Raw genomic sequence first — 118,399 nt, 5'->3', positions numbered from 1 at the left:
AGGGTCCCTTCCAACACAAACCATTCTAAGATTCTAGGACAGAAAAACAGGCCAGCTCTCCCACATTGTTTCAGTGTCATTTACTTATAAAACAAGTTCTGGGACAACCCGAGAAGGTATTTGTTCCACATGCAGCATCACCTGTGATAGAAACCAAGGAAGCCTACAGCAGGCCTCAGGACTCAGCAAGCCAGCAAGCAAGACAGGCTTGCCGCATGTCATTGCATGTCATTGTGATGCAACAGTGGGTGAGCGTGACATAAAGCTGCAGGCTGGAACTCTGGCTGGGGTGGCCTCAGTTCGCTGCTGCTGGAGCGAGAGGTGGTAGCGGAGGGTTGCAGCTCTCAGAGAGTTCCTTCCAGGAGCCATGGAGTGCTGTTGCAGTGCTGGATTCCGAAATCCAGATGAATTTCTGAGCAGAGCGGGGAAGAGCGGAAAGGTGAGCGCTGCTACATCAAGAGAGGGCTGAGTGCAGTAGCCTGGGGTATGCAGGGCTGCTCTGGGGCTGTAGATGCTCTCCAGAGGCTGAGGGACACTTCTCCTCATGCTGGTGCTGGAGAAGGCTTGCAGGGAATCGCACCTCTCTGCACATCCCAGCATCGGTTACAGAAGTGGGGAGGGAGCTGCCAAAGGGAGCGGAGGTGGGCTGGAGAGGGGAATGGAGTGTCTGAGTGTCCAAGCGTGTCTTTGTCTTTCTAGCTCCGACCCAGAGGACAGGAAGTTGGAGCAGGAGGTAGCTGGCTGTTGGACCTTCCACTCGGGGTTAAAATCCCTGTGCAGCCCGGCACCAAGCTCCTTTTCGCCAGGAGAAAGCTGGGGGAAAAGGTGAGAGGAGTAAGGAAGCGTCAAAAAGGGCTCTTGTTTCCTGGGGTTGCCGCCATGCCAAGGAGGCCTTGTGTTGGGATGCCAATCCCATGTGTTGGGATGCTGGGGCCAGGCACCCATCAGGCACAGAAATGTGGAGACCGGGTCGTTCCTGGAGGAGGGTGCAACCCTCTGCTCTCCCTCTTGGAGGACTTAGGAAAACCCAGACATGACTGTTTGGGAAAGAGGAAAGAGGCCAGCCTGTGGGTGTGAGCAGCTTGGAAGTGTCTCTGTCTCTTTGCTGCTCTCTCCTTCCCCATTCACACTCTACAACACATCTCTTCCAGCTCCACCAGCCTTCTCCTCAGTTTGACCTGAGAGATCCGTACAGTCGCAATCTGTGCACAGAGTACAACAGCCTGCATGACCCGCATCTGCGGGAGTTCCACAACCGCAAAAACAACCTGCGGAACCTGAAGAAACGGGGCTTGGTCACCGAGGATGGCGACGTAAGTTTGGCTGTTGGGCTGACCAACACGGGTCTCCTCAGGAGGGCTTTCCAGTCTGCCAGGCAGGGGCCTGACACTACAGCCATCTGTCATTGTCTCTTCTGTAGGTTGTCTGCACTCTGAAGGAGTTCAACGAGTACAGGCAGTACCTGACCAGGCTGAAGCTGGAGAAAAAGCAAGCAAAGAGGCGAGAAGAGGTAGGCAAAGCCCAGTATTGGTAGGCACGTGTCAGCAGCATGGCACTGAGGGCACGGGCTTTACTTGATGGATCTGAGGGAGATGGGGAAAGCAGAAAAGGTGAGGGGCGGGCTGGTGGTCTAGGCATTGAGGCATGGAAAGGACAGCTCAGCTCAGAGCTGAGCTAGCACAGCGTGCTGGTGTGAAGGCAGCCTGGAAAGTTGCTTGCTTACAAACAGAGCACTGTGGCAGCCGTTCTCTTCTGCCCTCATTGCAAGGCTGAAGCAGTGTGCTTGCCCTCTTCTGCGTAAAGCAGCAGTACTTAGGGTGGGAAGCACTCTCTAAGACAAGACCAAGCATAAACCCTCTGTTCCCTTCCAGGATGAGCTTCTTCGGGAGATTTCCAATTTGAAGAAATCGATCCACAGACTACAGATGGCCAGGGACAAGTTCCAGCCCGGTCCCGTGGATTACATTGCGGGTTCGAAAATCAGACCCACAATGCTTCATAAACCAGCTGGCCCCTCTCCTTCATGCTATAATCTTCTGTCTGGACAATGCAGAAGGAATGTGGCTTTGATGGAGCGTGGCCTTCAGGGAGACTCATGGAGCACAGGGCGTGCAATGAAGCTCCCTGAGAAGTCACCCAAACCTGCGTTGGGCAGGGAAGGCTCCAAACTCCCCAGAAGCATCCGTAGAGCTTCAGCCTCAACAAAAGACTCCGGAGTCCCCAGAAGCATCCAGACTGCTTCTGCCCCAACAACAAACTCCAGAGTCCCCAGAATCATCCAGACTACTTCTGCGTCAACAACAAACTCCAAACTCCCCAGAAGCATTCGTACTGCTTCTGACCCAAAAACAAACTCCAGAGTCCCTAGAAGCATCCAGGCCCCAGTGAAGGGAAAAGGAAAAAAAGGGGAAAACAAGTAGAGAGATTGGCCAAAAACCAAAACAGTGGCAACAAATTAGTTTTAATTGGCTTAATTAATTTTAATTTGTTTAATTCTTTTTAATTTGTTTAATTAATTGACCAAAGATGATACCAGAATGCAAGATAACACACTACAGTACAATATATCATAATTAGTATCAGAATTAGAATTAAAACCAATTAAAAAAAATTAAAAAAATAACATTACAAAGTGTGTCCGAAAACTGAAGTCCTTATTCTAAAGCCGAGGTGAGACAACCCAGGGAGTTCTCGTGCTGCTGGGATCAAAAAGGAAAGGGGAGATCAAGTGATATACGGATGGCTTTTATCTTTTGCACTGAACATAAAGGGTGACAGAGCAGCAAGCAATCCTCTGGGGGATGTAGTTGTTCTCTGCTGGGGGTACATGCAGTGTTACAGGCTTGGGACAGAATGGCTGGATGACTGTGAAGAGGAAAGGGACCTGGGGCTGTTGGTCGATGCTCGGCTCAACATGAGCCCACAGTGTGCCCAGGTGGCCAAGAAGGCCAAGGGCATCCTGGCCTGTATAAGAAACAGTGTGGCCAGCAGGAGCAGAGAGGTGATCATCCCTCTGTACTCAGCTCTGGTGAGGCCGCATCTCAAGTACTGTGTTCAGTTTTGGGCTCCTCACTACAAGAAGGACATGGAGGATGAGGTCCTCACAGGGGACTTCAACCACCCTGATATCTGTGGGAGGGACAACACAGCATTGCACCAGAAATCAAAGAGGTTTCTGGAATGTGCTGATGATAATTTCCTCTTCCATGTAGTATGGGAACCTCAAAGATCAGGTTAGGAAAGCTAAAACCCAGGCAGAACTAAATCTAGCTGGGGACAGAAAGGGGAACAGGTATATCAGTGATTAAAAAGAAGGTAAGCGAGGATGTGGGCCCTCTCTGGAAGGCAACTAGAGGCCTGGTCATGAGGAATACAGAGAGAGCTGAGGTGCTCAATGACTTCTTTGCTTCAGGCCTCACTGGCAAGTGCTCTAGGCCCAGAGCCCAAACTGCAGAAAGCAACAGTAAAACTTGGAGAAGGTGGATCTGTAAGTGCTGTAAGTGAAGATGAGGTTCTAGACCATCGAAAGAATCTGAAGCTGCACAAGTCCAAGGGATCCATCCGCAGGTTCTGAGGGAACTGGTGGATGAACTTGCCAAGCTGCTGTGCATCGTATTTGAAAGGTCATGGCAGTCTGGTGAAGTTCCCACTGATCAGAAAAGGGGAAAAATAACCCCCCTATTCCGGATCGGGAAAAAAGAAGATCCAGGGAACTACAGGCCAGTCAGTCTCACCTCTGTGCTTGGTAAGATCGCGGGGTAGATCCAACTGAAGGCCCTACTGCACCACACGGAAAAATAAAGACAAGGTGGCTGGTGGTAATCAAAATGGTTTCACCATGGGCAAGTCAGACGTGACAAACTTGGTGGCCCATGTCAACTTCATGAAGTTCAACAAGGACAAGTGCCCTGAGTTGGGGAAATCTCAAGCACAGATAAAGGTTGGGTGGAGAATGGCTTGAGAGCAGCACCGAGGAGAAGGATTTGGGGGTCTCAGATGATTCAGCACGAGGTGGCAGTGTACGCTTGTGGCCTGGAAGGCCAAATATATCCCAGGTTTCATCAAGAGAAGCGTGACCAACGGGTCGAGGAGGTGATTCTGCCCCTCCGCGCTGCTCTTGTAAGACCCCACATGGAGTACTGCGTCCAGTTCTGGGGACCCCAACACAAGGACACTGTGCTGTTGGAGCAGGTCCAGATGAGGGAAATGGAGATGATCAGAGGGCTGGAGCACCTCCTCTAGAAGGACAGGCTGAGAGAGCTGGGGCTCTTCAGCCTGGAGAAGAGAAGGCTCCAGGGGGACCTTATAGCAACCTCCCAGTATCTGAAGGGAGTGCATAGGAAAGCTTGGGAGGGACTTTTTATAAATGCATGTAGTGACAGGATGAAGGGAAATGGTTTTAAACTGGAAGAGGGTAGATTTAGAATACATACCAGGAAGAACTTTACTGTGAGGGTGGTGAAACACTGGAACAGTCTTCCCAGTGAGGCTGTGGTTGCCTCACAGAATCACAGAATTGCAGGGGTTGGAAGGGACCTCTAGAGATCATCGAGTCCAACCCTCCTGGAAAGCAGGCTCCCTACACCACGTCGCACAGCTCGGCGTCCAGTCGGCTCTTGAATATCTCCACAGAAGGAGACTCCACCACCTCCCTGGGCAGCCTGTTCCAGTGCTACGTCACCCTCACCGTAAAGAAGTTCTTCCGCATCTTCGTGCAGAACTTCCTATGCTGAAGTTTCATCCCATTACCCCTAGTCCTGTCCCTACACATTACTGAAAAGAGACCAGCCACACCACTATGGCACCCACACCTCAGGTATTTATAAACCTGGATCAAATCCCCTCTCAGCCTTCTTTTCTCAAGGCTAAACAGACCCAGTTCGCTAAATCTCTCCTCATAGGGGAAATGCTCCAGGCCCTTCACCATCTTAGTGGCCCTCCGCTGGACTCTTTCCAAGAGATCCCTGTCTTTTTTGTACTGGGGATATATATATATATATATAGGTTGTTTGTTTGATGATGATTTGAAGAAATAAACTTACAGCATATTTTAGTAGTGTATTTTTAGAAATATAGCTGTTGAGTTGATGTATGATGTGGTTATTTCTTGCCTGCAAAACTGCAATAGCCTTTCAATGCTGTTAATAGTTATGGATGTAGCATTACAGACCAGAAAGCATGTTGCAAGGCTGCTCTGTCTTAACAAAAGACCTGCAAATGAAACACAGCACTGAAAAGGCACAGGTAGGCTTATCAAACTTGAAAAGAAGCCTCCATTCAAGGCTGAATTGCCTCGCTCCAGGAAAAGGCCGAGGCTGAGCTGTCATGGCGCTAAAAGGACGCCAGGCGGCAGAAGAGACCAGGGAATAAGAGACCGGAATAACAAGATTCTTACAAGAATGTGGCTCCTCAGGTCTCCGGCTGCAGGGATTGCCTGAACCTTCTGCTGCCTGAAGAGGGCGGCAGGAACTCCAGCTGTGTGAGGTGTGAGCAGCTGGGAGATCTGCTCGGCCTGGTGGTGGAAGGACCTGGGGGTCCTGATGGACGATAGACTCAACATGAGCCAGCAGTGCGCTCTGGCAGCCCGGAAAGCAAATGGGATCCTGGGCTCCATCAGGAGAGGGGTGGTCAGCAGGGATAGGGAGGTGATTGTCCTTCTCTACTCGACTCTTGTGAGGCCCCATCTGGAGTACTGTGTCCAGGTGTGGAGCCCTCAGTACAAGAAAGACATGGAGATTTTGGAAAGGGTCCAGAGGGCCACGAAGATGATCAGGGGGCTGGAGCACCTCCCCTATGAGGACAGGCTGAGGGAGTTCGGTTTGTTCAGCCTAGAGAAGAGAAGGTTGCAGGGTGACCTCATTGCAGCCTTTCAATACCTGAAGGGAACTTACTCCCAGGAGGAGAGTAAACTCTTCGAAAGGGCTGACAATAGCAGGACACGGGGAAATGGTTTTAAGTTGAAAGAGGGAAGATTTAGGTTGGATGTTAGGGGGAAGTTCTTCACTAGGAGAGTGGTTAGGACCTGGAACAGGCTGCCCAGAGAGGTTGTGGATGCCCCGTCCTTGGAGGTGTTCAAGACCAGGTTGGACAGGGCCCTGGGCAACCTGATCTAGTAAAGGTGTATGTTTGGTGGCCCTGCCAGGCAGGGGGGTTGGAACTACATGATTCTTGAGGTCCCTTCCAACCCAGGTCATTCTGTGATTCTGTGGTGGCAGAGCTTAAAGAGAAGGTGAAGATGTTAAGGGCCGTCAGGGAGTGGAAGCAAGAGACTGGCTGGTGGAGTAACTCCCTGGTATACTAGAGAGAAAGGGGCAAAGGAGATAGCCCCCAAAAAGTGATGGACCTTCTGCCCTGTTGCTGTCAGTCAGAGGGTTTTGCACTCAGGTTATGTATACAGACTGTGAGAAGAACTCTTTGAGAGTAGCTCTGTGGAGAAGAACCTACGGGTCCCAGTGGATGAAAAGTTGAATGTGAGCTAGCATTGTGCAGCTCATTAAGGCCAATGGTATCCTGATCTCCACCAGAAGAGGGGGTTGCCAGCAGGGATGGGAGTGATTTTGTCCTTCTCTACTCTGCCCCCATGAGGCTCCATCTGGAGTACTGTGTCCAGGTTTGGGGCCTCCAATGTAGTTAAGATGCAGAGCCGTTGGAGGGGGTCCAGAGGAGGGCTGGAGCACCTATCCTGCCAAGAACGATTGAGTGAACTGGCTTTGTCCAGCTTGGAGAAGAGAAGACTGTGAGGAGACCTCGTTACAGCCTTCCAGTATTGAAATTGGGTTTATAAACAAGGAGAGGAATCAACTTTTTACTAGGGTAAACCGTGATAGAACAAGGGGGAATGGTTTTAAGCTCAAGGATGGAAGGTTTAGATTTGATGCTGGGGGAGTTCTTGACAGAGAGAGTGATGAGGTTGTGGTTGCCTTGTCCCTGGAGGTATTCAAGTCCAGGTTGTGCGGGGCCCTGGGCAACCTGCTCTAGTACCAGACCTGGAGATTGGGAGGATCTGCTATTATATCTTAGCAGATCCTCCCTCTCTGTTGCTTAAGACCTCAGTACCCTGCCATTTTGTTACACGTCCATTGTGTTTAAACAATGATTTGCAAATACTCTAAAAGCTCCCCTAGTTAAATTGTTCAAGTGTTATTCTGTAGGTTAGCACCAAGTCAGTGGGGAAATATAATTTGTGTTGTCTTTGGCTAAATGTGTTTAAGTTGCCTGAAGGTTACCTTAGAAAACAATTCAATTTAGTAAATTATCATGTAATAAATGTGTGAGGCAATGCTGAATGTTGTTTAGTAATCAGGATTTCTGTGCTTATGTGCTTGTTTATAGATGACTTTGCAGTAACAAATGCAGAGCACCTCAAAAATATTGTAATTGCAAAAATGACAATAGCATATTTCAATTTAAATGCACAATGATATCTGCTTCTGATTTGTGCATGTAATCACTTCTGTGGAAACACAAAGGTAAATTTCCAGCTGGAAGAAGGTAATATAAAGACTACTGGACCCATGTAATTCTGAGACTGTAACATATGTGTTTTGGTACAGTTGTATTGAGAACTGTAAATGTATGAGGGGAAGGAGACTACAATGATTTACTGATACATCTTTACCTGCCTTTTTCCTAGAAGAAAAACCAGCAGCCTTTAAATAGATTGAAGTTTTAGTTAAACTGACGTTACGTTTATAATGAAATGCAGGAGTCTGGGAGGTTACTATGACTACTATAAGTAACAGGAATTAGAAGTCTCTTAATAGTATCTTCTGTTTGCTTGCAAGTTTCTGTTGATTTGTTTACACAAAAGTCCAAAGGTTGGGTGTAACAAGTAACAAGTGAATTCTTACGTGATTAGTACTGCATGCAAGAGATTATTACAGGGCAGTGAAAATACAAATAACCCTATTGTAAGACTCTTCAGTTTTTGCTCTGGTCCTCTACTTTTGATGATTATTGATGCTCACTTGCAGGGTCCTTGTTGTCCTTCCTTTACAACTTTGATAACTAGAAAATTAAATACCTTTTTTTTTTTTTTTTTTTCCCTGATTTTCCTTTTGAAGGTTTTTAGTAAAATACCTTTCTTTGCAGGTGTCTAATTAGAAATATCAATCATGCACAAGGAGCTGTGTGTTCCTACAGAAGAGGAGATGGCAGAACAACTGGGAGTATTTCAGAACTTGAAACAATCATTTGGAAAAGTTAAAGAAGTTATGAATACTGTTTTTCTTGCACTAGTTTATGTTCACAATTTGTTCTTTATCTTCTTAAAGCGACATATGTGGTTTGTAGCACTGAGTATTTGATCTTTCAGATGTTAAAAGACCGCTACCTCAGAGACATCAGCAAATACAGCTTTCAGATTCCACCCTCAATCATGTTACCATTAAAAGAAAGTGACAATTATGTAAAAGAAAAAGAAAAGTTGACAGTTCTTCCTGTTGGAAAGGAGTAGGTTCTTTGTTTTATCTCTGCAGCGTGAGTAGAAAGTCTCCCCTTGAGAGATGCTGAGACTTCATAAGATTCCTGAACGAAGGGTTTACTGACAAAAATCCTCAAGCACAAGAGTTGGTGGTTATTTACCATCTCAGAAATCTGCTAGCCATAGAAAGTGTTACTCTTTATCATCATTATTTGTAAAGATCTTTAAAAGAAAAGCTTGCATTTTTGTATTAGAAAATATTGGGGGGGGGGGGGGGGGGAGGGAGGACTTATTGTGTTTTGATCATCTTCTGCAAAGCATTTTTCTTTGCACTTATTTGCATCTGAATGGGCTGCTGCTGTTGTCCAAACTGCCATTCCCAATTACCAAGTATGCCTTTTTTTTTAATGCAACAGTGTAATTCATTCTTAGAAAGTAAGCATTAAATTTTTCAGCCTCCAAAATACGTGTTTTGAAAGCTCTAGAAAAGAGTGGAAAATGGCTCTGCAACCATGACTGACATCTCAAGCAGCCTGGACGGATGGATTGGTTCTGGTTCTGTTAAGTAGAATGACTGTTGAGAAGAGCAGCGATAGAGGGGCCCATCAGCCACTGAAGTGTTGAACAGCAGCTCGACCATTCAGTGGCAGTAGAGATCAGTTTGCATCAGGATCCTGTCCTGTCTGAGAGGTATCAAATGGTCTGGCATGCAATGCGAGAAACTTGTAACGTGCAGGTTAACCTGACCTGACTTTCCTCTGTATCTTGCATGTTTAGAGATTAGCTTAAACCTTGACAAGTGAAACACCCTGTCAGCGTTTTTGCTAATGAGTTTAACAGCGTTGTTGACCTTAGATTTAATCATTTCTTGTAATGAACAGTTTTGCAACCTAATTACTTGTGAGCAAAGTATAGTAAACTTTTTTATTTCTGAAAATTTGTGTGTGTTCTGTAGCTTCTGTGAATGTGTTGTCAGCTGGGGTGAGCAGCAGAAGCTCTCTGTCCTTGCTGTGCTGGTATCTTGCTTTCTCTGGCTTTCACTTTCTCCGCTTAAATTTTTGATGGTGTTCATCTGTCTTCTTGCAGTACTAAGACAGTAGTTGAAATAGGGTGCCTGGTACTATGCAATGCATTTCAACCTGTGTTGAAGTGACTTACACCAGTCTTTTCCCTGTTATTTTTTCACCCTGACTTCTTGTTACAGTCAATTTTAGTAGTGCTTTCGCTAAATCACTAAATGTATGTTATAAAAATTAAGTTTTGTTACATTGCTTCTGGGAGAAGCCAGAATGTACTTAGAGCCTTGAGCATTGCATGGGGCTTTTGCCAAGGCTGCCTGCATACAAGGATGGTGTTGTGGTATGGTCCCAACAAATGCCAATTTCAGTCCCACTCTGACAATACATGTACTTTGCCTCACATTTTAAGCCATAAGGCATTCAGAGGACTAGAGCAGGTCATTACTACTGCCAAAGTGAGGAAAACTGTATGTTAATAAAGATTTTTCTAAGCTTGTGTTAATAGTGCAGTCAAGGAGCTGAAGTGCTTGAGTCTGGCTGAGGCTCTTGGTGCAGGTGCTGCTGCAAGGGCACATCTGAACTCTTCCATCGTCGCACTGATGGCTGGTTCCTGCTGCAGCTGGGCCTCAAACGGCCCTGGAACTATGATGATACAAACTTCTTTACAATCATAATTCAGGTATCTGCTAACTTAATAAATACTCCAGTGCAATCTAGGCAGCTTGGCAACTGTAGTAAAGAGTGCAATTTATGATCCTCCCTCCATCCAATCTATGCATTTCCCATTCCTTGAGTCAGAATTTATTTCTATAATCGAAGTCTGGGTCTTTTCCCATGTGGTGCTGTGTCTTCTAGCAGTCTGGTTAGGAAATTTAATATTTATTACTCCTGCATTTTGAAGACAGATCTTTGTTTTTTGCCCATGGAGGGAACATAGTTCTCTCTGGTGGGAAAATGTTGGTCTGTCTTTAGTGCAAGTAGCCTTGGTATTATTACCCCATCCGAAAGAATCTGAAGGATTTTATTTGCTACCATCTTTGTAGAAATGTAGGAGTCTGGGTTTCATCTGTGCAACTGTTTGGAAAGCTCTGGCTATTTATTAATGGCTTAGGGATGAGTAATGAGACTTGCCTGAAATGAAGCACTTTGATTCCCAATTTTTAGACAGGGATGCATGTGTCCCCCTTCCCCAGCTAGAAGCTGAGGGAGTGTGGGGTCTCAGTCCCCTGGAGCCATGTAGGTTCAAGGCATGGTGGTGTTCAGCCATGACAGCAATGCTCTTCCAGACCTACAGTTTTGAAGCGCCTTCCATTACCACGGGGTCCAGCTATTCTGTAGTATGCAGCACGGCTATGGATTAATGTTACCAACAGCAGGGAAAACCATGAATCTTCTCTATTTCCTTGCTGTAACACCATGGGTCCCATTTGCTCCATTGCTCTGCACTGAGCACAAAACCTGTTTGTGGTCGTGAAGGTTTGGTGGGATAAGCTCATGTGCAGTAGATGGCAATTGCGGTTTGCTCTGCAAATTATTCTACTGCTGTGAACTGACCGCTCTTGAAAATACTGAACTTCGGGATGTTTTGTGTTCAGCTGTTCCGTTTCTGTGCTATCATGGTGTTTATTCTGCTGAAGCACAGGTTGATAATAATCAGGTCCCCTCACGCCGGGCAATTTGGCTTGTAAATCACCTAGTGCGAGACAAAGGGTTATTATTTATCATCTGTATAAGCAGCGGGCATTCAGGTATGAGGAAAACCACGATTTTTCTTCACCCCGTTTATAAAGGCAGCTATTGAAATCCGTTTTCAGTGCCGAGCAGCAGGCGGACGGCGGGCGGGAAGGAACAGCCCAGCACACACCGCCGGAGGAAACGCCCTCCGTTCGGGCTCGCCCGCCCCGAGCCGAGCCCGGAGGAGGAGGAGGTCTGGGGCGATGCTGGCGGGACTGGGGCGGGCGGTGCGGAGTCTATCGCCGGGCGACGGGCGGCTCCGGCTGCTGGCGGGCGGCCGGGCGGCGCGGGGCAGGCGGGATGGTCGGCCGCCCCTCTCGGAGCTTCAGGTGAGTGCGGCGGGGCGACTCGCAGGGAAGTTCAGCCGCCGGCGGAGGACGGTGGGGCGGGGCGGCAGCTCCGGGAAGGACCGAGCGAGCTCCCGGCCCAGCAGCGGGTTCTTCAGGCACGGGGCGTGGTAGGGGAGTTACGGCACTCTGATAGGAAACAGAAGTGGAAGCAAAAAGAAAAACAATCAAAACTTTTCCTCAAGTATTGCTGCGGAACTTTGTTGCATGCAGCGTTTGGGGCTTGCGTCGTGCTTGGCCCGTGCTGCAGCTTGAGGGATGCTCCCAGGTCGCCGGGCAGGGCAGCTAGCAGGCCCTGGGGCTGCCTACCGGGAAAGGGCGAGCCGTAATCCCTGATGGCCTTTTTTAACAGCAGAAATGCCATGTGCTCTTGGTAGTGTTCCTGTGATGAAGCAGACCGCGGTGCTGTCCTCTGCTTGAAGGAATACCCGAGCTGGGAGGTGACAGGCAGAAGGAAGCGCTGAGCAGGGCTGTGTGGCCTGCATGGGTGTCATGGCCACTCAGAGACACCCAGCACCTCCATGTGTGTGTCTTGACAAGGATTGCTGCACACAGTGTGCTCAGAGAGCCACCTGCAGAATCTGCTAGTATTAATTTGGCCCTACTCTGTTAATCTGAGAAGCTTTCTCAGCTTTGTCACGGCTGTGTTAGGAGGACACTTAAGAAGGGATTTAAAATAAATATTGGCTTAGCCACCTTCATCTCTTCAGGTTTAAATGTGGAGTGCTAAGAATACGTTGCCTCTTGCAGTGAGCATTTACACTGCCATTCAACACGCTCTGATGCTGCTTGTTCAGTTTATCACCTCTGACTTCTGCAGGGTACAGCTTTGCAGGCAAGCTTTGAGCTGTTTTAGGGCTCTGAAATGAGACTGAAAACTGATGAAGGTTCTGGAAGATGCTGCAAAAAGGATGGGAGGAGGAGGAGAAGAAATAAGCAGGAGAACGATCTGCTCTGTCACCCAGTGGGAAGGAAAATGACGGTGACAAATTCCAGGAGTGAAATTCTTACACTTTCTAGTTTAAGAAGAGGGATTCTTTTGAAGACGAAGTGGAAGTGTTTGGAATAAGTTAACATGAAGAGCTTTTTATATGTGCAGTTAAAAAGAGTTTTAACTTTTCTACAGAGCCATTAGCATGGCAACATGAGGCTTGCTTTCTGATTTTCCTCTTCCTGTGTTCATCTTTGGACACCTTTTAGATTTGTAAATGTGCTTCTGTAGAGCAGCTCAAGCAGTGAACATGTTTGTTATTGTAAAAGTTAAGTTAATGGCCTGTGGGTGTAATTTCAAGTAGTGAAACATTACTGCAGCTCTTTAGATTTCAGAGCTGAGCAAAGCATCAGATTATGTTCATTTCACCAGTTAAATACTGGCACAGCTCTTTGGTGTTTCCCCCTTTATTTGAAGTTTTTTGGTAGTTCTGTTTGCTGGTGTTTGCTGCTGGCTACTCTGTTGTGGTCACAGGCATGGGAGGAGTTTTGCTGGAGCTCTGGAAAGGAAGGGTGGAGTGCTCATGGGCAATTCATTAGGGCAGAGCTCAACACGGTTCACAGTCACCCTTGACAAGCTCTGGTGCCACATTCTCCAGCTTGCTTTCATGCTGTAAGCTGTGATAGAGATCAGTATGCCCACACACCTTCTGTGGCACTGACTGTGGGCCTCCATTGGCAAAGCTGGAGGCGATGTTTTGGCTGCTACGTCGAGTTGTCACATACTATGGAGGTGCCTGGGCACTGTGTGTGTGAGGAGACGTGTAAGCACAGCATCTATTCGTGTGCTGTGCTTTTTAGCAATAAATAAGCTAACCCTGAAGTAAAACAGCCACCTTGGAATGTGTAGTTTTTGTTGGAATTTTTCTGTGAAAGCAGCGATTGCAGCAATGAATGGCAGGATCCTCAACTGTCAGCTTTTCAGCTCAGCTGTTAGACAAAATCCTCACCATCTTGAATGGCTGTGATTAAGGCCACTGTGCTTTCAGCGTAATGTTTATAGAAATCATTTATTAAGTTGGCTTTTTAGTTAGAGGAGTTGATTGGTATAACGTGAATTCTTTGTTCTGAGAAGTGTTCAGCATTTGCTTAGACACACAGTTTTTCAAGTGCAATGAAGCGTGTTGTGTTTTTTGGGCAGGCCTTATTATTGCTGCCCAGAATTTTATTCCCAGAAGGATATGGTTCCCTTTGCTGGAGTTCCAGATTTGTAATGCCACAGCTATTTGGTTTGTGCTGAAACTTCAGGGCTGCCAGCTATTTCATTTCCTCTCCCCTTGCACATCCTAACTCTGTGCTCAGAGAAATGCTCTGCTTCTGCTGCTCTTGTGAGGAAGAGTTCCTCTTCCTGTATTGTGATGGAGAACAGATGTGTTAACACAAAATCGAGCTGAAAACTGCCATTTTTTTCCTTGGCGGTTCAGAGACGTCTGAGTCAGAAAACACAGGGTTGATTTATTTATTTTTTAACATATATTTTAGTCTAGTTAGATACCAGGTTTGGCACTGCGGAGAAACTGAAGAGGATTTGTTTTTTACAGACATTCATATACATGAGATTCCCAGTTTAGTTTATGCAGCGGAGATCTGTATGAGGTTGCCTGCAGCACTGGAGATTTCAGCTGCTGTTGGAATCGAAGCCTGAGTTACGCTGTTTCTTGTAGCTCTTTAAAACCAGGCTCCCTTGCAGTTGCACAGTCCGCTTTAGCAGAACTGTTTGTGTGCTGTGTGGAGTTGTTGGTGTGATGACAGTGTCTCCTGCAAGGGGCTTGGCTTGTATTGAGAGAGTAAGGAAGGAACTGAATTGGGAAAACTGTTTTTTACAAAGCATTAGTTCTGTTCAACGTTGTTAATTCAGACAGTGTCCCACTTCTATTTGTGGGATTCTCTTAAATTGTATATCTGCACAATAAAGGTTGTGTGTAAGCTGCAAGGTGGGTTTGCAAACATGCCTGCCAGAGTGTTTTTGTTTTCTTTCCGTTTTAGGAAATGATGCATGCTTGTTGCTGAGGAAAGGATTTTTCCTGGTTGCAAATTGCAGCTGATTGGGAAACCGCTGGGTTTGGTTACCTGCAGAAAGCAGGGCACTGAGTATTTTTGGTTTTGTCCTTCCCAGTGTCATCCATATCTGTCAGAAATGTTTCTTTTAATGCTCTCAGTGACAAGCTGATGACTACACCCTGCTTCAGGCTGCCCCTAACTTTTTGTCCTTCCTGTTAATGACGTCTAGTTACTCTTGTTCCAGGCTGCTGTGCTGCTTTTTACTTATTTTCCAGTTTATCTTTTGGTTTTAGACAGTCTAGGGATTATCACAGAATCACAAGGATGGAAAGGACCTACAAGATCATCTAGTCCAACCGTCCTCCCTTTACCATACCTACAGGAAACCCCTAAACCATATCTCCTAGCTCCCTATCCCGGCACTTCTTGAACACTGTTATCAATCTAGATGTGTCTGGATAGCCACAGGATAATTTAAAATGTTGGTTTTTTCCCTGTTATGTTTTAACTTTTGCCTCCTTCCAGGATACTCTACTGAAGTAGCAACTGCAGGACATCACAGCAGCTACAGAAGAGGGTTATCACTGAGTGTCTTGTGCTGCTGAGTATTCCACTTAAATGTGCTTTCTCCCTGCTCTGTATTTGCAGCCTACATGGGTCCTTTGAGGTATAATTGAAGTTGAGAGCTGGAAATAATTTGTGAATACTGGGTGAGCTTCCCTCTCTTCTCCTGTTTCTTACAACAGGAGTTTGCTTAATGATCCAAACCTTGTTTTCTAATTCAGAATGTGTTTTTACTGGAGGATGTCAGCAACACCATGCATACCCCTGAGCTGTCTGTGGAAGTGCTGTTCTCTCTTGCGTATGTTAACTTATAAATGTCTTCAGAAGGTCACTGAAAACACTCTTGTCATCTACTGCAAGAAATATGCTTATTTCAGCAAGTTCATTTCATTGCCTTTGGATACTGCATCTATGCCAGAAAAACAGAATGGTACTGGGGATGGCTGCTGGATGCTTTCTGCTCTTACTCTTTGCACATCTAGCAGCTGGGAGATGGCTGCATTTGCTCTGATAAATGTGATTTTTGGAGAGAAATGTGGGAGATAAATATATAGGAGGTACGTGCTGGAGATAGGTGTCTGTATCATGGAAATTCATCATCCTTTGCACTTCTATGCATGTTCTAGCTATTCAGTATTTTACTATATGTGTGAAGCATGTCCCTGTGTGATAGCAAAGTAATAGGCTGTGCTTCTGAAAAGGGAAGTGCATATGTAGGTACCTACCTTTTAGTAACCCTTCTGACAGTGTTTGTTATTATGTTTTGGGTGGGTTGTTATTTTAAGTTTAAAATGGGGATAGGAGGAGTCGTGCTGTGAAGTGGTACCTGTATGAGGCCCGCTGTTGTTGTAAAGGAGGTAACAGGAAATGATGCTGCAATTTCATTTTGAGTGGTGCTGAGATAATCCAAACAGTGCTGTAAGTGTGAGTACATTCTTATGCTTTATGGGAACATCCCAGTCAGGCTCTGTTCCTTCCAATGCTCTGAGCGAGGCTTTTTTCTGTACCTGTAAAAAGACCAATTAATACTAAACCTCTAGAGAATGTCTGAGAAAATTGCTCTGCAAATGCCTCAGATACTCTGAAGACTTAGCACAAATCACTGCTTGAGCACTAATACTTAGTACTATTTACAGACATAGTGTGTGTCAGTCTCTTCTAACAATGCTTATTTTTCTTCTTTTGGTGTTCTTTTTATGTGTTATAATCTTGTTTTGAAGCTTAAAGGTAAAACATTTAAACTCGTAATAAATTACGTCTGAAGAAGTGGGAGAAGAATGAAAAGGGTTGATGTTTCTTTTGGTTGTTTTGGTTTATGTTTTTGTGGTAAAGATTTCACCTGCTGAAGTCATTTCTGTAAGACTTTTGGCACTGGAGAGAAAGCAAGCAGTATGCCTGTTCTCATCATCTAATTAAACATGAAAATTTTATTTTTTCTTACCACCACCTTATGAAGGGCAATGAGCTAAAGGAAAACTAATGGAATTGCAAGAGTCGGAGTTGATTTCTCCAGGATCTTTTCTACCCTGGAAGCACGTTTGCAGGTTGGCAGCAAAGATGAATTTCTCATTGAGGTTGCTGGTTGGCCTCATTGCAGCCTTTCAATACCTGAAGGGAACTTACTCCCAGGAAGGGAGTAAACTCTTCGAAAGGGCTGATAATAGCAGGACTAGGGGAAATGGTTTTAAGTTGAAGGAGGGAAGATTTAGGTTGGATGTTAGGGGAAAGTTCTTTACTAGAAGAGTGGTTAGGTCCTGGAACAGGCTGCCCAGTGAGGTTGTGGATGCCCCGTCCTTGGAGGTGTTCAAGGCCAGGTTGGACGGGGCCCTGGGCAACCTGATCTAGTAAAGGTGTATGTTTGGTGGCCCTGCTAGGCAGGGGGGTTGGAACTACATGATCCTTGAGGTCCCTTCCAACCCGGGTAATTCTGTGATTCTGTGATTCTGTTGGAAGCGCAGTTACTGCAGCCAGGTGAGAAGACAGTAAGTTCTTCAGAGCCTGGAGGTGTTTTGCAGCCACATCTGGGCCTTGCTGCAATTCAGTGTTGATTATGAGATGCTTCTGTTAAAGGCATCTAACACCAGCTCTGGCTCTGGGCTGATGTTTCCTTTTTCTTTTCCAGAAAGATGAAATGAAGAGACACTCTCTCCCAAGCTAAGTGCCCTAAGCTAAAGCGATGAGCCCAGCAAACAGTTAAGCCATTTGTTCTCTGAACTGGAACAGGGAGGCTGAGCAGAAGACAGCTCCCAGGCCTGCCAGTTACTTGTTAAGACTTTTTCCATCCTTGTCTGACTCATGCGCCCTTGATCACCTTGACACTGCACCTGAAGGTGCAGTTATTCTTGCATGCCATCCTGGGAGAATTGACTTGCTCTTTAAATGTGCTAATATGTGCCATTTGTGGCTGATTGAGTAGATGAGGAATCTGTGGTCTGCTCACTGTAAGGATAGATGGCTCATCTATCAGGGAATGCATGACATGGTGTCCATGATCCTCAAGGGTTGGGGAAGCATGGATTTAGACTCTGAAGGTCGAGTTCATTACTTGTAAAGTACATCTCTCATATTAGAGTGGCTTTATCTGCTATAACACAGTAGCTGAAGAAGAGAATAGAAATAAAAAATGAACATCGATTGACCACTTGCCTGCTAAATATTGTATCTTTTCTTTTGGGTCCGTGAACCAATTCTTCATCCACGCCTGGCTGACTGGGAGTGATTTCATGCTATGCACAGCCATGTCAGGTGTCAGCAGGCAGTATGTGGGTAAACAGTGAGCTTTGTGCTGGTGTGGTGGTGTACAACCTCCTGCTGCTGGGGAGGGAATGTATAGTGCTCCTTCAGATGAAAAAAGGAATGTTCATTGCGAAAACAGGAAACTTGCACTTTAGAAGCTGCACTTATCACAATGAGCAGACGGTGCATCTTCAAAAGGACAGAAAAATCGAATACATTATACATAGACAAGTTTGTAACTTTTTTTTTTTCCTCAATTTCAGATAAGCAGTTTTGAAGCAGTTATCTTGTCGCGTGCACTCTGGTTGTTTTAGATCAAAATTACTTCAGCCTTCATGTTCTAGTCAGATGGAGAGGAGGTATTATGTCTTGTATGAGATGTTTCATTGCTCTGCAATGCAGGTAACAGTTTCATCTTCCTGCTTTCTCTCTGTTATTGCTTAACTGTAGAGAAAGAGACCATGAGGTTGATTTAGAGATCACAAAAGTGTCTTTAAATGTCTGATGTATTTGCCTGAGCAGAGGAGAGATTACATTGCTCTTCTTTGCAAATCAAATATAATACATTATGAGGAAATCAGTTTGGGCAGTGCTCTGCTTTGCAAAAGACAAATGTTCTCCATGGAGGGTGCAGTCACCTGTTGGGCTGACATCCTTATGCTGTGGTGTTCACAGGACAACGTTGCTTTGTTCAAGTTTTCTATATTAATTTCTTCCTAAGGCCTGTCTCATTCTCCTAACTTCCCTTGCAAACTATCTCTTGATATTCTTTACTTGCTTTTTGGACCAGCCCATTAGCAGAGCAATCTGCAATCTGTGGAAAGCCAGACTTCTGTTTATTTCTTTATTTAGTAAAACCTTCTCCTTGCCTTTACCAATAGGTTTAAATAGCCCCTGAGCACCTACTAGGGCCCTCTGTGGCCCCCATGCTCCACACCTTGCCTCTCCCACAGCTGGATAAACCTGTCCTTGCAGTGGGGGTGTCTCTGAGGGCTGCAGCTATGGGCAGAGGGGGAGTTGGTTGTGTTCTTTTGTTGCAGGGTGGGTTAGTAGGTGGGTGGGCCAGAGGCTGTGTGCTGAAGTGATTGTTTGGGAGTAGGGCAGAGGTTTGGGCTAGCCTGGACTGTGCAGGTGAATAGCAAACAGACAAGTTTTAAATTAATCACAGTATAGGAAGATGTGTTAGAGTATCTAAAAATGTTTGAGAAGATGGCAAACATGATTTTAGCTACGGGGTAGCTCATTTTCCTTTTCTGCAGGTCCTATCTCTGCCATGCCTTTGAGAACAACAAAAAAAGTTGAAAGAGGAGTTTGTGGGCAGTAAAATGAAAGCAACTAGAAAAATAGAAGCCTGGTGGAAGAAACACACCTGTCATAAAAAATGCAATGTTAATAATAGTGGGTTCTTAGAGCAACGTTGTGCTAATATTAGTAATGAAAAGCAGGAAATCATCTGGGTCTGAGTTGGGAGGGGATTGAGGCACAGTGACTTGTGATCTTGAGCCATCTGTTTTCTTCTGATACCAGAGGGGGAGGGTGAAGTGCCTCTCTTCTGGCTGCCTCTGGTTTCACTTCACTATGTGTTCAAACAGGAAAAACAGTCAAGAATTTGAGCTCTTTCGTGAGGAAATTCATGTGCAGTAACCAAACCCTGTTAAATCCTACATGGAACCTGTACTAGATAGTTTTGTTTTGGTTCACACATTCTTGTTTAACTGTGTATGCTGCCAGCTGTATCCTGGATTCTTCTTCATGCTTTCTCAAAGGCTGCTTTCAAAATGACTTGCAAACTATTCAGCTGTCACGGTGCTTACGCTCGTGGCATACATTTTGGCAGCATAATTCTTGTTGATTAGGAAAACTTTTGGAAGCTGTAGTGTTCTCACTTCAGTATCTCAAAGCATAAACCTCACTAAATGTGCAGCACAAGGAACTGGAGAGGTTCAGAATTGGTGGACTCTGGGGGGCTTTGATTTGGGAGATGACCTGCTGCAGAATGTTTCACAGCTTTGCTTATGCTTCTCAAAACCAAGAGAGGTCTAATAAAAATCTCAGAGGATTCCTGCCAGAGTGTGTTCCCAGGCACTGGTACCATGGCATCATCTTTTTCTTGCAGTCAATCCATCTGGTACAGTTTCTTAGCTAGCTGCAATGGCCTTCAAGCAAAAGTGTTGTCTTTTTCTTCCTTTTCCTCCAAAGCTGGAGCTAGCCTTGCTTTAATATGCAGACACTTAAGATTTTTGCAATGAGATTCCCATCACTTTTTTCTCATTGTAATCTCTTAGTTGTGAGAGTATTCTCTGATATTCTTTATCGTAATCATCTAAAACAAGAGCACTCTGTATCTGAAGCCATAAAGTCTGACATGCTGTAAGATATGAAAGTGTAGTTCATATTTAGGCCTGCAATCTTTAGCCAGAAGCCAAGGGTGCGTGCTCAGTATTTGTAATTAGTCTTTCTGGTGTAATAAAACGGGGTGTGCTCGAAGCACTGTGGCCCAGAACTCTTCAGTTTCAGGCGTAGTCTTGCAGTGCCCATGACTGTAAGCATCCTAGAAAGGTGACTGACCTGGATCAGTTAAAAGAGCCTGGGCCTTGTGAAAGTCAATTGCAGCTGTTGTGCCATGTGTGCTCTTGAGAGTACTGACCCCAAGCTACCCTTCATGACAGTGAAAGCATAAAGTGAGAATAATCTGTTATAGACCACACCTTGACAGGACTTTAGTCTGGGCAAGCCATTACAGTAGTGCCATTCTTCAGCACTTCTTAAAGCTTCCTTGTGTGGCGGTTGCCTTGCCTTCTGCAATGGCTGTCACTCCTCTGGTGAGCAGGGATGCAACTGTCTTCAGGGACTCCCTGCACCAGCTGATGAAAAAAGTGGCTTTGCTGCCTTTCAAATACAAATACATTTTGGGCTTGTTGGGGGGCCGATCTTACAAGTATGCACTGCACCATCAACCATTAAAGAACAACCAGTCTCCCTTGGCATTAGCGATCAGTAGGTAGTAGTTCTCTTTATGTATTAGAAAAGCTTTTGTGCAAGTTACAAATATTCCTAGCTGTAATGCTGCAGGTAGCTGCGTGCAATAACATAACAAAACAGATGCTATCAGAAGTTATGAATAATCTTGAATAAAAAGACTGATGTTGCTCATTCATGTGCTAATAATTTTGGATGCTGTGCAGCATTTGAAATTCAAGCCCTTAGGTACTGCTGTTGGCCTTTGTGGTTCTCCTAGTAGTTCTTGGGTTTTGGAGGAAGCTCTGTGGTGGTGAGGGAGACCTTTGTGTCATCCCTTGATTCAAGGACTTGAGCTTTAAGGAAAATACAGAACACCTTTTCCAGTCTTCAGAGGGTCAGGGGCAGCTGTCAGAGCAGCACACTGCTCCAGGGGAAGCCAGCAGGAAAATCTCATGTGTTAGTTCTAGGAACTATGGTTGAGCCTCAGCAGCACGTGTGCAGAGAAAGGGAAATGTTGAACAGAGGTGCGTATTCAAAGGAAATGTTGGAAACAGAGCTGCTGGACTTTGGTATTTATCACAAACTATCGATATTTAGTGAGCAGATTGTGTTGTTACTGGCTCGGTGCACTTTGCTCAATGTGACGTACTCTGCGGCCTTTTTATCTCCTTACAAATGCAGAGATGTTCGGGATATCCCATTTAGATTAAATAATTGTTTTGTAGCGTTAATTAATGCCTTCGCTTAAATATGAGCATTTGGCAGATTGCTTCAGAGACTTCGGATGCAACATGTAGATGTGGGAAAAGGCAGATTCTTAACTGAACTTAAATAGTGTTATTTTCATTTCATGGAGAATACAGACATGGGGAAAACAAGCACAGAGACTGGTGGGTCTCTTTGTGCCCTTCATGCCCACAGAACAAGTAAGCAAAGAGATTTTCAGTGTGTTCATTAATCCTTATCAGATCCTCCCTTGTGCAGACAGCAAAAGCACATTGCAGCAAAATATGCTGGTGTCCGAGTCTGTGAATGTACTTTCCCCTGTATTTTCTTCCATAATGACTCTTTGCAAACATGGCTCTTTTATTGCTAATGAGAAACAATTTTGCTTGTTTGCTAGACTTTTGGTAAGCCATCCTTGAAAAAGTCAGATGATCTTTTGCACTCCAGAAAAGCTCTCCTGAGTTATAAAGGTGTTAACTACAAGCTACTGCAGGTTGTCCAACATGCTATTTCTCTCAAGACCATGCAGACGGTATAACATGAGAAAGATTTACAAGAACTCTCATGCTATGTGTTTGTGAGGAAGGTTGTTCCCCTCTAGTGCTGGCCTTCATCACAGCAGGGCAGCAGGTGGTGTGAGTTGGTCCCAGTTGTGCCGTTCCTGTAAGAAGGTTGGCATGCTGCTGGTGACCTGCATTTCCCATGTCAAGGCTTTTCCAGTCAAAGCCCTAGAGTTGGCGAAGTCCAAGCAGCTGGTATTCATACTGCTTTTGGAGCTTTGAAGGAAAAAGAAATGGAGCATCACTTTTTCTCACCTGCTGCCACATGCAGCGGGATGGCTTGTTCTGCTACCAGTGCTGGAGTAAATTTATTCATGCTAATAAGGTGCCTGGAGAGTGAATCCCATGCCATCCAAGGAATACAGTGCTTCACCAGCTGTTGCAGTGAGGAGATCCGCAGCTTGCTGTGAACCTGGAGGTGTCTGCTGGGGGGCCATCCTGGCATTGCTCTGATGAAATAGCAGATTGTGAAATTCTCATTTAAGAAACAAAACCAAAGCAATTATTCTGATAGAAACAGTGTAACTACGAGGTCTCACTGCACATTAGCAAACCACCCTCTGGAGCAAGCAGCACCGGGGCTGGGAGGTACCAGTATTCCGGGCTGCCTTCTGCTGACCTTTGCCCATAGCCACAGGGATCCAATTTGGCCAACAGCTTATCTATAACCAGCCAGAGAACACTTAATCCATAGCTGGGAAATGTCACCCCTCTTGTCTTCTTCAAATAGTTTTAAAGAAAGTGGACTGCTAGTAGGAGCTGTTTGCTTCCAGCCTGCACTAGTGAGTATGTCATGCTACTAGATTCAGACATCAAAGTGTCATGCTGAAGCATAGGAGAGGGGAAGCAAGCTGGGAATTAGGTTGGCATTGTTCTGATAGTTAATTATTTACCCACAGCAGGCTGCTCCTGGTCTCATTTTTCTTCACCCCTCAGTATCCTGAGGTAATAAGCTTGTGTTTCTCTGGGATATGGCTGCAAAGGGACCTGCTTCTTGAGCAGAGACAGTTAGGATCCAGTTCCTGGTACAAAACACTTTGAACATTTGGTGAGAGCTACTGGAAAACCAGGTTGCTGGTTCTTGAGCTGCCGTGTTAGTGTAGTACAGTGAGAGAAATGATGTGTTTGTCTTCAGGCTTCCTATTACTTCAAATTGAAGTACTGATCATTGAAGAGAACTCACAAGCAGTATCAGTGGTTAAAAGCTGTAGAGATTAATTTATTAGGGAAAAAAAGTAAGGATTAAATACACATAATTGGCCTAGGCAGTAACTACAGAGGTTCATAAATCAACAAACATGAGAAGTAAGAGCATAGAAAGAAACTGTGTGTGTGGCTGGGGATAAGGGTGAAGTGAGAAGGAGACTTTGGATATCCTATGTGTGACTCCTCAATAGTAAAATGATCTTGGCTGTCATCAATTTACAAGCAATGAGCCGATAATGTTCCAATTAGAAACTTTTAACTATGCAGAGTACACAATCTACCCATAAAATTAGAGTGCTCTGCAACCCTTGTGGCCTCCATATTCCACCATCACATCCCGGTCCTAATGAACAAGCACTCCACCACAATGCTACCACATCCCGGTCTTAATGAGCAAACATTTTATCACATTGGCTATTAAATACTTACCCCAAGGAGAGGGTGGGAATTCATTACTGGATGTACACGGAGCTACGCTAGACAGCAATCCAATAAATATATAGAATGAGAAGTCTTTTTAGGGTGACCACATCAATGTATTGAGTCTGGCTTCATCTTGTGACATTAGTCACAGTCAGCGTTATTCGAATCTGTTGTGAAGGACATGCAGCACGCAGAAAGTGAATTGTGCTATTCTGGGTGCCTGAAGGCAAATGTGCATTTACAAGCCTGGCAATATCCCCACCCTCTGCTCACCTCGATGGCAGTGTCACAGTCAGCTTGGATCTCAGGTTTACTGGACAGCCTGCTCTTTTAGCTGCACTTCATCAACTCATTGGGAAGGAAAACCCAGTGTCAGGTAAAGGAATGGGCCTTGTCTGTGCAGCCACGGGAGGGGAGCTGGGTGCTGAGCTAACCCTGTGTGCTCTGCTCGTCACTTCCTCTTGCTGCAGCTCTTTTCTGCCTTTTATAAATTAACTGAAGGCTGTGAAAGTGGATCTCTGAAAGCTAAATTGCTGAGTATCTTTGGTACATATGATTATTGCAGTGGCAGTTGTGAGACAAAACAGAACTACTGCATGACAAAGACATCAAGCTGCCAGACTTTGCAAAACCCACATTAAATGTCCTGGTGTAGTGTGTATTCAAAGATACAAAGAATGATGAAGAGCTATTTCTAGCAGAGGAGAACTGTCATTTGGCTTCTGTGCAATAAAGTATGGCAGTATTTCAACTTACTGCAAAAGCTGAGAGATTTGCAGTGCGATATGTACACTGTGCACCCTCTGTCAGAAAGGTGCTGCTCCAGGGAGCTGTCTTGAGCCCAAGCATGTGATTCTGGGCCATTTGAGGAGGCTTCACACTGGTTGCTGGTGGCCTGGAAAGGGAGGAAGAGCTGTGTTCCTATGTGCATATGCATGTGCATCTCACTGGCTCCCTGCTGGCTGTGCACAGGCAGCGCTGAGCATTTAAATCCATCTGCTCCTGCCTTCCTTCTGGCGGCTGTTTACAGGGAGGCAAACTTCTGTTGTTTAATTTATGAAATAAGGAAAGCCTTATTAGCCATTATTCCTGTTTTTTAATCTCATAGGCAGCAAGAAGGACTGTCTTTTTTACTCATTGGAGCAGCATGCTGGAGAAACAGAACAGATGGCAAGCAGAAATCTTTGTGATTCTGGGCTGAGATCATTTTCTTCTACTTGCCAGCTTGTTTGTTACTGGTTAACCACACTGGTCAGGTGGGATTGGGTGGGCACTGGAATACATGGCAGGTCTCTCCCCCAGTGTGAATGTCTCCTTGGCTGGTATGAATGAACATTTTTGTCTTTGGATATCTCATGCAATCTCTTAATAGTGCTTATTATGATTCTCAACTAATAAACTCCTGTGTGAAGCTACTGGAAATCTAGCAGGAAGGAGCAAGGAAGTGGGGCTTCCTACTGGGATTCAGCCTCTACTTGACTGGCACAGACTGGCAGCCCCATAGCTTCAGCCTGGCACCTGAGGTAACACACAAGGCCCTCTTCTTGCTGTGGGCTGTGGGTTGCTGGAACGTGTCCTGGGGCTGACAAATGAACAGTGTCAGTAAAACAGAAGTAGATTAACCCAAAATGATGTTCCTGTTCCTTACCAGAAGAAAGTTTTGCAGTGAATTAGGAATTGGTTGGTGTTAAGAGAACAGTCTACAGTTGGGTAGAGCTAGGAGCAGAGTCCATGTAGCTTTCAGGGCTGTCTAGTTTAGGCCAAGGGAAGGGAAGGCATTTGATGTTGCCTTTCTTTCCATGGAAGAAATAGTCTCTGAGTCCTTTAAAGGCAGCAAAATGGTTTTCTTGGAAACTTCTGACTCCACTTTGCCTACATGTGAGTGTTACTTGTACAAGAGTATGAATGCCCTAATTACAAAACAAAAATCAAGCAATGTTTTTAAAATGCTATTTACTGATTGCCTGGAATCTGCCTGCAGCTGACAACTTAGGATTGCAAAACAGAAAGGAAAGAAATTCAGCCATCACCATTTGACAAAAGCTGAGTCTGCCTGGTAGGCAGTTTTGTGAGGAAGCAGGTAATCATGCATGATAAAATGAAGGTAGGAAATGACAGGCTAGCTTGACCAAGAGGACAAGAAAATAGGCAGTTTCTTCTGATTGCGAAGAATCCTTAAGCATTTATTATGCTTGTGCTGTATGAAACCTTTTGCTGTTGTCTCTCCTGCATTTCATCTGTGATTTATCTTCTTGGAGCAAATTCTTCTTGTAAAACTTACTTGAAAATTTGTCTTCTTTTTAAAAAGGAGTCTGTGCAAAAGACACCATAGTCCATTTTAAATCTTACTGATTAACAAACCCAGGAGAGGAGTCAGTTAGGGCCTAATGGAGCTACCGATATAATGGTTAGTAATACTTACTAAATTATACTTGTCTTATTCATAAATAAGATGTCAGTGAAGTGATGGTACAAAATTAATGTGAATTCGGTGATGTCGTATTTTAGGAGGTTGTGTAAGATGCTCCTACCCACTGATGTTTGAGCATCATAAGCCTGTAGAGCGAAATACAATTGCTGGTAAAATGTAGAGGTGTAATCTCTACATCTCAGGAATATCGTAGTGTCACTTGAGTATGTTCAAAAATCGTAGTTATTATAGGTCAAGAAAAACAAGGTGATCCAGCTGGGAGCAAAAGTTGCAAATGTCCTGTGAGGTACAGGGAGCCTAGATATGTGTGGTGGCCACATCGAAATCCCATTTAAAGAAGCTACAAGGACTTTTGAGAGAATGAAAAAAAATATTCATATCTGATCACCTCCCTCGTCTTGCTGGCCACGCTTCTTTTGAAGCAGCCCAGAATATGATTGGTTTTCTGGGCTGTGAGAGCACATTGCTGGCTCATGTCCAGCTCACTGTCTACCATTACTCCCAGGTCTTTATCAGCAGGGTGATGCCCAATCCTTTCTTCCCGTCTTGTATTGGTAGCGAGGGTTGCCTTGACCCAAGAGCAAGATCTTGCATTTGGATTTGTTGAACCTTATGAAGTTCACCTGGACCCACTGCTTAAGCCTCTCTAGATCCCTCTGGATGGCATCCCATCCCTCTGTGTGTTAACTGCACCCCACAGCTTGGTATTGTCACCAGACTTGTTGAGGGTGCACTCAACCCCACTGACAGTGTCGCTGATGAAGATATCAAAGAGTGTCAGCCCCAGCACTGATAACTTTCCTAAAGATTAGCTTCCTTATTTTATTCTTCTCCTATCTCATACCTCTCCAAAGTCTAAACAAACTCAACCTACCGGAGGAAGCCTTCTCCTCACCTGAGCCGAATGCAGAAGCCATGCTCCATGGCATTGCTTTCTTGCCCCCTTATCTTAGGATTCTTTTCAGTAATAGTTCCATAGTTCCAGTAGTTCCAGTCACTGTTAGAGCATTTGAGGATAATCTTCTGCCAGAAAAGCTGTATCTGTTCTGCAGCAGTACTTCCGTGTGCCCAAGGAGAAGAGCTGCCTATTGGTTTCTTGTTCTGCATGGCTTTGTGCTCCTTTACTTCAGAGTAATGGTGAAAGGGATTCCTCTAAGTACTTTGTAAGTTCTGCATTAAGAGTGCAGTCTTTTTCCCTGCCTGTCACATCAGTCCCTCAAATACACGTCCTAGGGAGTTAATAGAGAAAGAGGAAATGGAGCTGAAAGGCGCTGGGTGAGCAGCAATCAGCACACATGCAGGTTTGCTCTGGGGGAGGCCTAGCGGGCACATCTCAGCACAGGTGCCAGACCGCTCAGGGCACATGGGGGCTTTCATCTTCCTGCACTGGGCTTAATTGCTTCATTTATGATAACAAGCTTTAGAAAAAGCCTTTGAAAAGCTCTACTGGAAGTGTTCAGTTTTTACATTCTCATTGCGTGCTCAATAGAAAAGTTAAATAGACGAGCAGCCTTATGGTACAGAGTGAAGACAGGTGGGTGGGCTGGGTAGCTCTACATACTGCAGCTGGTGTTTTGATGAAACCTGTTGCAGTTTCTATAAAATAATGTTTTTAAGTTCTCTGGCTGTGGATGTTCTTAACAGTGTCTGCCTTTTTCATGTTGCCCATCAGAACCAATTGGAAGGAAAGCAATTAGTCTTCTGCTTACTTGCCTTATTACGCCATTGATTTCATTGGTTAAAAAGTATATTGAGATCAGACTGAACTTATCTGTCCATTCCAACCCATTTTTCATCAACTAATCCAAAGAAAACTGTTCTCCCTTTGGAAAAGTATATGTTTGCAGTTGCCCGTGCAAAACACTGTTTGTGAAATGCTTGGGCAAATTCTACATCAAACCTTTAGCAAGAAATGAAGGAACAGAGGTATGGATGTTTATAATAAAGACATCTTTTTATATTCTGTTGTGTTTCAGTAATTATATGGACAAATGTTGCTGCAGGTAAAAAGGAGAAACTTTCAGTAGTGCAGCATTCAGCTACTTGCCCCTGAATTTGTGCTGAATTGTGCTGGGGCCAAGGCAGATGTGGACATAAAGCTAAGTACCTACTGTGTAGGCAGGAACTGGTCATGTCTGCAGTGGAGATGAGATGAACACTTGCTGGAGAGCTCAGCAGCTATTTCTCTCCCATGGCATGCTTGGCAGAGCTGATTGGCAGTGCATTACCTGCAAGCAAACTTCATGAAAGTCAGGTGTGAGCCGTTCCTGGGAGCTCCTCTGCTGCTGGTGGTTCTCACTGACCTTCTTACCTCTGCCAGGTTCTAATTTTAAGCCTGGCGTCAGTCTGATTTCCCAAGCACTTTACTTTTGCTCAGTCAAGCTTCAACTGCCTTAAGGCATCATTAAAGTAAAGAAAAGCCTCAGAAAACAATACTCGTACATGTAGTGAAGTGCCTCTTTTAGGTTTATTAAGATACCCCTGCTTTTTATGGTTTGGGGCATGGGTATGGCTAGTCATATTCTAAGTAGAGGAGTGTTGACGAGCAGTTATGTTTTCTGCATAATGCCTTTCTTTCCCACATGCTGCAACATGCCCAATGCTTTCAATATGAGAAGTGCTTTAAGAATAAAACAGAACTTGGCTAAAACTGTGGTAAAGCTGCAAGTGTATTAATCTGACTTTGCATCCCCTGTTATTTATCTTCCGTTATCTGTGCACTATAAACAAGATTTTTCCTGACTGGCAATTTGAAGAATTACTATTTCCCCTGGAGATGAATAGAAACATGTTTTTGAGAGATATGAAAGCAGCTGTACGCATTAAGATGTGCACTTTCTTGGACCTTTGTAGGAAAAGATTCAGCTAGTCCATTTTCTTATCTAATGGGATATATTGTAAGTGTATATTTTTAAAACAAAATCTCTCTTGTTATCCTTAAAGTTAAATACTGCAGCATTTCCTGGGCTGGGATTTCTATCAAGAAAATGCAGCACGAGAACAAGATGTGTTTAGTTGGAGAAATGAAAAGTCCCGTCTGTGCTGACAGACCGTTCTTTTCACTGCGTGTTGTTAGAGAGCAGATGGCACAGCTCTCAGGGTAGGCTTGCTTTTGCTTTTGATAAAACACAAGCACATTCTCCATGCTGTAATCCCTCTATCTCTCCAAATCTTAGCTCTCTTGGGTTTGCAAGCTCAGTTCTAGGTGTTGTATCCTTTCTTCATTCCGAAGAGGAGGTAGATTGGGAAGGACAACGCCTTTTGAACTGTTAGACATGACTGAACCTGGATGAAGATGGAAGATTTCTGATACCTTGGATGCAAAAAGACTTCTGGATCTCCTTCCTTGGTAGAAAGGGAAGGAAAGGAAGGTTTGCTAAAATAATAAGAGGAAACACTGGATGTTTCTTTGTTTCCCTTGGTTTTCAGCCTTCCTGAAATGTCTGGGGATAGCTGACTCTCACTGCAGCGTATTATTCTGTAATTAGTTGATTGCTCAGTTTGCTTCTCTTAGAGAATCAGACTGAAGTGGATGTCATCCATATGCAGAGGACTGGCTGTGTTTATTGCAGATTCAAGGCAAAAAACAATGCAAAACAACACAAAAAAACAACCAAGCAAACCCAACCAAAAATCATACCAGTTTAAAAATGGAACATGTCAATGGTTTTCTGCAGTGTGCCTGTTGGAAAGCTTGCTGCAAGATGCCTTTTAGTTACCGTGTCTTACTGTGGCGTATTTAAAATAAGGGCAGAAAGCTGATGCTTAGTGGCATATTGCATTACAGTGTGTTTTTCTATTTCAGTTTCTTACTGTTACCTTATAGGGGAGGAAGTAAAGATATGGGAGACTGCAGCATTATATTTTTTTGTAAAGGCTGCTCCTGAGTTTATCTTTACTGACGTTGTGTGACACTAGAAGGACAGATGAGCTTTGTTGAGGTGCTGCCGGGACCACAAGGGCACAGCAAGTCCTGCACCAGGGAGTGCAGCTGAGTGGGCTGCTGTGGGAGCAGCACGTTATCTTTGCTGGAAAACATGCTATCTTTGCTGGAAAACAAAAAGATGGTGCCAGCTTTTGTATCAAACTGATTGCACGTAAATTTGAGCTTCAGTTTGCAGCAGCAATCAGGCAACACCTAGAACAGATGCTGCCAGAAAATCCTATGTAGGTAGGCGCTGTGTTTTTGTTTTCCTTAGGGTTTATTTATTTATTTTAAAACATGATGCTGATATTGCTATTCTGGTCTTTCCATGCCCTGTTTAAGCCTTCCTTTTCAGGTATGGTGGTAGCTGCCTTCAATTCTGTGCCAGTGGCAGGGCAGCAGCAGCGCCAGACTGCTTGAGAAGGGATGGTTTTGCTCTAGGGGACAAAGTCGTGGCTTAATGGCTTCACTGAAACATGAGGTTCAAACCTGGACGTGTGCAGAGAAGGTCACTCAGCCCCTCACACTTCCCAGTTATTCTTGCATAGGAAGAGCTTGTCACTGGGAACTCACTTATACTATATTGCACTGTGTTTTTATTTTTACTATCTATTAGAACAAACAAGAAACAGATATTTACAGTTGTAAGGGAGGCTGTTAAGATCACACATGGGCAGTTCTGTGCGTTTCAGGATCTTCTGTGAAAAACATCACATTTTGAATGTTGTTTCTTGCAGTATAAGTGTGTGTGTGTGTGTGTGTAATTACCTCCTGTAGGTGGGGTCTGGTAGGTGTGTACAAATGTGCTCTGTTACAGGGAAAGCCTTTTGCTCAGGTGAAGGCATGAGCAAGTCACAGTGTGTGTTGTCGGCTTTCTGTCTTTCTGGGACTGCTCCCACTTGTGTATTTAATCATGTTGTCATGTTTAGGTGTTTTGCTGTTTGTGTAGGTTTCTGACAGCCTCTGGTGCCTTAAGTTTATAATGTACAAATTTCTCAGTGTTGGACGTTCCCAATCTGATTTATTTTTATCTTTAAATCTTGAGCACTGCTTGTTTCAGGCAGAAGCCCAGGGTGGAGTCGGTGCCTTTGAATCACACAGTACATGATAGATTTATTTCTTATAGATAAATTCTATGTTCATCCTGAGATGTTTCTGTTCAAATAGTAGAGCCTGAGATTCTTTACAGGATAATAAATCCCATGAGGATGACAGGCAGGTGAGGGTGGAGGCCTCCTTCCTTTGCATCTTGCCTTCCCTGCTTTCTCACAGGGCTTTGGCTTGCAGGTTCCAAAATGAGGCCTTCAGGATGCTGTGCTGTGTTATATCCAAACTTTTTCTGGAAAACAACCAGTCGTGGTCACCTCTCCCCAGTGTGCCAGCAGCTGTTGGAGAGGAGATGCTTTGTGTCTGGAAAGCTTTGCCAAGCTGCCTTGTTAGTGTTGTTTTTTAATGCCCTGAATGCCAGTGCTTAAATTGTGGTTAGCAGCGTGTGATGAAGCAAATAGTGCCATCAGGCTGCACTGGCTCTTGTTTTATTTGGTACAACTGGGTACATTCTGTTTGCGATTCAGCAGTGAGACTGCAGTGAAGCAATGCATTTACTTCTGGGGCTTGTTACAGGCCGTGTGTTGCAGAGCTCCTGTGCCTTCAGGCACCACATTGTGGAGGGAGTTGCATGAAGCACTTCAGGAACACTGCTTTATTTTTTCCTCTTTCTTTCCTTCCCTTTTTTCTCTGAGTTATTTAAACTTGCTGTACAAAAAGTTTAATTATAGGTCCCTTATACCTTTGACAGCATTTATGCTTTCCAGAAAGATGGTTCTTCCTTTTTGATAAGAGTTGGTAAGGAAGGGGCTTTTTCAGAAGCACCTCTTGCCTGTCATATGATACAGAAATAGATCTCCATAGCTGGTGCTGCCTGTGACAATCTGTCTCGTATCCTCACCTTGCTGAAATGATCTCCCTTGTCTGTGCTGCAGGTGCAGCTCTGGAGGCACAATGGGACCTGGGCACGCCGGGAAGGAGCCTCCTACAGCACGCTGGTGCCCTCTGACGGTAAGGCTGCCTGCTGTTGTCAGCCAGCTTCTCTGTGAGCAGGAGGCATCTTGCTGTCAGCTGAGAGCAGGCTGGCCAGCACCTAACTCAGCTGGGTGATGCAGCTTCTGCTGCGAGACCAAGTTCATTTGTGTGTCACATGCATAGAAACAGAAGCATGAAATACCCTGAGTTGGAAGAGACCCACAGTGATCGTTGAGTCCAGTTCTGCCTCCACACATAACCACCCAAAAGTCAAACCCTGTGCCTGGGAGCACTGTCCAGATGCTTCTTGAACTCTTGGCAGCCTGGTGCCATGACCACTGCCCTGGGCATCCTTAACCTTCCCCTGACAAAGCTCCATGCTGTTCCCTCAGGCCCTGTCACTGTCACCAGGGAGCAGAGCTCAGCACTGCCCATCCACTACCTGTGAGGAGCTTTAGGCTGCCATTAGGCAGCACGTCCCAGAAGATATAGCACTGTGTTCATTAAAGATATGTACCATGAGGTGATCTTTATTTATCCTGTGCTTTAAAAAACAGCTTTAATTTAAGCTGCAACTTACAATACGGCTTTTCGACTCTCAATTTTTTTGTTGTTGTTCTTTTTCCAGAAGTAACTATTAATTACAAGCATGGTCTCCCCATAATAACTCTGACATTGCCTACAAGAAGAGAACGCTGCCAGTTTGCTGTTAAACCAGTGGTAGCCACAGTGGGAGCATTTCTGCAAGATGTACAGAGAGAAGATAAAGGAATTGTGAGAGCAGAAGTCTTTGCAACAGGTATCTTACATTTCTGTCTGTCTTCAGAATGAATTAATTCCTGTTCAAACCATCTGTAATTCCCCTCTGAAGCATGATTTAAAACCTGCATCAGATTTTGCTTTGTTACTGTTGAGATTAATGCTTCTGACGTTTATTGGTGTTTCACGTTCAGTATCTGTGTCCTCTTGAGCTGACGTAAAGTGCAGATTTGGACATACTGTTGTAAATTTTCCAGTAGATTCCCCTGTTATCTCTTTCAAACAGCTTCTCTTTGTAATGCTGTTTTTGAATAAATGTCTCTCTTCTGGTTTTCTTCATCTCTTTCCTTCCTTGTCCTCTCTGTTCATTCTGAAAGGCAGCCAGTCTGGTTCTGGAATGTGATGTCTGCCAGTTGTTCTGTGTTCTCTGAAGCTGGAAGAATGCTTGCCTTAATGCAAATATGAATTCATCTGGAAAACATATTGGGAGCTAAGCAAATAGAAAAAGCATGCAGTGATAAAGGGCAGCTTTCTAAAATTCTGGAGAGGTTTCATTAATCAGCTTTGGGTTGAAAGGAAAACGTATTAGCATTGATTTGGTCTTTTTTCTTGTAGCGTGTTGGTTATTCCACTGTCCTAATCATTCAGGTGATTTTAAGACAGGCTGGTTTGTGTTTCGCAAAGTTTTGTGGCTTTTTAAACAAAGTTCTGAACAGTCTTGTGAGTCCTGCCCTGCTACAACAAGGACTTGATCACAAACATAGAATTGGGTTGTAGCACCCTTGTCTGAAATCGACAAAATAGATACTTGAATGAGGCTTTCTGTCATTTCTGGTGAATGCAAATGGTTGTTTTGTTGTAGGTGTGCAATCCTTTAACTAAAAAGCATCTGTTTCCTCACACCCACTCCCAACATGCACCTTAAAAAACAAACAAACAAAAAACCCAAACATAGAAGATATATTCCTATAAAAAGATCTGTTTTTGTTCAAGTAAAGCATAGAAGAACATATGGAGTCTGGTAATGTTGGTCCAACGGTTCATAACTAGATGCATTCGTTATGTTCCCTCTCTTCAAGGATGATATTAAGGGGAGCTGCAGGAACTTCTAAAGGACCTTGAAACAGATTAATGCTTCTAGAAGGATAGGAAGCCAGAGTTCCTGGCAAAGCTGCCTTGGTTGTCTTTGAGAATGCATGTAGCACAACAGGGAACTATCATGTAAAGCAGTGTATTTATATTCTCTAGAGTGATGAAGACATGATCTTTGTGGGTCACAATGCATGAGCTTCCTGTATGCAAGAAATTGTGTGAGTTGATTTTCCTGAGAGATTGGTATTGTGCTGTTCTTTTTGAATACTGTGTCTGCTGGACAGCGAAAGTAGAAGCATCTCTAGAAAAGACAATTTTGTAGGATTCTCCTATATTTTCAGATAGCACTGTGGCAAATGATCAATGCTAGTAGCTTCCCCTTAACATGGAAGTTCACAGTAAAAATGGTTCCTCCATGGGATTGATAAGGCTAACCAAGAACCTTCTCAGTATTGCTATCTCTGCAAAAGAACTCATGAATTAATATCTGTGAGCGAAGTGACTGCTGAACCTCATTCTTCCATGTAAGCTGTGTACTCATTCTGCTTCAGGGCAAACTTTTGTAGACTTCTGTGCAGCACAAGATGATTACTGTGAGAAACCTGTAAGGTCTAGCATTTTCAGTGTAGATGAACACCAGTTTCCGAGCTGTAAAGAAATCTGGGCTCTTTTCATCTAGTCTCATCTCTTTAGAACTCCAACTTTGGAATAAAAATGTTGTCTGTTTGGCTTAAAACATCTCAGTTCTCTACTCTGTATTCTCAAGTGCCAGGCAATTGTAAGGATAGAGAACAGCTTAGATGATTAATTTATTAGGAAACTGATACTGTAAAGAGAAACTTTTGGTCATGTATTGTGAGTTGAATTTAAGCATGTATTATTAATGAAAAATGATGAAGGTATGATTTAATGCAGATACTTTTCAGTGTCATTTAGCCATTAAGTGAAACACAGCCTTAATTGAAAGTGTTAGTGCTCTGTTTGATGACTCACTTTAATTTTCAGTAGATGTAGTCTTGCAAAATGCCTATAGACAAAAAACAGTCCTTTGTTCACCTTTGAATATCTGTGCTTAAGCATAGGAGGAAAAGTAAACCTTTTCTGAAAGCCTGCATGGAATTTTCTAAAACAAAACAACCTCATCTTCCCAAACTTTCCAACTTTTCAGCTAATGAAAGGTTTGAACAGGTCAATAAATCTGCAGTGCATCAGATCCAGAACAAAGAACCTGTCTGGCACTTCTTTTTGAAACACTTTTTGCTTAAATGTAATTTTATAAATGTCACCTCAGTTTACATGCAAATAACGTTTGACGTTCTATTACACTACTTTATACAAAGAGAAAAGGGAAGAAACTGGTGGATGGGCACCTTAACATTTCAAATTCTGAATTGAAATCCTTTCAGGTTTACTTGCCTATCTCCGTGAGGTGAGTAGTCCAATCAATTCTGCTCTAGAATAAAGCTTCTGTTTCCTGCTACTGCGCATCCCTTTGCAGAGGCAGGCAAAGACACCCTCTGTATGTGCAGGGAATAAAGCCCAGATCAAACAGCTACTGTGGAGTGGCTTCTTGCTGGCTCTTGGAACCTTCACGTCCCAGCAATGTTTCCTCTTAGCAGGCAGGAAGGGACCTCTGCAAAAGAAAATGGTAGAGAGGGAATGAAGGGAAGAAGTATAAAAGCAAGAAGAAAACTGTACAACAGCTTTCCTGATAGCAAATTTCACTTGTTTCCTTTTCTGCGGTTTTAAGTCGTTGTGAATAGGTGTTGTTGGCTTGTTCTCTGTGGTACTGGTAGGGTCATGTTCCTGCAAGTTTTTTTCATAGGGGAGGAGTAGGAAAGGGTTCTCTAGAGTGTTTTAGACTAATGCCTCTGTAGCTCCTGGTCTGCCTCGTACTGGACAGTCTATCTAGCTATCTTAATTCAGTCAGAACTGGCATTGAGACAGAGTGATTGCAAGTACCGTTCATACTTACTGTAATAAAAATGTGAAAAATGCTACTGACAAGACCGGTTCCTATTGATTATAACAGCTTGTTTAAGGAAATACATAAATCTGTAATTGAATGTAAGGTCTCTGAAGGTGTTTTAATTTCCAGAAAGTCTTTATCGTAGGTTTAAGAGGAGATGCAAACTGGTGTGTAGATGGAGAAACCAGAATTCAAGTCTTTCCATCACAATTTATGGCTTTTTTTATGCAGGACTTTTTTCTTCTACCCTCCACTTCAAATTGGTCAATTCCAGTCATAATCATAATAAGAAAATACAAGCCTGCTTGTAGTGGAGACACTATCATTACACTTCTAACCAATTTTGTATTCACAGGCCTGATTTTATATCCACTGAAACTCTTAAAAATAAGCCCCAAGCCTGGTTTTCTGAAGGCTTACTTAGATACACATTCCTTTTGATTCATAGGAACATTCTCATGAGCAGGGATTTAGGAAGTCTCTTTTGAGAAATGCCTGCAGTCTCTTTCTTTATGATCAACTATATGAACTTTAATTATTGTCAGAGTGAGAGATGCTTGGGGGAATAAAATACTTTCAAATTCATGTGCATGCTCCAAGGTCGTGATTGTGTGTGTGAATTGTTAAGATTTTCAGTCATATTGTCCTTTATCCAAGTAATGCAAATGGAGATGCTAATACTGAAGAGCATGGTGAAATTAAGTTTGAGAAGTGTATGCAACACAGAGGGGCAGTCAGTCTGCTAAGCTTGTATAGAGGCAGATCTATGAGACTGAGCTCTTTTAATGCTATTTCTCCCTTAAAATGCAAGTCTGTCCAAATCAGGCCAATTTCCAAGTTAAGCCAATCACTGGAGAAAAGCACTGGAGACTGCATAGTGAAATAGTAGTAAAAATAATAGTAAAGCCTAATGAAACTGAATGGATTACCCAAATAATGCTGATAGAGAAAGCATTCAAGTGTACTCTCTGCACTGAGTTCCTCTTTAATGTTTAGCATTAGTTACAGGATTTACTGAAAGTACATTTCCAAAGTGTTATTCTAAACATTAATAAAGATAGCTAATATTTAAGATTCTTTATGATTAGAATGATCTGTCTAGATCTTAAATCTTGTTCTGCAGATGGTAGCAAGGTCTCTGATGCAACCTTGATGGAGGTCTTACTGATGAACGACTTTAAACTTGTTATCAACGACACAACATACAGTGTGTCAACTCCTGTAAAAGGTAAGAACCGTGCTTTAATAGCTCTGACTGTCTCGCTTAATCTAGTGAAAGGCATGAGAAGTCTCAGACGATTGGAACCTCTCTGAAGAAGAAAAGTTATTTAATTAACTATTTCTCCATTAGTTTTGTACTTTTGGGTGGTCTTGCTTTCTGGGGTTGTAGATCAGGGGAGAAAAGGATGAAGGGTAGATTCTTGAAATGTTTTATAATGATAAACACTTTATCTTCAGATAGGCTGACTAGTGAGCGTGCTACTGAAATGGAAGACATCAAATCCTTGGTTCACAGACTGTTTGTGGCTCTGCATTTAGAAGATCACCAGATCAAGAAAGAGAGAGAATTACTACAGAAACTGGACCACCTGAAAGAACAGCTGATGCCTCTTGAACAGGTTGGAAGGGAGGGAGGCTTTTTGTTGTTGTTTTGTCTTTCAGTGCAAAAGTATTTCCTCATATCAGGATTAAGTCCTGTGATAGAAAAAGATCATCGTGGATGCATACAGCATCTACTTTGTCATGCAAAGAAAGTCAATGCAAATACAGTTCAAATAACTTTCAGTTCAGTTCTTTTTCTCTCCTGCGGTGCTCGTTTCCTGGTTAGAAGCCACAACATCTGCAGAAAGCTGTCAGGAACAAGCTTTAGCATGGCTGGTTTGGGATTGAGCACCCACTTAATTACCTGCTGCTGTATGAGTTCTGAATACCTATTACAGGGAAAAGAAATAAAAGAAAGAAAACTACTGTGTGCTTAAAAATCATCAGTGGCTTAGGCTACAGTTTCCTGTGTCACCAAGTCAACAAGGCAGATTGTATGGACTAATGGTTGCAGTAGTCTAAGAGAGGAAGTTAGAAATGTTGACCTGGGGCAGGTTAAGGTAACTCAGCCTGAAGGAAGAAATCAAGAGTTTGATGGGGTGAGTGAACTTTTCCTTGGTTTTAGATCTGCTGTGTGAGGAGCAGCCTCAGTATTAACACCACCTGCCATTAATGTTTAATAGAAATCCAGCAGATGTAAATCTCAAGCAGTGAAATGGGAAAGTTAACAGTGGTATCTGTTGGTGCTCGGTAGCCAGGAGGTCTGGTTGCCCTTGGATCTCTGTTCTTTTCTTTCTTCACCAGGTAAGTGTGTAAGAGGAGAGCGTTGAGAAAGGATCCAGCCCAGCAGGAGTAAACACAGTGCAACTGATGAGCTCCTCAGCTAATGTTTGTTTGAACAAGTTCCTCTGTTTATTTCTTTACCCTAGATGAAAGCCAGAATTATGGACAGTGCTGATGCAAAGACCTCCAGGCTTCTATGGGTTGGTTTAGCTTTGATGTCAACACAAGGTGGAGCATTGGCATGGCTCACATGGTGGGTCTATTCATGGGACATCATGGAGCCGGTCACGTACTTCATCACCTATGGGAGTGCCATGGCTTTCTATGCCTACTTTGTTCTTACTAAACAGGTGATTGCCCCCTCCTTTAAGTGTCTGGAGTATTGTAAAGTAGGAGTACAGAAACCGAAAATCCTAGTGCTTGAACTCTGATTAAAATGTAATTTGTTAAGTATCCTTGCCATCAGATCGAGGGAGTTGAGAATGATTTCTGATAGGATTGGATAAAAATGCCTTACATTATCAGGCCAGGTACTGTTACACCTGCATTACAGACCAGCTTCTAAGCAGAACCGCTACCTGTAAAACTCCATCAGCCAGGATATGAGAAGTGATGAATGAAATCTGTCATAGTATTTAAATTTTTGTAGGTCATCAGCAGTTACGTGGAAGAGTGGCCACTGCTCCCTTCCATAATACTGGTGGATCCATAGACCTCATGAGATATCAGGTTCCATTTGTGAAGAGGGCAGACAGTTCTGTTTTTATGAGCAACTGGCTTTGAATGTGTATTTTATTCTTTCTCCCTGATTCTTAAGAAGTGCAGACGTATTCGTACTTTATGTATCCAGATACACGTAAATCTCTTTATACAGGTTACTGCTTGTCTTTTTAGAACAGCTGTGTTGGCATGAGTGCTTGAGACTTTCAAGTAAGTCTTTGAAAAACAGTAATTGAGCTTTCCCTGACTCCTTGGGAAGTCATGTCCATTTACTCAGGTAGCTTCAGTCATGAGGTTCAAGCTGTGTCTTTATTATTATAGCAAATCACTTTAGACACATGCTAGAAATCATTTTTATAGTGTCTAAAAGGGCCCTTTCGACAAGTAAGAGCATGCATGTGTGTGTAGTCTCTTAACAGCATGTGTATATGTTTGTGATTGTGTGTGTATGTGCCTGTGGGACTAGGTAAATAATTGTGAAACAGGCTGATTTGCTTTGACCTGGACTGCTTTTTCTTGCTAACCTCAGATATGTGCCTTTCTTTCTTCTCTAGGACTACATTTACCCTGCTGCTAAAGACAGGCAGGTCCTCCACTACTTCTATCGGAAATCCAAAGCCCAGCATTTCAATGTGGAACAATATAACAAGCTAAAAGAAGAACTGGCAGAGGTATTTAAACAGTCCTGAAATAAGGTGGTCTCCTCTGGGTTGACTTGTTCAGTAAACTCTCAGCCATTGGAAAACTGACCTCAGGGTTTGTTACTTACATTCAGAATGGCATAATAATAATATTATTAATAATAATAATAATAATTAATAATAATAATATTGCTTATTAACTAGTTTGCGCTTCTCAAATAACCATACGGTGTTTGCCTTTGACATGTAGACTACTTCAGTAGTTCATCACAAAAGGAGTGAGTTAAATTTCAAACACATAGATTAGGTTTTGAGCCCTACACTGCTTTCTTCCCCCCCCCCCCCCCCCCCCCCAATATTTAAATATATCATTAAATGTATCACATTTCCAGCTGTTTTAACAGAATAGCTGCACTTAGCCAGTGCATCACAATGCGTAAGCATATTCACCATCCCTTTGAGTCAGCACTACACTGCACCCTCCCCGTGCCCTGGTTTTAGCCCATGCAGTGCCAATGGCACACACTGAGATTGTTGGTGCTTAGTGATGGGTGCATAACCCTGGGGCTGGGCTGGGCAGAGCCACCACCATAATAACACAGTGGGGAGGGGGCAGCTGCAGGATGGGCTGGGCCTATAGGCTGCTGGCTGGACATACCCAGGCTAGTTTGTTGCTTTTTTAATAGCTTGTGAGAATGATTTTTTTAAGTATAATTTCAAGTAATGCTTTGGATTGTGTGTTGGGGAGGGTGTGGGAAGGTGGTGTAGTAGCACACAACACACACACTGCTCTCTGGAAACTGAATGGCCTGAGTAGGCCTGTAAAGTTGAGCATCCTCCATATGGTTAATCTGGTTTCTTGAATACGACCAGTGTCTTCTGAGAAAGGAAGAACAGTGTATGTATGAAAGAGGGAGAAATGGAGGGCTGCAGAAGGTGAACTCTCTCTCTCCCACTGCAGGCTGAAGAATCTCTGAAGCGTTTGCGCCAGGCTCTGCACCTCAAACTTCCAATCCAGGAAATTACTAACAAGGACTGACTTTGTTTTGGTGTATGTTAGAATTGCCTTTTCCAAGTTGATAGGAACGTTTACTCTACAGAAACTGGATATTTTTGACCACTATGATTTCGAAAGTTACAATAAATATTTATAAAAATGACTTTGATTACTTGATGTTTTTTGCCTTCATAAAAGCAAAGTTCTTCAGGCATTTGTCAAGTCACATTAGTAAAAATGGAGGCAATCTGCTTCCAGGCCAAGTGATGGGAATGTTCTCTAAAGTGAGGGCTGTTGTTTTCATACAGTTAGCAAGTAATTTAGTCAGTGCTGCTGGAAAAAGAACACATCAAACTGATTTACTGTAAAATTATTTGTTTTAATGGTGCATTTTACTGAAAGAACTTACCAAAACATTCACATATACATGATTTACTCAAAGCTTCAAAGTAGCCATACTAAAGCTTAATAGCTGTTACTCACAGCACAGTATATCAAAGGATTTAACTAAAGTAGAGCCACTAAGTCAATTTCTTTTACCCAGAAAAGTGAATTAACTTTCCTTAGCATGAGTTCTCCATTGTTCACTAGAGTTAAGCATTATGTACCAATAATGTAAAAACTCTTTTTTTCCCCAGTTGCTTCTATTAAGCATTGCAATTACTAATGCTGCATTAGTAGCAACATCCTATGATCACAGAATCACCAAGGTTGGAAAAGACCTAAAAGATCATCCAGTCCAACCATTCACTTACTAACAATTGTTCCCACTAAACCATGTCCCTCAACACAACATCCAGTCATTCCTTGAGAATACCCCCAGGGTCGGTGACTCCACCACCTCCCTGGGCAGTCCATTCCAGTGCCTGACCACCCTTTCTTAGAAGTAATATTTCCTAATGTCCAGCCTGAATCTCCCCTGCTGCAGCTTGAAACCATTCCCTCTGGTCCACGATGACATATGTACTGTCAGTTCTGTATGAAAAATGACAGTGAACAGCTCATCTCCTGGAGCCCAGAGGAGGCACAGTCTGGTCCAACACCAAGATGTGAAGTACTAAGGTTTGCTTACGTTATATATTGCAAGGCTGCCTAAAGATATGTAGAAGAGTGGCACGTGAGCCTAAGCCATATAAATCACTTGATTTAGTGTACCACATGAGATTACCCTTGTCAAGGAGTGTGTTTGTACCCCAAATCATGCTATTCCAAAGCAAGCTACCTGCTGCTTTATTTCACTACTGCTTTCTTTCCCCCCGAGGATGCAAAGCACCAACAAGCTTTAATTGCGCCACCAATGACACTTATGTGCCAGCAAAAGAAGCCTTTTATGCACATTAGAACTACAATTGCACTCAAGGAATGAAGTATGTTTTCAGCGTTGAGAGGAAAAAAGAAAATCCACCTTAATAAATGCATAAAAATAAGGTGGTGGACCCTGCTGTACATAGATAGATACACTTGTAAGACATTTTTTTGTACTTCCTATAAGCAGTACTCTTGGAGCAAGAGAAGCTAACCTAAGACAGTGCTTAAAAAGATTTGGAAATAGTAAAAAATGTGCCATAATTAAACAGATATATTGAGCAAAAATCTGTCCTTAAAAGTTAATTTCAATAAAATCTGAGCACCTCTTATTAATCCAGCACCAGTAAACTTTGTCCAGATTCCCTGAGATGAACAGAGCTGCACTATTAGCTTTAAATTTGCCTTTTTGAACCTGTTGCATATACACACTGGATGGTTTGATCCCAGTGTTTCTGCCAGCTCCTGATCTAACATGGTAGTTTTCTCCCTTCTGCGGCGAGAATTAAAGAATGTCATGTAAGTAGCAACCTACTTAGATTTTAGATGAAAATACAGTTTTTTTGTCAGCATTGAAGCAAAACAAGGAATCTGTTTTTTCCCTATAGCATTTATATCTCTGCACATATCCACGCTGCGATGAGAAACTTTCCTGTTAACGACGGTAAGAAGTTCTGTGAACTCCAAGGACGAGCCGTGCTTCCTGAGGGCCTCACACAAATCTTGAATGTACCAGGAGCCGTTTATGGTTTCACGGTGAGAAAAGTAACCTATTGCAGAACAGGAAAATACGATTATATTTAGTTGTAAGTAGCCACTGCCACTGAAAAACATTCACGAGGGTTGCTCCTTGCTACCTTCACCTAATGGAGTTACTACTGGATGTAAATCTTACCATGTCAAGTTATGCAGTTTCACTGGAAACAGCAGAAGGAAATGGTTTTCATGTCACTTACCATGTCTAGCCAAGAGGAACACAGTTTAGGAACTGGTAGCTTATTGTCCACAGGACTGTCTGCAATTTGCATGGCAGCAGATGGGACTGAGGACAAGACAGATGACGGACTGGAAAGTACAGCCACACAGTATGGGGGAACAGATAAACCTCTCAAATACCAGTCTTGGAGAAAAGGGGAATGATTGCTGTCAGCAGACAGCTCAGCAACAAGATTATGAAGAGAATGATTCTGTCTGGCAAATTAACTGCAATTTTGAACGTTTGTTTTTACTTTTTCCCCTAACATATGGGGCTCCTTCCCAGATGTCACTTAACAGGGAGCAAAACAGATGACATGGAACTGTACTCATTATTTTGACTGCAAAATGAGGAAGCGTTCAAGCTTGTTCTAATGAAATATCAGACAGACAGACATAAAATAGAACTCTACCTTGTGCCACAGAATAGCACATAATAAAGTCCGCACCAGCCGGCAGGGTATAGACGCCAGCTGCATCCACTTCAGTCTGGTTAACAGTGGTTTCATCTTTGCTGTCTACTGAATCCTGGACAAGAACTGGATCATCATGTTTATCACCTCGACATGCCTGTTGGGGAGAGAAGGATGGTTATACTTTCACCTCTGTGAAGCTAATCTGTGTTACCACAATGCTTTTAAACAAAGAGGACTCCTGTTATGTTTTACATTAACCATATGTGTAGATTCATAAAGACACATCTCTATCAATTAAAATATTGGTAATGAAATCCAATAAAAACTTAGGGTCAGCTATAACAGGTTGTTCAGGACTACGTCCACTTGGCTTCTGACTGTCTCCAAGGTCACATGACATCTTTCAGTGTTTGCTCACCTACCCAGTAAGAAATGTTTTCTTGTGTTGAGATGTTCTATGTGTTAGTTTGTGCCCACCATGCACGACTGAAGAGATCCTGGCTTCCTCTTCATTCCCACTCCTCCTACCAGGTATTCATATATGTTGATAGGATTCCCCCTAAGCCTTCTCTTCTTTAGGTTGAGCAATCCTAGTTTCTCCTGATATGAAAGATGCTTCAGTTCCTTAATCATTTTCACAACCCTGCAGTAGACGCATTCCAGTAAGTCTGTATCTTGTGTACTGGGGAGCTCAGAATTGGACACAAGGCTATGAATGCAGTCTCACCAGCTGGGGAAAGAGAAAGGATCACCTCCCTAATTAACAGTACGCTGAAGTTTGTAGCAGCCTTGTGCCTAAGTCACCTTTCACTGGAAAAAAGGTAGTTCTTAGAATTACTCTATAACTACTAGAATCACAGTCTACTAAAGGTCAAGTCCTTGTCTGAGTTTACTAATTCTAACATTAAAAATTTGGATTGACCCCGTATCCAACTGCTTTGAACAAGAAGCTGGACCACAGACCTTCAGAATCCTTTCCAGCTTGCATTATCCTTTGAACCAAAGAGTAATATAGGAAGTTATTGTATGGGTTTTGTTTGACTGCTTAGCACCAGCAGGATTTTTGTGACAACCATTCAGCATCTCACCTGAATTATAAATATCTTCGGCTTTCCTACCAGACTCTGGCACTTGTCTCCTCTGAACATGTTTGTGATTGTCTCAATTTTGATTTGGGCATCATATGCGTAGACGTGATCATTCTCACCGTGACTCAAGAACACGCAAACAAAGCAGTCAGCGTTGCTGTAGTCATCCCGAGAGGCTGAAATATCAAGTGTGCTTTAGTTAACTAAACAGCCATTTTCACTGTCAAAAAACAGGGCACATTTGTATTATATTTCATCTCAAATCAGTCATTTCTCAAGTGAACCGTATTTTCAGATAGCATAAGACTGCGGAGATCTGAAGGTACAGTGATGAAGCATGGCTCAAGATAAGGCCCCTGAAAGTACAAAAGAATGTTGCTAACTTCTCCCAGCTGAAAGCTAACTTCTTTCAGCAGCTCCATTAGCTCTCAGCACAGATTTGCTTACACTGCAACAAAAATACCCTGAAGTTTAACCCTTAAACCCTTTTAATGTTAAACACAGTGCATGAAAATGAAAGATTTTAAGTCAAATGAGCACAGAGAGCAGAAAATGCATGTCTAGAAATTCTGCTATCAATAGTTAGACAAAACTAATATACGGTCTCCTACCTTCATACACTTTTTGCAGCACATCTTCTGCTTTCAGATCGTCAAAAATTCTGACTTCAAATCCAAGGTCTGTCAAACTATTGTTAAAGCACATACATGTTAGTAAAAACATTTTCTCATATTATAGATTGATTCCTACCAACTCAATTGCTTTCTCTATAAGATAGTGAATATTCATGTTTATGCATTAATTGTGAAAACAACTGAAAATGTTTTTGGACTCAAACTGGTGTCCAGTGCATATGTAGTATCTACTTCAAGTTACTCTGAAGACTTCGGCCTACAAGAGGTCTGGACTCACTGCAGTCGTGTGACTTGTGCCAGCAGTTTCTGTGACGTACAGGAATGTCCCTTGAAGTTGTATTAATTATGTCTTTCTTTGTCAAGATTGCACAGAGGCTCATGTTTGCAAAATATTTTCTTCTTCACTTAAATGTAAGATCTGGGGAGCTGCTTATTTCATCTCAAGTTCTGAAGTTCAGGTTTTTTTAAAGCTTTGGGGGAGAAATCCAAGTTTCTTACCTGCGTTTCAGATTGTTTCTGTCTGCCAAAGTCCCACGTCTGTCTGGCAGCCTTAAATGCCAAAAAAAGTGCTCATGATTGAAGATTAACGCAACTCCTCTTCTCTGATGGTTCATTTTGTATTGCTCTGCAGGGTCATATGTTTGTCTGTTGGCAGAGATAGAAAACTTCTTGATGAGTTAGTTAGCTGCTAAGTTAATTCCTTTCCTGTATTCCTGCTAGCTGGGACTGTCTACAGTTAAACTAACTACAGACTCTGAGAATCCAATTTCAGAAGACAAGACTTTAAAATGTGTGATATTTCAGAAAGAACCTAAATCATTTTAAGTGTTGTTGAAAAGCTTGGGCATGTTAAACAGTTCAGTAAAAACATGATTAGGCTGGGGACAAGGATCGGTCGGGTAGTGTTGAACTGAGCCAAGTGTTACATCCTAAACAGCAGCCTATATACTATATTCTGGTTGATGAGGTAGCATATATACTGTTTGTGAGAAGTGAACAAGTTTGTATAATTTACGGATCAAAATGAAAGCTGTGATGGTACAACTGTTGACTGGTGTTTAGCAACCAACCAACAGAGCCCTACAACTGAGGGACAAGGGCACAAATGACCAACCCAGCTTATAAGTAGAGAAATTTTAAATATCAAGGCAACAAATGTGTAGAGCACTTGCATGTTTGGAGTAGCATTCTGCTTCTTTTATTGTGTTAAGAGCAAGCACAACACAGAGGTCTGCATTAACATGCTATCATCTGTACACTTAAACCCAAAGGGTCAGCTCAAGGCTTTGGCATGGCTGTTTTTAGAGCAACAAATTGTGCTGCTTCTGTTGATAAAGGCATCAGTACAGGCAAGAGAGGGTAAAATACTTCTGATGATAGTTTCTCACAATAGAATAGGCCTGTGCTGTAGGTGTACAGAATGACAGTCCAGGTCATGCTGCCCTAGAACTGTCAGTAGGCAGAGCTGTTGTATTTGGCATGTAACTGTTTTTGTTCTTTTTTTTCCTTACTGCAGAATGGTCAGTCTTGGTGCAATTCCTAGAAAAAGTTCTGGATATTCACCTGGATTAGTTACTTAAAGATTACTTTAAGTATTAGTTACTTAAAGATTACTTTACTCCAAAATGCCTTCATTTCACTACGAAGCAACCAAAATGTTTCATTAAGTATTTCTGCTTCTCCACTTTACTATGAGCAGCTCCTTAAAACATCTGTTCATAACGCCTGCAGAAAAATTCAAACAAGGAGCAGGAATTCTGGATAACTGCTCCCCAGCTGGGGATTTCTAAAGTGTTAGTTGGAAAACTGGTCAGAAAAGTAAGTGGGATGCTTTATCACGCTTTCCCCAATTGGAGTACTTAACGTGATAAAACGTTCAACTTTAGCTCTGTAATTATGATATTGTACTTGTGCCAGTGCCAGAGCTTGTTCAGATTCAGGCAATTTTTGTTCCTTAGTAAGATATGTGGCTTATGGACTGTTATATCCTTGGATCCATCAAAGAACCATTACAAAATAGTTCCCTGTGTAACTCTTCCTCTGCTCAGCTGTATTCATTGAGTGAGTAAGGCAAAGGAAGCTACCAGACGGGTAGTTTACCTTTTCCAGAGCTAGACAGTGCTGCATGATGGAGCAGGAAAAAATCATGGAACCACAACCTCACTGTTTCTATACCCTCTCTATAAAGGACTATATTCTTGTGTTACACACTATTGCTTCGCCCAGCTGTCCATACACTGTGATGGCCACTGTCTCTGCACATTGCTTAACATAAGAATCCACTCCTAAGAATCCCTTCTGCATGCCTTCATCATAAGAAGGGTAGATCTACACCTGATGCTGCTAAAACTCAAAACATGTTGTGTAAATGGGTGAGGTTGTGTGAGTAATCCAGCTGCATTCCTAATGAAAGCCAGGAAAACTTCAACTGACCTCAGTAGGCCATCTGTGCATCACTGCCATCAGAACTGTACCTTATATCAAATGCATCCACTTCTGTAATGTTCTGATTTCCATCTGTTAGAGAGAGAAAAGTGACTTAGCCACCAAATCTTTAAAGGAAAAGGTTTGAACTTGTGCATCCAACCGTAAAGTTTAGCTATTAGTGTGAAAGATGAACCAAAAGCTCACTCACATATCAGCTAAGTAGGCACTTTAACAGCTTCATTAGCATTTGTAACCCAAATGCCTGTGCCAGCATCTGAACGCTCTTTTGGAGGAGAAAGTTTTCCTAATACCCAACCTGAACCTCCCCTGGTGGAACTTGAGGCCATTCCCTCTCGTCCCATCACTAGTTATGCAGGAGAAGCAGCTGACCCCTGCCTCACCACAACATCTTTTCAGTTTTAGATGTGATGTGGTCTCCCCTGAGCTTCCTCTTCTCCAGACTGAGCAATCCCAGTTCTCTCAGCTGCTCCCCAAAAGACTTGTGCTCTCACAGCTTCACTGCCCTTCTCTGGACACGCTCCATGGCCTCAGTGTTTTTCTTGTAGGGAGGAGCCCAAAACTGAACGCAATACTTCTACTACTACCACTAGAGCCTAACAACCACATTATGAAAACGGTATGCTGTATTGTACCTGTGGTGGTTGGTGTAGGTTTGCTGTCCAACTGCACATGGCCTGCAATCAAAGCAGAAGACATGGTCACATATACCTATATTGTAAAAATTATTTTGTACACACGATTTTCCTCGTTTCGGTCCCTGTTTTTCACATCTGACTGAAGCCTTCGGCAAAAAGAACTGACATACATATGTATTGACTGAGATGTTCATAAAAACATTACAGTAGGCTTGGAGCTCTAGAAATGACTTTACAAGCCCTTACATTGAACATCATAGCAAAGGAGACTGAGAGACAGCTCAAAAGGAAGTCATATCCTTTTAAGTGCTGTTATTTACAAATAAACTTCCCATCTGTCAATACTGATCGTACTTTCAAGTGTTGGGTCCTGCAAACGTCACTTGTGACCTGATGGATAAAAAGCTGTTTCAAGTTTGCTCGAAGCAACATGCAGGTCAGGCTAATGACAGAAGTGTTGAAAATGAGTGCAGACAGAATGTAGCAGCATCGCTTGTGCCTGTGATTTTGTTTATAATATGAGCCAGAAATCTGTATCTTTGATTGCGCACCTGAGATCTGCCACTTCTGCCTCAACTTAAAGGAGAGGGGGAGGAAGGAGAAACACTTCGAAAACCCTCAACAGACTTTTAAAAAGTTAAAGTCAAACTTTAGGATAGAACACGCTGTCACTTAGATACAAAGACTATGGAATGCCTATCAGCTTTACAAGAACATCGAACACAGCGCCGCAAGCGCCTCTCACCGGCAGCGTTACAGCCCTAATAGCCACGTCTCCTGTTCTCCCTCCCACCCCCACACTGATACCGCACTTATCTCCAGCACTGACTCCTGACTTCCAGTACTTTCGTTCCGGGTCCCCATGCAAATCGGTGTTTCCGCCTCGTCCTCCTCCCTCCCCCCTTTGTTTCACAGACAGAAAAGGCCGAGCTCCCCCCAGTCAGAGCAAAGCAGCAGCCCCGCAGCTCCGGCCCGGGGCTCCGTCTCTCCGCCTCCCTCATCCCGGAGGGCCCTGCAGAGCAGAGAGCGTGCCTGCCTCTATCGTCCTCCCACCTACCTGCCGCCCGCCGCTGCTCCGAGCCCGACATGCTGAGAGCCCGACTCGGCGCCCGCCGTGTGCCGGCCCGGCCCGCCTCCTCCGCGCTGCCTCCGGAGGAAACGGGGCGGGAGCAGCGCAGGCCGAGAACCGTCCCTCAGCGCCCCGGGGGCAGTCGGAGAATCGCTTTCGTTTGGCCGTCTCGGAATGGCAGCGCCTCGTTAGGCGCTGTGGTGCTGCCGAGCCGAGGCTCCTCAGGGCTCTGCCAGAAGGCACAGGCATGCACGGTCTGCTGTAAGGCTTCTGATACTTCTTCACTAGGAGAGTGGTTAGGCCCTGGAACAGGCTGCCCAGGGAGGTTGTGGATGCCCCGTCCTTGGAGGTATTCAAGACCAGGTTGGACGGGGCCCTGGGCAACCTGATCTAGTAAAGGTGTGTGTTTGGTGGCCCTGCCAGGCAGGGGGGTTGGAACTACATGATCCTTGAGGTCCCTTCCAACCCGGGTCATTCTGTGATAGCCACATTCACGTGTATGAAGCCCTGACGGATTTGAATGCTGGCATAATGACCTGAACAAGGGAATTGAGTGCTCCCACAGTATGTTTGCAGATGACACGAAGCTGGGAGAAAGTGTCAATCTGCCTGGGGGTAAGAAGGCTCTACAGAGTCTGGATAGCTGGGCTGATGCCAGTGGGATGAAGTTTAACAAGACCAAGTGTCAGGTCCTGTACTTTGGTTGCAGCAGCTCCAGGCAATGCTACAGGCTTGGGGCAGAGTGGCTGGAAAGCTGTGCAAGAAATGCACCTGGGGGTGCTGATCAGTGTAGATGTGGTACTGAGGGACATGGTTCAGAAGGGAAGTATTGGTGGTAGGTAGATGGTTGGACTGGATGACCTCGGAGATCTTTTCCAGCCTTTGGGATTCTGTGGTTCTATAATTATGTAAAAACTGAAGCTAGTGCCCAAACCCTTCCTTCTGTACCTGGGCTCTGTAGGTTTGTAATGAGGACAGGTCTGAATTGCGTATCTGGCAGCTCTCAGCGAGCAGCACTGCTACGTGCACAAGAGGAGAAGGCTCTGGATAGGGATTTTAGGTGTTTGATCCAGCCTGACTTGTTTTACATGTTTGTTGTACAAATAAGGAACTTTAGACAAGGTGGCTTCCTTGCGGTTGAGGGAGCAATTGATATTTCTCTCTGCCTTCACTTGTTTTTCCCATGTTTGGACTTGCTATCTTCAACGCACTAGCAGCCAGTGAGATCAAGATGAAATTGTTTAAATTCTTTTTGTTTATTCAGTCAAAACAGGATACTATTACCAGACTTCTACTCCTTTCTTATGCTGTAAAACAGATTCTTAATGCACAGATATATATACATATATATATACACATACATATATATATATATACATACACACACACACACACACATATATATATATATATATATATATATATATATTTCCCCCCCAAACTGCAAATCCCAGTTCTTTCAGCTCCTACCTGAGCTGCCCCTTACTGCAGTAATTCTGTATGAAGGAGCAACTGCAGAGCCCAGCCTGGGGCTCTGTAACAGCAATCTGTTCTGTAGCCCTAAGCTGGTGCCATTGTGTTAAGTGACACTGCTAATCCAGAGTGCAATATCCATGATTCATTTTAGGATCATAGCTGAGGATTTAGCATTGTAAGATGCATTTGGTATAATTTGCAGGGCACTATAATGCTTTGTAAAACTTGGCAGCAGCGGCTCTTGCCGTGTTATTTCACACCCACAAACAGGAAAATAAAACCAGGAAGTGTGGCTAAGGCAGTTTTATTTTATGAGACACTTCTATTGTGTCACTTCAGTGAAAAACAAAACAAAAATACCCCCTCCCCCCCCCCAAAAAAAAGTAATAAAGCAAAAACATATAAAAAATACTTCCACAAGAGAAATCACATCACAATCCGTGTGTTAAGTGAACTTTAGGCTTTCTGCATAGTTTATTCTCCCTGTTCATGGATGTAGTATTTTGATTTTCAGTCACATTCTGTGGATTTCTAAGGCAAATGAGGACAGCAGGATGGGACTAAACGTAAAAGTTAACTGAGGTCTGACAACTGGAGGTGAGCAACAGAAGATGAGTACAGAGGGCAAACCCCAAATAATTCAGACATGATGATGATTTCAGCTAGAGAGGTCATGGAAGAGATGACAGAAATAAAGGCTCAGATATCTGTCAGCCTCACAGAGGTCATGGGAAAAGGTGACAGAAATAAAGGCTCAAATTTCTGTCAGCATCACAGTGGGCATTTTAAATAAGGTTTTTGGGCACTCAGAACCAACTGGTGGAATCTTCCAGTTTTCAGTCAGAACAGACTAAATGAAAGTAGTGATGAATACAGTAACTAAGTGGTGCCATGAGACAAATATAAATCAACCTCTGTGAACAATATATTCTTTTTCTACACATATAATACACAACACAATGTTTTATCTGAAAAATAAACACTTGAATCCTTTCTGAACTTCTGTAACATTACAACCACGTTCCAGCATTTTGTCAGATCAAAACTATATTCTCAGGTCACCAACTGTTCTCTTTAGGAGTCAGTCCTTAAAAGGATTGACATACTGATCTGAAGAGAGCCAAGGAAGTAAGGTTGGGTCAGGTAGAACTATGTAGCACAGATATACGCCTTGCTTAGGGCGGTTTTCTTTGTTTTAAAACAAACCCACAGGACGAAGTACATCAGAGAGATCTAAAGGTACCTAATTCAAAGTGAAAGGCCATTCAAGGTGCCATTTTAACTCCATAGAACTCTTCTTCCTATTCTTACCTATCAGATACATCAGCTGCTTGCAAACCTAACACTTGGCCTATATTAAAAATAAACTGAGATTCAACTCTCTTCTGCACCTCTGACTTCCCCACTATGCTGTTTCCTTTATTTTAATTGAAAATAGCATTTGTATTTTACAACAGCATACCCCAAATGTACATACACCAAAGGAGTCTAGAATCAGTTTCCAAGCTTGTAGTATAAAGAAGATAAGGAAGACTTAACACTTTATTTTTTAAACACGAGGCAGAATAGCGTAGTGACTTTCTAACCAACACATTCATCTTAGTGTTTAATCTAAGTCATTAAGGTTGGAAAAGACATCCAAGATCGTCTGGTCCAACCATCACCACCTTGCCCACAAAACCATATCCCTAAGTGTCGCATTTACACATAACCTGAAAACCTCCAGACCCCCTACTGCCACTGCAGGGATGGTACTCATGTGATGGCGTGCTCCTTCCACCCCTTCTTTCTTTCTCTCAACTTCCTCCTTCAGCCTAGCCTTGCACATAAGGCCTTGCATAGGAAGACAGTGAGGAACAGTACTGGTAACACTCTCTAAGGCAGCTTAACAATCACAAATTTGTCTCAAGCGTGGAGGCTGAAAGAATGTATCGAAGACACCTGGTTTAATACAACATCAGGTTCAACAGCTGAGTGCCAACTGAGCATGCGCCTAAAAACAAAGTATGAGTCATTCATCTTACCCCATAACTGGAGAGCAGCACAAACAGCTTCTCAAGCTCTCCTACATGGCACTGGGATGCAGGGATGGGACCTCCCCTCAAGCAGGGGCACCTCTCAAGGTTATGCTGTGAAGGTTGGTGCACTTGAGGCAATGATGCTGCTGGTGTATGACGTCTTGTTCTTGGTACTGGCCAACTGCTTCTTCACGCTCCTGCTTCCTCTACAGGAAGATGCTGGAGCCTCTCAGAGTGGCCAAAGCTGAAGGTGGCCTCGTATACCCCAGGCAGCTAGACAGCCCCAGAGCCAGATCTGGCATCAGTGCTAGCTGCCTCAGCTCCCACCTGGAGCCCAGCACTATGCTACCACAGCAGCCAGAACCCCATCTGGATCCCACCTCCAGCAATAAGATGTGCCACCTCCTCAATGCCACTTTCCTCTTTCTCTTCACAGAGCTTAGGGACATGGCCCTAGTCAGGAACTTGGTGATGAATAAGATTAGGGCAGAGTCTGAGAAGCTGCTCCAGACCAAGTTGACAGGAAAGGTGCTAGAGTAGCTCAGCTTCAGGGACATCTGAGCAATATCCTGCCCATCTTCAAAGCCATCAGACTCATCTGGCCAGTAGTCTGCAACGAGGACAGCTGTCCCAAAGAGATGAGCTTCAAGGTGGGCCTGGAATACAGTGGCAACTTCCATCTGGCTGATGGCTTGACTCTGATCTGGTCTTTGGTAAGCCAGCCTACCCCTTAATCGAGATCTCCTGGGTGATGGGGCTGAATGTGGTCTTCACGTGCATACCCTTCATGCATTGGTCCTTCTCCTTTATAGATGACTTCGTGATAGTCTCTTTTTGTAAAAAAAACAACAACCATCTGTGTCAAGCATGAGAAATGTAAATATTTGCTTCATTCCAGTTGTTTTACTTCATTGCAAACTGCAGGACATCCATGCCTTTCAGAGATCTGTCTTCTCCTCATAGCGACACATACATGAAGCTCTCTGGCTGTCAAGGTACGGCTTACATCCTAAGTGTATAACTGCATCAAACAAGAGCTGAACAATTGATTCACAAGCTGCAAGCAAAGAAGCATTGAGTTAGAAGTACTCTTTAGATAGAATACAAAACTAATAGGCATGACTGGGGCAAACTGAGAAGGATTTTAAAAAGCAATCTTCTCTGTGCATAGCAAACAGATTGTCAGAAAGACTGATACAGAATCAGCTAAATTGTGATTAAAGATTTTTCACATACCAACCAAAACACACAAGGTGATTCACTGGCTATGGAATGTTATCAGTGTTAAAAACATCAGTCTTGCAAAGACGAAAGAACTGTTCCACCTTTTGCTTTCCCAATTTATCACAGAATCACAGAATGGCCTGTGTTGAAAAGGACCACAATGGTCACCTAGTTTCAACCCCCCTGCTACGTGCAGGGTTGCCAACCACTAGAGCAGGTTGCCCAGAGCCACATGCAGCCTGGCCTTGAATGCCTCCAGGGATGGGGCGTCTACAACCTCCTTGGGCAACCTGTTCCAGTGTGCCACCACCCTCTGTGTGAAAAGCTGATATCTAATATCCTGATATCTAATCTAAACCTCCTGTGTCTCAGTTTAAGACCATTCCCTCTTGTCCTATCACTATCCACCCTTGTAAACAGCTGTATTTATGCAAAGGTTGCTACCTTTAATAGCAGCTCATCAGAAATGAGTAAACAATCGCCAGCTCTGACAAAGCAGGAACATGATGACCTCTTTGCGGTTACAGGAATTTGAGAAGTTCAAACACAGGCTTGTTCTAAAAACTGATTGTTTGCAGTGGGTTCTGAAAAAGAACCATTGTCTAAATTAAGTGTGGTTATATCATGTTCCGATCAGATGTGGGCCAACAATCAGAAGGAATCCAATCACAGGATTATAAGCTATTTGGGAAAAACCTAAAATGTATGCACTAAGGGATAGTATTAACTTCTACTATAATAATGTATTATTCTACTACCTTATTTCCCAAAAGGAAACAATTCAGTATTTTCCTACTGTTTAAATGTAGAAATCAGTCAGCAAAACAGTGAATATTCAGCAAATGTGACAATTACAGTGTGTTTTGATAATGCTAGAAGGGAAGCCTTATGTTTTGAGCTCAAGGTTAGTTTCAACTCTGAACGTTTTCCTATGCTGTGTAATTGCTCAGCTGCATGAGAGTCTTGGATGCATACAGAAGGACAGAACAAGGCATCTTGCAGCAACAGCATCAGTTTATGGGAATGTAGCATTACCGTGCTGCAAAAGATTATTTCACAGAATGACCCGGGTTGGAAGAGACCTCAAGGATCATGTAGTTCCAACCCCCCTGCCTGGCAGGGCCACCAAACATACACCTTTACTAGATCAGGTTGCCCAGGGCCCCGTCCAACCTGGTCTTGAACACCTCCAAGGACGGGGCATCCACAACCTCCCTGGGCAGCCTGTTCCAGGGCCTAACCACTCTCCTAGTGAAGAACTTCCCCCTAACATCCAACCTAAGTCTTCCCTCTTTTAACTTAAAACCATTTCACTGTGTCCTGCTATTGTCAGCCCTTTGGAAGAGTTTACTCCCCTCCCGGGTGTAAGTTCCCTTCAGGTATTGAAAGGCTGCAATGAGGTCACCCCGCAACCTTCTCTTCTCCAGGCTGAACAAGCCCAACTCCCTCAGCCTGTCCTCATAGGGGAGGTGCTCCAGCCCCCTGATCATCTTCATGGCCCTCCTCTGGATGACCCTTTCTAAAATCTCTATGTCTTTAATTATTTGCCAGACAAGCTCAGTAAAACTGGGGAGGCAAAATAAAAATAGGCATTTATCACACTTACCCTGTACGTTCTCTGATATTCCAAGTGTTTTCTGCACATCTCTGCAGATTTTGGAGAGGCAGGTCTGAAATTGCTCATCACAGTCATTTTTTTTATTGCCACAAGTGTCATAACATCTATCGTGGTGATTGCAGCACTTTGTCATCAGAGGGATACCGATGTCAAACTGTAGGGAGAACCCCACGTGCACCATTAGTAATGTATGAGACAGAAATGAAAGAGTCTATGAACATGAGAAGAGTATAAAAGTTAGAAAACTAAACTAATGCAGTCAGCAGCTGTCATTCATTTATCACTGTAGTTTGCTGTTCACCTCCAGTAAGCTGTGCTGGTTTGACCCCAGCTAGCAGCCAAATACCCGCATAGTTGCCTGCTTAACCCCTGCCCCCTCACAGGTCAGGGGAAAATACAGGAAGGTCAGAAACAAGAAAATGCGTAGTTCTAGACAGAAGTTTAATAAGTGAGCAGAAAAGGGAAAAAACACTCAAAATAAGCCACACAAAAGTAGTCACTCAGGAACCCCCCGGAGCAGCCTCGTGCCCAGCCTGTCCCTCAGAAACCAGCCCCTTTCTCTCTGCCCCTTCTCTATCCAGTTCAGTTGTACTGCCAAGTGTGATGTTACACAGGTAGGGAACATCCCTTTGGCTTCTCTGAGTCAGCTGTCCCAGCTGTGTCCCCTCCCAGCTCCTTGCCCAGACTCAGCCTACTCACTGGGCACAATGACAAAACAAGAGCAATTCTTAGTGCTGTGCTAAACAAGCACTGCTCAACAGCAGACATTGGCGATGTGTTATCAATGCTGGTTTAGCCCCAAATCACAAACATGGCATAGGCTGTTAGGAAGACAGTTAACTCCATCAATATCAGACCCAGTAGAGCAGTTAGTTGCTATAAATGTTGACAGTGAAAATGTTTATGCCGTGTTTACCTCTAACACTAACATTTTCCATGTGTTGTTGCCAAAGCATGTGCTGGAGCTAATAAAAGCAGGGACATAGAACACAGGTGCTGTCTCATCCTTAGAAGGCGGGAGGAGAAACATCACCCACCTCAAGGAATGTCAGCGTATTAAAAAGCACACACCCACAGAAACCCCCGAATGGACTTACATGAACTCCAAATAGAGGTGATCCACAACCACTTGGTGGTGAAGGCTTATATCCATAGCGAGGGAAGGGCTTGGATCCTGAAAAAGATCATTTCTAGTGTTTTAAAGAGATTTTTTTCCAGATTTTTCACACTGTCAAAACACAACCCAGGTGTTCTGCTGGGCCTCAGACAGCACCAGCTGCATGTCTGATGTGAGCACCTGAATGTGAACAATTCCTACCAAACTAAGAGAACTCAGCACCAAATAAATAATAACAAAGTAATAAAAGAAGGCACCTGAGCAAATATTCACTTCAGATCTCAAGCTTAAAAAAGAAAACAAAAAAAGCCTCGTGTGACTAAAACTGATACATCCCATAGAGGGTTACATTAATAAAACCCAGAGGTTCTTTGAAGAATGAACGATCTTACTCTGAGGTGCTTTATATGCAATCAAGAACGCTACTCTGATGTTTTCAGCTTAAACTTTGCAACCCTCCGGCAGGAAGAACAGCGCTGCCCGGGCTCAGCCTGCCGGGTGGAGGCCAGTAAGGCCGCGGGGCAGGACGGCACATTGAAGCCCGCTCCTGGAGCTACAGACAGCTATTGGAAGGGTCCCGCACGCCCACCCGCCCGCCTCACTCACCGTCGCTGCATTTGTACTGGCAGAGGCCGTCCTCGCCGCCCAGGAGGTCGAGCGCCGCGTTGAGGTACACGTCGATCTTGTGCACGCCGTTCCGGATGGTTTTCAGCGTCATCCTCCAATCTGGGGTCTGTGGCGCCTCCTGGCTCCGGGCCGCCGGCGGCCGCGGTCCCACCCAGGTACCCGCCATCAGCAGGGGCAGCAGCAGCAGCAGCAGGGCGCGGGCCATGCCCGCCGAGCCGCGCCCCGCCCCGCCAGCCGCTCGCTAAGCCCCCGCCGTGCGGCCGCAGCGCTCCGCACGCACCGCCCGGCCCGCCGCCATCGGCCCCGCCGACACCGCCCCCACGGCTGGGCGGGACTGCGGGCAGGGCGCGGCCTACCGGGGAGCTCAGCTGGCGTCTGATAGTGGCCCCGAGTTGCTGTGTGAGGTGCTGGGAGCGGAGCGATTCGCTTTCAGGTAACGGCACCGAAAGCCCAACGTTGGGGGGTGCTGAGAGTGGCACCCCGTGAGCCCTTTGCTCTAACACCGCGTTCTGCGCTTCTTAGGTGAGGCGGGGTGGAACCACACGGGAATCGTTTCGATTTCTGTTACGAACGCCTTGTTTTGTGACGTGCTGTCATGGTTTGGTGTGGAAATGCTCAAAATCTAGCCATGGTGGGACTTTAGGGCACAGGTAACTGCAGAAGACGGGAAATACAAAAGAGCACCGAAAGGCTTCTGGATCTACAGGCGGGAGCAAAAGTAGCTGGTAAATGCTGCTGCGTGTCTGGGCTTCTGTTTGTTTGTTTTTCCTCTTCAGTCTTTTCCGTTCGTTATTGTTAACTGGAGAAATAGGAAAAGCTGTTAGCAGATGTTGTCAGACAGACAGAAGAGGGAGCTCTTGCCGCACCTATCCTGGAAAGTGCCCGTCCCTTTTGCACAGTTGGACAGCACTGAAATGGTCCCGATGTCATTTGTACCGATCAAAAGGCCAACGACAAGGCTTTTAAAAGAGTCAGAACTTTCCACATGAACTCAGGGCCTAGCGGACCTTCCACATCATTCTGTTCGTGGGTAACGTTTTGAATAGCTGCACGGCCAAACTTCCCATGTCTGCATAGTGCAGGATCAGGCCCCTGTAAGGATGTGGTTTTTCTGTGTTACTGTTTTGTGCTTGTGTCTGTTGGTGCAGGAAGCTTCTGCTTGAGTAACTTATAACACATCTCACAGTCATGTTCAATCCATCAGTCAACAGATGGTCTGAAGTTAAATTCCTTAGTAGGCCTAAAGAATCAACTGCCCAGCAAAGCAGCATCCTGAGAGTTTCTAATGACCCATACCCTGATATGATGGAATTGCTTTTACATTCTGTGGTTGCTGTCCTTTCTGTCACATTCACGTATTGCCAGTGCGGTTGTTTTCTGACCACTGCTTTCAGTATTGTTGTCCATTTAAAATAAATTACTACTGAAATGTGTTGTGAAATGTGGGGAGAGAGAAAGAAATAACAACAAAAAGACAGATACTTGAATTTCCCTGCAGTAAACGTGTTTTTATTAGATAATTTTTTACTTATATGAATGTAAAAGTCTTTTGTACAGACTTCTGTAAAACTGTATTTGTAGAGAGCTGAACGTTTTCAAGCTCTGTTATTTCAAGATTCATACAAATAGTTGCTTAGGTACATGGCTGCTATTGTTAAAATGGACTAGTGTTCATTTCTGCGTGGATAATAACAAGTTTTTAGTTGCCTGAGCTTCAGATATTATACCGTGAAATGAGACTCCTCGTCACATGGTGGCTAATCCAGTCGTAATAGCTGGCAACTTGTGTGTAGACACCAGGGTGACCGGCCTCCCCACAGTTTTCACCCCAACTCACAACACCCCAGACATACGCCACGTTTTCTGCATCAAAACAGACCAAGGGACCTCCTGAATCACCTTTGCAGCTGTCAATGGAGCCATCATAAGTACCTGCAGCAAAAGGGGAGGGGGAGGAAGGGGGAAACATCAGCAACACAAAAGTAAGTTTATGTGCTAACTAGCACACAAAGTAGAGCTCAGGAGGCTTTTTAGATCCATGTCACTTCCTGACACATATGCCTAACAGTCACTACTACTGGAAGTTCCAAACCTCTTTGGTCTGCTACTTTTTAATTATTTTGAAGTGTGGACCCCCTCTTTATAATTTTGGCTGGCCCCAAATCTTTCATGTGAGGAATGTGCTTCTTGTACCCTGTTTAGCAGAGAAGAATTCAGACGTATTGTATATTAAACTATCAAAAGTAGGTTATAAATAGAGGACAGAAGGTAGAAGAAAAGGGTAAGAAGATTATTAGACTGATCCCTCTGGAAATTAAGCTATCATAATATGCACGTTCCTCTACGTCTGCTATTGATGTCCTCTCTACCCAGTAATACATTGGCCAATTTCATCTGAGCTATGCAGAAGCTGAAACCTCAAAATTAATTGCTCTACAAGCTCTATGGCAAAAGGTGGGCAGGTGCAAGGATAGTATGTGAATGATGGGATACAAGAGAGTGCAATTGTCTTTAACTGAGCCCTTGCAGATACAGCACTTGAAGTGTGGACCCTCTGGAGTACCAGGTGACAGCTCTGAGACACAACATACAGACCATGGTGCTCTCTACAAGTTCCTGGGGTTTTGAAGCTACTTGTTTCCAATTTAGCAAATGTAGTGGTTGTAAAAATAAATAATTAAAAATAAATAAAGAGGAAAGAATATGATATTGGCCCAAACTTGCTAGAGAGTTGGAATACAATTTATGCTTTGTCCCGTAGATTCAGTAGAAGTGTGTAAAGACGTCTTTAACTCCTTTATTTCTACTTGGTTGATTGACCTAGTATGAAGGAACCCATACTAAGCAAGACTCCCTGTGTTTTTAAACATGTAACCTCGTTTTTGAGTCTCTACATCACTGAGAAAGAGTTTTGTGAATGTTTCAGGATTGGAAAGACTAATCCCATATAGGTAGACTTAGTTGCCTTGTTACCTTGTATCAGCAACTCCAGCAGATACCAGTCCTTAATTCCAAAATTTGTGTCTGCATTCTCATTGTACTGAATTTATTCACAAATGGTTAAGCTTTTATATCCAGTTTTGATTTGCTTTGTTATTTATGTAGTTTGTTTAAATACTGCCTTCAGAGTTAAAGAATGGTTGAAACGATCTGTCCTGTAAGTTGAAAACTCATTGCTCTTTAAGACGTGTGTTTGGCAATGCCTTTTGTTACTTGAAAAGCAAAAATGTGTACTCAAAATGCTTATTTTAGCATTAGGAATGACAACCAGTTTCCTGGCCAGACTAATCTTTGTTTGAAAAGTTTATAGTATTTTTCCTGGGGTGTGGTTTAGTGGTAGAGAATATCTCAGCAGATGAATAGTCACACGCTAGTCAATAGCACTGTGAATGTGCTCCAAAAAAGGCATTTGCTTTAATATGTTCCTGAACCAGAATAAAATAGAGGTGGGAGGAAGTTCAGTGGGCTGTAAAGTGCTTGTGTGTTTAGAAAACATGACTCCAACTGTGTGCTGAAATTTGCCCATAATCGCTGAAACTTGGCTGACTATCACCATAACTGTTTATAATTAGATAGATAACAACAGGTTACTGTAGGCTCCAGTGGCTAATGCTTTGCTAATGACGGTGTCCTTGCATTTGGTTTATTGCATTTTCCAAGTCTAAAAGATTCTCGGCCAATATGTCAGACCTTAAAAGCTGTGTGCACGATGGTAAAGAAATTATAGTAAGAAAATTCATACTTGCCTGCACACGCCATTTTTGGTAAAAATCGTCCTGGATACATTTCAGAACAATTCTGAAATAAATTGACATTTCCCCATTTGAGCACATATTGTTTGGTATAACCTGGAAAAGAAAATAATACGCTTTAAATTTATAAAGCTGATAAATGTGTATGAAACACTTTTAATATCATAAATTGAAAGTTAGAGATTTGCTTATCTATTGAATGTAATCTTAAATATTATAAACCAGGTTCCTTCAACTGCTGCTAACATTCACCCTACATCCATTGCCACCTATTGCCCATATATTTCAAAATAAAAGCAAAATGGTTAAATTGCAGTATTAAATGCAGTAGCTTCTTTTTTTTTGGTGATTTTTACTCCTTCCCTTTGTTATTTTCTAATTTTTTCCCCATGTTTTCCATACCAGGGTTTCCAAACGCTGGGAGATCAGTCTATTGTTTTCTGTGAAATGGAGAAATGCCTTTGATCATCACTGCTACCTCTCTTTCTCAGAAAGATGTGAGGACTGGGACTTGCGGATACAGGTGAGCTATGTAGTACAGGGTTAAGGAGAGGCCCTGTTTTGTTCTCTGTTTGCTGGTAATTCTTAACTTTGTATTTGGTTTATGGACTGGCTTTTATGCCAGGCTGCAGTCATTTTGTAATACAAAACAAGTGCTTCCCAAGGCTCTGAAAGCGTGACTGCATTGGGCCTGTCCTTCTCTAGGTTGAACCCATACGTGGCTGAGATGAGATGTGCTGAGCTTTGTAACTTCTGGTTGCAACTCAGATCCATTTGGGCAGAGCACAGATGTCTGGCTGTGACCATGAGCCATGTGTTAAATACTGGTACCAGGTTTGCACAGCTAAGATAAATATGAGACTGGTAATTACAGCCACTTCTTCTGGATGTCTCAGAGGTATTAAACGGCTCTGGTCTCCTTTGAGAAGCGTGTACAGGAGCAGCACAACAAATAATGTTCTTGCTTATGCATGTGTTGTTTGAATGCTGCTGTCTTACTCTTGTCATCTCCTTCCTGCTCCCTTGCTGCACTGTGCTGACACAAGTGTGCTGCAGTGGAGTCAGGCTGCAGATAAAGCTGCAAACCAGCATTGCCTTTTATCAGGTTAGTTCTCAAAACAGAGGTGTCCTCCAAACCAACTCACTGGAACAAGAGAGGAAGCAGTACAAAAAAGAGAACTGACAGCCAAATGCCAACAGCCTGTGTTTGCTGTGCTCAGCCTCTTGCAAGTGCTTTGCGTGCACCACTCTTCAGCATTTTCAGTATGAGAGCTGATCACTGTTTGAAACACACAGATAAAAAGTTATACATTCTGGTAGTAAGCACTGAATCAAATACCTTTCTCTAGTCCCCATCCAGAAACCTTGCATTTATCTCCAGCCTTGAACATATGCTCTGACCAGGGGATGCAGGCAGGTATGCTGTATTTCAGGGAGCACTCTCCTTTTCCATGACCTTTCAGCTCCAGCAGAGCGATGTCATTTTCATACGTTGCAGCATTGTATTTCTCGTGGATTATCAGTTGCTTTAGTCTGTAAGTGTCTGTCTCTGTGTCATACCGTATTGTATCCAACAGCCCAATCCAGACACGGTATAGATGAACTCGAGTTGCACTGGAAAAAAAACCAATGGAATAAAATATGTTTTGGTACCTCACGCAAGCGCTGTGTGTTTCAATTAGTCATATTATTTTTTCCTTTTATCAAAGTTTTTGTAGAATAAAAATTCATATTACATACATATAGTTTCTTCCTGGACTTGTATGTCCAGGTTGTTCTGAAGCAAGTAGAAGGCTGGTGACACTTAGTGCTGAGTCCTGAAGTTAATAGAGAAAGACAGTAGCAAAGACCAGTGTGTTTAGTGCCCTCACAAAGAGAAAGCAAGGCTTATGCCTCTGATAGGAGGTGAAAGAAGAGTGAACAAATACACATGGAACGCCGGGCTCAGCAGGTCTTTCCTGCCCACTCCTGCTGACTCTGGGGAATAAGTGGCACGAGGGATATTCTTGGGGGGCAGGTGCTGGGCCTCCCCAGTGCTGAGAGGAGGTAACTCAGAATTACTCTTTTGCTCACTGACAAAATACTTTGTCTTTGAATCCCTCCCATTGTTAATGTGAGCAAATCAGCAATTTTAGTTGTTTTATTGAATGGGCAAGTAAGAATTAGCAATCAAGTAGCTGTGAAGAGCAATAATACACAGATTCATCTTTTCTGCTTTGCAAAGAAATAATTTCTCTCGGGTTGTTGCTTTTACCTGACACAGTGTGCAGCAGTCAGAACCCAGCAGCCACCAATATAAACCCCTCCACAGTACACTGTTGTACCTTCATTGCCACTGTCTTTAATTGCCACTTGCCAAGGGAATTCACCCTATTAAAATGACAGAAACCCAAATAATATGAAATCATTGTGCTATTTTTCGTGCATAAAGGGAAACACCATATCACTTCATCTTCTTGACTAAATCTGCTATTAAGAAATTGTCTGTAATTTGGGCTCTCATATAAAGCCTCTGTATTCTAAACTACAGTAACTTTGTTGTCTCCTGACATTATGACATTATGCAGTGTCTCCTCTCCCCCCCCCAACTTTCTGTCAAGAAGCTCCTGAAAAAAAACACAGAAGGAGGATCTGACCTGGTATGATCAAGCATTACATTTATTATTATAATTATCATATGTAGCTGTAGTATTAAGTATTTTGCTGAATCATTTTCAATGCGTACTTGCACGGTAATGCTGTATTTTGTAGCTTGGTGTTTTATCTTATGAACTGTGCTTCTATTTATATTCTTCCAGTGTGTTGCTGCTACTAATGTAAAACATGAAATTTATGATGCAACAGATTTTGTTATTTCTGTACATTTTAACAGAAGGACAATAACGACCATTTAAATTGTTATTGAATGAACACATGAGCCTATATTTGTAAGGTTTGGTTGTGTGGGGAGGTGGGGGGGGGGGAGGGAAGGCTGTTGTTATTTTTTACCTTTCTTGCAGTTTGTCCACCTATGATTCTTTTCCGTCGGGTTAATGTGTGATTTACAACTCCGCAGTTTATTTGGGGAAGGAACGTCTTTGCCAGTTTTCTTTCTTTAACAAAAAAGAAGGTGTCTCAGAATTCAAGCATTCATTCACTCTATTTGGAGACAGTCTTATCTTTACCTTGAAATCATGAGTGCTGTGAGTATGCAAGTAGCTGAAGTTGCAGGAAGGCAGAAGACCCAGAATGTTACATCTGTTTTTGCTTTGACAGTTACTTCTGCCTTAGTATCACGTTATTTTTCTTTATTTTCCATTGCTGACAGCATTCAGGTAAATCTCAAAGCAGTTGCCATAGACTTGCTTAGAGTTTATCCATTGCTGATACGTACAGATGCGGATCCTGAGGCAGGATGAATTATTATTGTTGTGGTTGAGATTAGTGGAAAGCTAGTTAAATAGTTAAGCCCCAGGCTGTGTACTACTAAGCCACAAAGTCCATGTATCTGAGTGTTGCATGTCTGTCCAACTGGCTGGTAGCTAGAAGCCACTAAAAAGAGGGTATGCAGTGGTTTGTGGGGAGGTTACTTACCTGCATCCATACTGTGATTCTCATCATGTTTCACTTTGCCTGTAGAGAAATAATAGAATACTAAGAACAGTTACTAATATTTATATTGTTCTGTAACTTGAATGTTTGGTTGTGTACCAGAATCATGGTAAGTTTTTAGCTGGATAGATACATAGCATTTCACATGGACAGAAATACTCTGTAAGCACGGTGCCTGCTGTTTCTTTTCTTCTCTACTTTTCTACTCAGCTGCCACATCTTACAAATGACCTGCATCCAGCAGACACTCATTTATCACTACATGATATCTAATCTTATTTTCTTGTCCAGAGGACCATTCTGCAAAGAAACCCTGTGAAATGGCCTTATTTTATTTTATTTTATTTTATTTTATTTTATTTTATTTTATTTTATTTTATTTTATTATTTTATTTTATTTTGTTTTGTTTTGTTTTGTTTTATTTTAATTTCTAAAGCAATAGATTGCTCTCCTCTACTGGGAAACACCAGAAATTTCTCTTCCTGCTCCATCAGTCTTTTGGAGCTTTCTAAAGCCCAGAGGAGCATTAGGTAAAAAGGTAAAAGGATATATATTTTTAAATTTCCAATTTAGATGCTGCTGCTCTGTACTCTGTGCCTCCTTTATCAGAGTAAGGGATGGTATTCAACACAAGAGGTAAACTAAATTCCTCCTGAATCTGGTTTGTCAGCTTTTATTCAAACAAAATACCCATTGAATTCACTTCCTAAATGGAGGCTGGGGATTGGCTCTGTTCTCATATTACTGACAGTAATGTTTACTTTTAGGGTTCAGTTTACTTTTACCAATTACCATGTACCGAAAATGTTTACTTTTTGGCTTTAGACTTTGTCTCTTATCTAAAATATTCTAAGTTCAAAACAAAACAAGGTATTATCAATGGTAAGGAGAACAGTACAGATGAACTATTATATTAACAAACTAGTTAAATTAATTCCTTATACACAAAGGAGATATTCTTGCTTGCTCCATCTACATTTTCTTCCCAAAAACAGGATACCAGTTTGATAGATGTCCATGTATGCAAAAGTCATAATCTGTTTTCAGCCTCCTAAAACATAATCTGTTTCTTCTGTCCCTTAGTTTTCTTGCCATTTATTTCTAGTAGGAGGGGAAGGAAAAGTATGTAACCTTTTCTTAGTTTCCTAGTATGTGTAACATAACATCAGAAAGACTAATACTTGTGTGCATTTTGGTTTTGCTAATCTGATAAATGACTTTATAACACACATTCTGTAGTATGTAGGTTTAAATCAGCATAACAAAAGGAAAAGAAAGAAAAACACATCTTAAAAGGAAACCTGAACAGAGAGCTTGAGCTTCATCCTCTCCTGTTAGGCAGTCAACTTCTTTGTTACACACATTCTTATTTGGAATACAGATATTTGATCGACAGTGGAAACTGTTGTTTCTGCATTCTGTAAAATAAAAGAAGTAAAATGGTAAAGCACAGGACTGATTCAGTGATTCAGTGACGTCACATACTTAGAGGGCTTCTTAAAATACAAACCCAATCAAATATCCATGTTATGGGGGACTTTGCTATTTATAAATAGATCCTGAAAGTAGGGTCTGTAAGTGTAAAATGAAGTGAATACTTGACTCTGCTCATTCTACTGCCTTGATGTTCTGAAATGTGTGAGTTTAAGAAAGATCTTATTTTAGTTTAAGATAGTTCATTGGGGGAAAAAAAAAACCAAGCACAACCAACAACATAGTTTTGTTTGATTACTGTCAGTTTTGCCCTATTGAAAATGTATTTAATTCTGTCTCATACAGTTGGGTTTTGTTTCTTTGTTTTTGTTTGTATCAACAGCCTCCTAAATCTCATTATTATTTTTTTATTATTATTATCAGAAAGAATCCAGATCCTCAGAGATCAGTTGCTTGCTTTGGAAAATTGTATTATTTATGTTATTATAATTCTCTAACTATAGAGTCATTGAACTTTCTTGTACTTTCCCATACAGAAACTATGGTTTGCTTACCTTGACATAGTGATTTTGCAATAGAGACTTTGTTGTTACATCGCTGTAAGAATTAATTCTTTGGGGATGTTGTTTTTTTTTTTTGCTGAAATGTTTGTTAAACAGCTAAGAAAGTAAATTACCTTTACAGCACAGTTCATCACTTAAGTCTCCACAGTCATTTATACCGTCACAGGTTTTAGTCACAGAAATGCACTTGTCATTTGCACATTGGAACTCACCAGCTGAGCATTCTGTGCAGAGATGAAAATGAAGTTAGTATAGAAATGACTATTGGTTCACAACTGCCCGAGGTAATACTCAGCATACATGTTTTATTCATTCAACAGTTTGGCCTGTCAAAAGTAGGTGTCTCAAAGACCTAGTTAAGTAAATAGGATTTTTTTTTTAATTGATTTTATTGCCTCCTCTTCAAACTTTCAATGTGAATATGTATTTTCTTCCTCCAACTTTCAGTAGCCTGGCAAAAGGGAACTTTGTTTCTTCCAGACATGGAATAAAGCAGAAGCATTAGCTTCAGTTGATCTTGCAAAGCAAGAACAAAGGAAGAAGGATGAGGTTGTCACCTGTCTCCTCATCAGCTAACCTAGGAGAGACAAGAGTTGTGGGATATAATATGCCTTGGAAGGGATGGGGGAACAGCCAGAATCACAGGTGAAATTTGTCCACTTTTGGGTAGTATCTGTCAGGATCTTCTAGGAGCAACAGTGCATTATTTTCCAAAGTCATAAAATTAAGATTGCTTCAGTTGTCTTGAATGTTTGCAAAAGGATTCTTAAAAAAAGATAAAAAATAAAAGATTTTATTACAGCTTTGTGATGGCTGAGATATCAGCAGAATAGATCCTCAATACATATATTTCAGATGAACTTAACGTGAAAAGCTTTAAGTAGATTTAAAGCAAAATAAAACCTTGCTAACCTCGGAGAGCTTTCTGGCACTGGAGGCCAACAAATCCCTCATTACTAGCTCTTAATTTCTTCTCTATGTAACATTCAGCAAGACTTGTCTCTAGGCCTCTGCAAGTTATTTGGAAGCAGTGTGATGGTTCTGTGATGCTGTAGTCGGTGTGGTAATATTCAGCACCTCTGTAAAGATAAAAGTGATAATAACAAATTCAGTTTTTTCAAAACAGATTGTCCTCTGCTTTTATTGTTTAGAATTTCTATGATTTTCCCCAGTGTTAAAGAACTTTGGTCATGGCTAAGGAAATAAACAAAAACAGATTTCCCATGGAGTGGTATAAAGGTAAGGAGGAAAGTAGGAGATATTTACTTTGGAAGAAAACATAAAACAAAGTGCCAGTTTTTGCCAATTGCATCATAGAACTGGCACTGAATCTGTGACACATTTATCTCAGTTATTGTGTATGGTGATAGATATAAATCATCTTGCATGAGGCTGAGTACCAGGGGTGTCATCAAAACCAATGCATATTGAGAAAGCTCAGGGCATTGCAAGATTGGCATTCATTAATCACCTGAATGTGATCCTCTAAGAGTGTATCTCTTTTTCTCTTAAGAAAATAAGGAATGAGTAAACAAATAACTGGAGTGACTTGCCGTGGGAGTCAAGGGCTGAATGCTCTGTTCAGAACCTCTCTCTATGCTATCTGAAGAGGTATGAATCAGGACTGGGAAATATTTAATTCTTATCTACAGGGGACAAATTCAGGCACCGTGATAGCATTCGTTGTCTCTAGGGTTGGAGAGGCAGTCCTATGTGGCCCAGTTATGCTATTGTTTTAAAAGATTATGTACAGGATATATTGATTCTTTATGATGACCTTAGCATGTAACTCAGATCATTGGTGTGGTCTCAGGAAGAACAGACTGTGGCCTCAGCCATTTCTGGTGGGCAAAGCAAGCAATGGTGGCTGGTTAAAGGATGAAGAAAAAACCTTGTGTTCTGGTTCTTGTTAATCTGGCTGCTGCAAGTAGCAAAACACAGCTGTACCATTTGGCCAGCTAGTTTAAGAAACTTTTCTCTACATGCTTTGTACATGCTTTGTTCATTGATCAGAGCCATCTGGGGATCGTCCATCTATGCACTTTCCCCTACACAGACCTGAGAGAAAACTCATCTATCAGACTTAAACTTTATTTTAAAAGTAAAATACTAATCCTTTGAACAGTTGTTATTTGTAAGAAAATGAAGAAATCTGTTTTGGCATTTGCTTTCAAGAAGCTTTATTGCAGCCGATATATAGTTCGTGAAAATTTTCCCTTAATAGTTGACTGGCTGACTGAGCCTTATATAAGCATCACTATTCATTCACATCCATTGCAATCACAGAGAGAGAAATTCCCCAAACTTACAATTCGAAGCCAAGGTGTCTGCAGGCCACGTTTGCTTCATTCATAGTCCACATGCTGTCACATACAAAAAGGTCCTCGTTGTTCACAGGTTTTACTTGAAGCAAATGTGAATCCTTGTAGACCAAGGAGATTTTAAATTTTTCTAAAATAAAAAAGAATCAACTATAAAATTGTATTCTATGGATGTATCAAGTGGAAAGACAGCGCAGGAAGAAACCAGCCCTAAAGTATGTTGTTGGTATCCAGAGCTTATATGGAATGAACAGTAGGTTGGGAATCAGAAGCCTGAGGTTATTACTGCAGATTTTTCTGATGTTATGGCTTTGAGCCTGTTGCTTTTTCAAAATATACCAGCTTCAGAACAAATGAAGATAACAGTTCCTGCTCTGGAAGCATACTTGGAGGTCTTTTGAGGAAAGGATGTGTTTTAGTGTACTACTTCTGTTAGAGGACTTTCAGTAATCAAACAAATGACTGATACATTTTGAAAGAAAAAGAAGAGATATGAATACCTGTGGACGCGCATTTCCCCTTGTTCAGAAACTTTGTTTCAGGACGTTGACACTCATAGCTCTTCAGGTGGCAGTAAGTATGGAAGTGCTTTCCAGTGGTAGAACAAACTGAAGTGCCGTTCTTTGGACACTGGTAGGGAAGCTTACAGTGGCATTTTCCCTCCACGCATCGTTCCCATGGGTGACAAAAAACTTTCTTACAGGACTTGTGTGTGTATTTGTTGCTTAAACATTCTTCTATGAGGTAAGTGTCTTGCTCAGCTGGCTGACCGTCCTGCTCAACTGGCTGAGCAGGCTCAATGTATGAAAACGCTTCTTCTGTACTGTTAGATGCTGCATTCTGTAAGGCACAAGTTAAAAAATATACCAAAACCAAATAGCAAACAGGACTAGAGGTTGCACCAGCAGATCTGCAGATCCCTTGCATACCTCAGCAAAGTGACTATGAGCCTTTTTCTATCTTGTAAGAATGGAAGTGCTAAATATCATCTATAATGTATATCCCTTTGTCTTTGAGATACTCACCTTTCTGTTCTCCTGGATTTTTGTTCTTTTTCAGATCATTCTCCTGGTTTGATTTTCACTGTCACTGATCACCCACAAACTATACTCTTAAAAAAATCAGCTGAAGTGTGCAACAGAAGATGATAACCATTTCAAGCTTGTGGTTTAGAGCACACCACAACAATGGAACCGTAAGCAAATTAAATATAAGGGGACTTCATAGAATCATATAGAATGGCCTGGGTTGGAAGGAACCTCATGCATCTCCAACCACCTTCCCCTCCCACTGGCAGGGCCACCAACCTCCACATTTAATACTAGACCAGAGCCCCATCCAACCTGGCCTTGAACACCTCCAGGGATGGGGCATCCACAGCCTCTCTGGGCAGCCTGTTCCAGCACCTCACCACTCATAATAAAGAACTTGGCCCTGACATCCAACCTAAATCTTCCATCCTTCAACTTAAAACCATTTCCCCTTGTCCTATTATCTACCCTTTCAAATAATTGACTTCCCTACGTTGGCTTAAACATCAGAAAAATAAAATAAAATAAAATAAAATAAAATAAAATAAAATAAAATAAAATAAAATAAAATAAAATAAAATAAAATAAAATAAAAAAGAGTAGCAACTTGATTTTTTTCAAGACCTTTTTATTGTCCCCGTTGACTTAGCTAATAACTGTAACTTAGTTAACTATAGCCAGTAACTACATAGGAACAAATCTAAAATTAACGATTTGTTTAATTGCAAGTAACAAGTATCTTCAACAAATGTGAAAACTAAATGCCCCTCCCAGTCCATTTTGTTCTCATATCTTGAATGGCAGTGGGTTTGCAGTGTGGTTTCTGGTTGTTATGGGCTGCAAGGAGTGTTCCTGATCTCTCCATCTGAGCATCTGTCTCTAGATGAGTAATAACAACTATCCCTGCAGCTCACTGGTTATGCCACTACTGGCCGAGTCCTTTTGCTTACTAAGAGCTCTGGGTAGGGGGAATGTTGAAATGTGAAAAATATGTAACTAGACTTTGCATAGAGATGAATAAGAAATGTCAGTTGTCAGATGGGATTTATTGGCTTTGAGTGCATCCACTGAATCAACAGAGCCAAAGTTTAAAGTTCTCATGAAGAAATCCTGGCCTAAGTAAAGGCAGTGGGAATGTTGCCGAGGCAGAATTTAATCCGAGCCCCTCCCACCCTTTTAAGGGCTGTATAATCTTAATAAATTCTTCCTGTTCTTCTCAGGTCACTAGAATCCTATGCATTATCTTTAAATTTACATACCAAACTCTGAGCCAGGCCCGGCTTGGCATAACTCCCGTATAGCACTAGATGCTTCTCCTTAGTTCTGCCTGAATAGCAACAGAAGGTGCTGATCTTTGTCTATGGGCTTTTCTGGAAGGTTCAGGGTATGCTGAACATGGAGCCCATCAGGATATCCTGAGAGGCTTTTGCCAGAAGAGAGTTCACAACAGAAGCTTTCTGAGCTGAGCCACACTTGCAAGTCAGGTTTAGCATAGGATCCTGATTAAAAGATCTTCCAGAAGCCTGTTCATGTAAACCTCATACAGAACCAATACACGGAAGAGATTCACATTTTCAAACTGGACTAAAACAAATGGATGAAATGCAAATACTACAACAGGAAATTATAGATATATATGTATAGAAATATAGATATATCTTTTTATAATAATCAACTGTTTGCTGTTTTTCTGTTGGTTTATTTTTAAAATAGGGGGGTTCCACAATAAAAGAAGTTCTTACCTGTGCTCGACAGAAAGAAAAGAGAGAGAAGGAAACCAAGAAAACCGCAACCACCCTCATGATGAAGTTTTATCTCTTTGTAGAGAAATCCCCCTGGCCGGGATTTGTCCCAATCTCCAGTTGTTAGGTTTGTGTTTAATTTTTAACCATTGGTAAAACAGTTTGGCCTCAGAAACCACTACGGGAGCCTTAGATGTTAAGGGATGAGTCGGATCCCACCCCATTTCAGCTGTTTGACTGTAAACAGAGAACCAAAGGAAAGCCATTGAAGTCAGCGATTACAAGGGAGTGCTCGGCGGGGTCTCTCGCTCCCCGCCCGCTGCCAAAGCAGACCGACCGAGTGGCGGAGCCATTAACCAGCTCTGCTGTCAGGGTGCTGTCAGGGGAGGTGCTTTCTTAGGTGCGATATGTGTCCGTGCAGGCAGGCAGACTTAAGGGTGCGACAGTGCCGCCGAGCCCGTTTCTCCTTTACGGCATGCCGGCGTCTTTCCGGCGTGTAATGATGACATAATCAGGCGGCGACAGCACTCGCATGGAAGCTGGGTATGCACGTGTGAGGGGTTGGGGCTCGTGGTGCGGGTTGGGGTGTGTGTGAGCTGTCGTTAGGGCCATTAGAGCTGGTGGTCTCCTTCAGGGCTCGGTGCCGCGTCCAGGGAGGCCGCCCCGTGGGAAGCTGGCCGCCCGGAGCCACTCCGTGGGGCTGGGACTGTGCAGCGTGATGCTCAACCCCGATATGGCCGGTCCCTCTTGATGGATGGGCATTACCGCAGAATCGCTAAGGTTGGAAAAGCGTTTTGAGGTCATTTAGTTTAATGGGGAAACTTGATTCTGGCTCGCCTGCACATTTTCGGTCCCAGCCGAGGTGCGTAACCACTAACCCGGGACCTGGGCGTCCTGGTGGACGACAGGTTGGCCATGAGCCAGCAGTGTGCCCTTGTAGCCAAAAAAGCCAATGGCATACTGGGGTGTGTTAAAAAGAGCGTGTCCAGCAGGTCGAAGGAGGTGATCCTCTCCCTCTACTTTCCCTGGTGAGGCCTCATCTAGAATATTGTGTCCAGTTCTGGGCTCCCCAGTACAAAAAAGACAGGGATCTCTTGGAAAGAGTCCAGCAGAGGGCCACAAAGATGGTGAAGGGCCTGGAGCATCTCCCCCATGAGGAGAGACTTAGGGAACTGGGTCTGTTGACCCTTGAGAAAAGAAGGCTGAGAGAGGACTTGATCCAGGTTTATAAATACCTGAGGTGTGGGGGCCATAGTGGTGAGTCTCGTCTCTTTTCAGTAGTGTGTGGGGACAGGACTAGGGGTAATGGGATGAAAGTACAGCATAGGAAGTTCCACATGAATGTATGGAAGAACTTCTTTACAGTGAGGGTGACGGAGCACTGGAACAGGCTGCCCAGGGAGGTGGTGGAGTCTCCTTCTCTGGAGACATTCAAGACCCGCCTGGACGCCTACCTGTGTGATGTGGTGTAGGGAGCCTGCTTTGGCAGGGGGGTTGGACTCGATGATCTCTAGAGGTCCCTTCCAACCCTTACAATTCTGTGATTCTGTGATTAAACAGGACCATCAGGAGACGTTGATTCGGACAGCGTGGTAGACAACAAATATGTACTTATTAAACAACCTATTTTTGTCTATGCTGTAGGAGGCAGTAGAGAATGTCCTTCCGTGGAAGAGGAGGAGGAGGTGGTGGAGGACGAGGAGGTGGCGGAAGAGGTGGAGGCGGCTTTAATCGTGGAGGAAGCGGCGGTGACAGAGGCGGCTTTAATCGTGGTGGACGAGGTGGCTTTGGACGGGGAGGTGGACGGGGAGGCTTCAACAGAGGCGGATATGACCAGGGCCCTCCGGAGAGGGTAGTTTGTAAGTTACATGTGGAGGCTGCTTTTATTTAACTTGCAGTGAGTGTTGAAGATCTTCAGCTTGTTTGTTCTTTATTTCAGTACTGGGAGAGTTCATGCATCCCTGTGAAGATGATCTTGTTTGTAAATGTAAAACAGAAGAAAACAAAGTGCCTTATTTCAATGCACCGGTGTACTTGGATAATAAAGAACAGATCGGCAAAGTGGATGAAATTTTTGGGCAGCTACGAGACTTTGTATCCTTCACAAATTGGTTTCTTTAGTCGGTTTGCTCCAAAATTAGAAAACAATTTCTTTGTCCTACTTTATTTGCTTAGGACAGGTTCAGAACATCCTTCTGCTCTGAATGTATTAATTTGTAGATTTACTTTTTGTACCAGAATTACTTGAAGTTCAGAAACTTTTTTTCTTATAATAACATACCAAGAAATGTAAAGGGAGCTCAGCTGTACTTTGCTGTTCCTTAGCTCCCCGTTTAATCTTGAGTGCTATTGAAAAGTCAGCCAGCAGCTCACAAACAACCATTCTTGCACACTTGAGAACCACGGGATCCATAGTAGTTTGTCTTTGGAGTTACAGAGAACATCCACCATATCACTGTAGGATGAAACAAATGATGTGGTTGGGCTGAGCAGCCCTTGCTGGCTCATCTCTTTCTTCATCCAGGCAGCTGTACAAGCCAGGACAGTCATAGCAAAGTCACTGCAGCATCCGTATTGTTCTGGATAAATCTGAGAGACGGTCACTTGTCAAACAAGTTTGTTTCTTTATGTTTATATTTTATGTATTTTCTGCTGGTATGTTCCTCATGCCTTAATCCATGGGAAGGAGAAAGTAATGCTTCTACAAAAGGCTGTCTTTGTAACTGTGAGGAAGATTAGAAACAGTTATTCCTGATCATTAAGTTGTAATTTTGTTGAAGCGATGATGTTTAGCTTCATTAATAACCTGAATTTAGAAAATGTCTGAAGCATCTAAGTTCTGCTATGCAATAATCAAAAGTGCTACTTCTAACCTTTTATTCGTGGTGCGTTCCTTAAAGAAGCCAACAGTATTTTTCAGTGAAGCTGTCTGAGAACATGAGAGCCTCTTCATTCAAAAAAATGCAAAAGGTAAACTGATCTCAGTAACAGAATTCTGCTGTATGTCAGGTAGATACGTCATCAAATAGCTAAAAGCTTTAGTAAGAGATTTTATTGACTTTAAAAGGTAGCTGTCCTTTGAAAATGTGTTTGCTTACTCATCCTTTTTGCTTTTACATCTGCCATGCTCTTCCCTCCCCTAAAGAACAAAAAAAGGAAGTCGGGTGTAATGAATAAAACTTAATAAATCCGCATATCATCTGTAATTTAATAACTTTATAACACTGATTTGTTTTGCATATTATTTGTTTACCTGTTTTTTCTGTAAAGGCAGTTTGACATAATGAGTTAAGACCAAATAGTGACTCTTTGTGAAGGATTTAACCTGTGTTTTCTCAAAGCCTAATGGAACTCTCTTCCTGCAGTTTTACATTGATCCAGCAAAGCTGCTACCCCTTCAGAGATTTTTGCCAAGGCCTCCTGGAGAAAAAGGTGCCCCTCGAGGAGGTGGTAGAGGAGGACGTGGTGGAGGACGTGGAGGAAGAGGTGGTGGTAGAGGTAAGATCCCAAGAATGAAAGCTGCAGAAAGGTTATTTTATTTGTGTGTGTTTGGTGAACTTACCGTTATGTACTTGAATAAACTCTTCTATTACAAAGAAAAATGACAGGCACTTCACAGTTTGATAACTCAGTAGAAGAGACAGTGACCTCTTTCCAAGCCAAGAACTAGTTTCTGTAAGGCAGAAAAGGGAGTACACTGATTTATAACCAAGACAGAAAGCATAACTGTTAACCAACTTGTGGTAAAAGGTAATGGATAATACCCATTCAAAACAACAAAAGCTGTATTTTTGCTATGTTCTAAAATGTAGGTTGCACAAAATACTTGAAATGCAATGTTTGAGAGAAGAAGTAAATGATCTGGTAGATCTCATCCTTTACTTTTTAAGCACAGTCTATGATGTACCCAGTTAAAGTCAAGTTCTCTCCACTCTGCCACCTTGTGTGCAAGGAAGCACAAGTATTTCAAGGTTTTTTGCTTTAACATTTTGAAGATTTCATATATAATAATTGTAGTTAACTTTTTTCATGACAGCTAAAAATTATCTTGGAGCTTTATTAATGCATTAGTGTCTTAGACATTGGATACTGTATATATTCAGCAACACCTAAAATGCTGCAGATGGTCCCCAGAAGAGAGAAGATACTAGGATGAAGCAGTTGGCCATTTCTGATTTACTTTGGTTTTTCTTTTGGAAACTGTGAGTGAAAGTTGTTGTTATATATAACAAAATTTACATGCTCCAGAAAGTGTAACTTCTTTCTTACATTCAGGAGGATTCGGAGGAGGAAGAGGTGGTGGAAGAGGAGGAGGAGGATTTAGAGGAGGCGGAGGAAGAGGTGGGGGAGGAGGAGGATTCAGAGGAGGAAGAGGCGGTGGAGGAGGTTTTAGAGGTGAGTGTGCAGTTGTTATATTTCCATAATAAGAATGGCTCTCAGTTTCTAAACTTCTAAGTATTAAACAGAATGCTGTATATTCTTTTCCTCTTGTATGGCTGTTCATAGTTTTATGTAAAACCTGACATGCTTCCCAGTAACTTGTTTTAACCAAAGGTCAGTTACTCTCTGTTTTTTTATGCTTTGTAAAGGTGGTGCTAGTTTCTACGTGAAAAGGGGCTACAAGAACAGATAACAATGATAAATTATTTTATCAATTCATGCAGTCTTATATGTTTAATTTATTTACTTTAACAGCGTGTAAAATCATCTGAATTAAGTATCTATGATAATGAATTGTCTTTTTTCCCCCTTAAAACAGGGAGGGGACATTAAAAATGGATCAGTGAGAATCTTCCTGCTGACTTACCACATTATCTGCAGAAGTGAAGAGCAAGGAAAAAGATATAAAAGACCATGAAAAAGTTGTCTGTAAAGAACTGGAAGCTACGAAATGACAGCTAATGGCTGCTTGTCAACACGTGAACAGAGTTCTTGGCAAAGAATGGAAGTCTGCTCAGGACATGCTTGAAGTTTTTTTAACTAAGACAAGGTTCAGTGTTGTTCATAAATTGTTTCTTAGCCAGTGCTTGACTTCATGTTGGAGTCTGGGTTCACTGCATGCACATTTGTCGGTATGAACTTGCTACCCATGTGTGACTTGGGTAAGATCCCTTGTTCTCATTGTTTTATATGGAATCTTTTGGGTCACCCTAAAAAGGACATGCTGTTTAAATAACCTTTACAGACCATTTTTTACAAACTAAACTTCAGATTTTTTTTTGTCATTAGAACTTTTCTTAATGCATAATAATAAATATGAGGGAAGGAAGATAGCAAAGATTATTTTGTAGATTCTTCTCTCTGAATCTTAATGAAAGCCAAAGGCATTAAGACACATTCTTAGAAGATATTATCTGATAAGGAATACAGTGTAAATTCTGTTGTTAGGTCACCTCACTGTATCTAATTTCACTGATAATAAAATTGCTAAGAATTTTTAACTGCTCTCCTTTTCCTCTTATCCAGTTTCTCTTGAGGTTTTGATGTCCTGGCACATCACCTCTGATGTGCTCTGAGCTTGTGGAGGGCTAAAATGAAATAGCCCGTTGTAGTAGAAATGCTAAGTCACAGCTTGAACCAGTGATTGAGCACCTGGTGGGAAGGTAGGGCCAACCCGGTGGAGCTCAGGTGCATGCAGTGTGTCTGAGTGACCAGAAGGAATGGAGCCAGGATACTCCCCTTCCCAGACCTCATTTAAGGGTTGGCAGGGGAGGTGTGGGTATCTTGCTGGAGATGAATGCCTGCCTGAGGCCTTCCAAAGGTAAGTAGCTTTCTTCCTTAGTTTCTTTGTCCACAGCTGCTGCATTTGGACTTGTTCTCATTTTCTGTAGCTAACAACTTTTCCACCCTGCTATTATTGCTGTACTTTCCATCACATTATAGCACTATGCCCATCATAAGGCTTCCTTGCATGTGGAGTTCTCAGTTTAGTGTTGTTTTAATTCTGTGTGAATACATTCCCAGTCTCTTAAATCAGATTTGTTATGAGGAGTGTTGAAAAGTTAGTATGTGTCCCTTAGAGCATAGAGAAGCACCTTGTAATCTACGTTTGACTTCAGAAATTGCGTAAGAATAGGAAAGAATTTGGCTCTTTGGATTTTGTCAGGAACAAGGAGTCTATTGTCAGATCTCATACCAAGCATTTCTGAAAAGAGATCTGTAGATTAATTGACATGAAAACATTCTAAACATGTTTGATGTGGGTAGAAGTACATTTCAGAACTGATCAAGCTGTTGTACTTTCTAATTAATGAGCATAATTTACTGGATCCATTAGCCTTGTGCTTACCGAAGGGGGTTATTTGTCAGGGCTAGAACTGGTCAGTTGCTGGTCACTAACAAACACAACTCTTGGTTCTGAATTATTCTGAAACAAACAAAGCTTGAAACAAGCTAGCAAGAAAGCTTCAAGAATTCAGTTGCATGGTCTGAAGACCTGTTCTGTGTAAGATAGCAGAAACGTTTAGAAGAAACATTCAGTTTTCTATTTGATCTGCTTTTACGAGAAGAAAGCGGGTCTATTTGACCACAACACCACCAGGAAATATGGAATAGCGATTATTTTGTTGGTGTTACTACCCACTTAACTTAAATTAGGTCAGTTACATGCAGACCTTTAAAAGCATTTAACTGTGAGTTACTGGGTTTATGGAGCCTGGGCTCTGACTTGAGGTACTGTAGGGTTATAGGTACGGTAAGCCATCTCTGTCATACCACACTGCAATTGTACAATACCAGTGCTTCAGAGCTGGAACTGTCATGTTTGTAAATACATTCTAAATGTTAATACATTGTATTCTTCAGCAATGCTTCTGTGCCTAGTTGTGAATAGCTGACTTAAATCTTCCCTTATTCTTCTGGCTTTGGAAGACTGGGATAATGCAGTCCTCACTCTTACACCCAAATCTATGCTCTGTGTTGCTGTTCTTGCTGCATGCTTTAGAGATGTGCTTTCTCCTAGAGTATCAAAAGGCCGTGTTGACATCACCTTTCAATTGCACAGATGGTGCAGTTGACAAAGTATCATCTTGCAGCCTGGAATAATTTGAATCTTACAGCAGGTGGAGTCGTGAGTCATACTTAAGTCTGAAGCCACTGTAGGGCAAAAGTCTTGCACTTTTATATTGGTGCAGTTACTTTCAGTTTGGCAAAGCCATATCTTAGCAGTAAATGGTGTTTTGAGAAAATCAAGGTTAATATGTAAAACAGGGCAAGTAATGATGTGGAGGCCTCATATCAGGGCATCTTGTTGGTCACCTGAAAGACTCTTTACAGAATCAAGCTTTTTTAAATAACAGTTTAAATCTAGAGACTGTGTGTGTGTGAGTAATTAATAACTCATTAATTTGACTGCCTTTGTTTTGAACCATTTAAATATTTGTGGAGTTAAGACTAAAGGGAAGTGCTGCCTTATGCAGCCCTCTGGTGTTGATGCACTTTAATGAATGTGGGAGGATTTGCTTATGTTTTTAAATGCAGTTCTACTTCTGCCTTGTGTGGATTGAAATATTTCTTTGAATATTTTACATACAAATGTGATGTTTACAATCTTGCATTGCCCCATATCTGTATAGATACCTACAAAGTGAAGAATTGACACAAATATAAACTATGCTATTTTTGTACTGATTGGAGCCAAGTCGAAAGGAAAAGCTCCATAATTCAAGGTCATTTGTTATATCTTAGTAGTGAATTAATTGCTTCATATTTGGGCTTTGTTTTGTAAACTGTGGTGTTCTGGGGTGGGTGAGGGGGAGGTACTTCTTTTGGAGATGTGACTAGATTACCTTGGTTGTAGGAGCTGGGGGTGTTAAGCTTGCAGGAGAAAGGGCTCTGGGGCCGCCTCATTGTGTCCTTCCTGAACTTGAAAAGAGCTTAAAAGCAGGAGGGAGAGCAATTTTTCATGGTCTGCTGGTGACAGGACAAGGGGGAATGACTTTAAACTAAAAGAGGGGAGATTTAGGTTAGATGTTAAGAAGAAATCCTTTACTCAGAGGGCAATGTGGTGCTGGTGCTGCTGCCCAGAGAAGCTGTGGGCACCCTATCCCTGGAAGTATTCAGGACCGGATTGGGTTGGGCCCTGGGCAGCCTGAGCCAGTGGGGGGCAACCTTAACCAAGGCAGTAAGTATTGCAAGCTCTGACTTTTGTGGAAGCTGCCTGACTGGGGATGCTTTTGAAAATATTGCCAAGGTCTCAGGGGAGGGAAGTTAAGATACCAAATTATCATTATGCTTTTATCTTTCAAAATGGAACGATTAAATACTAGAGAAGTAGATTCATTGCTGAACAGATCGTTTTCCCTTTCAAATGCCTTCCACCCTATTCCTGCTTAATCCTCTTCTGACAGGGAAAATGCCTCATTAATATAAGTGCCCTGTGAGTTGAGAGTGAGTGTAGTTCTATGCCATGAAAATGTTTGCTGGTAGTATTGTGGCACATGATCTAATCATCAGTGATGACTAATTGTCATGATTGTGTAAGCTTCATACCAAATTTTGCTCACATATAAGTTGAAATGGATGAAAAGTAGAGGATGTCTGTTTTAAAAAGCTGAGGTTGGATGGGGAAAGCTCTGTGTTTCATGGGTTGGAGAAGAGAGTAGCTCTTCAGGTATATGATCTTCATATGGACGGCTTTGTTCCTCAGTGCTGCCTGGGGTAGCATATCCTTCCTGCTGCTCACACACGTGGACTGAGCTGCCTGTAAACTGCATACAACTGAAAAGTTTTTGTATCACTTTAATTCATAGTAAGGATAAAATTATTTGAAGGGGAACCAATGGTAAAGGCCTTTAATTGTTTGGATTGATGCTGCATGTAAACTCTTTGCAATAACCCCTTGCCCAGCTCATATCTACAGAAGATTTTGTAATCTCCCTCTAATGTGCTGCTACCTCATAATTGAAGACACAAAATCTGTGTCACCTTTGGATTGACGTTTGTGTTCATGCTGTGGTTGTGTTCTCTGCGATGGCTGGGAGTAATTCCAGACCAGGCTGAAGGCCAACTAACCAGAGTCAACTTTCTCCTGAGGTTTCTCAACGTTGCACAAGAGATTTGAAGTAAAAAAATTTGGAGGCATGTGACCGTTAATCTCTTTAGCAGTAAGAGTAAAGTCTAAGCATCCTGTTGGAAATGTACTCTGTTCTGTGTTGCTCTTTGTTTCAATTAACAAGCTTTTCTCCTGCATAGATTGGGGGCATAAACTTCTTTGTGCTCTGTCCAATTAGATCATGCTTGGAAGCTGTCAGCGCTGATGGTGAGGCAGCCCTCCCCTGCCTTTTTTTCCTGTTGTTCAGTCTGTTGGATAATGAAAGAATTTGCCTGACGGGGTTTGGTAGCGTTTTGTCCTCTAGATGAATTACTGCAAGGTATAGACGACAGTCTTGTGCGTCCAAAATGCATTGGAATGATTCAACCAACTCATCAGAAAGTGATGCTGAAGCTCATTCTGCCTTTACACAGACTGAGCACAACATAGTCGCAGCTTACTTAATAACAGCAGGTATGGGCATTGACCAATAGTTGCATAACTTTTTAGAACGACTTGTAGGTTTGAATGCTTATTTTGTATAGTAAGAGCAATGTGTTTCATTCTGACTTACAAGTGACCAATGGCTTTTCTCTGTAGCTTACCGACAAGTCAGACTGAAGTGTGCAGAAATCTACACGTTCTCTGCTCTATATTTGAAGGCAGCGTTATGTGTTTAAAAAAAATACCTTTTGTTGATATGTAATTATAGAAGAGAGTAAGAATTAATTTCCGCCAGCTTGCAAAAGAGATAAAAATAGGGCATAGCTGTCACATCTTGCATTTTTCTGTGATGTGCTTGAAGCTATCTTGAGATTTCTCTTGGGCCACATGTTCATAGTAATATATGTGTAGTCTGAGCATGTGAGCCGGTGCCTGATAGGGGGATGTAAGGGGAAGGGTTGGAATGTGATCGAGGGGGAGGGAGCTGGTCATTTATCAGAGAAGAGCAGACTCCACTTGCAGATGTATTTTTCACTGGTGACACACGTTAGAAAAAGCCTTCTGCAAGGCTTGACATCACGTGTTTTCTGTGACTGCCATGGCCTTCTGCTTAACTTGAATGATTACGGGTTTTGCTGTTTTTTATTTTATTTCTCATTATTATAACTAACTGCAAGCCTTGCGGAAGTGTTTTTCTGAAGCATTTACTGCTGTAGCAATGAAATAACATCTTGGGCAAATACTGTGTTTAGAAACATGCCTTCTGTATTTTTGGTATGGAAAATAAGATCAATTTATAAATACGTTATTCCTAGACTATGCCATACACTTTCTATGTTATAATTAGCTTTTCAAATACTTTAAGATGTTTACTTAGACATACAAAATAGTCGTTTTATTTAGCATGTATGTTTGAAGTGGGAAATATCAAATCACTGTTATAGAGGATATTTTGCATCAGTGTGAATGCAAAGGCAATAGTTAATTTCAGATTTTTACAGAAATCATTAGAATAGCCACACATATGTGGGCCTGTTGGGCAGCTGTAGGGCTGGATGATGATGAAGTACTGGTAGACCAGATAAACTCTGCAGTACCACCATATTGCAGGTAACTGCCTCTATTAGATGCTGAAGATGTGTACAGTGCTTTAGCATATTTTAATTGATGGTTTATACTGTATGTAGCTGGTTGGTATCTTCAGATACTTTGAGCACCTGATGTTAAGGATCAAAGCTATCGTGTGTCATCCACAATCAACTCAGCTTCTTCCCTGAATGGGTGAATCTAGTAAATCTGTCAGCTGTATGTTGAACTCTGCTTTCTTCATTAGTAAAGTTTTTGACAGTGAGATCTATAGCATGGTTCAAACTATGGTTGTTTTCTGCAGCAAACCTCACATATAGAAAATTTATGTTAATAAACAGGTATCTAGGAAATGAAACGGAAGTGAGATATAGTGTTCAACATTCTGTTCCTTTTTAGAAGGATTGAACGCTTTCTTCTTTCACAAGTAATTGCTTTGTTTTCTGAGGAAGGAAGGCACTGTTAACTATTGCAGTCTACAGCAGTTCAACATATTGATTTCGGTGATGACAATGGGCACACTCAGACCGCAGGAAGAAGCCTTATGATTATCCTTCACCTTGTAATGGTGAGATGTTCTGGGATAATTTTGCTGACTGGAAAAGTAAATTCCATGTAATATGTGGACCTAACCTTCACTATTTTTGATGCTACTACTTGTGTGTCCTGATTTGCTTGAACACCTTCAGGGACTGTGACTCCATCACCTCCCTGGGCAGCATGTTCCAGCACCTGACCACTGTCTCAGAGGATAAATTTTTTCCTTAAGTCCAACATAAAACCTGAGTAGGCTGGCATAGAGTATGCTTATTGTTGCTCTCTTCATGTCTGATCCCCAGCCTCCTGCTTTTATTTATTTTAGGGGCTCATGATATCACAGTGTTGTTCCTAAATTGTGTGAAATATCATAGATGAGTGGCTGTACACTTCTAACATCACATTTAATTTTATTCTTATGTACCATTCCCTACCTGAGAAAAGACACGCTTGGTCTTCAAAAAAGTGAATATCAAAGAGAAATAGCTGAGAATTAATGAGGTCTTTTCTACAGACCTGCAGAAAATTTCACTCCTGATGGCAAAAGTTGGATTTCACTATGCTGGACTGCTTGCTGCTCAGTTGCCATTGAGCCTAATTGTCTGTACTTGTTTGTGTCTGCTGGGCTCTGTGGCCGTGATAATAAGGATGTGAAGTTTATATCCTTTTAGAGCCAGATGCTATTATTTCAGATGTGCCCTGTTTTCAGCACAACACCTATTCACTAAAGCTCCTTATATAATTATCCCTACAAGACTGTAATGATGCAAAGTACAGTGTTCTGGTTCATAGGTGAAGTGTTTTAGCAGAAAAAAAACTGAAGATTTCCAAAGGGAAATGCATTTCCATGGATATGGTAATGTTTGACTTTTACCAATGTAACATTCCGCGATGTGCTTGTAATCTGAGGTGCCAAAATTATACTAATGTCTGTAAGTTAAGCATTTGGTTCAGTGGTACTGTAACAGCTGTCTGAGACAAGGGAAATCATGAGCAGCTTGCAAATTCCTGTTACTACTTACAGGGTTGGTTTATGCTTTTTATTATTATTATTATTGTTACGCTTGTTTTTAATGTCTGTGTTTTCCTGAACATGTTGCAATTGTCCATGTTACTGATAAAGGGCTGTGAGCCTTTCTCAGGTGAGGTTCAAACTGGTATTTTAAAATTTATTAGCTCTTGCAACTGTAATTAATAGTGGGGTAGTAGAAATCTAGATGATGGTAGTTTGCTCTGAGTATTTCTGAGTCTGAAGAGAATAAAATCAGAAGAAAATCCTATTTTCTGGGCTTGCTATGTAAATTCATTCTTAGAGCCATGCAGTAGGGTTTGGTTCAGAGGGAGGAAGAGCAAGAGAAATGAAGGATGTAAAGGTTTTAATATAGGTACCAGGGTTGGACAAAGCTTGCTGATGCAGGGGGTCTTAAGGAGCTGTGTCCTGCACACCTTGGAGAGCATTATAAGGCCTCAAGAAAATTCTAGAGTCATTGGACATGAAGACAGGAGACAGTGCATGCTGGCTTTAGTATTAAGTCTACTTTTTTTCTCTATTACAACTGTGTCTACTTGCCATTTCTTATGTTGCCTCATAGTCTTCAGGCAGACTATGAAAATCTTTGGTACCACCTCTGTTGTATATTTCTGAAGGATTTAAATGTAAAAGCACTTGTCACATTGGGGATTTGGGGATGCCTGTGTTTAAGTTTCTGGGGCACAGGGAGGTTGGGCTCTGGATTCCTATTTCTGCAAAGAAAGCAGACAAAATTCCTGTGCCAGAAGGAAAGAAACAGGGTAGAAGACATGCCCTGGGTCCACAATTACTCAAATTTGTGAGGTAGGAGCAAAATCAGTACACAGCTGGACTTCTTCCTTGATTATGGTACTGAGTGGAACTTGTCAGATGAGGAAAACAGCTTTGGTGCTGGCCTGGCATACCACCATGGCGAGCTGTAAGGATCATCCAGGCTGCTACTTCTCAAGGCTTAAAAAAATAAATGGTTTGCAACAGTACGAGCCAACAACAATGCTTCTGAAGAATTCAGGCCTTGTGAATAGAGAAGAGATTTGCATCTGGCTGATGCAGAGGTAACAAAGACAAAGCCGAGTGATTCATTTTCTATACTCTTTTTCCTGGGAATATTTTTTTTTTTTTTTTTACTTCAATATATGGTGGAGGCTTCCTTTGAAGAAATGAAGAACTCAGGTGGTGATAGAGACTTTCTGCTACATCAAGTGAATCATCGTAAAAGCCCTGCTTTTTTTGCCAGTCATCAGCCTGCATTCTTTTTGGCTGTGGAAGACAGTGCTGTACTTTGTGGCTGAAGTGTCTAAATTGCAATCCTCTGTGCTTTTGGATGTCAGTTCTACCTATTGTCATTGTACAGGAAATCCCAGGTTTGACAGAAAACCCCACTTTTGATCCTTACTGACTCCAAGTAAGATGAATCTAATCACAATCTTTTTTCAGGTGTTTACTGTTTGCAAAATCATGCTCAACTGAAAATAATTCTTGTTTAGGATTTAAATACTACAACAGACTGTGTTTTCCTTTGCATGTGTGTTACTATCTCATCTATAACTTTCTGTCAAGTTTTTCTTTTCTGTTTTCACAGGAGTGATAAGCATTTTCAGTAACATTGTTGTGTTAGGCATCTTCGTGAAGTACAAAGAGCTTCGGACTGCAACCAATGCAATTATTATCAACCTGGCTTTCACTGACATTGGTGTTAGTGGCATTGGCTACCCTATGTCTGCTGCTTCAGACTTGCATGGAAGCTGGAAGTTTGGATACACAGGATGTCAGGTATTGTAATTTAGGCAGGGATAATGTTCTGAGCACCTAAATGCAAGATAAGTAATAAGTGGTAGCTCTAATTGATATTGGTTCTCCTAAGGGAAAAGATGGAAATGCAAGATTTGACCACAGACTTGTAGCTGATGTTCTGTAAAGGCCCCGGTTTCTGCATGTAGATTCTGTTTTGAATCCCTTTCCAATCTTTAAATCATAAGTTAGAATTCACTGAAATGTGACCTTACATTTACTAGCCAGGAGTCTTATATTAGCTTTAAGAAGAATGTAAGCCTTAAGAAAGGAAGTCTTCCAAATGAAGAAAGTTATAGCAGTAGCACATGCTTTTTTGATGACTCATTTGGTGGTAAACAGACTTTGGATATGACTGCTGTTTTGATGATAAACTTGACAAACCTTAATGAGTTTTGCCTAACAAATACATCTTCCTTGGAATGGAACACTGACTATCCAAAGGGAAGGTCTGTGAGCCTATTCAAGGACACTATCAAAAAATTTTGGCTTAGTTTTAATAACTGCCTATTTTTTTAAATTTAAGAGAGCCTGACAGATTACACTTCTGTAGCACAGACAAGGTGCCCTTTACTCATTGTGTTCTATGATTTTAAGTCTACTTATAAACAGATGGTTAGGCTTAGTGCTCAGGAAAATGAACAGTAATGTGAGTGTCTGCAAGAAACGTGACTTAAGAAAAATGTTAGGAACACTATATACTTTAGGCCTGCATATCATGCGTATTTGTAATATGACATCACTTGCCTGAGTGCACAGTTATTTCAAAGTCAGAGGTCTTGTCATTCTTTGATAGGGTGCTTCTTTTTATCATATGTAACTTTGGATCTAGAATGACTTATTGTAGATTGAATTTGATGTGTAATCTTACTACCAGTGGTTTGGGAGTTCCTGAGATCATTTCAAATACAACTCATGTCGACTCAAACCAAATAAATCCTGTCAACTGAGACACAGCTGAGTGTCATGTGCCTCTGTGGTAGCTGTGGGTGGCATGTGGCCTGGCATGGGGCACTGAGTTTTGGGGGTGCCAATGATAGCACAACCCTTCCCAGTCATCCTTCCCATGGGACGACAGTGCAGGTGCTTCTGAAGTGTGCTGGCCCTGCAGTATGTGTATGAGTGCGATCACTATGCATTGCCAGACCCAATACCAAGTAAAAACGGGGACCAATGGGGAAAGTCGGTGTACCATATCAGTGAAAAATACATAGCAGAAGGAAGAGTGATGATTCAGAACATCAGATTTGCTGAAGCCTTATGTGATTCTAACCTTTTAATGATGGATCAGATGTTCTTTGGGACTCTTTAATGTATACTGAAAATATGAAATGAAAGACGCCTCCCAGTCTTTGCCTCTGAATCTCACATTTACCTGTTGACATGAATTGTGTTAGACTGTCATCCTTAGGAATTCTGGTGTGCAAATAGGCAGACTGTTTTTGAATTGTTCATTTCAAATGAACCACCAGCAAATTACCCACACTGAATTAGTTCATGTAGCGCCTTCCTTACAGAAGAAAACACTGATTATAAGGTATCAATAGTGCCTCAGATTAATCATGCAAATTTTTCCTTGTGCATGTGAATGACTTTTCAGAAAGGCCACATTCTCTGTTTTTTTATAATTTCAGATCTATGCTGCCTTAAATATATTTTTTGGGATGGCGAGTATTGGTTTGCTCACTGTTGTTGCAGTTGACCGTTACCTGACAATCTGCAGGCCTGACATAGGTACAGTCTGTTTAGTCAAACATCCTCTGCTGTTAGGCTTCTATGAACTAAGTGTCCAATTGTATTGTTTTTGCTTTTTCTATGTGAATGACTCCATAATTAAAGAGCCGTGTGTAGTTAAAACATAGAGTGTGATACTGCAGTACGTGATGAGCAATACAGTTTGAATGGATGGTACTGCTTGTTAACATGAGAATTTCAGAGGTAGGCTGTTACTTGCTTTATAAGTTGTATTTTCCTGGCAGTTTCCAGTCATTAGAGGGCTGCATCCGTATTCAGAAGCACACAAGAAGCCTCAGCTGTGAGAGGTTTTGACCTCTATCAAGTCTCCATTTCATTTTAGCATTGAGTCAGCACTGTATTGAATATTTTTCACTCTTCTTTATTACAGCTGTTTTGGAGTAGTCAGTTCCTCTTCATTTTTTTCTGTGTTGCATAGTAGGCCTTTTACCATGATGTTAGAGCCAGTTATTGCCTGTACGCTGTGAGTTTGAGTGGATCATGGAATTAAATGGATTTACAGTCTGGAAAGCTTAGATGTATTTCAGTGATAGGAAGCAGCATTTGGGAGTGTAGTTCTCTGAGAGGATCATTAGCACCGTGCAGGTTTGCTCTCACCTACTTGTGGTTCAAATTCAACACTGGGAGGAAGAAGAAGATGATAACAATTTGTGAATATATGTGTTTTGTCACAGGAAGAAGAATGACTACACGTAACTATGCTGCTCTAATCCTGGCTGCATGGATCAACGCAGTCTTTTGGGCATCCATGCCTACTGTAGGCTGGGCTAGCTATGCTCCAGATCCAACTGGAGCAACTTGCACAGTCAATTGGAGGAAAAATGATGTGTAAGATTTCACCTCGCTTTTTCTTTTAAATTTGTTCTCTCACTGAAGGTTTAGACTACTTAATTTACCACTGTCTGACAACAGATTCTTGGTGAAGTATGAAACCTAATTTATAAAAATAATTTATTTAAAAACATATATAGAGAGCAATCCTTGAAGGGTGTTCTTAAAAGAATCTGCCACTGTTAATAAAAACTGAAGACTAAAGAATTTTTTCTAATTCTCTAAAATCTTATTTCAAATTTCATAGCCAAATCACAATATCAGATTCTTCAGTAAGTTCTCATGGATGGATATTTGTAAGTTACTGTGTTTTGTTTTTCTGTCTTATCAGGTCCTTTGTTTCCTACACAATGAGTGTAATTGCTGTTAATTTTGTTGTACCCTTAACAGTCATGTTTTACTGTTATTACAATGTTTCCCGGACAATGAAACAATACACCAGCAGTAACTGCTTAGAGAGCATCAACATGGATTGGTCTGACCAAGTAGATGTAACAAAGGTATGGTAAATGAGGGTATGTTTCATTTTAAACATGTTCTTTTGTGTTAGTGTTGGGAATGGAGGAACGATGCAGCCTTTTCAGTATTTCTATTTCCTGAATTCCCTTTTTTCCTTTTCCTTTTTTTTTTTTTTTTTTTTAAACTAAATATTAACTGAAATTTAGCTTAAGTGAACTCTCTGGGCTTGACTAACATCACTAGATTCTTTATTCTTTCCAGATTAACAGCTGTTTTGAAGTCTGGGAATCACATGAATTTTCCTTGTCTCTGCAATCTGTCATTTTTGGGGGTTGGGGAGGTCAGTGTATTGAGCTTATCTTTTTCTTAGGTAAACAATAGCAAATGTGAATTATGGCATAGAATGATACATCCTGCTTGAAAAGGTAACATTCTTTTAACATACGAGAGTCCTTGAGACAGCTTTAAGTGCACTGGCTCGTTTGATTTTTAGGTGAAGATATGGTTTATGGTTGGGCACCAGAAGAAAATGTACAGAAATGCATATTTGAATTAGTTATCAATGCAAACTTAACATTCCTTGGAAAAAGTTCTCGTTGCTAAATTATGAAAAAACAACCCAACCCTTAATTATGAATGTTTTACCTTTCAGAATAACTCAGAATGCTTGAAACTGAGGATTCAGTTACAGATTTAGACTCCAATTTGTTAGGATGTCTTTTTTGTGTTTCATGGTTGACTATAAGTTGTATTAAATAAATAAAGATGAAGCCTTGTGGTTAAGCATCATCCTTCTCTAAAAATTGATTTGTTTATTTATTTTATTTTTTTCTTCCACAATCTGGCATCTCTTAAGCTTTCCATGCGCTGACAGCTTCTAAATAGAACTGTTCTTTTATGTAAGAATTGGTGTTCTGAAGTTATTGTGTCTTATAGATATTGTGTTACTATTGAAATAGAAACCTTCTGCGGACAGGATACAGCTTGTTGGTTGTGCTCTGAAACAGCTTACACACTTTTGTTGATTATTTCCAGTGTCCTTCTGTTTCTCATTTTGGTTCTCAGAATATGGGCACGGGTGAACAACGCTAGGGAACCTTATGCTAGAAAACCCTGTGGTTTCATTTAGTTTTGGGGTGATTTGTTTTGCCTTCCTGATGAATTTGAAGCTTCCATTCTGATTTCCATTATGGATTCACATCCCTGACAAAAGCCAGAAAAGTCAGTCCTACCTGATTCCACTTCTGCCCTCCCATTACTCTCAGGTTGTTGCTGTTCTGGCCTGCTGGTGGCTTAATGTGTCCTGGTGTCTGAGCCCCAGTGTCCCTGAATGCTATCTGTGAGAGGCAGGCAGGGAAGAAAATCTGAGCAGTTAACTGTCACCTATATGATACTTGAATGTGGCCATCATGCTTCATTGAATGAAGACAATGCTTCTAGGTTTCTTAAGTATAAGGACAGAGCCTGTGGAACGTTAACTTTATTTAACCAGACCTTAGTTAAGCCTTATGAAGTATGTTTATTGGGTTGTTGTTTGCCTTAGATATTTTATCTATTTTTTATTATGCAAAATGTTTTCTTCCTGGGTGAGAATGAGAAACATCAATTTCTAGAAAAAAATTAATCTGCAAGATATTAAGTTTCCTTGTTCTTTCTGTTTTATTGTTTATGATAGCATTGCAAGGTGACCTGTTTTCACTGGATTCCTTCCTCCCACTTTGGAATAGAAAAAGAAATTGCATTCTGAGCTCTTTTTCTTATGTGTATCTCAAGCCTCTTTTGGAAAGAAGCTTGCCATTCTGACAGAGCATTTTGCCCAGTTTGTCATATTTTCTCTAGTAGGGTTAGAGTTTTCATTTACGTGTCATTATCTAGTTCTGGATGACTCTTATTATCACACAGATGTATGTGCTATTGGAGTTAGGTTGTGAGGTCTTAATCTTCAGGTTGTGTGTGTTCCCCTTGTTTTACAGATGTCTGTTGTGATGATTGTAGTGTTCCTGGTGGCATGGTCTCCCTATTCCATTGTGTGTTTATGGTCTTCCTTTGGAGACCCGAAGAAAATTTCTCCTGCGATGGCCATCATAGCTCCTTTATTTGCAAAATCCTCCACGTTCTATAACCCCTGCATTTACGTCATTGCAAACAAAAAGTAAGGGTTCTTTATTTGGTACTGGTCTACGTAAAGATCATCTGTAGCGTAGGATAAATTGATTGTTGAAGAGATCAACAATCTCAGTCAACAAAGTAAACTGCTCTGGGTTTACCAAAGATAATGTTTTGGACAGCAAAATCTAAAATAAATTGCTTTGATCAACATCAGAATATATTAAACTGGTAAAGAATTCTGAAAGCACGTTAGGAAGACTGTGTAAATTTGTTTTGAGAATCCATTTGTGGTTTCTCAAGGGACTTATTGTGGGTTCTGACTTCAGCAGCAGCAGACTAGTTATTTTAATGACTGTGGCCAAAATGTCTTGCACATCATCTTAGTAAAGTGTAACTTCAGAATTCCTTGCCTGGCTGGAGATGTGTCATATTGTGATTGATTAGGAGGGACTTAAACTTTCGATTAAAGTAAGTTATGCCTTATTATTCTATATTGAGGAAGCATATAATATGCTCTAACCAAGCTATCACCTCTGTATGGGAATTGGATTTTGCAAACAGGAATACTTCTTGCATTACTACCAAGCTACAAAGAGGCTGCGATCTCTCTCTGGCTTGTCTGGTCTGATCCTATTGAGTCTGTGAAAGTCCATCACCTTCTCACTCCATTCTCCAAACTTTGCTTTTGTCTTTTCTACACCCAGTCTTCAGTTACCAAAAGCTGCTGATACCCTTGTTGAGGGAGAAATACTTGATTGAGCTATTTCCTATACATGGAAGTGTAAAGGATTCAGGTCCTTTTGAATTCCAGATATGCAATTTTTTAGTAAGCAATTATTATGAAGTTGAAAGCAGTTGTAATATGTAAAAGAGCATACTCTGTGTTTATATTTGGTCCTCCAGTAAGTGATCTTTCTGCTTTTGCTTTCTTTGCAGGTTTCGGAGAGCAATCCTGGCAATGGTGCGATGTCAAACAAGACAAGAAATAACTATAAGCAATGCTTTGCCCATGAGTGTTTCTCAGAGTGCACTGACGTCATAAAGCTCATTTGATTTTTTTTTATTTTTTTTTTTTCTTCATAGATTTTTGTGGGAAGGAGTTAAATCTGGCTTACACTTTACTTTTTGGAATAACAATCTGCCTCTTCCAGTCAACTGCTTTCTGTCAATCACTGCAGTATCTTTTAGGTTAAAAAGGAGAAAAAAGAAAAAAAAGAAACAACCCAAAACACTCTTCAACTTTAGTGAGAATGAGGCTCATTGGATTGATATTTCTGACACAAACAAAAAAGGACGTTGAAGTGTCCAACCCTGAGAGTTACATGGAACAAGACGACATCAGGGCAGAGAGAGTCTGAAGTAGGAAGTGCTTAGATTCATTAACAGAGCACATTTAACTCCTCTTGCAAACGACTTTTTCCCAACTTCACTTGAAAGTTTCCAGGTCTGGATTCTCCCTGTATGTATTTATCTCTGTATCATGTGTCTGTACTGATGCTTGTTGCACAGTTTTGCTTCTGTGAATATGGTAAGGTTATCAGAATATCTAGCCAAACCCCACAGAACTTGCTATCAGCTTTTAGGATTTTTAAAGACTTCAATTATATTTCCTGTACTTTTGAAGTTTTGGCTCACAGAATCAAATGGATGGACGACTTTTGTTTTAGTAATGGTACATTTCTAGTGCTTGCCCCTGCACAGCAAATCCTGACTGTGGGACAGAAGGCTCTCTGAAGGTTGACAGTCAGGTGGCACATAAAACTGTAAAGATGTTCTCTCATTATTTCTAAGTCAATCTCATGGACAACTGTTCTGTAATTTTTGAAAAAGAACTTTGACAATGTCAGCAATGAATTTATTGGGGTTGGAGGTGGTGGCTGTGGATAGAGCTATAGATGGATGGTAGTACGCATTCTTGATGATTCTCAGATTTCGATAATAAATATCTTTTTTTGATTGCCAATCCAAAATCCTGGTGATCCTTAAGGCATGCCTCAGCCGCTGTGGCTTTGTGCAGCTACAGTCACTCTGTTGCTTGGGTTCCTTTTTCTCCTAAGATCTCCATTGTTGGTCTGATATAAGCGATGCAGTCATTTGGGAAAGCTAAATGTTCATTTTATTAATTTGTGTTAATTTGTTTTATTTTTATTTTTTGAGGTCCCCCAAAAAACAGTGGGAAATAAACTTTTTTGAAAGTACATTTTAGGTCTGACTGTGTGAGATTTAATTTAACAGGATTTTGGGTACAATTTGCACCAACAGATGGTTCATTACTACCACTTTGTTTTGATATTACTGTGTATGCGGACATCTGAAGTGTGGCTTTGCAGTGTGGAGCTGTTGTTATTGTTAAAACCTGTCTTTATGGGGCTTTTTGGAAGTCCTAGAGTCTAGGCTTCCTAATAATTTGTACTTATCAGTAATAAAGTAAATGCCACACAATGTCTTCCTTCTGTACTCTTTCTTCCCAGAACCTTGGAACACTTCACAGACAGTAACTCATGCACTGACCCTCAGAAGGAGCAAATACATGTTTTTACTATGTATTACCCATGCAACAAGTGCGTATTAAAATAGCCTGGAAACATATGTTGTGTAGAACTTGACACAGTGTGGTGTTGTGACACGAGAAAGAACAAGCTGGTTTAACAGATCCCTTCCAGGATACATTTGAAGGTTAAGCAACTAAAGATCTCAGCTAATCTGATGTAATCTGCTGTTACTAAATGGATGTCTGCATTCACATTCGTAGCATGTTGCACATGTGTGTGAATGAATAAACTCTTTGGTTTTTTTGGTGTCATTTGTGCTGGGAGGAAGCCATGTCTCTGCTTTTTTACTTATACTTCATAATGAGCATTTCTGAAGAAGTGTGTGGTTTTTGTCCTTCACAATGCACTTGTGTTTACCATGGCAGAAGTGATGGTACTGGAACCAGGTATGCATTTCATTATCTCTTATACTAGTTGGTTTATAGGTAAAAGGATAGAAGAAACTGGAAATGACATTCTCACATTTGTTGCAAATTAGTTTATAATGGTTACTTTGAAATAATGGTGTAATTTATGTTAGTATTATGTGGTAGCAGTGTTCCTGAATTAGGGCAGATGGCCATTATGTTTTGTTTTAATGGCTTTGTGCGTAGCAATTGCTACTTTAAATCTTCATTTTCACTGTAGAAGGTAATTTCTGACCCTTGTTCTTCCTACTACTGTAATGATCTTTCAATTTCCTCAAACTATGTATCTACTGTAAAGTGATTCTGGTTTAAATATATAGTTTCTCCTTTCCTTTATTCACAAGGAAATGATAATTTTTTGTAATAAAAATTAGGTTAATCGGAGATTATTGTGTCAGTTTTGGGAGATACTGCTTCAGCTACTTATTGTCAAGGCATATTTAGTATAAAATGACATCAGGAGAAAGCAAAACTGAAGAATGTAAAGGAAAAACTTGAGTAAATTAAAGAGCTCCTAGAGAAGAGAGGACTCTTTTAAACTAATGCATGCAAATTGTATATTCAAAGGAAAGGGAAGCTTCCTGATTCCTGGGAATGCAGAGGAATCTCATTTCACTGAAATGAATAGGAACGGGAAGTTCTATAGAATCCCTAAAAAGCAGATTGTTCCTGCTTACACACCAGAAATAGGGCTGGCAGTCTTTCCTTTTGAGAAATATGCTGGCATTTTCAATTTTCAGTCTATTCTGAGAAGTAAAGAAATATATACAAAGGCTTTGAATCTTCATTGTGACAAAAAACAAAAACAACAACAAAAAAATAAAACCCAGAAATTAGTATCCAGAATTCTTCATTATAGGAAAATACATCATGCAGCTCTCATTCCAGGTACAGAAATGTGTAATTCACTACACAATGACTTTTCTTTTTCAGTTGACAATAAGACGTTGGATAGAAGGTGGTGCTTGCATGCTTTGGAATACAGAAAATCTAAATTTCATACAGGAATATTGCTATTTATCTTCTTTTTCTCTTTAGGAAACTCACATTTGTCTTTTTAAATTGTAATTTTGATTTATTTATTTTTTTATTCTGATGTTAATGTTGTTGAAGTTAATAGTGTTTAAATCTGGAATGCAACTTTCTGATAAAGAAATGCAGATCTCCCTCTTTCTTTCTGCTGCTAGGTCTGTGCTCTGTAATGACCCCGACATGTTTGAGATCCCTGTGAATGTTCCTGTGGATACTGTAAAACTTCGTATAGAAAAAACTGTCATACGAAGGATTCCCACTGAAGCCTTTTACTATCTAGTAGACCTCAAATATCTGTGGGTAACTTACAACTGTGTAGCCAACATTGATATCAGCAGCTTCTACAACCTGAAACAACTGCACGAGCTCAGGCTGGATGGTAATCTGATCTCAACTTTCCCTTGGGAGTCATTGGCAGAAATGCCCAACTTGAGGACTCTCGATTTACATAACAATAAGGTGACCAGCATTCCAGCTGAGGCTGGCAGGTACCTGAAGAACCTCACCTACCTGGACATCTCCAGCAACAAGCTCACCACCTTGCCCTCAGACCTGATGGACATTTGGCCACCCTTCTCAGAAGCTGTCCCTCCCAAGAGCACGGACATTCTGGCAACTCAGAGAGTCATTTTGGGTACGTTAAGTAGCTTCTCTTATTCCTTATTAAAATGTGCCTAATGTCAAGTTGGAAAGGAGAGCAGGGTGAGTCAGGCCTTCGGTTTAGGAGGGTTCCTAGTACAAGTCGTTCTTCTGGCTTGCTCTGCAACACTGTCTGTCTGTCTGTTATCTAACTGTCCATCTATTTTCTGCTGTTGATAGAAAAAAATATACAGGAAAGATAGTGATTTTCACCTATATTGTTATCTCAGGGTTATAAAAGCGTGTGAAATGTACTGGATTCCTGTTTCCGTATTAAATATTCAGTATCCAGATAAACAAATGCAGGACTTCCAAAAATTGTGTTTCTGAAGACGTTTCCCTCATTGCTGAATGTGGCTGCAAATACAAGTGTGTCCACTTGCAGATGTTTTTAGCAGTGACTTGAAAACCAGATGAGTAGCTAGAGTAGATGCTTTATAGATACCCTGTTCTGAAATACAGTAGCCTCTCTGTGACTCCTGTTGACCCTGCACTGTTCTAAAGCTGACATTTCTGCCAATTCACTTTGTGAATACAAGAGGAAGAATAAGAATCCCTGATGTACACAGTGTTACAATGCTTTTCATGTTATTTAAAGTGAACATTTAAAAATAGCTTGGCTGGGCTCTCGTTCATAGACCTATTCTCTCTCTCAAATTTATTTTGGGCCTTGATGTCAGTGTTCTGTGGGGTTTTTGTTTTTTGTTTGTTTGTTTTGTGACCTTGTGCTCTGTCAGGTTTTTGTTCACTTTGTAGCCTTGCAGGTAACCATTTACAATTTGTGGTTTCAGAATACAGCTGGATCAGGTTCATTGGCAGCTTTCTCGTCTGACGCTGTATAAGTGCGTATTCTGGTGTTTTTGTAATGCAGTGCAGTAGTGGAAGGGAGGAAAACCAGCACCAGGTGAATAGCCGGCTTCCCATAATCTAGCTGCAGGAGCTTGGTACCCACTGGTAAAGACCCTCCATGCACTGTGCTGCCCAGTAATTCCACCTTCTTGATTTGAAGCCATTATTAAGCATTCATTTGTTCAGCTGCTTTCTTTTACAACAGAAAGTTTGGTCTGAAGCTCTTATTCAGATGAGACTGTAAGTAACTTCATAGATGAAAGTAGAATGAATGATTACACGCGTGGTAACTGTAAGTTTGCAGTATCAAAAGGAACTTGGTTAATTTTGGATTTTAAAAGAAGATAAAACAAAAACACAAAGGAACCTGTAATATTAAGTCAGCTTAGTACCCCATACTGAAGGCGATAACATGGGAGCTGACTGGGCTAGGCCTAATCCTCCTGATGATGTCCTCATGTGGGAATCCCAGAGGTTATTCAGTTGCTTTTGCTTACGTAGCCCTACCACTTAATAGACAAATAAATAGCAATAAAAAAAGCAGAGCTACCCACTCTCCTCCCATTTCCCCCTCCCCCTTCTCCCTTTCCCTCCATCTGCACTGTTCATTGGTGCACACGCTTTGCCTGCCTCCTTTCAGTCCTGGTAAACTCTGAGACCAACACTGACTTTTCTAGCAGTGTAGGAAGTGACCTTCGCATCATTTTCATTTATGTACTACAAGTGGGTGCAGATTTGCAGAGAGGGGCATGCACTGGATTCAGAGCATTGCTTCTCCTTTTTTAACACTGCATGCTGAGGAAGGCTCCTGTGCAGTCACTGTAGATTTCAATGTAAGAATGGAGATCTGTGGGCGGTACTTTCTGTGTTGTGCTGAGTAAATTTACCTTAGATAAGCTGTGGGTAATGTCCTGAATATTCATTTTTTGACAGCATAACCTTCTTATGACTGTTTCATTGCAGGCAAACAATACTTGATGTATAAGAAACTCTATAGTGAATTAGAAAATTTTCTTTTTCTTTGGTGATTAGAGATTGGAGTGCTTTTTGTGTAACCAGTCATCTTAACAAGCTTTGTTTCCACTTGTTGGCTTTATAATCTGTATTACTGCAGCTAGGAAACTCACAGTTTAGGCTACCCATACCCATTGCCAGAGGCTCATCCTTTGGTTGCTGTTGGACCATTGTGAAGCAGTCAGTTTTTAGGAATAAATGGTTAAAACGAACAAAAAAGATGCTCTAGGAGTTGAGTTACCCCTATATTACTTCAGTCATAGGAGATGCTGGCTCGGAACAATGGGAATAAGTGGTGCTCTGTGACATTATTTCCTTTCTGATACTTCTTTTGCTAGAGTCAGGAGGAGGAGAATCATATCCCATTGATGCCCTTCCTCTCCTCTGAGGCAGAATAAGGAACACAGTAGTAAGTTTCCAGGAAGGATTTCATAAAGACCTCGAGCATGCTGGAATGCAGATCTAGGTGAACTGAACCCTGCCTACCCCTTGGCTATGAGTTGGGCAACTCCAGACTTCCCTGGCAACCACTTCCAGTGCTTGTCTTTCAAAACAGTGAGAAAGTTTCTCTTAATACCTAACCTCAATCTCCCTTACTGCAAACTAAGCTGATTAAACTGATTAAGTATTGTCCTACATGGGATGAACATGCAGAAAAGCTAATTGCCATCTCTTACAATAACCCTTCATACATTTTTCCTTCCCTGATGGCCTTTTGCATTCTTAGCTGGTTGCACTATTTCTTTCAGCTGTTTCTTATAGACTATGGGTTTTTTCGTTTCCTACCATATTCACTGGTTCTCTTTGGATATTGTTTTTATTGGTGTGTGGGGGGGAGACTGGGAGGAAGTGAGTAGGCAAGTAGTGGAGGAAAGAGTTTCTCTTTAAATGTGATGCCCGTGTTTGTGCACAGTACTCATGTTGATACTCAAGAGTGGTGCTCTGCAGGAGCATTCATTCTGGCCCAGGTACCTACATGGAATGGGTCCTGAAGCCAGAGCACCACTAGAAGCTGGAAACTGAAGCAAATAAATGCTGTTTTTGTCTAGTCAGGAAAATAGCAGTCAGATTCTACTTAGTGCAAATACTTATGGCTTAAACTCGTTCATCTTCTACTTCTGGCAAAACAAGATTGTCACTTGTATTTAATTAACAACATCAACACCAGAAAGCCCTGAATTCATTTGTGCAAATGTATTTATTTTTTTTAACATCAGGAGGAAATTTTATCTGGAATATCTTGACTGAACATCATGAGAGTTGCATGCAAGAGAAAGTTCAGGTTTCCCATGTTTGCTTTGAGGCCTCTTGGAGAAGCCAAAGTGACTGGCAGATTAGTATATCTCTTTATGCCAACTCATAATTTCTGTCTTGCAGGGTGGTTTAATTGCTTCCCACTGCATGATGTTCCTCAGTGTGTACACTAGGTAATGTGAAGGGGAATCAGGGGATGATTTCTGGTTCTGTGGATGAGTGGCTCCCTGTGTCTCACATCCTCAGAGTGCAAAGCCAGCTCTCTTGTTTTAAACCTGGTTGGCTGTTCAGTGTTTTGCAAGACTTGACCACTGGTTTTCTGTAGCTCTGATGGAATGTTCCAGTGTCTCTAAAACGTGAGTAGGTGGGAGTGACTTTTTCTCAGCTCAAGCTGTCTGAATTAAACAAAGAATGCAAACATCATGCTTTTATACTGTGAAACAGTATGTATGTTTTATGCCTGGTGGGCTGGCAGGTACTGAAGGATGGTTTTGAAGGTGCATAACCTGCTGTACATATGCTGGGAGAACGAACAGAACAAGAGGGAACCATCCTTGATGGGATCTTGGATGAGATTGCATCAGGAAGAGGTCCCTGGAGGGTGCACAGCTCCTGGCTTTGTCTTGGAGTATACACTTTGGAACAGTTCAAATCAAAGCTGTGGAATGAGCTGACAATTAAACAGTGGAAACAGTAAAGCAACCAGTGTGTGTGAGTTCAGCTGGCCCTATCTTGGTTAGCACTGGAGCTTTAACCTAAAACTTTGATCCAAATCACAGCTAAGTTTCAGCATTGGCTGCTGTACAGAGATTGATATTTCTGGCATGAATGATGGTAGCAGCATTTTCCATATGGAAAATTACATCTAGCAAGTCTCTGAGAGGAACAGAGGAGTCCAGGATTTGACAGAGTGGCAGTAAAATGAAATCTTGCCTCTGTTGCTTGTAGAGGTGCCAAAAATTTGAAACGCAGCAGGTCCATTGGATTCCCACTGATTTTGCTGGGCTATGAGGTAGATGATGCTCCTCCTGAAACTTCACACTAGCTATTAGTGTATAGGAAGCACTGGGACACAGTGAGGGAAACAGAATTCGCTGTTTAGATCCATGGGTTGAAGTTCTGTAGCTTCAGTCAAAAGAGAGTATTTGGATAGGTTGGTTGTTTTGATGAATATTTCCATCAACACCAAATGTGAATGTTTCATGTACTGTTGTTTTGTAGCAATTGGAACTTATGGTCTAAGACCAGCTACTAATTTATAGAGGGAATTTTACTCATAGCTATTTGAAATGCTAAAAGTCCATATTGACATGATATGGGCAAATCCTGTTTACTGAGAAAGACTGCAAAAATATGCATGCATAGATCCACACATGCATGTACTTGCCACTATACAAGCAAACATGTATAAGTGTGTGAAAGTAAACTTCAAAAATGCTAAATTTTGAATGAAGAAAGTTGTTTTTTGTGTGGTTTTTCTTTGAGTACTTTACAATCCTTATTTAATTTTAACATAAAATGCATTAGTATATTGCAACGCAAAAATATTTATCAATGTTAGCTTTGCTTTGATCAGTATTTTTCAAGTCAATAAGCTGCCTTAATATTTCTTCAAAAGAGGCCTGGATTTATAAATATTTAGTGTTCCATTAGAGAGAGAGAGAGAGAGATACACACATGTATACACACACCACTGGGGACTTATTAATTTTTAATTTTCTCCTTAGGAATTTATTTTCCTGAGGGAATTAAACCACAACCCTTTATTAAAGCTCCCCATTTCTTCTAGTTTCTTCAGTGTTTACCTTTAAAAGAGTCTTCTTTGTATTCTTTTGTATGTTGTTTCTCACTTCTTCCACCTTGTAAACACAAGTTGTTAAACTTCAGAAGTTTACACTCACATTTCTGTTCAGTAGCTGACTTAAGTATAATCAAATTCAGTGTGTTATCCATGTGTCTGAGTGCCTTAATCTTTTTATTTTGGGGTTTCATATGACTTGATGACTTACAATGGTTCCGCAAGTTTACTGTAAATAAATGCTGCCAGGTATCATCGGGAGGCAAATAAATAGAAGGGATGAGCCACAGAAGTAAGGGAGTAACTCCTCTAGCTGTAGGTATTACCTGTACATATGTCCTGCTTCTTCAGCCAGTTCCTCTGGACACTGACAGATAGGGGAGATAAGGTGATGTACTGAAATACAGAACTAGAGAGTTCTCTGGGACTGCAGCTTTCTTTATCCACTGAAACCAGGCCTTCAGAACAATCTGAGACAATCAAACGTGTGTCCTGGACTAGACTGAACGACCACCCTGTCTAATGGCTTTGCTTCACCATTACTTCTATTTTGCCTTTTTCATTCAGCCTGTTTAGGTTGTAATATCTTTAGTTCTTCTCTTCAGCACTGGGAGAATGTGAAAGCCACATACTTACATATTTGAAAGACCTTTTGCAGTAGTATTAGAAACAATAATAAATCCATCCTTTCCTGTAGTGAAGCTTGCAGGAAACAGAAGGTAGCATAAGGTATGTGTTTTGTATCATTTTATGTGTATACTGTCCTGGAGAGTTTATATGCATTTCAGCATTATTTGGTACAGAGGGAATGTTGGTGGAGGGCTTGTTTTGGGGGGGTGGGGAATATTAACCCCTTATTAACCCCTTACAAGCAAATGAGAATAAAAAAAATACAGAAATATTATTCTTAGTTACAAACTAAGGTTGCCTAAATTAAAAGGTAAGTGCAAGTAGGTAGGTGCACATTGGGTAAAGCTTTTATGAGGAAATAATTGATGTGCTTAGACATATGGCAAACAATCCAATGATATTGCTTTTGCTTGTAAATACATACTCGAGTTTCAATGAAAATTAGTTTTATATTTTGGAGATTCTTTTTTTCTTAAAGCAGAGCTGTTGCTGATAAGGTTTCCTTGATTTCTCCATTCCTGAGAGCAGTAGGTGGTGAATAGATACAAAATCTCTTGTGTCTGAAAGGGGTGAAATTGGATTGTGATGTCAAAGTCAGGGAATCTCTTCAGGTCAAGTCTTGTTTTAAAAACAGGGATTAATCAGGGTTTATTACTATTTTAGCCAATCACTGCTGTGGTGCTTAAAATAACCTAATCTCAGTCTGGTGATGAGAGGAACCTTGTAGTTAATTATTCATATGTTCTTTCATCAAAAGGTTTCTTCCAAAATGGAAGGAAGATTTTTTTTTTCTCCATTTGCTTATGTGATAATTCCTAAAAAGAAACCCTGGGAAATGCTGGCAGGTGTTTTAATTGTGAATTAGTTGGTGTGACTTGTCTGTTGTGCTAATTAGTAAATTTGGAAGTGAGCAACTCTTGCACACCATCCTTCATTTCAGTCTGGGAGCTCTGCTTATTCCTAGAGCTAGAAGAAAAGGGGAAAGTTATGCCCAAAAGTACGAATCAGGGGAGAAAATACTTGAACCTATGGGTGATACACTGTGCAGTTGTTTTTTTACCTGGTAAACTGTAAACATTTACTTGGTAAATGCTGTGTTGAGCTCAATGTAATAATTGATACCACCTGATGATGTAGACACACATCTCAGAAGTGGCTACTCTGTTTTGTCCTAATAACCTCACCAAGTGGGGAAGACTTCCATTCAAAGACCTTAGAACAAAGAAGCATATGTTATAGCCTATAACAAAAGAAGAGACAGTGTACTTCTATGCCATCATAAAAATCATTATAACTGTCAGCTTTTCCCAAGATCCTTCCCATTTTCCTCTATTCTTTTATATTTGAAAATGTTTCCAAGAGTGTCATAAATTAAAGCCAGATTTCTAAGAGTATTGGTAAGGTTCACAGCCAGATAAGAATATTGTTGGCCTAGAGCTTTTTCTCCTTAGCCTATATCCCTTTTTTTTCTGTAGGCAGAAATGCTGATGTAAGCTCTAACCCCCCACCATCTCTGCAAGCATAGGACAAGGGTCTGAGAAGATCAAGCTGTAGGAGCCCAAAGAAGTACTAGAAACAGACGAGGGTGACAGGGTGCAGTAACTCTGAGAAGCTCTCTCCAGTAGCCACAGACAAGTGAAAATGTGTCATCAATCTTAAGATATCTTTGCAAAGTTCTTTCCTAGATAAATAGATAAGTTAAGCAAAGGTAATTTATTACTGTGCTCCTGTAAATTAATGTGAGGAAAAGACTTAGTAAGCATTTTTAGTCTTTTCACCTCTGCAAAGAAAATTCCCTCCCAGTCAGCTAGCAAAAGAGAACAGTAGAAAAATATTAACTCAGAATAGGCCCATGGTTCTTCTTGATTGTACTTGAAGGTAGTCATATGTCCTACTGAAATCACAGTGTTTGAATATTGCCTGACAATGCTTTTTTGTTTGTTTTCCTACTCTTTCTTCAGGTTTGCAGGACAACCCATGGTTTTGTGACTGTCGCATTTCGAAGTTAATTGAATTTTCCAAAATTGTGGACAACTCGATTGTACTTCTTGACCCACTGGTTACATGTAGTGGACCGGAGAGCTTGGCAGGGATCTTGTTCCAGAAAGCGGAGTTAGAACAGTGTCTTAAGCCATCTGTGATGACATCAGCAACCAAAATCACTTCCCCGCTAGGAAGCAATGTTCTACTACGCTGTGATGCAACTGGATACCCAACACCACAGCTTACTTGGACTAGGTCAGACAATATACCAGTGAACTATACAGGTATAATAGCTCTTTTATAGAAATAACCTTTTTATAGGACATGAGAGAGCCTGAAATTACTGGGTTTTCTGTGCTTTGAGATCGTTCTTATTAGTAATGGTAGACTAGGAATTGCACCATACTGGTTGTTGCATCCATGGATCAGTTGTTAGGAAATTCTTTCTCTGGGTCTCTGATTCTGTTTCTGGTCTGTAGTAAGAAATGTGCATGTGTGTATGAAAAAGAATGGAGGGAAGAATGAATGAAAAACAGAGGTTAGAATAGTTGGGTAATAATTTAGAAGCTGAGAAGCAGAAAGGAGAATTCAATACTGAAAACTCCTTTTTAATCTGAAACCTTTGTGATAGCTTTGCTGTTTGAATGCTTTGTTGTTTGGCTTTAAGGCATTTTTATTTCCCTTGTTCTAATTTTACTTAATAAAACTAAAAAAAACCACTATCTTGTAATTCCTCCTGAAATTCCATTTTGACCCAAGCTGAGCACTTCTTTTACTGGAAGATCCATTAGTTAGCTTGCATGTGTGGTTTTTTTTTTTTAAATATTTTTGGTACATATGCTTCATTCTGATAGAAATAATTTCAGAGGAAAAAAGAAAAGAGGTAATCTAATGATTACTTTCTCTTTAACTCCTTTTCATAATATTTTATTCTTTATGTTTTCTCATAGTAATTCAAGAAACACCTGGAGAAGGTGTCAGATGGTCCATATTAAGCTTGACAGGGATTTCGTACAAGGATGCAGGTGAATACAGATGTAAAGCAAAGAATTTGGCAGGAATGTCAGAAGCTGCTGTTACTGTCACAGTGGTTGGTGTTGTTACTACAACTGTGTTGCCACAGAAGTATGGAAGGAAGCAGGAGGCTGAGAGACAGAATACCACACTGGAGGAATCCAGGAGGGAACCTCAGAGAACAACCACACCTCTTTTCACCACATCAACCACCACAGTACAGGTTACCACTGAAAGATCAACAAATGCCAGGGTTACTGACAAGAAGCAATCCAGGTCCATGGCTGATGGAAAGAAAAATTCAAAGCCAGTGACGAATGGAAGCAAAAAGCAGACTGAGGATGCAAGGAAGAAAGATGACAAGGCAAAGGAGGCTGAGGAGATGAGCAAGAAAGGTGAGGAGACTTCACTTAAGGCAGCAGCAGCTACAGCTGAGCAAAATGTTACTGTGATGGACCTAAGGGTGATCACTGAAACAGATGAAAGAGTGACCTTGACTTGGAAAACTATCAATGCCTCAAGCAGTGCTGCAGTGACTGTGTTATATTCAAAGTACGGAGATGAAGAGATGTTGCCTCTGAGCACGGATTCTAGCAAAAACAAAGTCACAATTGATGGTTTGCAACCTAGTACTCAGTACATGGCATGTGTATCACCCAAAGGAGTGCCACCTACAAAAGAGCAATGCGTTATTTTCACTACTGACATGTTAAATGATGAAAGCAACTCTCAGTTTTCTATTCTGATAATGGGCAGCAGTGCAGCATGCGTAGTTGTTTTACCTTTGATAATTTTCTTACTCTATAAAGTTTTAAAACTTCATGTGAAACCCAAATCTCCTAAGGAAGCTGACCTTGCAAAAGAGACTTATGTGAAATTTGAAACACTCTCTCTCAAGCCTCGAACAGTGAACACAGGAGGAGAACTCTGGGCAAGAAGGTATACAGATGAGTCAGAAAGACTTCTCCTTTGTTCTAGGTCAAGTATGGATTCTCAAATGACCTTCAAAAGTGAAGGCTCTAGGTCTGAATACCTCTGTTGAACATGGGTGTGGATGGAGGAGATGGAATACACAGTGGGTAAAATTATCCATAGTGATGATACCGCACTGGGAAGCAGGTTAGTGTCAGGTGGTGGTCAGAATATATCATCTGATGTCATGGACCCAACCAGATGGGTGGAGTGATGGATAGGAGAGGGATCTGAAGATTATATATTTTTTTTTTGTACATTTATGACTTTGGATATGAAGAAATGGCATTCTTTGAGAGATTTATATAGCATGAAATGGTTATTTGCTTAAAGGTCTTCTATTTCTGCTTTAATTAAAACATCATTGTTTTCCCTCATTTAACTGTATGATATGCTCATTGTGTGAATCAAACATTATTACAACATCCATAAAAAATAAGTATTTAAAGATGATAGGAAAAAAAGCTTAAACCATGTTTATTGAAGTTGAAGCTTTGAAAATTTGTCATACAGCTCTGTTTGTAAACTATATAGAACTGGAGGTGATCCTAAGTAGCTGCAATTTATGGACTTCTGAGAGCTACAACATATATCATATTGTCATTTTGAAGATGCTGTGGTGAAGGAGCTTCCTTAGTTTTCTGAAACTTGGGTAGGATGTTATTGTGAGTAACTCTGGGAGTGATACTGTATGTTGATACTGTAAATTTACAGCAAAAGATTGTTACAAAATCCCAGCCGTAGGATTTACTTGCATTTGCGTGGCTATATACAATATATTTCAGAAATCTCTGTAGGGAGAATTTTATGGCGTTTTGTAATACAAAACACAATGTCACACAGCAGTATATTGCATAGTAGTATTATATGCTACACTGGAGTACTATAGTATACTTTAAGATACAGTAGGAGAAAGTCTTGTCCTCAGGCTGTGTTGGATGTCTAATGAAGTTTAATGAGCATAATCAAAGTTAATTATGAAAATGCTTCCCGATCTTTAGAAAATCCAGTGTAAGTAATAACAATGAATGTAGAATTACCTGTTACTAATAATAATGAACTTTCTAATCTGAAGCTATTTTTTCAATACCTGAAGTAAATAACAGAGCTGCATTGTTTAAGATTAAGGTTAGAATAACGTGTGAATTAGGAATCACATTTTTTCCTAAAACTGGAAAGTGTATTGTTTTCTTGGACCTTTTTATACCTGGAAGAACTGTTTGCTTTGCTTGGAAACTGGCAATCTTCTCTTTCCAAAGCAAGAAACACTGCCTAGCAGCTACAAACCAAAGTTTAGTTAATTAAATTCAAAAAAGTGGCATTTTTTTAGTGTCTTTTAGTATAGCATTAAATTTAACCACTGGAGTGTTGGAGAGCTTGCCTTGTTTAAAGCATAGGCTGATGAGGATAACTGTTTGTCATAAAGGCAACATAAGAAAGATTGTGGCAGAAAATAAACACACTCACAAATTTCCATACCGTCTATGTGTCAGGGCTCCATAGTAAGGGATAACAGGATCTGTGTCTGAAACTAAGGAAGCTATGCTAAGGAAGCTAAGGAAGCGAATGAGATGTTCAAAAGTGTGAAGTTACTTTACCCACATGAGCTTTTATAATTGACCTTGTTGTTCCTTCTGTTACTTGTATCTGTGGTCAAAAAGTGATCTGTCTACTTCCATGGGACATTTTTGGTTTCAATGAAAATATTTTTAGTTTTCTGAGTGGAATATTTTGACTTTGGATGTGTGTTTTTCATTTGGCATTTTTTTAAGGGAAGTAGTTTGTTGTGTCAAAAACATAGCTCGTCTGAAAAGATACTTGAGATAAAGGAGATCTGATGTGTTAACTTGAAGTGTTACACTATTTGCCTTCTATTCTCCACGTAGATAGTAGAGCCAGCAGCTATCACTGAAGTTTCTCACAATGGAAAACACTGGTTTTCGTTAATAAGAGTGATTATTTTAACCTTTAGTTTTTAATTCCTGGAGAACATTTGACTTTAGGTTTCAATGATCTGTGAGAAACCCGAATCTAATTCCAGAGTGATTTTATTTTTTAGATGCTGTGTCAATGTACCAGATTGTGGTAGTGCAAAGCTTATTTGAGAGAGCTTATTTGCAAACATGAAACCTGTTGGTTTGACTAACCTTGAGGAATTAGTGTGCTTTAAAGTAAGGAATGAGTTAGGTCATATATATATATCATGTCAGAACTTCCAATGAAGAATTTAGATAGGAATTGAGTGCACGGTAAAGATGTGTAGACTGCATCACCCAGGATTGGTGTAATTGAGGAGCTGAAGAAGTACTTCTTGGAAAGTACTTCTTGGAAAGATGAAAGTTTTTATACTGTAAATTTGTAAGATTCCTAATAGAATTGTTAAGATAGATTTTTGTTACCCATGATCTATTTGTCTAGTGTCTTTCGAAATGCAATGCTGAGTGAATCATCATAATGAACAGTGAATGACTGCAACCTATGGTTGGCCAGGAGGAGTCTCTGGAGAAGATTTGACCAAAGTTTATGTGCGGCCTTTCATGTTTTTGCACTTTGTTGGCTCAGTAAATCCCATGTTTCACCAGAAAGGTTAGAAAGCTTTTTATACATTACCTGCAATGAAATAACTGAACTGCATTCCAAGAAGATCCCAATTTACTTGAAAATTAAAACGTTCTCAGCACTTGTTATAGGTAAACACAATCTTATCTTCAATGTGCACTTACTAAGCCAAATTTTAAAGTCATATTTTAGTCCTTGCTGTTACCCACACTAGATTTTATACTCTTTGTACTACTGTATAAGTATCGTATTTGTCCCAGGTGGGGGATTAAAAAAGAGAACACTTTCATGTGTACTGTGAAAACGTCTGTAATAAATAGCAAGACCATATATATATTTGGGCTTAGTTGATAGACTCAGGAAAGGGTGTTTTAAACTCATTACCTTTTCAAAGAAGTAATTACAGTAGTAGTCGTTTTGACATGAAAATAAAACACTGTTTTCATATGTGACCATGTACTTGCCTGACCATTCCTTCAATTGTAGCCTTGACTGTATGTGATGAGTGAGAATAGGAGGAAATCTGAGAAGAAATGAGAGAAAATACATAAAGAAAGCTGAGAGCTTGGAGGGATAATACCCTCAAGAGTGACTGGACTATGTGCTGTGAAGTCATTTGTTTGCAGTTCTTATGCACGCAGCAAGGATACTTGGGCATCTGCAGACAGGCGGACATAAAAGGATGGTGAAGATTCTGCCTGCACAGTAGAAGTAGAGCCCTATGTATACATCCTTCTGACAAACTGGGGATAGCTATAAAATAGGAGTATGGAACAAGGGCACGAGGGGGATTTAAAAATGTGCTTAAAACTGTAATTAGAGTCTACTTGGGTGTATCAGAAGCAGAAGAACCGTCCAAAAGGACAATTACTGGTAGAGTTGGTGTAGCTATTATGTAAACTCAATGGCTCGCTTATTCAGTAAATAAAACAAGTGCTTTGTTGGTGTATTTTTAGTCTTTCTGCTCACCTACTCATACAGTTGTTTGAGCACTCTAAAGGACTCATACAGCTGTTTTTTTACATCTAATCTTTCAAAGAATAGAATTCCAAACCAGATCTCGAAATCATGTTATTGCTTAACTCTCTAGCATTTATTCATCCAGTTTAATGTTGTTTGATAAAAAGGAACAGAATAATGTGAGTAGTCTGCTTTGTAAAGTTTTCCAGCCTCTAAAACAACTGTACTTTTGTTGAAGAAAAGGGATATTAAGTCCAAAACTCATAAGTACATCTTTTTTTTTTCTGTGAGAACCTGATTTAATTAATGACGCTGAAATCTAAAGCCTTGGGCTGATCAAATCGGCTTCTGAGTCATGTGTCCTGAATGTTATGCTGCTAAGATTTGGCCAAACATCGGGACCTCCAAAAATAACTATGACCATATATTTCTTTTTGCTTCATAGCCTAGTCTCCTGTGTTTAAGAAATTACAAAGGGAGAAAGAGAGCAGGTAAATAGCCAGGTATGGGGCATGGAAAATTAAATACATTAAATTTGTTGAACTTAAATTTTATCCTGCTTTTTTGATGGAACATTCTTCCACGTTAGACTAATCCTGCAGCATACTGTGAGCTTCAGATTACACATGAATGATGTTATCCACGGGTGTTTTCATAGAGCAGACTCTTCGATCTTGAGAAACCTCGTTTGGTTTCTCAGTGATTAGTTTAAAAATAAAAAATACTTTTATACTTCTTGTCCTTTAGTGCAAATGTGATATGGTGGTATGGTTTCCTTCCTTCTGAAGTAGGAGAGTGAAATCAGAAATTGTAACACTCCTGCCTGTTACAGAACTCAAACTCACAGGTAAGGATCATTTCCACCTTGCAGTTGCAATGTTTGCTGTCACATCTGCACTACATCAATATATCCAAAGCAATCAGTTCTTAAAGATCTCTTCCAATCAGTCTGATTTCGGCCTAAAAGAAATAAGATTTATGTTAGTAGGTTGTCTCTAATTATTTCTCTACATTAGGAAGGAATGTTCCTAGAGGGATACAGGCTCATTTTGTGACAAAAAATGTTCTTTGTTACTTATTTTGCTTGAGCGTGCTTTATTCTTTGACAGAGGAGCAGACATTCCCTTTGGATATGGTAATCAGCAGCAGAAACAACGTAAGCCACGTTTTTCACAAGCCAGACAAATAACGTTCTTTGTTTTGGACAGGCACAATTGAATAGATGTTGTCCAGTATTCATATATGGAGTATTTCTTTGTGACATGAGAATTCACGAGGAGAGGTTCGGAGAGAGAATTAATGCAGTTCCTTGTTTATTGCTAAAGAAAAGAGACATTTTCTTGAGTTTTCGATGATGATTTAGCTCTACAGATTGTCTGAAACACTTCACGTTCAGGCAGAAGTTCAGCTTGTAACAAGTTGATTAAACTTTTCAGTGTCTCACTGCTGAAGATTTGTGTAGAATGAAGCATGGATCATATAATCTGAGAAAAGAAAAGGTGATTCTCAAAGCTTATTGACTTTTATAAAGAAATGAGAACTCTTTCAAGGATTGATCAGCCCTGTGATGCCAAACAAAACCCCTCTGAGAGTAATGCATGACTGCATTTATTTATTTATTTTTTTAATATACATAAATCTATACACATATGTATATATGAAAGACTGGTATGAGAAACAAGCATTTTTAGTATAGCTGCTCATGTTTGAGTCTGCCCTGGAAGAGAGCAACAAGTTGGCATCTTGATCAAACATAGATTCTGAAAATCAAACAAGCTGTGCTGAATGAGGGTGTGCAAGTGGCAAAGGAAAAAGTCCTCCAGGAAACACAGGAGTAAGATTAAAGCACATTTATTTTCTACTTATTGAAGAGCACTCAGTTCTCTAAGTGGGAGATACTTAATTCACCGGTTTTGGAGCTTACATAATTACCAGTAAGAACTGCAAGGAGGATGAATAGTGAGAATGAGTCCCTTCCAGTAGAGGATCCAGGATCCAGTCTTCATTGGGATAGAGGGAAATCTGACCTTAGGTGCAAAAGACAGTGTCTTTTTACGTGATTTGTGCATTTCATTTAGTATTAATTCAAATGTTAACTACTTTGTAACAAGGCTTGTGGGCGGGGAAACCCTGGATTTGAGCTGAAAGAAACAAGAAAGAATTGGCTTCTTGAATTTCATGAAGCTACGTAGGTGAGGAGCTGTGTGATTGACATCTTTGCTGTCAAAGGAGCCTCACAGGATTGACAAATGTGATGGAGCACTGGCTAAATTGTTACAGTGCAGGTAACTTGTGATTCATCAAAAGGGCGGGGGGACAGGCCTGGAGGAAGCTGAAGTCAAATATCCCACCTTAGAATATATTTGAAATGAGGTTTCTTCCTCTGATGAATATTTGGAGTAAATTCGCAAGAGGCCATATTCTTCGTCAACAGTGTGATGCTAAACTTGTGTGGACTGAGGATAAAAATTAGGAAAGGGTTCTGAAAAGCTACTCTAAATAACTTACTGACCACATCCTGGGAATGGGCACTCAATGGTCTTTCTAATCCCACAGCAGTTTCAGCAGATGCTAGCAGTTTGAGAATGTGAAGCAGTACTCCAGTTACAGTGAGATTAATCCTGTTGCACATTATTTCAAGCAACTTTCAGACACCAAGAATAAGTATGTTCAAATAAGGAGAGTGTCTGCAGAGAGGCTGGGCTAAGGGAGAGACTGAGAAGGTGCTTCCACATCTCGATAATTTCAGCCTTATGACAAGCAGATAACAAGCCTCTTGCTGCACTGATAGTAACTGTTAGAAAAAGCACTCCTTACTGTTGAGTTTCAAAACTATCTCAAGAAATGATAATACAAGGAAAGTCTCCAAAGATAACTGACGGCCTATTAGGGAGACCATAGGTGATCAAGGTCTTTCATGTGATAAGGGAGCCTATGCAAATGCTACTACTCATTCTCTTTACATCACTGTACAAAGCTGATGTAAGTAATCACTGTTAATCACAGACTAATGAATATTACTCATGATTTTTTGGGCTGATCTACATACGATATCTGTCAGGAATCTGTGCAGTACCCGGCACTTGTGCAAGAGCAGGGAGCTGTGTCTGGCAGTTTCATTGCAGTTCCAGCATCCTCAGTGGTCAGCAGTTTGTGAGAAACAGCTGTGCCGGTTGCCATAAAGTTACCATTCACAGAGTTTAATGTGCCTGTTGCCTCAGTAACGGGGCTGCAGAAAGGTAAAGTGACTGCCACTTACCTGCCATTTCCTTCTTTGGCATTGGCTGACTTTTCTGATTTTGTGGAAATTCTGCTCCGCAGTAACTTTTCAGGGAGCAACAGAAAAGCAGTTTGTTTGGGTTCAGCAGTCAAATCTGAAGAGTATTTCTTCAGATTTCTTCAAACCCTAAGCGCTTTATCTGAGTGCTGATTGCCAAGATATTTGCTGCTTCAAAAAAAAATAAAAAATAAAAATAAAAAAATCTAGTAAATTGTGAGCACATTACTTCCAGGCGAAGGCCAGCTTGTTAGGAGAAATTATGACAACTTTAGTGTTTTCATCATAAATTGACTTACATTAACACATGAAGTTGGGGTATGACGGTTTTCCCTGTTTGTACAGCTGTCTGAATTTGACCAAGTGTTTCATCTGGTGGGCCTTGGGAGAACTAGTGTGATATGAAATACGGATGTTACCATTTATCCCTCTTGGCTGCAGCTGTAGGAAGAGTTCTCAGCAGCCATGCAGCACTCCAGGTAAACCTTTCTGCTTAAGCGCTTGTAATTCTTTTCTCTCTTGAATCTTTCTGCACTTATTAGTTTATTCTTCACCTTCTTACAAAAGCATTAATAACAGTGGAATACTTGATCCACATAGTGCTATGACTTGGAAGGTTTTCAGTAACTCATTTCTGATGATGTAATTGCTTTGTTGTGTAGCAGTGAGCAGTAAACACCGTGTTTGGGACAGGTGTAAAATTACAGTCTGAAAAACAGATCTTGAAACCTTACTCAAATGTCACTTTTTGTTTTATCTTTATTTTCACCACTCTTTAGAAAAATATTAATGTATTAATATTAGTATTTCTATTATTTCTGATTACTGGATTTGAAGTACATTATACAGGTTTTTAAGAAAAAAACAAAAAAACATATGTGGCCCTTGGAGATCATACCATTAAGATATTCTCTTATCAAGATGTTGATCTGTTCTGGTTTCTGTGGGAGAAAAAGGAAACATGCTTGTTTCCCCATATGGGACTGGGCAAGAATCTATCTCTTTCACAAGATATGCCAAATCAAGTGGGATTTGATTGCAGTCATTGGAAATTTGCTATTGATTTCAGTTAGCTCAGGATAAGCTTCTCTTTAGTGTCTGAATGCGAAGAGCTGTTGCTCTGAGTATTTAATCCTGGAATGTGAAGATGAGCCTGTGAGTCAAGAACACTTGAGGAGAGTCCCTGCCCTTGGCCTGCATGTTTTGCAGTGACGAGCATCTAGGGAGCATTGAGAATTTATGCAGGAATTGCTGTCTTTGACCTCTATACCAGCATCTGTAGGGTAGGTCCTTCTCTAAGTCTGCCTAGACATATGTAGATGATGTTACAGTTTTACTAGTTGGCCCAGGTGTTTTAAGTATTTAGATTCCTTCTGATGATGCATGCTGCCTTGCCAATCAGCCCAGTTCTAAATAAAACAGCCAAGTGAAAAGGCGCAAAGGGAGAGGTTTCTTTAGCACTGCGTAATGCATACACATGCTCAGAATAGAATTCCTCTCCCCTTACCAGAGTCTTGTTTCATTTTGGGAAACCGGGCACCTATGGCTGATTTTCTAAGCACTGCCCAGGGGATACATCCAGCCCTCTCCTGTTGGTGTTACAGGGAATGATTTGGGAGGGTACTTCATTTTATGATTTTGTCTTAATGCCAAATTGACCTTAACTATGGAAAAATTTTATTATTAGGCAGAGTGGCCCTAAAGAACTCCAACTGTTAATACAGATGCTGTAAGAAGGTGGGGTAGGTGTTATAAATTGTGACATTATATTACTGTGTTCGTTGTAATTGTGTATTAGTTTGTTAACTAGTGAAATGACTTGAGAGAGTGAAACATTTTTTCATGTAGCACGCAAGGCAGGGCATCTCAGAAATATACACATTACTTTATGCAAAATGGTATGCTCCTACCAAAGCAAAGTGCTAGTTCTGGTAAAACCACAGAGTGCTTCTGTGTATCCAGCTCTTTACCAATAAAAGCTGGCAGATATGAATGAGATGGCCAGATCTTTCAGGAGTCTGCTTGCTCACTCTCTATCTAGGCAGACGCTGGTGGTTGCCATGCAGCTGACTAGACATTTTGTAAGAACATGTGTCACTGTTAGTGACAGTCTGGTTTGCTGGTTCTGCAGTCACTGCATGCTGTTTTTCCCTGCTTCTTAATGCTTAGCCTAGTGCTCAGAGGTCTCAGTTGTGTGATTATCTTCAAGAACACAGGAACACTGCCTCCGAGTCCTATAGACAATCTCAGTGGATATCTGTAGAGCAGTAGTGTTTTGCAAGACACCAGAAACAAAGAAACTGATGCTAAGAGTTGTCTCTGCTTCTATGAAATTGCTAGTCAAACATGATCTGGAATCTCCATGTTCACACTCACACTGGCAGTGCAGGATCTGTCTGAAGTTTTTGGGTACTCTCTGAATGTTAAATATAACATGGGCTATTGCTTGTGGAGTGCCCCTGCCTTTTTTTCCCACACTGCTCTTCTCTCCGTGTCTCTGTCTACGTGGAGAATTGACAGCTGTGGCCCCAGGCAGGGCGTGTTTGGTAGCTGCAGGATTTGGATGCCAAGTTCTGGGGTATCATTCTCTTGGTGGCATTTGGGTCACTGAGAGGCTCTGGCACTGCACTCCCTGCAGCTGCGGGGCTCGCTCTGAGGTGGTGTCAGGTCAGGCTGCCTCCTTTGCAGGCAGCCCCGTGCAGATCGCTTGCCACTTTCTCTGACAGCTTCTTCTTGATATGGGATAGGAAATCCACACGTGGGGCTCTTATGGCTGCTGTGGGTAGCGTCTGAGGTATGTATGTTCTTTTTCCTTAGTTCTGCAGTGTGCCTTTGAAATTATTTCATTCACTAAATGCCATCATATCACAAACTTGCTCTTTCAGTGCAAACTAACTTTCACCAGGCTCTGGATAAATTCATTGTAAGATTCTGCTGCTCAGCTATTTATTAATTAGGACACATTTGGTTCTGGAGATCTTCTGAGAATGTCCTATGAGCAGGAGGGCACCGAACATTCCCAGAAGCTAGCAATGTTTGGTTACACCTGTTCTTGGTTGCCCACCCATTCATTGACTGGCTCATATGGCAGGAGCTGTGCGGCCATTCACAGGAAAGTGTTGCATTTCTGCAAAGAGAATGAGGCTTGGGTGTGCTCAGCCTAGCTCCAATGCAGGAGGAAGAGCATCCTGTAATCCATCCATGGGATTGTCTGGTAATTCTGCTCTTGAGTTCATTTCAGGTGCTTTGCTGTGGAAAGCTGGCTGTAGCAGTGGCTGTTCCTTCTGTTTATTAACCACCTTGTTGGGTCCTGTGTCACTAACAACCATGAACATCAGTGATACACAGACAACCTCATGCAGAAGAGTGTACAAGAAGAATGGATCAGCTGAAAAGGTCTGTAATAGGAATACCAAAGTTTACTGAAACAATCACTTCAAATATTTATCTTTCTAGCGTGGAACTTGGGATAAAACAAAGAGGTAAAAGTAACAATATTTCTGATAGATGGACCTCAGGATAAGCACCTACAGCCTATGTGAAATCCTGCTCTTTAACTGGTATATGTGGAAACCTTTGAGTGCTCAGCAGCTCTGAAGATTAGTGCCAGATTTCAGTGAGTGCCTTTCTTTGGAGAGATGTGCTGGAAGGCCTAAGGCATACATGAGAAATCATTTTGCTATGAGCGTGCTATCTCTGGATCGAAAGTAGCTGTGGAGCAAAGAACATGGGGAGGATACATTTTTTGACTCCGATAATGAAGTAATGCCATACATACCTGTTACTAAGAATGTCTCAAATGTTCTCACATAACAAGCTGCATAGACCTTATCCATGGTAACTAATGACTTGCTTTATCTTCAATTTTATCTCCACTACAATGAGCCAAATGACTCTTTCAACATGCTATTTTAGCTACTCCTTTATGTCTGCTAACATAATGTAGTCATCTAATGTTGATAAATGTCATAAGTCAGCAATGTGCTATGTGGCTTCCCCAGAATGTTTTGCTGCTGTTCTGCCTGTCCGGGTGCAAGGGAGAGCATGTTGAACTTTCCTTCTGGATTCTTCTGTGGATGACAATGGCGGCATCTGTTTATCATATATGGGCTTTAAAAATACAGTATTGGTTATAGTTAAGAGTAAAGTTTCAGGACGATTGGGTGGGTGGTGGTTTTTTTCCTGTCTTTTTCTTTTCCTTAAGATCAGACTGAAGCAGGAAAAACTACAAACAGCCAAAAAAATCCTGTGGGTATTTATTGTAATAGCTACCATAGAAGAAACTGAGAAAACTGGAAAGATATTACCTACAGCAGCCCTTGTTTTCCATAATGCTTTTGTGATTAAAGCCCTGTTCTTCAATTAATTTTACATGTAAATTAAATTAAAACATCCTGCCAGTCAAGAATCATCTCCAAATAGGTTGAGTAGAACAATGAGTGGTATGCCTGAGGACAAAAACAAAATGACCATCATACCCTGGTAGAAGACTTCAGACATTCCTGGCCATTGGAGATCACTTGAATATGTTACTCTCACTTGTTGATTGTTTTTTACTTCCTTTTTGATTTCCTGGAGGCTATCAGAAATCCCTAGTGCCATTAAAATTACTTGTGCTCATCAGCTCCTGCCTCATTGCCAATACACCTTTTGCCCCATGGGCACTCTGACCCAGGGCTGGCAGGTTCCCTGGGGCCATTAGGGTGGATCTGAGGGGTTGTTTTGTGGGGTTCTGAGTGCTCCTTGCTGCTCTGAGCTCTTCTTACTAGAAATAGCTACCACACATTTTTTACGCTGTATCAGTGAACTCTCGCATATATTCATTAACCTTTACTGTTGGTAATTAGTATGATGCTGACTATAAAACATAATTTTAACCAGAACAGAATAAGGCTGAGGCCAGGATCAAACTTCCAGAGACTGACAGGAAGAGAATTTGAAGTGATGACAAGCTAGCATAATGTGTAGTAAGCAAGAATAAAAGCCAATATATTATTTGAACAATATGCAAATTAATACAATATTGATACTGAAAACCCTGGGAAATTGAGGGAGGGCTCTCCTTCCTTCACAGCTCAGAAAGAGCCAGAACATATTGTCCTTGAATGAGACAACAGCAGCTCTTTGCCAAGGGACTAGGTGCTCTCCAGTTGTATGACTAGCTGATCTTTACCAGCTTTGGCAAAGCGAGGCCTCCAAAGCTCAATTAGATAGTGGGAAGTGCAAAAGAAAGGGAGAAATGAATATTTGTTTGTTATTAATTTATCAATCATTCAGTCAGGAGATTAGATTTAACTAAATCAACTCTATTCATTTGGTGTACAGGGACGGATGAATTTGAGATCACTTGGGCTGACTGTGTAATGATTGCACAAATGAGGCTACTGTATTAATTTATCTGATTTATTGTGTGAGTACCAGGCTGAAATTTATTGCTGCATTTGATACTTCTTGATGGGAACAATGATTTGATTTGTGATAGCATATTTGAAATGACTTAAATGCTGAATGATGATTCTATGATTTCAGGTGGGAAGGGATCACTGTGAATGGCACGCTAAACTACATAGTAAAAAGTGGTACGTGTGAGAAGTTTAGCTGTATGGTACAAATTGATGGATTTCATCCTTTGTTGAGAATTTCTTGGTCTGGTCTAGGGGGACGTGGTCAGTTCTATCCACTTTCAGTTGTATACATCCTCAGGCCTTGATCATTTCACATAGTCAGGCTGGGGCTTACTTTTGGAGTGATGTACCTTTGGCCTGTGAGAACCGCAAACCTATTTCTACTTCCAAGTGTTTATTCATCCTGTTTTTAAGCCATCCCCATATTTCTAGGATAGTGTTATGAATGTCTCTATAAACCACTCTTTGTCTTAGTGCAGAGAATGGATCTCTTCTTCCAGGAAACATTATTGTGGTACTGACATATTTGACAGTTCTTTTTTCACTGTTAATTTAGGGGGAAAAAAAAAAAAAAAAGGAAGGTCTTGACATGGTTTTGTTGGTGTTTTGAGTAAAGGGAAAAAGAGTAAATGGGCAGAGGTAGAGAGGGGAAAGAATGAAGGAACTGTTCCATAAAGACAACAGTGTAAATGAGAGATTAAAATAATGTGATAATAACACAAAAATTACTTCTGTGTTTTAATATGAAAGGGAGAGTTTATTGGTTTTTGTCTCCCAGTGATTTGCCTGAGTCTCTGCTGGAAGAGGTCGGAGTTGTGCCAGGACCGCCACTGTCGCGATCCAGCAAACTCACAAAGAAGTGCCACATTCCTTCCCAGCTGCTCTGGTTGTATGTTCACAGTGTGAACAGCAAAGAAAATAATGTGAGGAGGAACCCGTGGTAGCAGAATTAGTAGAATAGACCCATGTAGCGTGTACCACGGATCCTGGGCAAGATCCTGTAATCCTCGATGGAATGGCATTGCTCCACTTTCATGCTGGTTGCCCTTTTGTATTCCAGGGGACTATTTGGAGAAGCAGATACTGTTTGGCTTGAGTCTCCCCCTGCATAATTTGCATTACTATTATTGGATTTTATAGCACACAGAATAGAGACTCAGTTCTGAGCAGAGTACGTGAAAACTTGGCTCCCATTTGTCAGCCCAGACTTAATTAGTTGCATTAGCTGTAGCAGCGAAGATCAAGTAAGCTGAATGTGGCTACAGACCCAAAACATCAAGAAACAGTTGCTTATAGTGGACAGCAGCCCAGCTGATATTCAGGTT

The 118,399-nt window shown here is 41.5% G+C and overlaps 7 protein-coding genes across 13 annotated transcripts; 4 read left to right on the top strand and 3 right to left on the bottom strand.

Annotated features, from left to right (window-relative positions):
* Window positions 1-11,364: 11,364 nt before the first annotated feature.
* Window positions 11,365-40,733, top strand: MCUB (mitochondrial calcium uniporter dominant negative subunit beta). Its single transcript, XM_085547067.1, has 8 exons — window positions 11,365-11,504; window positions 32,028-32,103; window positions 32,696-32,866; window positions 37,011-37,115; window positions 37,346-37,506; window positions 38,359-38,562; window positions 39,487-39,603; window positions 40,535-40,733. The coding sequence occupies exons 1-8, from the start codon at window positions 11,379-11,381 to the stop codon at window positions 40,610-40,612; spliced, it is 1,038 nt and encodes a 345-aa protein (XP_085403193.1). The 5' UTR covers window positions 11,365-11,378; the 3' UTR covers window positions 40,613-40,733.
* A 195-nt stretch (window positions 40,734-40,928) lies between these two features.
* CASP6 (caspase 6) lies at window positions 40,929-49,214 on the bottom strand. 2 transcript variants are annotated; one of them, XM_085547065.1, is made up of 8 exons: window positions 48,902-49,214; window positions 48,070-48,111; window positions 47,464-47,506; window positions 45,488-45,634; window positions 44,966-45,042; window positions 44,355-44,530; window positions 43,264-43,420; window positions 40,929-42,645 (listed from the first exon to the last, which is right to left on the bottom strand). In XM_085547065.1, the coding sequence occupies exons 1-8, from the start codon at window positions 49,158-49,160 to the stop codon at window positions 42,407-42,409; spliced, it is 1,140 nt and encodes a 379-aa protein (XP_085403191.1). In that variant the 5' UTR covers window positions 49,161-49,214; the 3' UTR covers window positions 40,929-42,406. The 2 variants fall into 2 exon arrangements, with proteins under 2 accessions (XP_085403191.1, XP_015717471.1); XM_015861985.3 differs by having other exon boundaries at window positions 49,130-49,214.
* A 1,691-nt stretch (window positions 49,215-50,905) lies between these two features.
* PLA2G12A (phospholipase A2 group XIIA) lies at window positions 50,906-57,450 on the bottom strand. Its single transcript, XM_015861980.3, has 4 exons — window positions 57,201-57,450; window positions 56,575-56,651; window positions 55,466-55,631; window positions 50,906-53,692 (listed from the first exon to the last, which is right to left on the bottom strand). The coding sequence occupies exons 1-4, from the start codon at window positions 57,424-57,426 to the stop codon at window positions 53,574-53,576; spliced, it is 588 nt and encodes a 195-aa protein (XP_015717466.1). The 5' UTR covers window positions 57,427-57,450; the 3' UTR covers window positions 50,906-53,573.
* Window positions 57,451-57,559: 109 nt separating this feature from the next.
* Window positions 57,560-77,097, top strand: GAR1 (GAR1 ribonucleoprotein). Of its 3 annotated transcripts, XM_085547070.1 has the most exons (10): window positions 57,560-57,743; window positions 61,379-61,496; window positions 69,943-70,078; window positions 71,628-71,783; window positions 73,301-73,515; window positions 73,596-73,750; window positions 74,567-74,626; window positions 75,022-75,154; window positions 75,932-76,051; window positions 76,416-77,097. In XM_085547070.1, exons 5-10 carry the CDS (start codon window positions 73,314-73,316, stop codon window positions 76,427-76,429), a joined length of 684 nt encoding a protein of 227 aa, XP_085403196.1. In that variant the 5' UTR covers window positions 57,560-57,743; window positions 61,379-61,496; window positions 69,943-70,078; window positions 71,628-71,783; window positions 73,301-73,313; the 3' UTR covers window positions 76,430-77,097. The 3 variants fall into 3 exon arrangements, with proteins under 3 accessions (XP_085403196.1, XP_015717464.1, XP_015717465.1); XM_015861978.3 differs by lacking the exons at window positions 57,560-57,743; window positions 61,379-61,496; window positions 69,943-70,078; window positions 71,628-71,783 and adding an exon at window positions 72,151-72,199; XM_015861979.3 differs by lacking the exons at window positions 57,560-57,743; window positions 61,379-61,496; window positions 69,943-70,078; window positions 71,628-71,783 and adding an exon at window positions 72,151-72,436.
* CFI (complement factor I) lies at window positions 58,704-71,796 on the bottom strand. Its single transcript, XM_015861977.3, has 12 exons — window positions 71,657-71,796; window positions 69,384-69,723; window positions 68,872-69,013; window positions 67,475-67,641; window positions 66,676-66,786; window positions 65,867-65,983; window positions 64,547-64,585; window positions 63,962-64,065; window positions 63,228-63,343; window positions 62,313-62,587; window positions 60,968-61,069; window positions 58,704-59,153 (listed from the first exon to the last, which is right to left on the bottom strand). Exons 1-12 carry the CDS (start codon window positions 71,714-71,716, stop codon window positions 58,936-58,938), a joined length of 1,791 nt encoding a protein of 596 aa, XP_015717463.1. The 5' UTR covers window positions 71,717-71,796; the 3' UTR covers window positions 58,704-58,935.
* Window positions 77,098-77,258: 161 nt separating the features above from the next.
* Window positions 77,259-91,948, top strand: RRH (retinal pigment epithelium-derived rhodopsin homolog). Of its 4 annotated transcripts, none has more exons than XM_085547068.1 (7): window positions 77,259-77,417; window positions 85,367-85,557; window positions 87,210-87,309; window positions 88,005-88,158; window positions 88,493-88,661; window positions 90,594-90,772; window positions 91,666-91,948. In XM_085547068.1, exons 1-7 carry the CDS (start codon window positions 77,390-77,392, stop codon window positions 91,769-91,771), a joined length of 927 nt encoding a protein of 308 aa, XP_085403194.1. In that variant the 5' UTR covers window positions 77,259-77,389; the 3' UTR covers window positions 91,772-91,948. The 4 variants fall into 4 exon arrangements, 3 of the variants coding, with proteins under 3 accessions (XP_085403194.1, XP_015717436.1, XP_085403195.1); XR_014945944.1 differs by lacking the exon at window positions 77,259-77,417 and adding an exon at window positions 80,913-81,161 and having other exon boundaries at window positions 88,552-88,661; XM_015861950.3 differs by lacking the exon at window positions 77,259-77,417 and adding an exon at window positions 80,913-81,161.
* A 1,563-nt stretch (window positions 91,949-93,511) lies between these two features.
* Window positions 93,512-105,044, top strand: LRIT3 (leucine rich repeat, Ig-like and transmembrane domains 3). The gene is made up of 4 exons (XM_015861952.3): window positions 93,512-93,667; window positions 94,876-95,354; window positions 102,866-103,171; window positions 103,838-105,044. Exons 1-4 carry the CDS (start codon window positions 93,552-93,554, stop codon window positions 104,941-104,943), a joined length of 2,007 nt encoding a protein of 668 aa, XP_015717438.2. The 5' UTR covers window positions 93,512-93,551; the 3' UTR covers window positions 104,944-105,044.
* Window positions 105,045-118,399: the final 13,355 nt, after the last annotated feature.

This window comes from Coturnix japonica, chromosome 4 (genome assembly GCF_054131305.1).
Source record: "Coturnix japonica strain WE chromosome 4, WE-NBRP24, whole genome shotgun sequence".
NCBI lineage: Eukaryota > Metazoa > Chordata > Aves > Galliformes > Phasianidae > Coturnix > Coturnix japonica.
The sequence above is the reverse complement of the archived record's forward strand: the minus strand, read 5'-3'. Positions and strand labels throughout refer to the sequence as shown.

What these genes read in the sequence shown, in the direction of transcription:
- MCUB (XM_085547067.1), top strand. Translation starts at nt 11,379, where the DNA reads ATGCTGGCGGGACTGGGGCGGGCGGTGCGGAGTCTATCGCCGGGCGAC. An exon ending in AGCAGAAGTCTTTGCAACAG is followed by an intron (nt 32,867 to 37,010) that starts GTATCTTACATT and finishes CTTGTTCTGCAG; the next exon opens with ATGGTAGCAAGGTCTCTGAT. An exon ending in ACTTTGTTCTTACTAAACAG is followed by an intron (nt 38,563 to 39,486) that starts GTGATTGCCCCC and finishes TTTCTTCTCTAG; the next exon opens with GACTACATTTACCCTGCTGC.
- CASP6 (XM_085547065.1), bottom strand. Translation starts at nt 49,160, where the DNA reads ATGTCGGGCTCGGAGCAGCGGCGGGCGGCAGGTAGGTGGGAGGACGAT. An exon ending in GAAAGTACTGGAAGTCAGGA is followed by an intron (nt 48,112 to 48,901) that starts GTCAGTGCTGGA and finishes CTTTGATTGCAG; the next exon opens with GCCATGTGCAGTTGGACAGC. An exon ending in GCTGCAAAAAGTGTATGAAG is followed by an intron (nt 44,531 to 44,965) that starts GTAGGAGACCGT and finishes TTGATATTTCAG; the next exon opens with CCTCTCGGGATGACTACAGC.
- PLA2G12A (XM_015861980.3), bottom strand. Translation starts at nt 57,426, where the DNA reads ATGGCCCGCGCCCTGCTGCTGCTGCTGCTGCCCCTGCTGATGGCGGGT. An exon ending in CACCTCTATTTGGAGTTCAT is followed by an intron (nt 55,632 to 56,574) that starts GTAAGTCCATTC and finishes TTCTCCCTACAG; the next exon opens with TTTGACATCGGTATCCCTCT. An exon ending in AATATCAGAGAACGTACAGG is followed by an intron (nt 53,693 to 55,465) that starts GTAAGTGTGATA and finishes CTTTGCTTGCAG; the next exon opens with CTTGTGAATCAATTGTTCAG.
- CFI (XM_015861977.3), bottom strand. Translation starts at nt 71,716, where the DNA reads ATGAGGGTGGTTGCGGTTTTCTTGGTTTCCTTCTCTCTCTTTTCTTTC. An exon ending in TTTCTTTCTGTCGAGCACAG is followed by an intron (nt 69,724 to 71,656) that starts GTAAGAACTTCT and finishes TGTGCCTTACAG; the next exon opens with AATGCAGCATCTAACAGTAC. An exon ending in GGGGAAATGCGCGTCCACAG is followed by an intron (nt 69,014 to 69,383) that starts GTATTCATATCT and finishes TTTTTATTTTAG; the next exon opens with AAAAATTTAAAATCTCCTTG.
- GAR1 (XM_085547070.1), top strand. Translation starts at nt 73,314, where the DNA reads ATGTCCTTCCGTGGAAGAGGAGGAGGAGGTGGTGGAGGACGAGGAGGT. An exon ending in TTGGGCAGCTACGAGACTTT is followed by an intron (nt 73,751 to 74,566) that starts GTATCCTTCACA and finishes AGAAGCCAACAG; the next exon opens with TATTTTTCAGTGAAGCTGTC. An exon ending in AGGAAGAGGTGGTGGTAGAG is followed by an intron (nt 75,155 to 75,931) that starts GTAAGATCCCAA and finishes TCTTACATTCAG; the next exon opens with GAGGATTCGGAGGAGGAAGA.
- RRH (XM_015861950.3), top strand. Translation starts at nt 81,056, where the DNA reads ATGCATTGGAATGATTCAACCAACTCATCAGAAAGTGATGCTGAAGCT. An exon ending in AGCTTACTTAATAACAGCAG is followed by an intron (nt 81,162 to 85,366) that starts GTATGGGCATTG and finishes CTGTTTTCACAG; the next exon opens with GAGTGATAAGCATTTTCAGT. An exon ending in AATCTGCAGGCCTGACATAG is followed by an intron (nt 87,310 to 88,004) that starts GTACAGTCTGTT and finishes GTTTTGTCACAG; the next exon opens with GAAGAAGAATGACTACACGT.
- LRIT3 (XM_015861952.3), top strand. Translation starts at nt 93,552, where the DNA reads ATGTCTCTGCTTTTTTACTTATACTTCATAATGAGCATTTCTGAAGAA. An exon ending in AACTCAGAGAGTCATTTTGG is followed by an intron (nt 95,355 to 102,865) that starts GTACGTTAAGTA and finishes CTCTTTCTTCAG; the next exon opens with GTTTGCAGGACAACCCATGG. An exon ending in TATACCAGTGAACTATACAG is followed by an intron (nt 103,172 to 103,837) that starts GTATAATAGCTC and finishes GTTTTCTCATAG; the next exon opens with TAATTCAAGAAACACCTGGA.